At 38.7% G+C, this 141381-nt stretch overlaps 9 protein-coding genes and 1 pseudogene across 17 annotated transcripts; 7 read left to right on the plus strand and 3 right to left on the minus strand.

Moving 5' to 3' along the window:
* The first annotated feature begins 361 nt into the window (after positions 1 to 361).
* Positions 362 to 11519, plus strand: si:dkey-175m17.7 (uncharacterized). Of its 3 annotated transcripts, none has more exons than XM_059526483.1 (5): positions 362 to 660; positions 2436 to 2493; positions 3923 to 6096; positions 6784 to 7089; positions 7562 to 11519. In XM_059526483.1, exons 3-5 carry the CDS (start codon positions 3939 to 3941, stop codon positions 7825 to 7827), a joined length of 2730 nt encoding a protein of 909 aa, XP_059382466.1. In that variant the 5' UTR covers positions 362 to 660; positions 2436 to 2493; positions 3923 to 3938; the 3' UTR covers positions 7828 to 11519. The 3 variants fall into 3 exon arrangements, with proteins under 3 accessions (XP_059382466.1, XP_059382467.1, XP_059382468.1); XM_059526485.1 differs by lacking the exon at positions 362 to 660 and adding an exon at positions 720 to 2342; XM_059526484.1 differs by lacking the exon at positions 2436 to 2493.
* A 2782-nt stretch (positions 11520 to 14301) lies between these two features.
* Positions 14302 to 17659, plus strand: si:dkey-175m17.6 (N-acetyllactosaminide beta-1,3-N-acetylglucosaminyltransferase 2). Its single transcript, XM_059525613.1, has 2 exons — positions 14302 to 14688; positions 15333 to 17659. The coding sequence occupies exon 2, from the start codon at positions 15336 to 15338 to the stop codon at positions 16659 to 16661; it is 1326 nt and encodes a 441-aa protein (XP_059381596.1). The 5' UTR covers positions 14302 to 14688; positions 15333 to 15335; the 3' UTR covers positions 16662 to 17659.
* An 878-nt stretch (positions 17660 to 18537) lies between these two features.
* sart1 (spliceosome associated factor 1, recruiter of U4/U6.U5 tri-snRNP) lies at positions 18538 to 25592 on the plus strand. The gene is made up of 20 exons (XM_059526486.1): positions 18538 to 18909; positions 19110 to 19164; positions 19261 to 19316; positions 19866 to 19992; positions 20111 to 20216; positions 20319 to 20396; positions 21871 to 21970; positions 22110 to 22252; positions 22388 to 22594; positions 22682 to 22794; positions 22873 to 23018; positions 23177 to 23301; positions 23997 to 24161; positions 24251 to 24361; positions 24449 to 24536; positions 24626 to 24716; positions 24807 to 24942; positions 25017 to 25106; positions 25261 to 25382; positions 25467 to 25592. Exons 1-20 carry the CDS (start codon positions 18669 to 18671, stop codon positions 25483 to 25485), a joined length of 2319 nt encoding a protein of 772 aa, XP_059382469.1. The 5' UTR covers positions 18538 to 18668; the 3' UTR covers positions 25486 to 25592.
* Positions 25593 to 26432: 840 nt separating this feature from the next.
* Positions 26433 to 34325, minus strand: hif1al2 (hypoxia inducible factor 1 subunit alpha, like 2). Of its 4 annotated transcripts, XM_059526488.1 has the most exons (16): positions 34212 to 34325; positions 33061 to 33230; positions 32465 to 32590; positions 30582 to 30814; positions 30375 to 30505; positions 30212 to 30296; positions 30047 to 30123; positions 29784 to 29959; positions 29582 to 29688; positions 29256 to 29403; positions 29014 to 29171; positions 28860 to 28933; positions 28160 to 28407; positions 27989 to 28061; positions 27108 to 27225; positions 26433 to 27035 (listed from the first exon to the last, which is right to left on the minus strand). In XM_059526488.1, the coding sequence occupies exons 3-16, from the start codon at positions 32545 to 32547 to the stop codon at positions 26770 to 26772; spliced, it is 1977 nt and encodes a 658-aa protein (XP_059382471.1). In that variant the 5' UTR covers positions 32548 to 32590; positions 33061 to 33230; positions 34212 to 34325; the 3' UTR covers positions 26433 to 26769. The 4 variants fall into 4 exon arrangements, with proteins under 4 accessions (XP_059382471.1, XP_059382472.1, XP_059382470.1 ...); XM_059526489.1 differs by lacking the exons at positions 32465 to 32590; positions 33061 to 33230; positions 34212 to 34325 and adding an exon at positions 32268 to 32458 and having other exon boundaries at positions 27108 to 27180; XM_059526487.1 differs by lacking the exons at positions 32465 to 32590; positions 33061 to 33230; positions 34212 to 34325 and adding an exon at positions 32268 to 32458.
* Positions 34326 to 34647: 322 nt separating this feature from the next.
* On the plus strand, positions 34648 to 45746 carry dpp3 (dipeptidyl-peptidase 3). 2 transcript variants are annotated; one of them, XM_059526491.1, is made up of 18 exons: positions 34648 to 34753; positions 35201 to 35501; positions 35580 to 35669; positions 35765 to 35902; positions 35987 to 36061; positions 37859 to 37946; positions 38076 to 38209; positions 38318 to 38448; positions 38575 to 38633; positions 42939 to 43133; positions 43214 to 43326; positions 43429 to 43521; positions 43694 to 43756; positions 43858 to 43982; positions 44063 to 44183; positions 44271 to 44450; positions 44745 to 44907; positions 45029 to 45746. In XM_059526491.1, exons 2-18 carry the CDS (start codon positions 35232 to 35234, stop codon positions 45169 to 45171), a joined length of 2181 nt encoding a protein of 726 aa, XP_059382474.1. In that variant the 5' UTR covers positions 34648 to 34753; positions 35201 to 35231; the 3' UTR covers positions 45172 to 45746. The 2 variants fall into 2 exon arrangements, with proteins under 2 accessions (XP_059382474.1, XP_059382475.1); XM_059526492.1 differs by lacking the exon at positions 34648 to 34753 and adding an exon at positions 34914 to 35026.
* A 955-nt stretch (positions 45747 to 46701) lies between these two features.
* On the minus strand, positions 46702 to 56043 carry rin1a (Ras and Rab interactor 1a). 2 transcript variants are annotated; one of them, XM_059526494.1, is made up of 11 exons: positions 55658 to 56043; positions 52516 to 52704; positions 52309 to 52423; positions 51991 to 52063; positions 50400 to 50491; positions 49307 to 49860; positions 48732 to 49233; positions 48333 to 48641; positions 47535 to 47666; positions 47209 to 47375; positions 46702 to 47122 (listed from the first exon to the last, which is right to left on the minus strand). In XM_059526494.1, exons 2-11 carry the CDS (start codon positions 52702 to 52704, stop codon positions 46808 to 46810), a joined length of 2448 nt encoding a protein of 815 aa, XP_059382477.1. In that variant the 5' UTR covers positions 55658 to 56043; the 3' UTR covers positions 46702 to 46807. The 2 variants fall into 2 exon arrangements, with proteins under 2 accessions (XP_059382477.1, XP_059382476.1); XM_059526493.1 differs by lacking the exon at positions 55658 to 56043 and adding an exon at positions 55078 to 55326.
* Positions 55622 to 59963, plus strand: rbm14a (RNA binding motif protein 14a). Of its 2 annotated transcripts, XM_059526497.1 has the most exons (4): positions 55622 to 55725; positions 56508 to 56871; positions 56953 to 57808; positions 58176 to 59963. In XM_059526497.1, exons 2-4 carry the CDS (start codon positions 56523 to 56525, stop codon positions 58450 to 58452), a joined length of 1482 nt encoding a protein of 493 aa, XP_059382480.1. In that variant the 5' UTR covers positions 55622 to 55725; positions 56508 to 56522; the 3' UTR covers positions 58453 to 59963. The 2 variants fall into 2 exon arrangements, with proteins under 2 accessions (XP_059382480.1, XP_059382479.1); XM_059526496.1 differs by lacking the exon at positions 55622 to 55725 and having other exon boundaries at positions 56081 to 56871.
* Positions 59964 to 62284: 2321 nt separating this feature from the next.
* On the plus strand, positions 62285 to 77551 carry actn3a (actinin alpha 3a). The gene is made up of 21 exons (XM_059526498.1): positions 62285 to 62549; positions 68146 to 68260; positions 68619 to 68738; positions 68852 to 68938; positions 71658 to 71745; positions 72006 to 72084; positions 72837 to 72918; positions 73004 to 73089; positions 73201 to 73293; positions 73377 to 73607; positions 73724 to 73871; positions 73971 to 74121; positions 74203 to 74311; positions 75160 to 75300; positions 75493 to 75675; positions 75805 to 75939; positions 76025 to 76204; positions 76383 to 76529; positions 76638 to 76703; positions 76838 to 76996; positions 77098 to 77551. Exons 1-21 carry the CDS (start codon positions 62418 to 62420, stop codon positions 77254 to 77256), a joined length of 2691 nt encoding a protein of 896 aa, XP_059382481.1. The 5' UTR covers positions 62285 to 62417; the 3' UTR covers positions 77257 to 77551.
* Positions 77552 to 92829: 15278 nt separating this feature from the next.
* LOC132116585 (complement factor B-like) lies at positions 92830 to 106028 on the plus strand (annotated as a pseudogene).
* A 5599-nt stretch (positions 106029 to 111627) lies between these two features.
* slc29a2 (solute carrier family 29 member 2) lies at positions 111628 to 116763 on the minus strand. Its single transcript, XM_059525614.1, has 13 exons — positions 116668 to 116763; positions 115534 to 115574; positions 115277 to 115355; positions 115064 to 115197; positions 114670 to 114809; positions 114344 to 114478; positions 113072 to 113169; positions 112830 to 112902; positions 112581 to 112717; positions 112364 to 112469; positions 112201 to 112286; positions 111908 to 112107; positions 111628 to 111766 (listed from the first exon to the last, which is right to left on the minus strand). The coding sequence occupies exons 2-13, from the start codon at positions 115563 to 115565 to the stop codon at positions 111655 to 111657; spliced, it is 1332 nt and encodes a 443-aa protein (XP_059381597.1). The 5' UTR covers positions 115566 to 115574; positions 116668 to 116763; the 3' UTR covers positions 111628 to 111654.
* Positions 116764 to 141381: the final 24618 nt, after the last annotated feature.

Genomic DNA, 141381 nt, shown 5'->3' on the forward strand with positions numbered 1-141381 from the left:
AAAACTCTTTTTTTTTTTACAGTTTACCTTCTTTTTTTTTCTTTTTTTTTGTCCAGAACATAAAAAGAAGATACAGAAGAACACTAAGGTCCAAAATGTTTCAGTTTTGCGTGACCCCTTTAAAGAGTCAAGGTGAATGTTAAAGCAAATAATCTTTGTCATCTTGGAACTTCAGATTTTAAAGGTTATTTGTGGGAAAAAATTCCCTGACAAACTAAATATCGTGTGGAAAATGTTGCATGTTTTGTATCAGCTACGTTTTATGGGCAGCCTTTCGTCACATTTTGTTTGTCATTGGTCTAGAATGATGTCACCTGCATCGAAACCCCGCCCCTCATCCCTCACATAGCGCGCTGTCTCATGCACAAGAACAGTACACAGAGCGCACATTGCATTGCGCCGGCGTACACATTGTTATTGTGTTAATTGTGTACATCTGTGAGGACAAGCGCTCTAAGCAGTATGAGGAAAAATGCCTGAATGTCATATATCGATGGACATCACTGGATTTGTAAAGTCTAACCCGCTCATTAAGGCAGACCACAGTTAACTGCAACTATGTAAATGTCTCGCGCACTGGATCGGAATAGTCGCGCGGAGAAACACAAGGATCTCATTTATCACAAAACATGACGATACAGCGGACGTACAGCTTATAACGTAAGTCATTTTTTCTCCTCGGTTTATTTTTTAGGCCTTAATAATATGCAATCATGTATCTGTGTGTTTCCAGCAATAAATGGTAGCCTACTTAATGACTACTTAATATTTTGTTTCAACAAAATGTCGCCCAATGAGAAAGTGCGAGTTTTACTGCAGCTATTATTCATATTTAAAACATTAATGATAATAAAAATATTCCCTAGCTCACGTTTTAGATCTGGTGTATAAGGAAACCCATCAGAAATCTACGTAAAACGTTCTAACTGTAATGCATATGCATTTTAAATGTAATAAGCATAATTTATTTTAACATTCAAACTGAAATGGTAGTGGAACTAAGGTCAAATGGCGAAGAGACACTGGACTACAATGAAAGCGCATTTGAATTTGCGTGACAGCCTCAACGTGGCCTAACAAGTGACTGTCAATACAGTTGCAAATCTGTGAGGGACGTTCTTCCCTTTCAGTGACTGTAGGCCTGGATAATATTGTGCTTTTAATATAGATAGATAGATAGATAGATTTCTTTTGGTGAAACATCTATGTAAGCGTTTGCTCAGACGTCGCATTAAGCGCGTTTTTGCTTGTGCAGTTGTACAAACGTCTGAAACAAAGGCTCCTAATTAGTTCTGTGATTCCGCTTTCCAGTGAGAGAAACTGGAAATTCAGAGGCAATGAACGTAATGACATGTGACGATGCGCGAAATCATTCAAGTGGATTTCACCTTCTTATCCTGTTAGCCTTCCCACAATTTTTTATAATGGTTTAAAACAATGCAGTCATTTCATTAGGCAAAGAGTTGAGCAGCCACATGTGTCTGTCGCAGACTGTTGATTTGAATTTAAAACATTTAAACAAATGGTCTACGCCTGCCTATACATTAAAGATAGATGCTTATTACACATGCTTATTACGTGAATATGTGAGGTAAATAAATCTTGAAATGCTTGTGTGGGCTATCTGGCCTTAACAAATAATATAAAATGTTAATGTTTTGACAAATATTATTCTTATTAGGCATTGATTGTGGGAGCAATCATTCTAGTTGATCAATTCAAGTGACATTTAATTTGTTACAATAATTCTTGCACTGACACTTTCTTCACAGTATTTTGTAGGTTACTGCTTTACTGATAAATGACCAGCAGATGAATATTTTAAATGACTTGATGGTTAGTAACATTTCTTCTTTAAGTATTAAAGACTATGTGCTTTAATTCACCATAATATAGCTCTTAATGTTAAATATATAAAAAAAATTACTTCCTCATTATTAGATCTGTGTTGCATCCCTGTCGCAGACAATTGTATAAAGTGTGGGGACAAAATCAGCCATGACCGTTATGAGCTTTCATTCTTTCTTTTAATTTTTTCTGTCTTTTAGTGATGTATCAGAGTGCATGTTTGTTTTCATGGTCCAGTTACCATTTTGCTGCAACATTACTGTATTTACACAACAGCACACTGTTCTTTTTGGTGATATAACTGAAACCTGATCATGTTTTTAGTTGTTTTTTTGTGCTCAGCTGGTACCTGAGCTCATCAGTGCTGATGCTGTACATCTCTGACACAAGCACATGCTGATGCCCAAGCGTGTGCTGCTGTTTCAATGCTGTATGTGATTCATTGGAAAAAACACATTACACACGTGGTTTCTGTGTGAAACACTGCTGATAAGGTGTTTAGTGTGTGAGTTACAGTGATTGAAGTGATGTTGACTTGCAATATGACAAATCTGGGTCAATGTAACCACCCCCCTTCACTACCACAGGCTACAAAAGGCAAGACTGAAAATAGCAAAGAGGATGAGGATACCATCACCAGGCTCTGTGCGTGAATGTATGCATGTGGAAATAAGAGCATGGTGTGATGGCTCTGTCCCGGGGTCTGTGTGTGGGTGTGTGGGCGGATGGGGGGGTGGTGTTGTGTTGGGATATATGTCTGAAATGCTGTTGTGCATGTCCCCCTCCTCCACGAGGTCAATGGATGATCCAGCCATGTCACATCCTGTAACTGTTCTCTCTGAGCTGCTTTATATTCTCTTTTACACATACACACACATTTTTTCATCCGTCTCTTGGTTCTTTTTTGTTTTTACCATTCTGTACTTTATTCTTAAAGGAATATAAATGAAAATTCTGTCATTAATTACTCATTCTCTTTTCATTCCAAATCCAAATGACTTACTTTCTTTTGTGGATCACAAAGAGAAGCCTTTTTTCCACTATATTTTTATGTAGTGACAATGATGAGGGACTGAAGCTTCTAAAGGGTTATAAAGGATGCAGATGCATTATAAAAGTGGTCAATATAACTTGTACACATTCCAAGTCATTATCCAGTCTCCATTTATTGTAATACCACTGAAAATACCAACACAAATGCTCTCCTTTTGTGTTCCGCTGAAGAAAGAATGGCATACAGGTTTGGAGGATGAATAATAGCTAGATGTTCATTTTTTACTGATCTATTCCTTTAACCTTCTCTTGGTGTTTTCATTGACATTTCATAATGTCTAATATGAACGTTTTAAACTGTCATTATTTAGAATAATGAGCTGATCCTCTGTGCTCTGTGGAGGGGTGATTAGTGCAGCCATCAGATTATATCTTTATTATTAGAAGAATAATAGCATTCCATTTACATTTCATTAAATGTTTGTATGAATAACAGATGTTCTCGAAATATACTCTGAAGATGCGCGTCTTAATAATCCCCTGCAAAACAATGACTTTTTATAAACCGTCAAGAAGACTAGGATGACATATTACAGGACAGTCGTGATAACCAAGAATACAGCATGCAGATTATCATCAAATTATGACATCACTACAAAGCTGCATCCTAATTTAAATAGTTCTTTAATAGTTTGCTTGCATGCTTGTAAGGATTATTTTATGCTTTCGATAAATGGGAACCCCTGGAATTTGTTAAGAAGGGTACTGGGTCAGAAAGATTTTTCTGTTATTTTAGGATTTCTCCTACTGACAAGTCTGTGACATCTGTGACCCTTGTGCTGTTCATTATTGTTTCACAGTGTTTAATATCTAGTAAGGTTGTGAATGACTAACAGAAGACTTTCTTCTGTACTTAACTCATCACAATTGTTGATGTAATTCCTTGTGCTGTAACTAATATTAACTGTATGTGCAATACTGTGTCTTCTATGTCCATATTTAAAAAATTACACAATGAAGTACCATGATTTATGAACACTGATATTAATTTCTTTTTTCTTTTTGCATCCTAACCACACAGCTTCGCTCAGCCCCAGATGCCTCCGCTCCCTCTTGACGAGCGCATAGTGGTTATTCAGTGCCCCAAAAGTTTGGCCTTGCGCGTGGCCTCCCCACCAACCACTTCACAGTCTTCCTCACACCGCCCAGCCACTCACAACAAGCCCCCACCCCACTTACCACAACCCCAACCCCCACCACCCCATTTCCATCCAGGTTCCAACTACCTGTCTCTGGAATGCAAGCACAGACTATCATCCCATGTTCAGAGAGATAAAGGAGAAACAGGTGCTCCCTTTGAGGGTAGCAGCCGCAATGCTAGCCATTGTCACAGCAATGGGATAGTAACTTTAGGTCCCAGACCTCACAAGCACACGCATACCATTGACATTAGAGTGTCTTTGGACAAAGGTGTAAGAGGAGAATCTTACATAGACAAAAGCCGCAACAGTAGTCTTACCCGAAGTGGAAGCATCAAAGGGAACAGAACTAAACGGGTGTCACTGCACTTGGATCCAGGGCGAGGTGAAAGGAAATGCAAAGGAAAGTCTTCTGAATTAGGGGAGAAGCACCACCAGAACCATAATCCGAGTCAAAACCGGACTCAGCACAGTGGCCATCATCCGAACCAACTCACAGTCTCTCCTGGAGGGATCTTGGAATTTGTACCAGCGCAGAGACAGCAGTCAAAATCCAAGCCAACAAGAGAGAGAGACCTGTCATTAGAGTCTTGCTCTGCAACTGCCAGCCACCCATTGCACAGTGATAGGGACGTATCATCTGTAGGAAACAAAGAAAACTCCAAACTGGGACCCGGCCACCAACTGCCCCACACCCACAGCCTATCCCGTCACCACAGTTCAGCCCCATTACCCCATGCTGCCATCCTAAACCCACACTGCCCTGCTGTACCACCCTCGCTCCCTCCCCGAGGCCCTTCCTCCTTCCAGCACATCAGTCAACCCCGTCCCTCATGCACTAGAGAACATCGGCCCCAAATTCTTCACGCTTTGCCCCTCTCCCCTACTTCCTCCCAAGGAGGCTTCCCCAGTCCTGACCACACATGTACGATTGACTTTTCCCACCCTTGTGGCTGTTGGAGGTTAGTTCGTTGTAGAAGAGGTAGAGGTCACTCGGCTGGCTGCCACGGTCATAGTACAAGCCCATCCTCTTCGTTTTCCCACGGCCCAGGAACAAGTGCTGCCAACGGAGGTGGCGGAACCATGGGATTGAAGACTTTAGGAGGTTGTCTGTCAACTGCTTCCACCACCAACACCTCCTCTTCCAACAGCACTGTCTCGGACTGTCGCACAGGGCTGCTCAGACCTTTGGGTTGTGCATCCTGTTCTGGAGAAGCTGGAGCTTTTGAGAGCCCTGCTGCTTTCCGTAAGAAGCTGGTTGGAGGTTGTTTACCCTGTACTCCCCTTTCCTCATCTGCACCTCTTCGAGCACTCCATAGTTGTGTCAGTGGGTGCAATCCCAAAGCAAGCCAAACTGGAAGCTCCACGTGCAGTTACTGCAGTAGTGACCCCATTGTAGTGACCTTTAACCCGCACAGAGGGAATCCTCCCAACATGGGGCGTAATATGGGTGCACATACCATGGGAGGATACCAGCCTGATGATGACGATTACAGTGTACGCACAATCTGGCCGGAGGAGCTAGCAAAAAAGATGACTCGCTCTAAAACCCAACCTATCCATCACAATGCAGGTATTGGAATGGGCTCAGGGAGGACCTGCATGGGCCACAACCAGAAAAGTGGCAATGGTGGCAATCCTTTAATCCTGGACTGTCGGAACCTTATGGAGTTCACTCGTTCCCAGCTGACAGATCAGGCAGGACGGCGGAGGCTCCAGCAAGGCAAGATGGCAGTTTTGGACTTTATCGGGTCAGGGAATAGCGGAGACCAGGGTAGAGATTCCCTCAAGCGGCTTTGGAACAAAGGAGCAGATGCTTGCAAGGTGGATGGCAACGGGTTCGATGACGAAGTGCTTCCACAATCCCCATCCCTCCGCTCTCCATCTCCAGATTCCCCTCCATCATTCTCACCCCCACCATCTGCTCCTAGCACGCTTATTAAGCCCAAACCCAAACAGCGAGAGAGGGAGGGTGGACACACCTTACCCTCGGCCCAGTCACTCCACCTGGTCCTCAACTCACTCAACAGAGAACAAGATGAGGAAAATGGACGAGGTAAAGATGCTAATGTGCAAGTACACAGCAGGTTGAGTGACATTTTTATAATGTCTTGTTTTTGATTGACAATTCAGAAAGATGAACATAATCTCTCCCACATTGCCAGTCCCACTTGAATGTACTGATCTTAATTTCATTTTCTCATCTGCCATTAGGCTGTATGCCTTTCTGCACTGATAGTATTCAAATTAAAATTATAGTTCAGTTAATCTGTGAGATGTGTAATCCTCGTTAGCCTAGCTTCAAAAGATTGCCAGAGTTACATTACCGATGATGCGCTAGTAATGTAACTCAAATTCAAATTTTTCTCCTTAAACACTTTCTACCTTTTAGTTATTTTTCTTAAAACTCAGACTGCTTTATCCTCTGCTTTATTTCTTATTGAAACTCGTTGAGTTTTGTTAGAGAACTAAAGGATAAAAGCCATTCTGTGTGGGGGTGGGAGTGATGGAACTTCAAACAGGAAAGATAAGGAGGAAGGATTAAAATTATTTATAAATATTTGATTTTCTTACATAAAGCCTTGATGACATCATACTCTGACAGCATTTGAACCCATATCATTTTTAATTGACTAAAAAGTGTCCTATACCAGCATACCTCTCTTAGATGGTCACATAGAGTGAAGTATTTAAACAAAAGAAAACAAAAGTAATCTCTTTTTTTTTTCTTTTTTTTTGCCAGTGCATCTTTCCCTCCCTCTTTCCTCATCCCTCCCAGCTTCACTATCTGAGGAGAGTGTCATGACCCCAGATGTGGAGAATGCTGTGATCAGCCCCATCCTCCCTTTCCTTTTTCTTGGCAATGAGAGAGATGCACAGGATTTGGATCTACTGCTTCGTCTCAACATTGGTTTTGTGGTCAATGTCACAACCCATCTTCCCCTCTACCACCTGGACACAGGCTTGGTGCGTTACAAAAGGCTACCTGCCACTGACAACAGCAAGCAGAACCTGCAACAATATTTTGAAGAGGTTTTTGAGTTTATTGGTAAGAGAAATTGTCAACGCTTTTGTAGTTTAAACATTTACACACCCCATGTCATTTCTTAACAAGTGCAGTTCCCTGTCAAAAATGTGGCTGGGACATATAAAAGAGTTTGTCCCTTTTCTTTTTTAAACAGCTAATAGCCTTATAGGCAATAACCTTTAGTGGTAAACCACTGACATGCTAGTCAGTTGCAGGTGGAATTCTCATTCGAGAGAGCATCTGATTGGACAACAATTTGCGTAGTGCAGGATGAGTCATCATAATTTTTGGTTTGTTTTTCTAGAAATTATTTTTTTAGCTTTACAGCTACTAGACATTGACTAAAAGTCAAAATGTCTAGTTTAGATTTTTATGGGATATTTAAAATCATCTTCTTTCCATGGTATTTCTGATACTTTCCATTTAAATTGCACATCAGAACTGGAGGCATGTGACCAATTTTTGATGTGTGCCACACCTTTTTTTGTTTCAGAGGAAGCTCACCAGTGTGGACGGGGTGTTCTTGTGCACTGCCAAGCAGGTGTGTCCCGCTCAGCTACTATAGTCATTGCTTACCTGATGAAGCACACCCTCATGACCATGACTGATGCCTATAAGTATGTGCGCAGCCGGCGGCCAATAGTCTCCCCCAACCTCAACTTCATGGGCCAGCTGTTAGAGTTTGAGAGAGACCTCAACTCTGGGGTAACACCTCGCATCCTCACCCCAAAACTGAGTGGCTTGGAAACACAAGTTTAAAAGGGCGGTGCAAGAAAGAAGATTGTGAGAAAATGAGAGGAGAAAAGGAGATAAATAGAAGAGGGAATTGATGGACAGAAATGGATGGATAAAAAAACAAGGGTAAGAATAAAGCCGTTTAACGATAACAAACAGTTGAGGATTTGAAGAGAGATGACAGAAATAACTAGAAGATGAAAGCAGTCCGAAAGAAATAGATGAAATAGTATATTTTAATTGAAGTATCTCCACGCTTTCTGTTTCATATAAATAGCACTTATTTGACAGTTGGCAAATGAATGTTTGTGCTACCCACCCTGATACTCTGTTAATTATGTGCCAAGTTTTAATTCAAAGAATAAGTCAGTTCACTTAAATTATTACCATATTACTATTATCAAACTTGGTTAAATACAAACGCTGTATAAAAGTATTTGGGGGGAAACAAATGCAATCAAAGAAGACTCTGGCTGCCAGGCACAGAAAAAGATCCGATGTGTTTAGACTCTCAGAACTGTGACATGCATCACATTCAAGACCTAAGAGATGTAGCAAACTTCAAACTCCTTTTCCACTGTGCACAGAACTTTTCTAGACAGATTATTTTTGATTAGGGAGTTCATTTGAAGGCACTTTTTGGGTTACTTTGCGTTAGCTGCCAACTATTTATAAATTAGTCCACTGACATGAAGATTCATTTTGCCTTTGAAATTTTTTCGATACTGCTAATTTTGTTACTTGATTTTACATCTTGCATTCTTTATCTTAGTGTCTTTGTGTGGGAGGTGTGCAATAGTGTTGATGCGGAAGTGAAACTGATTTAAGTTATTTTCACTTGGACACTGTTTCTCTAATGGACTTTTTTTTGCATGGGACATGAAGCAGCCATTCTGATGGCAGATCTAATCCAAAAATCATATATTTATTTTTTATTTCTTGCTTATGATATTTAACAGATGGCAATTTGTATAAAGTAATGTGTAATTTAAAAAAAAGTGTTAGAAGGAAAAGTGGATAATAGACTATAAAATAGGTTTTTTTATTCAACTCACTATTTATTTTACTTTGGGCAGGCAGCAATGGCTTAAAATTACTCCAATTATTTTTTTTATTATTGTGCTTTCTGTATGTTTTTTTTTTTTTTTTTTTGAGCTGCAGGTGCTGATAAGATATTGAGGAGAAACATCTTGTGGAATTGACCTTTACATTTTTAATAAGGAATATGTACACTGTTTATTGCTGTGCGAAATTACTGTGACTGGAGCAGATCAACATGAATCTCACTCTTTAATATGAGTTAATTTTGCAATTCAAAATTGCACACAAAGGTGACAAGTAGATATTTATAGTTTATGCAAAATTAGCAGGAAAGTTCCAAGGTCATGCAGGTGTAGCTAAAACATGAAGTGTTTTCCATCATTTGCTTTTCTGTCATATTCAGTTCATTGCATAAGAAAAATGAACACCCTTTCAGCTTTAAAGCCTGCCCTATTTTTAAACAGCCTGCCTAATTTGACCATGATCAGATTTTAGTGCTCTCAGGACTGTAGGCAAACAATCTGGTTTTGTATTATGTACCATAAAGGAAACTAGATCCCCGTCCTCCATTTAAATTCTTCCTTCTTTTATTTTTTTTTTTTCTCTATGCCCTCTAAGAGACTATGTATTTTTATGGGAATACATTCTGTGAAAAAGACTTGGTTCACTCACTTCACTGTGAAACATTCTTCTTCCTGCATATTGTCAAGTTCTCAGCCTTGGTCCTTGAAGCCGCCTCTCATCAGTCTTGACAAGCGAGGAGTTTGTCTGCTGTCTCTGAGCTCTTTTCTGCCTCACTGAGCCACTGGGCCTTCACACACCACTGCTGTGTCTCCTTTAATCTGCCCTGCCCAACAGCGCGTGACATAGTATACAATTTTGCATTTCAAAAACCCCCTGCAGTAAAGACATGTAAAGGTGTTTTCTTATGGGTACAAGACCTCAGAAATGCCCCCATGTTTTAACATCTGTCTGATTGATCTAAGTCCAGACCAGTTCAGTGCCATTGCTGTGTTGTTTTAGGGTCAGCAGCTGCTTGTATTTATCATACAGTGACACATTGACTGTTTCTTTCTGTCTCTCGCTGCTGACAGTGTTTTTGTCTGACTCTGTAGCTTGATTGTGCCCTGAGGAAACGATTAGGTAAGCAACACCTATTAAACTGGTCTCAGTGAGGTGACAGAGTGCCGAGAAATCAGACAAATCTTAATCTAAAAAAAGCAGGATTGGGCAAAATTGGGAATTCAAGAATTGGCCTCCTTTCAGTTCATGAGTTTGAATTTGATTTGAATTGACCACATGCCACAGCGTATTGAACTGAAATGACATGATGAGGAATTCAAAGAAATTCAACACACACTTGCATGCCCTCATGACTAGAATCCATGAAACATCCCACACAATACTGTACACGGTACAGTTCAATACTAATTCCTTCAATTGAAATTAGAATCACAATCCTCCTTTTTGCTACATCAATTCAAATTCAGGAATTGAATTGGAATTTAAAAGGCATTCTCAGTTCTGTTATCAATGCCACGAAACCCTGCTAAACATGGATGCTTCTGATTAGCATTTAGACTAACAAAATGTATTTTTAAAACTTGAATTAAGATCCCGTTGGCATCTGACACAAAGTACAATTTTCTTCCATAATTTCTTTAAATCCATCATTTACCATTTCATTAAAACTGCCAGTTGCCACCACGTCTGCATGAGAAAATGTGTAAAGTGTGTTTTACAAGAAAATAAATGCCTGGGATGCCTTTTGGTACAATAACCGTCTTCCGAGTCAATGTAGCACCTATCAATGGAAAGAAATGGAAGCACTTGGTAGTTTTGTAATTGTTTGGATTTTTTTTTTTTTCTGTTATATATCTGTTTGCTGCACAAAAGTGTGTAGATCTGAGAAGTCAGTCTTTGTGTTTTCTGTGTGCTAGGCATGTTGAGACAGTAATGTGGGTGAAACTTTCCGACCATTTTATCAAGAATCCCAACCTCAGGCCTGTTAAATGTCCATTGGCACAGCTCAAGCTTCTCTGTAAGCTCGCATCGGTCAATGCCATGAGCCACTGTTGTATGCCTTCTTTACCCTGGATTTGCTCTTCCAGACATTGGGGAAAATGTACCTCTTTGTTCATTCAATCATACCTCTCACTGTAGAAAAAAAATATGGCGTAAGCCTACCAAAAACACCTGGTAACACTGACTGAATATCGCTGGACATCGCAGAGTATCTCATTGTATGAAAGCTGAATTTGTTTATAAAATGTGTGCAAAGCACTGAAACTGGATACTATATATGACCAGTATTTCCTGTGTTGAATAATCTTATATATACAGTATATGGTTTGCACATAGAAATGAACTAAATGTAAAGTTTTGTGTAGAATTTGTAAATTTGTGAATTGATTCTTTCTGTGACTTTATTCATGTATGTTAATGCTTGTTCTTTTTTTTTAATTATTGTTATTATTATCTAATTTTTTTGTGCCAAATACTGAAATGAAGGTTGGCATCTTAATATTGACATAAAAGAAGTGCCCTCTAGGACAGAACATGTTTGAACTGCTCAGTTATGAGTGTTCTACCTTGTTCCCCAGGCGATATGTTGTTGTCATACTCTATTACTGTAACTTTACACTTTACCTGCTGATTTTCTTACCCACTAACCTGCTAAAAATTGCTCATTGAAATGTTATATTTCCATATGATGATTTGTTTTCTATTATCATGGTGATTTTTTTTCAGTGATTCTTTGGGTAGAGATTTATAGCGATCCCTCAAGGGTTGTACTTTGATGTACTTTGAATGCATGTTCTACTCCAAACTGACCTTCCAGTCTTCTCTCCCCTTCCTACTGACTCAGCCGTTCTCCCCGTGACAATTCAGTGCCCACGCTGCTTCAGAGAGAAGACGGACACGGCAGCCTGTGTTGGTTTGACCATATACTTGTGCGTACTTTGGTTTATCACTGACAAATGATGGGGCTTCATCCTATTTCCTGTTTAAAACTTTACTGTGAGAGACTGTGATACTGTTGTGAAGCAAAAAATGATTAAAAGTGTTAGGCTGATCCTTGCCGGTAATGACTATGAGAATAAAGTACCTCTTAAAAAAAAAGGAAAGAAAAAAAAGATTGTCTTGTCATACAGTTGTTCATCAATACGATGTTCTCGCAAAGCTAAGGTGATTTGTTGAAATAATTTTTTTTTACAAATTGACAATGGTGTTTTATTTCATATGGCCTGTGACACAAAATGGATATTGGTAGCCTATCTAGAACAGTCTAGCACTCTCATAAGCCCACCCAAACCAGGACCAGTTCATTCAGAACCAGGAATGCTGGTTTGGAAATTATTGGTTGTTACAGTATAGTCAATGAGCTGTCAGATTACCATTGACAAATCAGCAGGGCAGCCCAAAAGTTACATAACGTTAGCTGCTGTTTTGCGACTGCGCTATGATTAAGCTCCCTGAGGGCTTGGATCCATAGTCAGAATGGTCTAAAACAGGACACCTATCATATCAAAGTGAACCCTAGGGGCAGCTCTCTCCAGTCTTGGTTCCCATTAGCTTTCCTTGCTGTGGCCTAATCTCCTCAGTGTCAGTGAGAAAAGCTGGAGGAAGAATGCCTCCTGTGACCGACTACTTCCAGGCCACTTCAGCATTAAATCAGAATGATAGAACAAAGCTAAAATGGTAAAGTGCCTGAGAGGGATGAGTAGAGAAACTGGGGCAAAGGCTTTTTGTGTGTGGAATCGTGTGCACGTGTGAGAGGCAAGCAATAGAATGCACAAGGCAACACTGCTGATCCATGTCCCCAAAATCCCTCCGTAATATTGGTAAAACTTGATGACTCAATAATGCTGCCTGGTCTTGAGGGCATGACTGTTATGTGATAAGTGCATTTAAATTTACCAGAAGTTTTTTATTCTAATTAGAAATGGATAACACCTTTCTTCTGTTTTTTAATTTAATTGTCTGGCATTCCAATAGAGCAGATAATTGAAATCATTGTGCCCTAGAAATGATGAAAAGCAAGAAACACCCCTGCCACCACATCATTTGGAGTGTTATTCTGAATAACAGCATGACTGTGATTACTTGTCACCATGTGACTATTTCCGAATCTCAGCCATGATGATAATTAGACCAACAACAAACGTTCGTGCATAGATAAGATCCCTAAAGTTGCAAAAAGTAAAGTCTCAAACCCAAAGAGATATTCTTTATTAAAGTTAAGACTCGTCCACGTCCTCTTTAAACGCCTCGTTTAAACACGCCCCCAAATGTTTATGTCACTGTGTGGGAAAATTTGCTTAACACCGCCCAAATGTTCACGCAAAAAAAGAAGGCATAACTTTTATTTTTGCTGTAGTATTGTTGCTGCCACCATGCCGTGGAGACGCTGTGTGTTTCCTTGTGAAAGCAAAAACTACTTTGTTTGGCCTTCCAAAAGAGGACACAACTAGAAATCATTGGTTAGGTTGTATTTATCACAATGTTCCAGAACAGGTAAACCAAATATTTGTGTGTGTGCATGCATTTTATGTAGGACTGTTTTCTGAACCTGGGCAAGTAGCCTACAATACCGTCTGTTCTGACTCACTGCCTGTATGTTTTCATATTTAAAAAATTCTCAACGCAAGTTTTATAAAAGTTTTTTCAAAATTCAAATGCAAGTTTTGAGCAGTGTAGAGTAAGTTAGCACTTGTTGTTTGTTGTTTCTTCGAAAAAAAATGCAGACAAGGTTTTATGTTTACACTGCGCAATGCAATGTGTAAAAAGATAGTATAAGTCATTATAATCAGTAATTATGTTCCAACTGGATGCTCAAATGGCTAATTTATAATGGGTTTTAATATTTTTGTCTCAGCGCTCCGGGACAAACGGCATCACAGTATGGGAAGGGGCGTAACATTTCCATCACACGCTTGAGGCATTCGGCCAATCACAATGCACTGGATAGCTGGCAAATCAGCGTACACCTCGCTTTTCAGACCGATGAGCTTTGTTAAAATTGACGTATTTCAGAAAGGCCAGGCATAGAGGAGAAACATTAATGTACAGTACGTGGATAATAATGTGTTTTTTGAACCTTAAACCGCAAAAACATTTTGTTACACCAAATACACAAAATAATGTTCTGTTTTAGCAATGTCATATGACCCCTTTAATCGAGTTTTTAATAATTATGTATTTTACATAATTACATATTCTTTGCATTGCCAAAATAGCTTAATTATTGTCATATAATGATAACTTTTTATAGCAGCATTAATTCTCTGTGTTTTGAGGCACATTTCACAAACTCTCTGGAGTCATCAAACGTTGCCCAGCAACACTTATTCTTTAGATGTAAAGGAAGCATTACTGGCAAACAAGTGAACACTTTGTGAGCTCAGCAGTGCTGTTGAAATTGACATAATATCTCAATCTCTGCTGTATACAAATATCGGAAGACTTGTGGGTATAAAACAAGGATTATGCAAAAAGGCTTTAGATGTAATATATGTAGGTGTGGCTTGTGTGCCTCCTCAAATCATCCGTGCCATGCAAATGTTCTTATTTAGTACCTGCACCTGTGAAGAGATTGAGAGGCAACCCTGCTTTATGGTTTAATTTCAACAGTGTACTGACTGAACCAGGACATAATGTTTTCACAAGAAAAGGTCAATTTAATATTGGCACATTCTTGGAAAACACCACAATCAGCATGAAAAAACACTGGGGACCTCTGGGGACTTGTGAAGAAAGAATGGGGACTGCATGGAGAGAAAATTCTAGATAAGTGTCAGGCTTTGCAAAAACCATCAGAGCAACTGAACATCTAATTTTAAGGTATTGTGAATGATTTCTTTATGGTATAACAGAAGAATTTCTAAGATATATTATTATTTGCGAGATATTTCAGTTATTTCAGAGTGTTTTTCATGTCAGTTCATCTAAAAAGCTGAAGATGTTTTTAGATATTTGCCATTTTTAAAATGTAGTTAATTTGTTCTTATTATTTATGCATTTAATGATTGAATACATTTATCAGGCACTGGTACTGTCTGAAAAAAAAATGAAATACTATGAAATCCTGAAATGTTGCAGGAAACCGTTTTCTCTGTAGAAATATTTTCCTGTTGGGGAAAACAAAAATGAGCGAATATTTTTTGCATCCCAGATTTATGTGATATGGTTGCTCGAGGGAAAATAAATGAAAAGGACACTTAAAGTACATGACGTAAATATCATGGGTGGTAAGACGCTGTGGACGTTGCCTGGTCAGGTGCACATAATGAGTCTCATGAGGCCAAACCATGGAGACGAAATTCTTCAGAGACTTCTTCCTAGAGGCAGAAGCCCTAGTATTTCCCTCTGAAAAAAAACAGCTTGGCCTCATCTGTAATTCACAGAAATTTGATGGAATGTATCAAATATCAATTTCATTGTTTCGTAATATATTGTTCCTCTCAATGTCTTTCATTCTCTTCCAGTCCATGGCACGCTCAAGATGCAATGGAAAGATCCTATGTCTGTGTCTCTTGCCTTGTGTGATGGTAAGTCACCTGTTGGTGTACATCATGGTGTCCATATTTGTAGCCGTCTCCAACTCCCCTCCCTTACCGCAGCTGCCGCGCCATTTCATTGCCACCGGAGCCTCCACAAACTCGGGAGCTCTTGCATCCCATCCAGTTCAGCCCTTCTGGAAACTCGAACTAGAGGACGGGGCACTGTGGAACCGCCTCCAGCACATTTGGGACAGAGAGCACAACCCTATATTGAGAGGCAATGGAACGAGGTCCAAAGGTCAAAGCCATGATACAATACATCTGCAAGAGACGGGTAAAACTGGTGCCTGTAAACAAGACTCAGCTTGGGCATCTCACATGCCTGACTTTAACACCCTTCCTGATCAAATGAAGGATTTTGTTCTGTCCATGCACTGCAGGCATTATGCTATTCTTGTGGACCCACCCAACCTGTGTTCTGGGCAAGAGTCTTCAACCCCGTTCCTTCTGATGGCAATCAAATCGCAAGTCGGGAACTTCGAAAACAGGCAGGCCATCCGAGAGACGTGGGGAAGGAGCGGCTGGATCCAAGGGGACAGTGGAGGAAGAAGATGGTTAGTACGCACTGTCTTCTTGCTTGCAAGGCAGGACACAGAGACAGGGCCTCATCCAGACCTGAGCGCCCTGTTGAAGTTGGAGAGCAGCACCCATAAGGACATCCTCCTTTGGGACTTCAAAGACACTTTTTACAACCTCACCCTGAAGGATGTCCTTTTCTGGGACTGGCTTTCAAAGCATTGCTCTCATGTCCACTTCATTTTCAAGGGAGATGATGATGTGTTTGTCAGGACTAAGGCTCTACTGGACTACTTCAACAATGTTGGAGTACAAAAGGTGCATGGAAATAAAATGAAAGAACGGGAAGATTTGGTTGTGGGGGATGTCATTGCCAATGCCTGGCCCAATCGGCAACCTGATACTAAATATTACATACCTGAAAGCTTCTATAAAGGACCCTATCCGGCCTATGCAGGAGGCGGAGGGGTGGTTTACGCTGGTACTTTGGCTTTACGTCTACAGGAGGTGTCTCGATGGGTCAGCTTGTTTCCTATAGACGATGTTTACTTAGGAATGTGCCTTCACAGGCTCGGGGTGTCCCCCACTCATCATTCAGGTTTTCTTACCTTCGACCTTCCAGAGGACCTGAGGCAGAAGCCATGTGCGTATCATAATGTTCTCCTAGTCCATAAACGCACCCCGCAAGAAATGTTAACCCTGTGGAAGGAACTACAGGTTCCTCCTCAGGAGTGCTAGTGTACAATCATTTACATTTAGTGTAAATGATGCCCTGGGGACCTGGACTTCAAAGTTATTTTCATATTTACCGCAAGGTATTTTCATGCCTGTTGGGCATGTTCATTTGCATACAAGGCCCTAATTTTTCTGTGATGTTGGGCTGTGCCCAGAGTTATGTGTGCAGTGGTTATTATAAGGAGATCAAATTGGAATGGCAATAGACAAGATACAATTAGCATACAACATGGTTTACTTCGTAAGACGGGGTTTTTGGTAGAATGGTTCTTGATCTATGGGAATAAGCATGTGAAAGAATATCTGGTGGACAATTATAGAGTATCATGTTGTTGTAGTTGTTATTATTTTACAGGATTTAGAAGTTTGTGGCCCAAACTTAAGGGGTTTTGTCATAAGAGAGTGAATCAAAAAACATAATTCAACATTGTATTAAAAAAAAATCTATGCTATAGGTTCAAAAACAAAAGCTTTACTATTCTATGTGAAGCATTTCAGAGAGTTTGTAGAACTTCCTGTTTTTGGACTGTTATTTTACACTTTGTATATGCATTTCTGCTCTGTTCAGTGTCAGATATGTGTAATTTTCTCTCATTAGCGTAAGATTTCCTGATGTGGGAACAGCTGGAAAGAATGATTCAAGAGTATCTGGACTCCATCTTGGTGTATAAGTGCTTCTCAGCAAAATGATGAAACCCCACAGACATTGGTAACTGGTTTAGGCCTTGTGGGCCTAATTATAACCAGGTGTTGTTGGTGGCATAATCTGAATTACAACAACAAAACATTATTATGGGAAATAATGAATGACAATAACGAACAATGGATGATTTATTTGATCATTTATCATACAATTGATTTACACAACTTATTATTTTATTATTCATTTATCTGTTTCATGAGATTTAATGGTAATTGCAGTTTTATGAACTCAGAGCTTTATTGTTTGTTTCACTTATTTTAATGTATTCATTTTCATACCTTTTAGTGTGTTTAATATAAATAATCACTTACATTAACAAAAATTTTACTGTTGTCCTCCAAATTTATATTAGAAATAATCATGCCAAATGAAGCTTGTATTTTCTTAATTATGTTATGTACAGTCAGATTTTGCAATTAAATCTGTTAATCACTATTACTTCAGCTGTTGGTGTTTATAATTTCCCCAAAGCAAACAATTATCGGGTTGTTTATATCTTAATATATAATAATTACTACGCTTACAGTGGTTATATTGTTTAAATTTCAAAATGAATTGTACAAGGCCTACTCTGCTAAACTTAAGAGCAGCCCTTAGCAACCTTGTAAAACAAATGTAAAAAAGTTAACAAGTTTTTAGTTTTCACATCTCCTTTGGAACATATGTGGTTTTCAGAGGAGGGCTGTATTTTTGGTTTGTATCTTTCTACGGAGTAACTTCTCACTTCAACTTGCTCACTAGGAGTGTGAGGCACTATTTTCTGTACAGTTATTTATTGCCATTTAAGAAAAATAATCGTGAAAAGAAAAGTCCTATACAACAAGTCTAAACTGAACTGAAAATGTTTCTCTCTTCAGGTTCGTGCATCTAATGTTTACAAATGAAAGTAATTACTTTCCAGGTAAGTTTTTAGAAATATTTTACAATGACAATATAAAAGCCAGTTATTTATTACCACATTTATTACGGCATAGTGTGAGTTTTATCAAAACTGCATAGATATTAACGACCTCCAAATTAGTAGGTGGCGCTACAACTCCATCTTTTCTCCATTTAACCCGGAAGTTGTCAGTGCAGCGTCCATCACACGCTTGTCTTGTTGCGGTAGTGCTAGTTGTGTTTGTTTAGTATGTAAGTTAGTTCCCAAATAATGACTAATTAATATACGTATATTATACGTTAGCTTTGAGATCATGGTGTGTTTGTACTGTTGATATTATGTAAATATTTACCGGTTCGCCGGGTTATCATCAACTGAAGTGCAGCAGAGAGCAGTAAAACACATTTAGTCCGCGAACAGACCCGGTATGGGTTCATCAAAGAAACACAAAGAGAAGGAGAAGGACCGGGACCGCGAGCACAAGAAACACCGTCACAAGGATCGAGACAAGGACAAGGACCGCGAGCGAGAGAAGAGAAAGAGATCCCGCTCCAGAGAGAGGAGCAGCCGGGGAGCAGAGAGAGACCGGAGCGGTAAAACAGAGAGGAGCAATGCGGAGCCGAGAGTCAAGAGAGAGAAGCGTGATCCTGCTTTCGAGGACAACTGCGGTCAGTCACCCTGTCCACAAACTTCAGTAGTTACTAGATCTTTGATGACATGCTGTTCTGCACCACTGTCATCAAAATATACTTTAGAAATATTGGGCGAAGGAGATCTTCTCCTTGTCCTACTTGAAAGAATCTCTATGGCTTTGATAGAAGTCTTTGACTTGGATGGTGCTCATGTTTGTCAACATCCTGTTTTGCAGAACCAGGTCCCAAATCTGCCAGTGGTGATGCTTCACTCAGCATTGAAGAGACCAAGTAAGTTTTGTAATGCTATTTTTAATAAAAGGGGAAAATGTAATACATTTAAATATATGTATATTTTGCTTAACGTTATTTCACTTTGTTTTGCAGTAAACTGAGGGCCAAGCTAGGTTTGAAACCCCTTGATCTCAATGAAAGCAAGAAAGGTAAGAATCTGATAATCATACATCTGAGTGCTATTTTATACACTACCATTCAAAAGTTTGAACTTTTATTCAGTACTTCTAAAGGATCATGTGGCAATGAAGACTAATGGCTGCTGAAAATTCAGTTTTAAGTCACAAGAATAAATTGTGTTTTAAAACGGTGTTCCTGTGGCTCAGTAGTAGAGCATTGCGTTAACAGCGCAAACGGTTGTGGGTTTAATTCCCAGGGAACACACATACTGATAAGGGGAAAAAAAATGTATTGCCTGAATGCACTTTAAGTCACTTTGGATAAAAAAGCGTCTGATAAATGTTAAAATATATTCAAATTGAAAGCAATTATTGGAAACCGTTATAATATTTCTGCTTTACTATATTTTTGCTCAAATAAATGCAGCCTTGTAAGCATATGAAACGGCTTTCAAAAACATTAAAATGATCATTCTGACCCCAAACGTTTGAATGTTAGTGTACACATTTAATTGCTTTGAATGCAACATCTTATTTGATGTTTTTTTCCCTTAAATCTATGATTGTTTGATATCTCAGAGACTGGGACCAAGGAGGAGCCCCTCCTGGCCGAGGCCATCAATCCTGTCCATATCAGACAACAGGCTGAGATGAGAGAGAAACTGGCTGCTCTTAAAGAGAAGCGTCTGCTCAATCAGAAACTGGGGTAGGAAGTTTTTGCCACCTGCAAAAGATAACAGAACTTCTACTATTACAGTTCCATGTTAGTCAAACTAAATCAAAGATTAAATCTTACTAATATCTGCCTTCTTTTGCATCTTCAGGAAGGTGAAGGTGCTTGGAGATGAGGAACCATGGCTGGACGACACAGCTGCCTGGGTGGAGAGGAGTCGCAAACTAGCCAAAGAAAAGGAGATGGCGGAGAAGAGGGTGAGGATAGAGAGAAGAGACGACTAAATAACTGCCCTTATGTTTTGCTTGGCCTTTAGCTGTCTTTTAAATTTGTTTTCTGTGCAATTCCTTTCTCAACAGGCCAAGCTCCTAGAGGAGATGGATGAAGAGTTTGGTGTGACTAGTCTGGTCGAGCAAGAGTTTGCACAGGAAAAAAGGGTGTGTGACCTTACTGACACTTTCTTGTTCCCCTCTTCCTCAGTCACAATTATTTTAATATTAAAAAAATTAAATAATTATATTACAATATGCAGGGTTGGAAAGATTACTTTTGGAAATGTAATCGATTACAGATTATAAATTACCCTATATAAAATGTAGTGTAAAAAGTAGTAAGTCTAATAAGTAGTGTAACTATTTCAATTACTTTATAAAAGTAATGTAACTGATTACATTTGATTACTTTAGTAAATTTCTAGCGAGTGTTTTCAACTTTTCAATATTTTGAGCCATTTAAACTGGGCAGGGTTAAACTTACAGAAGCACTCAACACTGATTACTGTCAGACTTTCAAAATCCTTCGTCACCTGAATTAAGGTTATAATTAATTTAATATTAAAGCACAACTAACCCAAAACCAGACTTTAGCACCTCTTTTTACTTTGAGATTGTTCTGTGGTTAAATACAGGTTTAAAATCATAACAAGAAATATATACCGTATATGATACTGTTTTTCATATATTGCACCAGGAAACACTGGCATCTAACAATGCCTTGGAGGAAAACAGTTCATCCTAAAAAAATAAAGCATACACACAAACTGTAATAGGAAATTAAACAGTTATTAAATAAGCATGTGTCCTCTTTTGTTTCCACTTAACTCCTGAAACATTGGTGTCAGATATTTTAGAGCAGTAATTTGGGATAAAAATTAATTCAATCTGAATGTCTGGTAAAATATTCCAATTTAACCTCCTTTGCAATCATTAACGTTTCCATAAGTAACTAATTTAATTACACACTTTTTTTCTCATTAACTATAAATGATTGCAGTTACATTTTTGTTTCGTTTTCATTACATGAAACTAATTACTCCCTGACAATATTTAAATATTATACATAATAATTATCGATAATTAAAATTAAGTTATTTTTCTTTGGTTACTCACAAATTGTAATTTCTCACAAATAACACATTTTACAGATTGCCGTAACTAGAAAGGTTTATTAATTGTAAAAAAAAAAAAAAAAAAAAAAAAAAAAAAAAAGGTATAAATGTACATGACTTTTCCATGTCTAGAAATTGCACATATAAAATGTGACTCTTTCATACACAGGTTTTCCAAGACTGCAGGAAACCTTGTTCTGAAAGAAAATGACAGTTGTTGGGGGGGGGGGGTGAAGTAAAATAAGAAATATAACAGTTTTTGCTCATTTTAATATTTATTTAGAATTATTTTAAGTTATCTGTATGTCCCCTTCAAAGTTTACTGAGATAGTCTATTTGGCCCTGGTCCCTTACTTAAGTATCACTGCTTTAATCCACAGAAAAATGAATTAAAAATCATGTAACCGTTGTTGGTAGAAACGTTTCTCCTTTTAATGTGTTTCTTAGTAATGTGTTATATTACTATCATAGTACAGCAATATCCACTTACATGTTGATTTGATTAATTGGTTTTTACTAACCAGGACGCATACAGCTCACGTGATCTCAAAGGGCTGAAGGTTCAACACAAGATGGACTCTTTCAGAGAGGGGGAAACAGTTATCTTAACTATAGAAGACAAAGGTGAGGTAACACAATGATTCTGAATATAGATAAATGCACTGTTGCTTTAGATGAACAAGCATCTACTAAATCACTGACACCACCTACACACACTCTCATGGGCACACTCAAAGTTTCTCCACGTGGGTGATTTTCACAGGCGTTCTGGAGGAGGAGGAGGACGTGCTGGTAAATGTGGGTCTGGTGGACAAAGAGAAAGCAGAGAAAAATGTGGAACTAAAGAAGAAGAAGCCAGATTATAAACCTTATGAAGAAGAGGAGAGTGTGGATGACATGGTCACTGTAAGATTGCATCCCAAATTCTCCAAATGCATTTAAGCCTCACATGGCTAAAAACACCACTGCTATTAACCAATTAAAAGCCTGCTTTGTGATGTCGTCGTCTTCCTTGCACAATATTATTTTAATTCTTTCCAGTTCAAGCCGAAGTCTGTGCTGTCAAAGTACGATGAGGAGATCGAGGGAGAGAAGAAGAAGAGTTTCAGGCTGAGTGCCGGAGGTTTTGTGGGAGGTGAGAGAGAGCGGGAGCTGCAGACCATCAGAGAGAATCTGCGCAATCAGGCCCAGTCTCTGGACATGCCTGCTCTCTCCCTCGCCAACGAATACTACACGCCACAGGAGATGGTGAGAACAATGTGTTGATGTGCACTTGGTTTCAAGTTTAATTTCATTCTTGACTAACATTCATTTTTTGGTCATGCGTGGCACTAGGTGGGCTTTAAGAAGACCAAATGCAAAGTCAAGAAAATCAGGAAGAAAGAGAAAATTCTCAAGGCTCATGACCTCTTGGTGGATGAAATTCGAAGCACAGATTTCGGCTCCAGGTAAAGCCTTCACACATTTGCGGTTAAATACTCCAGCGACACCAGTTACTTCAACCCAAAACTGGTTCTGGCACTCAGGTCTCGAGGTCGAGGTAGAAAGCAAGCAGATGAGGAGCAGAGGGCAGAGCTTGGAGATGTTTCTGTGGAAGCCAGCAGCAAGGCCAGTGATGTCCTCCAGCAGTCAGATGACATTAGAATGGCCGACATGGACATTAGTGATGACGGTAAGAGAGAACTTTTTCATATGTCTGAAGTTTCTCTTTTTTTTTTTTTTTTTTTTTTTTTTTTTTTTTTTTTTAAGGCTTTTGTTCTTCCCTTTGAAATTCAAATGAATTGCATCACTATTCTCTGCACTCACATGCTTTCTCCTCGTCTCTCTCAGAGGACTTCACTCCTCCAGCTCCTACTGTATTAGAAGAAGATGAAGCTGAGCAGGAGCTCCAGAAACAGCTTGAGAAACAGAGGAAACTCAGACAAAAACAGATGCTCAAAGACTCAGGAGAAAAGGTTTGCACTTTTCATTCCTGAAGCGTTGCTTTGGCAATGCAGAATTTTATATTTTATTTATATTTCTACATATTTAAACATATACACAAGTCAAAAGTTTGAAATATTTTTACCATTTAAAATAACTGTTTTCTATTTGAATATGTTTTAAAATGTAATTTATTCCTGTTATTTTTCAAAGCTGAATGTTTATCATCATTACACCAGTCATATTATCATTCAGAAATGCTAAAAAAAATGTAGTATTATCATAAGTATGTTGAAAACAGATTTTTTTTCAGGTTTCTTTGATTAATAGAAAGTTCAGAAGAACAGCATCTATCTGAAACCGAAATCCTTTGTAACATTATACGTGTCCTTATCTTCACTTTTGATCAATTTAATTTAATAACCCCCTCCCCACAAAAAAATACAACAACATTAGATTGACCAATGATATTTATTTCATATAAAAGCTAATCTTTGGGTTATTCTATTCATCAAAAAATCCTGAAAAATATACTCTGCTGTTTTAAATTTTGATGATAATAATAAAAAACTTTTCTTTAACAGCAAATCAGCATATTATAATGATTTCCAAAGGATTGTAATTTTAACATGCATCAATCCTATGTTCCATAATACTTTTTGAATTATTAGCAATATTGTTTATACGGCGGTTTCTTTTGTGTCTTTGCTTGTATTGTTGTTTTCAGGTGGCTCAGCACATTAATCAACTTGTGAAGACGGGAGATGATGACAATGACCCAGACAAAAGGAACAACATTGTGTTTAATGCCACCTCTGAATTCTGCCGCACTCTTGGAGACATCCCCACATACGGGCTGTCAGGCAACCGAGAGGACCAAGACGATATGATGGTACCAACCTTCCCAACCCTTTTCTCACCTAAGATCTATTGTTTCACTTGCTGGTATGAAATGTGTCTGTTTTTGTTTGGGTCGTACAGGACTTTGAGAAGGACGATGAGAAAGAAGGAGCCGGACAGTCAGACTCTGATATGGATGACAACGTGGGCTGGAGCACCGTCAACCTGGATGAGGAGAAAAACCAGGCCGATGTGAGTCTTCCGCTCACCCCACAGACAGCAATTCAATTGGACTGTGAAACTTTTACTTCAGTGTGATTTTTCCGCTTACTGTTCTAGTTCTCAGTAACCTCCACGACTATTCTGGATGAGGAGCCCATTGTGAACTCCGGTCTCGCTGCCGCTCTACTTCTGTGCAAAAACAAAGGTGAGATGTCAACCGAAGCTGATTTTGAACTGAATAGAATGAGCAATAATGTCTAATTTATTTCAGAAACATTCACTTAACTCTTTCAGGACTGCTGGACACACAGATGCTGAAGGTGGCTCGTGTTAAAACCCCAAAAGGAGCTCTGCCAAATGATAACTACGCCATCGAAGACAAGATGTAAGTAGCTGTAGCAAAACCTTCTCCAGTGGCTGTCTTTTTTATTTTTTTTATCTAAGATGTTCACATTTACTGTTCTTTCCATCGCAGGAATATTGATGACAAGTACAGCAGGAGGGAGGAGTACAGAGGCTTCACTCAGGATTTCAAAGACAAGGATAACTACAAGCCAGACATCAAAATCGAATACGTTGACGAATCTGGTCGCAAGCTCACTCCTAAAGAGGTCCGTGCACATGTGGTTGTCGCTACACTAGATAGCTTCCTCCTTCTGAAATGCAGTCATTTGTTGTCCTCCAGGCTTTCAGACAGCTGTCCCATCGTTTCCATGGGAAGGGCTCTGGCAAGATGAAAACGGAGCGGAGGATGAAAAAGCTTGAGGAAGAGGCGGTATGTTTTTTTTTTTGTTTTTTTTTTTAAGATCGCCAAGCATATTAAATCACGAAGCACCATTATCTGACACATTAAAATCATGAAGTCTTAACTCACAGGTCTAAGTATGGTCGTAAGTCATGTGACTTTTTGCATGTTTGATTTCCTGTAGCTGCTGAAGAAGATGAGCAGCAGTGACACTCCTCTGGGCACCGTTGCTCTTCTGCAGGAAAAGCAGAAGTCCCAGAAAACTCCTTATATTGTGCTAAGTGGAAGCGGGAAGAGCATGAATGCGTAAGTATTTGTTCACGATTCCCATTCCAGCTATAATTCTCAATCTTCATTCTGTTTGTTAATTGTCTTATCTTCTTTTCATAGGAATACTATTACAAAATAAATCTGAATACTGGAACCAAACAACAGGTCTTTCACACACAATCTGCTCATTTTAGCTTTCTTTTAAATGAATAAAGTCACAACTAGTTGTGTATATATATATACAAACATTGTTTTGTGTGTAAATTTATACCCTTGATTTGAATTTTTGATTCATACAATTTTCTGTAGAGCACCATGTTCTTTGGGCCCCCCTCCCCCCATTAAAAACTGTTGCATTGAAGCAGGTCTAATATTTATGTATTACAAGCATTTGGGTTTGTTTTGTAGGAGTTGTTAGTACTTATTACACATGACAAAAGGAATATGCTTAAAATATGTAACTTATTAGACATTAGGTACATTCAGGAGTTCTTTAGCTGGCATTTGCACCACTGTTTTTGGCCCTACCAGTACTGTAAGTACCAATATCACAATGGTATTAGATGCTGCATTGCCATTTAACCATTTAACAATGAGTTTTACTCAATTGATACTAGTGAGTTTTAGACAGTGGACTACACAGAGAATTTGCTGTCCAACAGAAAAACAAGCTTCAAACCTTTTCTGATTCTTTTTGACCCTGCAGGTGCTGATTCTCTCATTGTGTCCACTAGAAAAGAACTTTAATTGTCTATCTAAAAAGGCGTTCAACGGTGTCATTTCAACATGACGAAACACATTTGACCTGCACTATGTAGAATTAAAACACTTTTTATGGAAAATGATGAGTAAAGTCTTAATCTCATGTGAGTGCACACCATTCAGATGACGCTCCGTAAGAACACAACTTTAAAACTTTATTAGATTAGCATGAAACTACTATGTACTATTAGTTGGTATATTAATAATATACCATGTAATAAAATTGAAACCAGATGTAACGGGAACAATTAAGAGCGCCAAACACACTCTGACGTCATATTAAAAAGTTTTAAAAGTAAAAAAAAAATAATAGAAGACAAAAAATAGTGAATCGAGACATGTGTGACAGTGCAAACATTAAATCCTTGTTTTTTCATAAAGGTTTCTAGAATATTTTGAAATGCAACACAGCAATGGCAGAAGATGGGCCTTAACACTGTAACCTCTGAAAGAAGTGCAAAAGCCTAATATTAGATTAAAATTTTTTACAGACTTTACCACAATCACACAGGTTTTAGTTATGTACTCTTAAGGCAATGCTTGCTGGTGTTGACTACTGGCAAGTGCTGTTATTATAAAGATGCATTAAAGACCAATTGCATGTAAGTGATAAATTGTATTCCAATGCACATTGTTAGTGTTGCATTTTGTTTTTTTTTTATCAGCACCAAGGCACACTTGAGGCCACTTGGTCCAAAACAGCTATAATTTCTGTCCCTTGGAGCAAATATGATGTGGGGTCAAGAGGCGCGTTGACCTCACACTCCCAGCCGCTCAGCACAGGCAGAGTCAATGGTTCTGGGAGCGCTTTTACATCAGCACGGTATCTTCTGTTCTGAGACTGGCACCTAGGATTCTCTGGAAGCGATCTGAACTTAATTCCAAGAGTATTTGGGTCTCCGCCATGTGGCCTTGGTGTTGATCCATCTAGAAGAAAAGCGGAAAATGTAAAACCAGAAATGTAATTTGAGAAAGCATAGTCTGGAACCAATCTCTTACCAAAACTCCAGTGTGTTCTGTTGGGATGTTGCAAAACTTTAAGTGCATCCTCCCTCCAAAGATATGTCTCACTCTGAGTAGAGAAGAGTTGATAATTATGCTGTTTATAATTATAAACCTGGAAGAGGAAATGAGTCCAGTTACTTAATGACAAATTATTGTATTTCCAATGTATTTTCAGGGCTTGTTCACCTCCAAAATACTCTTTAAATATTTAATATTTAAGTCAATATTGAATTTTATCATTCATATATATATATATATAGACATTTTAGACACCGTTTTGCTAGCTCTATCATGACAACTCTCTTGAGTGTTTGGCATGGTAAAGTACATGACAATGTTAATGTGTTTGGTCTCTTCGGAATAGATCTGCTATGCTGATGCTTCTGCTGTGGCGGAAGAGCAAGTACAGAGACTTGCTACTTTCAGTACATCCACAACATTCTGCTGTGAACGTGTAAGAAATACTGCTGCTCCACCTATAACATATATGAAAACCCCAATACATAGCATACAGGAAATCATCCCGTAGAGGATCTATACAGGTGGAGCTGGGGATGGTGGATGGTTTCTAAAATGCTCTGCAACTGCTACTTTGAATGTTGAGCAGCAAGCTCATTGGTTGATAATACAAAAAGAACCAATCAGCTGCGGGATGTAATAAAGATGTCCTTATGTCAGACTGAGTTAGACCTATCAGACTGTGCCATCTAGAGTTTCACGACAGAACTTTGGATTTATTTTGTACAGTTTGGGAAATAGTTCCATAAAGTCTCTGCTGAATCAATTGACAGTACAACAGGCCAATTAAATTGGAGGAGCAGAAGTGTTACAGAACTGTAATATAAAGATATTGTGTATGCACATGTGCAGAGTACCTTTGAATTTCTGTTCACAAGATCTAGACTCTCATTCCACTGCTGTGTTGATATCAGGTCAGTATCGTTGTTTCTACAACAAAATAAACATATAGTGTTTGTTAATGGTTTGCAAAATGCATAAAGAAGCATTACTGTAAAATAGGAAATTACCTTTCTTATTAGACACACCTGTTTGTGAAAAAATAATGACTGAAACTTTGTTTGGTATGTTTAAGTCTCTTTAAAGGATGAAAGACTGTTCCCTCTGAATTTTGCAGCCGAGGGTCCAGTTTTTGATGTGGACTATTGAATGATGATCCACACATATTTAGTTCAGCGCTGCCCTCTGTCCCCTCGAAAACGGGAGTTAACAAGAAGTCTTCTCCGTGCATTGGAATGTATGGAGCCAGACTGTCCAAGTCTAACTCACACAGATCCTACAGTAAAGCACAGCACACAGGAAGGTTTTTCATAAATATGTAAGGGTCAATATGTGTTACTGACTGTTTTAAAAACTGATAATAGTAATAAATGGTTCTTGAGCACTAAATCAGCATATTAGAAAGGATCGTGACACTAAAGACTGGAGCAAAGGCTGATGAAAATTCAGATTTGCCACAGAAATAGATGACATTTTATATATAAAATTACATAGAAATATTCAAAAGAAAAAAAGTTATTTTACGTTGAAATAATTGTACAATATTACCGTTCTTACTGTATTTTTAATCAAATAAAAGAGCCTTTTTGTAACATTAAAGTATCTTACACTGCCCAATATTTGAACAGCAGCGTAAATCTGTTTGGTCTATGAGTACAGTAATAATTCAGTCCCATGGTTTATTTCTATAATACTATGGTATTGGCATCTGATACCACAAGTACTCACGCAATTGAAATTGCAGCACTCTTCTGTGTTATGTGTGATCTCTGTACAGTCATGAACTTCCTGCATGTCACTTTCTGAGAAAAAAACAAAATTCATTATTATGGTTTTAATATTTGAAACGCCATATCCTGTCATATTTTCACGTTAATTTTACCTCTTTGGTTTAAAGCTGTTGTTGGACTATTGCACTCATCTGATTTGGCGACAAGTGGAAAAGCGGCAGGATGGGATTCTTTAAGAAGGGAGTCACGTGGTTTCAGAAGTTGTTCTGTCTGCTTCAGCAAATATGTCAAATCGGGCTGCTTCACTCCACTACAATAGTACAAATTTGACAAAAATCACACTTCCTTGAAAATGAACCCTTTACCTTGGCATTGCAAGTGCTAATTTTCTAACCTAAGAATGTAATTGATGCAGACGACACTCTCTGGCACACCAGTACGACTGTTGCACACCAATGACGCGTCTGTTTCTGCCCACACATAGCCACCATGTCCGTGCAGCAGCCGATATTTACCAGTCGACACCTGACCCTTGGAAAACACTGTGCAATAAAATAAAAACAAAAATCTTGACTTCATAAGATTTGCAATATCTTTGAAAAAGCAAGGTCATATGGGTTTCGAATGACATTGAGTGTTTTTTTAAACACATAAGCCACGATAAAACACGCTACTTAGGAAATACAAAGCAGAAAACAGATGACAAGATATCCCTCTTACAGTAAACGTGTGCCTTATGGATTTTCTGGCAGTCAGATGGATGATAGTACTGGTACACAGATTGGCCCAACAGCTCTGTGTCATGAAAGCCAGTCAACTTCACAACCCTAAACCAAAAAAGAGCTTCAGATATAAAGAAGGCCCAAAGAGGGTGAAAACATTTAGCTTTTTGCACTTGTAAGATGCATATATAAGCTCATACCTTGAGTGGCAGTAGGTGAACTTCATGTCTGGGCTGTGTACGCTCATGAATGTACTTATATTCAGTGCTGCATTCAGTTCAGTGATGTCTTGCATGGGCAGAACCCTGCATTGAAGGACTAGACAACTGGATCCAGGTGTGGAAGATGACTTTTTCTTTCCAGTACACTGAATAATCTTCAGACAGCGAAAGCAAAGATGTGAAAACAATGAAGATTGTGTGCTCTTTTTGGGAATAACGGAAAGACAACAGTAGATTCTTACTTTCCAAGGAGTCAGTTTCTGGTTCATCACACTTTTAATTCGGAGGAACACCTCACATTCTTGCTGTCCTCGGTTGCCTGAAATATTCCTGATTGTAAACCAGATGGCACAAATATATGAAATTTGAGGTCAGAGTTTTGCGTCTTTTCAGCAAGATGCACTCACCGATCAGTCTCGTGAGAAGGTCTTTGACCTCCATCTGATCACATGGATGCAAGAACTCCAACAAACTCCTTCCGATCAAATCCATCTAGAAGAAAAAGCATCTGAGATTACCTAAAAGTGGCAGTAAAATTACATGCAATTCATTTCGTTTTAGTGTTATCACCTGGTTAATTCCAGTGTGTGTAGTTATGCCCTTAGTGGTGAAGATGACCTTGCCATTCAAAGACAACAAAACCACAAACCCTCCGAAGGCAGAATCTAGCAACTCCCTTTCATGAGATTTAGCCGATACTCCTACAATCACAACAGCCTTTAGAAAACTTGCTTTCTTTTGACCCCTTTTCTATTTTTAACCCCATTCTCTTTCTACCTGGTGAAGGAGGAGAGGACTTTGTCATCATGGACAGTGCACAGGTGTTCATAAGATCCCTCAAGTGCAGGTAAGCGACTGTGAGACGTATGACTGAAGCTTTGTCTCGCTGACCATCCATACTGGTGTCCAGAGGCAGAAGAGCAGTTAACTCCTTGAACAGCTGACTCTCCTTTCTCCTCCTGCTCTGTGCTGCCAAACGGGAATGTGCTTTTCTCCATTCTGTGCAAACCCTGTATTTAAAGTTAGAGAATTTGAATAACCAGAAAAGATTAAGTAGTTTTGCTGTATCAGTTCTTTGCTATTTATTTCAGCATGACAGATTTAGAATGCATAGATGCATTGTGTACAACAACATTTGCATTTAAATGTTTCATGGACTAGTCTTCCCATAAAGATGCAAATACTTTTAATGCCATTGTTTTGGTTGTATGTGCATGCTGCTGTTGGCCTGATTCTTTACTAGCGTCATTCAGAGAACGGAAGATTCTGCAGACAGAGGGCAGCACCAGTACTGATGGAAAAAGAGACGTCATGACTGCGTCACTTTGGCTTATCACTGCCAAGCGTAGATGCCTGCAGCTTCTGATACAATGTCATGCCTTCTGAGAATACATCCCCACGTGCATTGAAATGCTTTTTACATTCACTTTTTAAAATCTTTCTTTCTTTTTTTTTTGCCTGAAAATATAAACAAATAAAGGTAAAACAACTGCTGATTTTAGCATCATTAATCTATAAAATTATTTAACAAGAATAACAGAAATTTCTTAAAACTGAAGGGACTTTTTTATATAAAAAATAGTTAGGGAAGATATGGTGGCATGCAAATAATTGTCAACATTCCTCCGTATCATGCCTTTTTGCAAATACCCATTTTGTTGTTTGAGTCTGAATATTTTAGGCATTGCAAAATGGCACTAGTATGAAAAAAGCATGTTAATAGAAAAATGTAAATGTATTTGATAAAAATGCTTGTTTCCCCCTAATAACAATTTTTGACTAACAATTAAAAGCAGTCAAATTTGTTAAAAATAAAATGTAATATATGTGCATTTGCTCCCAGCTTCTCCGTTTAGTTCTGAAGAATGTACTGGCACTATTCACAAAAAAATAATTAATTGTAAATTCATCTTCAGTGGAATAAGCAATGGATGATATTTCAAACAACGTCTTATTCGTTCAGTTATTTGCTATATCTTTCCACACAGCAGAATCAAAATGTATAGAGTGTCTACATGCAATATTTGTTTTGTAGAAAAATATTTGCATTTCTCATGGACTAGGTTTAGTTTTTGGTAAAAATAACTTTTGCATAGTGCTTTTTTGCAAATGGCTGATTTGCTGTTTGGGCATTATCTGAATATTTTAGTCATTTGCAAACATACTAAAAGGCACGATAGCAAGGATTTGCATGCCACCGGAAAGTTCCCAATTTAAGCATTTTTTTTGTTTTTATTTTCTTCTGATTAAATTGAGTTCAAATGTAATTTAAATCATTTAGTATGTTTGTTTTGTCCCAGATCCTCAGAATATTTCTAATGCATTCAGTGGCACTGTTTATATATCATTGTAAATGCAGCTTCAATGGAATCAGCAATGAATGATATTTCAAACAATGGCAGACAGTATTTGTTTTGTATTTCCATGTGACTATTATTAACTAGGTTTAGTTGTTGTACTCACCTCCTTTTCTTCCGCTCAATGAATATATGCTTTCTTCTAGCTTTTCCATGGCACTCGTCACTCCGTTGATCCCTAACCGTTTCCAAATGTTTTGAAGTCATTTTAAATTGTAAGATGACTCAAAGTGATCATGTGTTCATGTCAGGCATGTTACCAGGCGATGTATGTTCAAAAAAATGACCAACTGACATACTCACAGATAACTGGATGAGAGTAATATCTGGGCATGTTCATGTTTATAACCACATTCTCTGTAGAGGCCTTTAGACCCTCCCCTCATGTTCCATGTGACAGTTAGCCATTAATCACCCATAGGTTTACATCTGTCAAAACAAGATGGTCTTTTACTTTTCTGAGAACTCAGATCTTGTAGATAATCATTTGGTTTTGAATAATAACCGCCACTCCGGATTCCAGAAAAAGTACAACCAGTTTAAAAAAGAGTGTACATTCTACATTAATTTATAGCAATGAAATAAAAATAATATTTTCTTATTTCCTGTGAACTTGAGGTAACTAAGATAAAGACATAATTGCCACTATACAAATACAGATAGTGTCAAGAGGTTGTGGCACTGGCTACAGACCAACACATTACATAATCCAGTAATTCAAACAAAGCACAAAAATTAATGCAGAGATCATAGTAAATATTTAAAAATGAAAATCACATTTTGCAAGTAGCGCCATTTAAAATCTAGTGAACAGATGAAGCAAAGAGTAAGTAGTTTTAACACCCAAATCAAATGACAAAACGAACAAATCTGTTGCCTCAATATGCTTGAAACATTACCTTAAAGTTAGCCATTCCCCACGTGGATCGCTGAAAGGCATGTTTGAGTCTGGGCTTGTAATAGTAGTCCATTGTGCAAAACCCAAACATATCTGTAAGGATACATTTCATAGGTGGTATCACTGCAGAGGAGATCTTCATTTTCACATCTGTCCCACTTCACTTTATCTCTGAAATGCAGAAACATGCATCTGTTTTTGATCAAAGCAAATTTTGGGTGGCACAGAACAATGCTGGAATCACAGGCATCTGTAAAGAAATTCAAATCAAATGTAAAAACGGGAAAAGGAATAATTTCCTTGCTCTGTTCTCCTCCTCTATTAAAGAGAATGAACACACAGGCAGCAATCAACGTGCCGTGCCAGTGACCTGTTGGATCTATGTGATTTATTGACATTTGCTTTCTGTGATTGGCTTGCGCTAAACCACATCTTTGTTGGCTGAGATAACACACGCTGGTGAGACTACTTATTAAATATATATGGATGTAAAGTCTACAAAACAATTCTTTTGTGTTTTGTTTTTTACACAACACCACCATCTAAATCAATATTTTTTCACTCTTTAATCTGCTTATATTCATTTTAAACACATGTACATTATCTATATAAACAGAAAAAGAAAAACTACATTTTATTAAAAGTTTTGCATTTGGCATTGCATCTCTCTGAGATCAGCCAACCAAGAAAGGAGAAAAGCTGAGGCCAGTGCAATGTGTAATAAAGCCAGGGACGGTTCATCTGCAGGTGCTTGACCCGTTCAGAACTCCAAAAAAGAGCTTACTATCTTCTCATCTGGCGCCACTGGGATCATCTTGATGCCCGGAGCCCCGGACTCCACATTGATTACCATTCCCACCCTTGAAAAGTGTGCCAAACTTCCAGAGCCGGAATAAACACTGCGCTGATTTGAATGTTTGGGAGTTATGCTCAGTTTTTAAGATAAAATACTATAAAAATAGTTGGGCAAAAATTTTATTCCAAAAAGTATTTCACACTTGTGTAAAAAATACTACTTGTTTATCACTAAGTTTATTTACTTGACTGACTGTAGAGAAATAGTTAATGGTTTAAACGATAAATTTACTGACTGATTGATTTGTAATGGATTTACTTTTAACTATTACAATTTTGGGCTGGACTATTTCACACCTTACAAAAAGCAGGCATGTTGACCTGTTCCCATCTGCGACTGTCGAGAAATCAAACCCAGAGCTGCACAACAAACACATGATCCTGGGTGGTCCAGATGCTGTTCAGAACATGCAAATAGACAATTTCCTGTTGACAGAAAGTTTATTTTAGAGTGCTGGGAAATGAATTCCACTTAAGTATAGGCTACTCAAGTGATAAACAATAAACGTTCATTTCAACAACATTAGCAAAAAGTCCAGTCCACTAATGCCAGAAATCATCTTTATCGATGCTTTCTTTATATTAAACTTACATTTGAATGTTAACATTTTTACACAAACACAAACAAAAAAATCCCCTCCTAAATTTGCTTTTGACAAAACTACTATTTCATTTGCGACCAGAAATCTTTTCACCTGCTGTTCCTATTGGTTCTCACGCCAGTCAATTATCTTTTCCGTCGTCTGATTGGCTGAGGGGCGGGTCATTCAATTGAATGAGTAACGGAAGTATATTCGGAAGCTTGTGCTCATTTTGACAGGACTAAACGCACAATTCAGGTAGAAGTTATATAATATGTTGTTAATAATATCTTGGTTATCGCTTAAAGAGAAACCCTACTTTCGCTATTATATATGATAATATAAGCGGATAGTGAATTATCGCTCATATGTTTGCATGGTAACGTACAGATGAACGGGATTTCATTGTCTGATTTCCTGCACTGTCAAGTGTGCTAACAGTATTAGCTCAAGTCCCAGAAGTGAAAGAGAAACTCTCTTTGTATCGGTGCTGATTCACCTTTCAGCCTTATAAGCCACACTTCTGACTGTGTATGTTTACATTTTGAAATATTAAAAGTATCTACTCCGCTAACGTTACTGGCTTGTGTTAGCTGTGTATGTAGAGTTTATATGTGAATCACCAATAATAATCAGGTTATTTTCTGCTTTTGCATAGTGAGATATTCAATAAGTGTCTGAGTTTTTGTTGTTGTGAATTTTCAGTTGATAGCGATCCAGCTGCCTAAAGTCTGAAATGGTGGATTCTCAGTATTACCTCCCAAATGACATCGGGATCTCTGCTCTGGACTGCCGGGAAGCTTTCAAGCTCTTGTCTCCCAAAGAGCAACTGTATGCACACTACCTCTCTCGGGCGTCCTGGTACGGTGGCCTGATCGTGCTGATTCAGACGTCTCCCGAGTCTGCCAACATCTACGTACTGCTGCAAAAAATGTTCCGTGCTCAAGCGCCACAGCAGCTGGAGACAGCAACGACTGCAGCTGGACTGAGCGCAGAGGAGTATCAGGTGAAGAACCTGTTACCAACACCAAAGTTAACATCACTGCTATGTTCATTGTCATAACAATGTAATGTCTGTTTCCAGGCCTTTCTCGTATATGCTGCTGGGCTTTATGCAAACATGGGGAACTACAAGTCATTCGGGGACACCAAATTCATCCCCAACCTACCAAAGGTCAAATATGTCCCACGTGTGCTCTATCAGAATTTAATATAAAAATTCCAAAGGTTTTAGTGTTTGATGATAATTCTGCTTATTTTAATGTGCAGGAGAAGTTCAAGGCTCTGGTGTGGGAGAGTCTGGCCTTTAAACAGAGCCCCGGTGACATGGAGAGACTGTGGGGCTGCTGCTGTGAGTCCCTCTACTCCCTGGAAGACAAGCAGAAACAGCTCGGCCTGGGTGAGAAGGTAAAATAAATAAAATCATGCAAACTGACTTTTGGACAGCTCAGTCTCGGGTTGGTGTTTTATCTAATAATGCCTTTCTCTTAGGGGATCTCGGCGTACTTCTCAGGGAACTGCTGCTTAGAAGACGCAGAGTTTGCCCAGAAATTTCTGGACTCCAAGGTACAGTGCACACGTGAGAGATTAATGTAGTATATGACACTAATAGAGTATTATCTCTCTGCTTCAGTTGCTCTCATTAGGGGTTGCCACAGTGGTAACTGCACAAATAATTAATCAGTTAATTTTCAGTATTAACTAGGGGTGTAAAAATATATATTGCAATACAAAAATGCAACATTATGTATCATGAATAGTCCACCCACAATGAAAGTGTAATTATTTAATGTAGCATCAAATATGGTTAACCCAGGAGGTCACACATTTGAGCTTCCATTAATTATTATTAATTGTAATGATATCAACCTTCATATTCATCCGGAAGAAGGAGGCGGGAACCGGCGGACAATCAAAAACATTTTAATAACAAAATAAACACAAAACAGCGCACCAGCCCCTCACGGACGACTGGTGCGCATAAAATAAAAACCAAAACACAACTAAAAGCCCAGGCCTGGTCCTCTCTCGTCCTTCACTGTCGTCGCTCCAGTTTTATACCCTTCCATCTCCTCCATGGGCCTCGAGACCGGTGGGACGAACAGGTGTAGTTCATCTCCAATCACTCCCCCGGCCTCGCTCCCATGTCCCTCGGCCCCGCCCCACTCGTCACATACCCCCATCGCCCCTCGCAGGCCGGGGGGTACTCCCGAGACTGCGCTCTACTCCCCCCCCCCCCCTCCCTCCGGGGGGGCCGCTCCCGGAGACCTGCGGGAACCTGGGGGTAGGACAGGCGAGGCGAGAGAAAAGGAGATGGAAGGAGGAGCGACAGAGACGAGAGAGGGGAGAGAGGAAAAAAAAAAAATAATAAATTCCGGTTCCCAGACGCACCGCTGCTCGGCCCTCCACCAGCTGGGTGATCTCCTCCGCGGTGCCTGGCGGTGGCACTGGACGGCCCTCGGCGGACGGCACGACACTCCTCCGCCGCCCGGTGGACGGCGACGGCTCCTCCGGTTTTGGGCAGCCGGCAGGAGTCCCCCGTTCCCTGCTCCTCCCCGTTCCGGCGGAGGCAGCAGGCTCCGGCCACCTGGCGAACGGCGCCGACTCCTCCGCTCCCTCACGGACGGCAGCCGTCTCTCCACATCGTGGGCGGCCGGTAGCGAGCTCGCCCGTCCCCGGCAACTCGCTCCAGTCCACCGCCTCGAGCGTCCATGGCGGCACACTCCTCGCCAGCTCGATGGCACCGCGGATTCACCACAGCGGCGAGGGATCTTCAGCAGCGCGTCCCTCCTTCTCCCGGGCTTCGGCACCACTGTAACGATATAACCTTCATATTCATCCGGAAGAAGGAGGCGGGAACCGGCGGACAATAAAAAAACATTTTAATAACAAAATAAACACAAAACAGCGCACCAGCCCCTCACGGACGACTGGTGCGCATAAAATAAAAACCAAAACACAACTAAAAGCCCAGGCCTGGTCCTCTCTCGTCCTTCACTGTCGTCGCTCCAGTTTTATATCCTTCCATCTCCTCCATGGGCCTCGAGACCGGTGGGACGAACAGGTGTAGTTCATCTCCAATCACTCCCCCGGCCTCGCTCCCATGTCCCTCGGCCCCGCCCCACTCGTCACATTAATATATATATATTAATGTGCAGCCATATGTCTTACATAATGGTGTATTTTTAGCTAAACCGATTGATGAATATTTCTGTTCTGGTGTCACCATTGTCCTGTGTATGGAGGAGAACCCCTGAACAATATTTTTGCCCATTTACCATGTGAGCCATTATTTTGTTGTTTGCTTGCTGACAGCAGCACTTTGTAGTATACTAATTTACCAGTACCTAATCATCCTTGCAGAACCTGAGTGCCTACAACACCCGTCTGTTCAAGACTGAAATCGATGGGAAACGGTGCTATGAGGTGCGTTTGGCATCTGCCGAGAAGGGTGAGTGTACAGAGCAGTTTAAATCCAGTTTGATAGAAATAACTTTTCATTTCCATCTATTATTCTTCATTTAATTTTTTCCTTCTCTTGACTATTTTCTCATTGCCTTTATTTCTCTCCCTTCTGCAGATAACTGTGCTGTTGAGGGAAAGAGTGAAGTTTGTTGTGGCAAACATGAATTTGAGGATGCTGTGTTCTCTGTTAAGAAAGGCGATTATGCCTTTCTTATGGAAAAAGTGTGTCAGAACTTGGAAAAAGCCAAGGTATGACAACATTCAACCTAAAAAACAAAGACACTGATTCACTGGTACTTTTGGGTGTGAGATGAAATCGATGACCTTTTAAAGCATGAGTAAAAAAAATTGTTTTAGGATTATGCAGCCAATGACAACCAGAAGAGGATGCTGGAGGAGTACATCCGCAGTTTCACCTGTGGCTCAGTGGAAGCCCATAAAGAAGGCTCCCGCTATTGGATCAAAGACAAAGGACCTATTGTGGAGAGGTGACTGACCTATATTTAACAGAGCAAATTCTCAACATAAGCCTAAATGTTTGGTTTTATTGTTGAGCTATGCTTGTATATTCTATGCTTATTTTCTTTTTTTGTATTGTTTTCATTTTTAAACAGTTACATTGGTTTTATTGAGAGCTACAGAGATCCATTTGGCTCAAGGGGTGAATTTGAAGGTAAGTTCAAATATTTTTATATCCATTTTTTTGCCCAGACTTATTTAAAAACACATTATGTAGTACAGTCGTGGTCAAAAGTTTTGAGAATTACATAAATATTGGAAATTGGAAAAGTTGCTCCTTAAGTTTTTATAATAGCAATTTGCATATACTCCAGAATGTTATGAAGAGTGATCAGATGAATTGCATAGTCCTTCTTTGCCATGAAAATTAACTTAATCCCAAAAAAACCTTTCCACTGCATTTCATTGCTATCATTAAAGGACCTGCTGAGATCATTTCAGTAATCGTCTTGTTAACTCAGGTGAGAATGTTGACGAGCACAAGGCTTGGAGATCATTATGTCAGGCAGATTGGGTTAGAATGGCAGACTTGACATGTTAAAAGGAGGGTGATGCTTGAAATCATTGTTCTTCCATTGTTAACCATGGTGACCTGCAAAGAAACGTGTCCAGCCATCATTGCGTTGCATAAAAATGGCTTCACAGGCAAGGATATTGTGGCTACTAAGATTGCACCTAAATCAACAATTTATAGGATCATCAAGAACTTCAAGGAAAGAGGTTCAATTCTTGTAAAGAAGGCTTCAGGGCGTCCAAGAAAGTCCAGCAAGCGCCAGGATCGTCTCCTAAAGAGGATTCAGCTGCGGGATCGGAGTGCCACCAGTGCAGAGCTTGCTCAGGAATGGCAGCAGGCAGGTGTGAGCGCATCTGCACGCACAGTGAGGCCAAGACTTTTGGAAGATGGCCTGGTGTCAAGAAGGGCAGCAAAGAAGCCACTTCTCTCCAAAAAAAACATCAGGGACAGATTGATCTTCTGCAGAAAGTATAGTGAATGGACTGCTGAGGACTGGGGCAAAGTCATATTCTCCGATTAAGCCCCTTTCCGATTGTTTGCGGCCTCTGGAAAAAGGCTTGTCCGAAGAAGAAAAGGTGAGCGCTACCATCAGTCCTGTGTCATGCCAACAGTAAAGCATCCTGACACCATTCATGTGTGGGGTTGCTTCTCATCCAAGGGAGTGGGCTCACTCACAATTCTGCCCAAAAACACAGCCATGAATAAAGAATGGTACCAAAACACCCTCCAATAGCAACTTCTTCCAACAATTCAACAATAGTTTGGTGAAGAACAATGTCAATGTCAATGTCACCTTTATTTATATAGCGCTTTAAACAAAATACATTGCGTCAAAGCAACTGAACAACATTCATTAGGAAAACAGTGTCAATAATGCAAAAATGATAGTTAAAGGCAGTTCATCATTGGATTCAGTTATGTCATCTCTGTTCAGTTAAATAGTGTCTGTGCATTTATTTGCAATCAAGTCAACGACATCGCTGTAGATGAAGTGACCCCAACTAAGCAAGCCAGAGGCGACAGCGGCAAGGAACCGAAACTCCATCGGTGACAGAATGGAGAAAAAAAACCTTGGGAGAAACCAGGCTCAGTTGGGGGGCCAGTTCTCCTCTGACCAGACGAAACCAGTAGTTCAATTCCAGGCTGCAGCAAAGTCAGATTGTGCAGAAGAATCATCTGTTTCCTGGGGTCTTGTCCTGGTGCTCCTCTGAGACAAGGTCTTTACAGGGGATCTGTATCTGGGGCTCTAGTTGTCCTGGTCTCCGCTGTCTTTCAGGGATGTAGAGGTCCTTTCTAGGTGCTGATCCAGCATCTGGTCTGGATATGTACTGGATCCGGGTGACTGCAGTGACCCTCTGATCTGGACACAGACTGGATCTGGTGGCCACGGTGACCTCGGAACAAGAGAGAAACAGACAAATATTAGCGTAGATGCCATTCTTCTAATGATGTAGCAAGTACATAGGTTGTTATGGGAAGTGTTTCCGGTTCCGGTTTACCTAATTAATGCAGCCTAAAAATCCTTTAACGGATTTGGATAATAAAAGCATATTAGTATGTTATGTGTATGCCAGGTTAAAGAGATGGGTCTTTAATCTAGATTTAAACTGCAAGAGTGTGTCTGCCTCCCGAACAATGTTAGGTAGGTTATTCCAGAGTTTGGGCGCCAAATAGGAAAAGGATCTGCCGCCTGCAGTTGATTTTGATATTCTAGGTATTATCAAATTGCCTGAGTTTTGAGAACGTAGCGGACGTAGAGGATTATAATGTAAAAGGAGCTCATTCAAATACTGAGGTGCTAAACCATTCAGGGCTTTATAAGTAATAAGCAATATTTTAAAATCTATGCGATGCTTGATAGGGAGCCAGTGCAGTGTTGACAGGACCGGGCTAATATGGTCATACTTCCTGGTTCTAGTAAGAACTCTTGCTGCTGCATTTTGGACTAGCTGTAGTTTGTTTACTAAGCGTGCAGAACAACCACCCAATAAAGCATTACAATAATCTAACCTTGAGGTCATAAATGCATGGATTAACATTTCTGCATTTGACATTGAGAGCATAGGCCGTAATTTAGATATATTTTTGAGATGGAAAAATGCAGTTTTACAAATGCTAGAAACGTGGCTTTCTAAGGAAAGATTGCGATCAAGTAGCACACCTAGGTTCCCAACTGATGACGAAGAATTGACAGAGCAACCATCAAGTCTTAGACAGTGTTCTAGGTTATTACAAGCAGAGTTTTTAGGTCCTATAATTAACACCTCTGTTTTTTCAGAATTTAGCAGTAAGAAATTACTCGTCATCCAGTTTTTTATATCGACTATGCAATCCATTAGTTTTTCAAATTGGTGTGTTTCACCGGGCTGCGAAGAAATATAGAGCTGAGTATCATCAGCATAACAGTGAAAGCTAACACCATGTTTCCTGATGATATCTCCCAAGGGTAACATATAAAGCGTGAAGAGTAGCGGCCCTAGTACTGAGCCTTGAGGTACTCCATACTGCACTTGTGATCGATAGGATACATCTTCATTCACTGCTACGAACTGATGGCGGTCATATAAGTACGATTTAAACCATGCTAATGCACTTCCACTGATGCCAACAAAGTATTCAAGTCTATGCAAAAGAATGTTGTGGTCAATTGTGTCAAACGCAGCACTAAGATCCAATAAAACTAATAGAGAGATACACCCACGATCAGATGATAAGAGCAGATCATTTGTAACTCTAAGAAGAGCAGTCTCAGTACTATGATACGGTCTAAATCCTGACTGGAAATCCTCACATATACCATTTTTCTCTAAGAAGGAATATAATTGTGTGGATACCACCTTTTCTAGTATCTTGGACAGAAAAGGGAGATTCGAGATTGGTCTATAATTAACTAGTTCTTTGGGGTCAAGTATGTGGTTAACAATGCATTTTCCAGCACGATGGAGCACCGTGCCATAAGGCAAAAGTGATAACTAAGTGGCTCGTGGACCAGAATGTTGAAATTTTGGGTCCATGGCCTGGAAACTCCCCAGATCTTAATCCCATTGAGAACTTGTGGTCAATCCTGAAGAGGCGGGTGGACAAACAAAAACCCACTAATTCTGACAAACTCCAAGAAGTGATTATGAAAGAATGGGTTGCTATCAGTCAGGATTTGGCCCAGAAGTTGATTGAGAGCATGCCCAGTCGAATTGCAGAGGTCCTGAAAAAGAAGGGCCAACACCGCAAATACTGACTCTTTGCATAAATCTCATGTAATTGTCGATAAAAGCCTTTGAAACGTATGAAGTGCTTGTAATTATATTTCAGTACATCACAGAAACAACTGAAACAAAGATCTAAAAGCAGTTTAGCAGCAAACTTTTTGAAAACTAATATTTATGTAATTCTCAAAACTTTTGGCCATGACTGTACATACATACAGGAGAATGGCTTCTATTTATTTATTGTTATTATTAATTTATGATCTTTGTTCAATGTCATGTGGAAACCCCAACATGCAAAAAAAACCTACTGGTTAAAAGTTTGGGATCAGAAAAACTTTTTTTTATTATTATTAATTATTTTATTCAATAATGACAATGTGTTTAATGTTTAAAAAATAAACATTAAAAAACTTTAAAAAAGTATCACAGTTTCCACAAAAATATTTAGCAGCACAATTACATGTTTCTGGAAAGTGAACTTTGCCATGACAGGAATAAAACGACATTTTAAAATACATTAAAATAGAAAACAATTATTATAAATTGTAATATTTCACATCATTATGTATTTTTAACAAACAAATGCAGCTTTGCCGAACATAAAAACTGAGCCCAAACTATTAAAACTGTAATGAAAAAGAGTAAATGACACACAAATTGCTTAAAACAACTATTTGTAGATTCCCAATTATGACCACAATGTCTTTCTCTCCTCCACACTCTCCATCTGCTCCATCAGGTTTTGTTGCTGTGGTGAACAAGGCCATGAGCGCTCGCTTTGCTCAGTTGGTGAGCTCGGCTGAAGTCTTACTACCAGAGCTGCCTTGGCCTCCAGCGTTTGAGAAGGACCGCTTTCTCAAGCCAGATTTCACCTCTCTGGATGTACTCACCTTCGCCGGCAGTGGCATCCCTGCAGGAATCAACATTCCAAACTGTAAGCCCTCTCATCCAACATTTTCTTTTTTTCCAAAATGCAGTCAGGTTTCATTTTTTTAACCATTTCTCTGTCTGTAGATGACGACATCAGACAGACAGAAGGTTTCAAGAATGTGTCCCTTGGCAATGTGCTGGCAGTTGCATATGCCACACAAAAAGACAAGCTCACCTTCCTTGAGGAGAGTGACAAAGTAAGACTTAAGACTGCTGTCTGTGGACTTCTAATGAATCTAACATGTTGTAACGGAGGCTCAGAGTGGTAATAACTCGTCCTCTGTGGCTTCTTCCCATAGGACCTGTACATCAAATGGAAGGGTCCTTCGTTTGAGGTGCAGGTGGGACTCCACGAGCTGCTGGGTCATGGCAGCGGGAAGCTCTTTGTTCAGGTTGTGAAGCAGTCATTGTTGTATATGTGTGACTTTTGGGCTTTATGTACTAAAAAGTAGATTTTATAAGAAGAAATCTAATTTTGTTTTCACCAAAGAGATGTATTATATTGATCAACACTGACAGTACAAATGTATCACAGTTTCTTTTTATGTGTTTGTATTGAAACAGGATGATAAGGGAAAATTCAACTTCGATCAATCTGCTGTTCGGAATCCAGAAACAGGAGAACCGGTGAGGTTTTTTATTATTTTTTTAAATTTCACTGTGCTTTATGCTGCTTATAAACTGTACATCGTGGATGACAGTCACAAAACGGTCCTTTTTGATTTCAGATCTCGAGCTGGTACAAGGGTAGCGAGACGTGGGACAGCAAGTTCTCCACCATTGCCTCGTCTTATGAGGAGTGTCGAGCCGAGTGTGTAGGTCTCTACCTGTGTCTCAACAAGCAGGTGCTCAGGTGAGGCACTGAACTTTAGCCACCTCTGCATGAATTCACTCATTAAGGTATGGATGCTGAGCAATTTGTGCGTGTGGCAGTATTTTCGGGCATGAAGGGGAGGATGCAGAGGAGGTTGTGTATGTGAACTGGCTGAACATGGTGCGTGCCGGCCTGTTGGGGCTGGAGTTCTACACGTCAGAGAGCAAGAGCTGGAGACAGGTGAGATGTGGGAATGTGCAGAAATCATTGTTTTTCGCTATTGATGCTTTTCCGATCTTAACACTATCCTATATCTCACTGTCGTAGGCACACATGCAGGCCCGGTTTGTGATTTTGCGGGTTCTGCTGGAGGCTGGAGAGGGGCTGGTTGGTCTGAAGGAGTGTACGGGGGCAGACGGACGGCCAGATGCGGTCATAACACTCGACCGCAGCAAGATACACACAGTGGGCAAGAGCGCCATCCAGAGGTTCCTCTGTAAACTGCAGGTACAGACTGTTACTGGGTTCAAATAGAACTCGCAACTGAATAATGCACCACATACACTTGTCTGTTATTAAAATAATATACTATAATATACTATATTGAATATACTATTCAATATACTAATGAAAATGAGAAAACGTTACCTTGGCAAATAGCGGAAATGAAGTGTTTATTTGTTTTATTTCAGTTTGTCTTATTTCAAGGAATTTATGTTTTCACACTGTGACTTTATCCCAGTGTTACTTTATTTCTCAGGGTCACCACTTAGTTTGTATTCTGGTTTTCTTTTTCTAAAGCTGCACAAGTCCACAGCTGACGTGGAGGGAGGAAGGGCTTTGTATGAAGGCTACTCTGCGGTGACCGCTGACGGCACCCACAATTTCCTGCGCCTCAGAGAGACGGTTCTGCTCCGTAAGGAAGCTCGCAAGATGTTTGTCCAAGCTAACACCTACATCAAAGGTTCGTGTTTAGCCTCCCTCCTACTCCATGTACCGAAAAGTGACCATTTGCATATGATCAGAGACATAGTAACACAGCAACACATATACAAAAGTTCATAAAGTGCTGTTGTTTGTTGAAGATGACGCTGTGGAGCTGGTTGAGTATGAAGGCAGCGCTGCAGGACTCATCCAATCCTTCGTCGAACGCTTCCCAGACGATGCCGAGAAGGTAGAGGCCGAGCTGCTGGAAATGAGCTGCATGGACTCTTCCTGCTGGTGCTGAGAGGATACAGTGCTGTTGGAAACACAGTCCACACTGAGCCACAGCAACTTTCAGAAATGAACAAAAGGCTGCAGAGTGCACAAGGAAGGCACTGGTAATGATTACAAAACCTTTCACACGTAGGAGGAAGGAAGAACCACACACACATCCAGTATTTTACCTTTCCCCACTCATCTTCTTTCTATTTTATCTGTTCACTTCTAAACAAAGGCAACTCTGATTAGAGTTTTAATTAGAAATTTCTGTTCCTACTTGGATTCAGACCGCAGCCCACACTTCCCACACAGGCATGTGGAAGCGCTGACAAGACTGAACTTGCTGTGCGAGGGTGGGGCTTATGTAATCACAACACGTAACACACTTTCTCAGCTTACTTTAAAACAGAAACATACTCTGTGCTACTTTCGGATCATATCTAGTCTAGAGTTCATCTGCTGATTCAGTGTCATATAGAAGAAATCTTAACATTCTTCACTGGTTTAAAGGAATTGTGGTTTCTCAAAATATGTTGTCAGTGTTCAGTGTGGATGGCAGAAACCAACAGCCCCTACCAAATAAAACCAATCATTTCTGAAGGTGTTTTATTGTTATTATTTACTTTCAAAATATTAAAATATTTGTGCCATGCCTTTAATATAAATATTTTCATTATACAAGATGAACAATTAGACTAAAAATCCAATATATCAATACTTACCATCTCATAAATTAGATATTTCCATAATTGGTTAGCTACTCATACATTGTTCATTAGAAAAGACTAAAATAATAATAATAATCTGAGAACTGAGAGTTTGAGTAATGAATCCATTCATTAATAACCAATATTAAATATTGGGGAATATTAAAGCAACACAAACTTTTGGCGGTTAATAAACAGAACTGCACGCATCATGCGGAAGAACATTCTGACCGGAGCTACTTCTCCAAGTTTATGTCTATGGCGATTTACGCAGGCATGTGTTACTCCGCAGCGGTGACGACACCGAACAGGCTACAATAGTCCAAAAATAATCACTTATGATAAATGTACCGTAATGATTTGTGATAAGACAAAAAAGCGGTTTGGTAGATGAATTTATGTTGTACTCGCACATTATATACATTTAGCAAATTTTTAAAACCGAAAAAGTTACATACGGTTGCTTTAACGTAATATAACAAGCAAATTTTCAATAATTAATATTATACAACACTAGCTAAACACAATAAATAATTACCAGCAATGGACAGTAAACAGGTTGATTTAGCATCTTACAAAATCTACAAACATAAAAATAAAGGTCCCAAAAGGGGGGCTTTTAGCAATGCCATAGAAGAATTTGTGGTTCCCCGAAAGAAAAAACAACAACTTTTTTCTCAGTGTGTGAAGAACATTTTCATAAACTAAAGAACATTTCTGATATGAAGAACATATTGTTTAATGGAAAGGTTCCATGGATGCCAAAAAACAACCTTTATTTATTAGAGGTTTAATCTAATCTTACAGTCAACATTAAATGGATTCAGTTGAAAACAGCTCTAATTATGAGGATACTGTTATTATTTCATCAGCCTGTCTTTGACAAATCAGGCATGCTGCATAAAATGCAGAATTGCTTTGACCTTCATGTGTGACATCTGGAAAAGTCCCATATTATGAAGCCGCCTCTGTCAGATCCACCGCGCTCCCCCTGTTCAGCTTCTGAGACCTTTCATCCTGACTGGACGCCTGGTAAATAAGAGGAACCCCACTCACACCCATGCTCTGCAGGTCTTGAATCTGGGTGTTAGGCGGGAGAGGCGTTAACACCCCGTCTCTCCTCCAGTACAGGCTGTAATCCTCCGGCCGGTCCACTCCAAACTTCACAGCACAGAGCTGAGCCATAGCCTCACCATTGAGCGCAGTCTTCCACATGAGAGTTTTTACCAAGCTACTGTCCCCATCTTGAAACAGCACCTTTATAAACCTCTGGAGCACAGAAACAAAACGTGTTTTTTTTGGACAATACTTGCACAGTTAGAGTAGATGTGTTTTGTTCAACCAGTGTATCTGACCTGGTGCAGTTTGTTGTCTTTCTGACTTGTGGTTTCGTTGCTCCGACGCCGGCTCCATTCTTTCAGAGACGCTCTGGCCTGGTTTGTAAGGCCGTTGGGTGGCACATCCTCCGGCTGACTCTGAATCAGACTCAGACTGGCATAGACACTTGTCAGATAGTAACCCCCTTCAAGAAAATTAAGTGTGAGAGGATAACACTATCACTCAAAGTTTACCAAATGTAAAAAATATAAAAGTTAGCTATATATATATTCATGTACTGATTAGCTGTGTAACTCAAAATTATATCTGAGTGCAGTGTACGTGGAGCTGTTTGTGTCCATACCTTCTCCTGTAAGCCAAGAGCTTTCCAAAAGCTCCATCATATACTCCACCTCCAGAGAAACCTCTGGCATATTGCACAGCACCATCACATATGAGAGAACAGGGAGGAAGTCATCTGCACCAAATTCCTGCCCTGTTTTTAAGAATATAGATAAATGTTAGATGATGACGAAGGTAATCTAAATGTAAATATTTGGGAAATTAGCATGTACAATTCAATATCCAATATGTTAAATCAGCCAATTATCAATATCTTAACAGTATATTGTGCATCCCTACTGGTTACACCTACACAAATATACTACCATTTAAAAGTTAAGGATGAGTAAGATTTGTTATTTTTTTTAATTAATACTTTTATTCAGCAAGGGTGCATTAAATTGATCAACAGTGACATTAAAGACATGTATGATGTTACAAAGATTTCTATTTCAAATAAATGAATTTTTTCTTTTTTTACGAAAAAATCTTGAAAAATGCATAACTGATTCCACAAAAATATTAAGCAGCACAACTCTTTTCAACATTGATGATAAGAAATGCTTCTTTAGCAGCAAATCAGCATGTTATAATGATTTCTGAAGAATTATGTTACTCTGGACACTAAAGTAAATTCAGCATTGACTTCATAAGGAATGAATTACATTTTAAAACGTTCATTTTAAATGATAATAATTATTATTACACAACTGTATTTTTGACATGAGCATAAAATAATATGAATTTATGAATAGTAGGGTAAGTACGAGAATAAATCCACACATATGAAATGAACCTGTGTTATTCTAGAACTCCTTACCTGATTTGTTTTTCATGGTTTTGTAAATGAGTTTGCAGATCTGCAAGAGCAGCAGCACTTTGTCGATGGGCGAGTACGCCCGCTGCATTAGAGTCAGCTTGTGCTTAATTTTCTCAATTTCCTGGGCGTCAGGAACGCCCACTTTCACCCCAAAGAGCTTCTGTGGTGAGGTGTCTTTGGCTCTTTGCAAGCTGTCCATCATTCTCTGTAAGGAACCATCTTGTTTGTGCAGGGTCCGAAGAGCCGCATCAATCTGAGGCTTCAGAGGTTTCAGCACACAGCGGAACATGGCCTTCTCCAGTGCTTGGTCTGCACACAGGAAAACAAAGATATTTCAACACTAACTTGGTGAAATGATACAGACAGCATTATTAAACAAAATCACACAGACTCAAATACCTTTTTCATTCTCAGTCAGAAGAGTTTCTATTGGAGGTTCCAGCTCTCCACATTCCAGAAGGAAAACTTTGGCCTGATTGATGAAGAGACGCAAATCCTGCAGCAGCTGTACAGCAGAGGTCAAGCAGTGGGGCTTCAGCGCCTCTCTCTGCTGCCTCAGGAAGTCCTGCACCAGAGCACCAAATGCCATGCGACGGTCACGAGACAGGTCCTCCACCATCCGCGCCACTCGCTTCTCTGGGGCGAAAAAGGATATGAAGGCTGCGCTCATTTTGCGCAGAGCAGACATGGACTTCCTGGGAGGTGGCATGACAGGGTTGCTAGTGCCTCGTACGAGGGGAGGACGTTCGGGACTCTCCTCCGTCTCGTCGAGGCTGCTGAGGGAACTGCAGCTGTCCAGCTCACTGAGAGACGGAGCATGTCGCTGTTCCAGCACAAGTCCATCGTCCTCTTCCTCCTCATCTTCTTTCTGTCCTTTCTGCTCCAGGACTTTTGGCAAGGCCTAAAAACGCAAAGAGGCAGTTATTAACAATTCAGAAATTAAACTAAAATGTCTCATGATATAGGTTCTTTACCTTCTGAAGAGCTTTAGGTATCTGATATTCATCTTCTTCAGCGGTGGGAGAAAGAGTAGAGGTGACCTTGGCTTTCTTCTGTGATGAATCACAAGGTTTCATGTAGTCTGAGGCTTCCTCCACAGTCTTTTTGATAGCTTCCTCACTGGCCTGAACTGCTTCAGGTGGGGTCATCTGCTTTGCAGCTTTCAATCTGGCTTTAGCCAGTAATGGCGGGGGAGGTGGTGGGAGGACAGGAGGTGACGTGGGGCCCGAATTTTCAGTGGAGACACGAACCTTGAAGCTGGTTTTGAAATGATGACGCCTGCGCATGGTGTTGCGACCTGGGTAGTCTTGTAGGAAAAGAGGATTGACAAAACATAAACCTTTGCCACACCCGTAATCTAGTTCACAGGGTCTCCGTGTTTGGATCGGACAAAGCTCCTGGAACGGGGTGGGGTTTGGATTGATGGGCGTTAAGCAGTCTTGTGGGCTTGGACTTGGAGGAACGAGTTTGTCAGTGGCTGGAGGTTCATTGCGAGGACCCCGAACATTTAAGTGGGAACTCCAGAACTCTGTTGAATACAGAAGAGCATCGAAATCAGGAGATCCATATATTATACATATTAGCTGACATTTACGAATTGTAAAAAAAATTGTATAACCTGAGTGTATCCGATATTGGCTGATTTCAGAATTTTTTATATCAGTCATTGGAATTATATTAGCTAATACTGGATACTACACTTCCTCTATTTTACTTTAGGTTAATCTTCAATATTGAATTGAAGCAGTAAAACACACACACACACACACACACACACACACACACACAAAAAAACACTGCAATGTTTTTGCAATCAAATTTAATTGATTTTTTACAAAATTTTAAAGTGTAAATTGTAAACATTTATTATGTGTGTGTGTGTGTGTATATTTAATTTACTGCTTTCATTTTTCAGCATCAATACTCCAGCCTTCATTGTTCTAAAATGCTGATTTTCTGCACGAGAAACATTCCTAATGAGAAGTAATGTAATAACAAGAAGCAATGATCTATCATGTGTTACAGGACCTGCATTTCATTTCAACAGACTATGAATCTTGTACCTACCCACACCCATATGAGAGATGGACTCCAACTGTTTGTGTGAAGAAGCCTTGGCAATAGCTTCAGGCAGCTCCAGAGTGAAAGGAAGAACATCCCTACAGATAAATGCAAATCATGAAATAGAAATGTCATATTTGGGGAGTGCCATGCTGTTGTTGTAGACAGTGATGCGCGGGTTGATCCAAAATGAGCGGGTGCCCGGTTACCCACAGTTACGAGTCATCCAGAATCTTTTTTAATGATATTCGGGTCGCGGTCGATCGGATCGTTTGAAATAAAGATGCCAATTAAACCTTTGTAATTTATATAGTACTAGACACAATTTTGAAATACATATGCCCGGTTACCCACAGTTACGAGTCATCCAGAATCTTTTTTAATGATATTCGGGTCGCGGTCGATCGGATCGTTTGAAATAAAGATGCCAATTAAACCTTTGTAATTTATATAGTACTAGACACAATTTTGAAATACATAAGCCTACACTTATTGGCTGAATAACTGGCGCAATTATAGAGTGGCCACCTGTCCCGCTTTACGTTGTACTGTACAGCAGTTTTACCCTTTGTCCTGCCTCATGCAAACTGAGCATCTGTCCCGCTTTTTCATTCGACCCTGCCTAATAAAAACACGGATACGTCCATAGGCGTACTGTTAACTTATGTCCAATAGTGCAGAGGAGAGCAATAATAGCGTTAATAGTCCTACGTCAATCAAACTGTTGACTGGTGCACGAACGCCTCCTCAACAATCTCAAATTTGAGAGCGCGCGCTCTGTTCGGTCAGGTTAAGCAGCCATGGCCACTGTGGCCACGAAAAAGAGAAGATGCAAATCAGTGCAATCGTTTTCCAATAAACCAAAAGACCCACAGGCTGGCGAAGTTTCGGCAGCAGAAGTGACGAGCATTTATCATACCGTACATCACATTCATATCGCTCTACCGACTGCAGTAACAAGTTAGCCCCAGTCATTGTTCCAGATTCTGAAATAGCTAAGAAAAAGCTGTAGAAACTTTGGGTGATATTTTGGGTCAGGTAATGTCTTAATCTTTTAGTCGGTGGGTTTAAAAAGAAATATAGGCAATATATTACAGAAAGCTTGAAATGTCTACTTTTAAACTAAAATATTCAAACCAAAATAAATAGGCTACTCTCTGATTATGAATTTTCTATGTAAATTCATTTCTCTCTGGCGTTCATGGCAAGTCTGCATCGTCAACTTCATCTTAGCAGCAACACAGAAAACACCAGTTTATTACTAAACAATTAAATGTCTCCATGCTAATTTAGACACATTCATAATCATTACTTTAACCGGTTCTTTGTGGCAAGCCTTATGTGTGCGGTCATAATGCTTATTATCCTGTAGGCTATAGCCTATTTACGTTATTAAATTAATATAAAGGGTCGACGCATTTACTACTTTTAATAAATGCGGGCCAGGAAGCGGGTCGGGTACAATATTTTCTTTTTCTTTTTTTGCGGTCCGAGTTGCGGGCGGGTTAGTTGAAAACATCGGTCGGGTGCAGGTTGTTTATACACTGACCCGCGCATCACTGGTTGTAGATACAAAATATTAAAGACTAATCCATACCGACTAACACAGTAGAAGGCAATGAGCCTGCACAGGTCTGGGAAACTAATAGCAGAGCTTTCCAAAGAGAAGGCTGTTGATAAAAAGTGAATAGTTTGAGTGGACAAAAAAAAAAAAAAAAGTGTCAACTGAAAACAAAAAGCAGAATAATACGAATAATACGACTTAAACTAATCTTAATGTAACATGTATTTTACATGCAATTTAAATATGTAAATTTTTCGCCATTTTTCTTAAAGACGTATTGCTTGTTTTCACGTAGGACATCAAGCTTAACATATATCTCTATACTGTAAAACTGTTACCTTTCAAACTCACCTGAGTCTTCTTCTCGGATGACGACCTGTTTGAAGAAGGACGGCATGCTGTCGTCTGCCAGCCGGACACACAACATTTTTTTCTGTGATGTACTGGACTTACGCACCAGGAAGGTCTGCAAGGTATCAAAGGTTTCCAAAAATGCTTTTAAAGTTTGCTGTAACCGTCTGTTTTTAAAACAGATGGTGGTTTGAATGTGCTACTCACCCCGGGGGGCTCACGCTGAAGGATGTGAAGAGCTGTAGCTGAATTAATGGAGAGCTGGAGCCACACAGGGTGCGTCAACAAGAGCCGGTCCAGTACACTGATGCTCCTCAGGGATCCTCTCTGTGAACACGTCCGTCTCTCCCCCACGGGCCGAGCGTCAGGATAGTCATAGACCGGGTCGCCCTGCATCTTCAGAACGACAGCAAGATTTCAACTCCTTTGGCAATGAATCTCTGTTTCTCTTATTTGTGGATGTTCGTGTTGGCACATGACAAAAAACAGGAAGCTCTGACCAGTTCAAGGGAATGTTTTTATGTCAGAGAGTCTTAACGTAACTTATTCATGCACACATCTAATATTTTGTAACTGTTTTCCTAGAATGACTATTTTCAGCACAATCATGTGCCTACTTATTCCTTCCGACCGTTGCTCTTCAACGGCCGAGGGAAACTCCTCGATGACTCTGTCTTTCTCCTGCCCATGTGAGAACCATGTGTCTCGGTATGACTAATAGCACATCTCTACTGTTTTTGTTCTGCATTCATACAGACCATTCAAAAAAACACTTGCATTGTTCTTAAAGACGACACAACAGAAGCGTCATTTATTCCAAACTTTACGGAAAGTGAAGAGGAACTGAAATTAGTACTAAATTCAAGAAGTGTGTTATAAAGGCGTTTTATCATTGACGAGAATCTGTCCTATTCCGTTAAAGATAATAATAAAGAAAAATAAAAAGTGAAAGTGAATGATTGTTTCAAAACTTCACTGATGCATCTTATATAATGAACACTCTAGTCTCTAAAGCTAGCACTAAAGTAACTTATTCACTAGTTGAGTGAGGTTGGGTAGCAGGTTGACTCTGTGTGGGCCAGTATGGAATACTTTTTTGGCAAGAGCCAAAGGCTGCTATGGGAACGGAGGCTTACATATTCCACTGAGCATCCCTACCCACGGACACACACGCCTCCACGGTTAGAATTTAGGAAAGGCCAGCTACCAAAACTTCATGCTCCTAACTAGATTCTTCTGAGAATTATGTTGGCAAAAAAAATCAAATCAAATAAATAATAATAATTTTGATGTTACTTGGAATATAAAGAACATATGTACTTAAGTATATATATATAAAAAATTATATATATATATATATATATATATATATATAAATAAATAAAGTGCTATATTAAAACTTTCCTCTCAAGGGACCATTTGGTTCCTTGAAAAAAAAAGCCCCCTGAATGTTGTCGATTCATTAGTAACTTTATTCAGATTTAATCCCGAGACATGTCTTTAATAATAGTTTATTATATTATTTTAATAAGTCTGCTTATGGGTCAATAATAAATAAAAATGAGAAATCTTTAAAAATACATTATTTTTTGGTGTAAACACAAAATACTTGCACCTTAAATACGTCAGTGTACACAACTTATTTAGTTTTTTTTTCTTTCTGACAATGTTTTATAATGGAGTATGTTTTATATATTTTTTAAGGTTACTCTATGAACAAAATGGGTCTTTCATAAAAAATTTTTAATATAGGATATTTTAAATAAATATATTTTGTCACATAACATCAAAATGGATTTCTGAATTGGCACACTACTTTCGATTAAGTTCACAAAGGTATATCAAATTTTAATATTTAAAATAAAATTGCTTCACTGTTTTATAAGAAATAATAAGAGATTGATGACTTAATTTTTTTTTTTTTTAAATCAGCACCGTGAACATTTTCTTATTTAGTTTCAAGTTTGTTTTATAGTGCAGATTTAAAAGGATGGCTGACCAAATTGCTGAAAACAACATAGAACAAAGTTAACCATTCCAATGGTGAATATGGGGTAAATGGAAAACCACAGGGTGTAAACTGCAATCTTGTCCATCTGAGCTCTGAAATAACTGCTGCCTCATTTACTGGAGTCTCGGCATGAGGAGAGCAAGTCCAGACTGGATAGAAAGAAGCCTTTAAGCATGCACTGGGAAGGAACTGCTGTTATCTAGGTTTTGTAATGCAGGTTGAGGTTTTTAAATTTTTTTTACCTGAGCAAGATATTTTCAGGAGCTGTAACAGTATTACAGCAGTACATTTATATACAGTGGATATATATCTGTTTATTTGCAACATGGCACAGTACTTTTATTTCAAAATGAGCCGCAATCATATTCGAGGCTAGAAAAAGGTATTCCCAGAATAATATAATTCACTAATAGTAATTAACTAATAATTCAGTAATAATAATAGTTATCATTATAATAATAATTAGTAGTCAATAACATAGTAGTTAATAGGATTGTCACGTCTCTTGTTATTTGTTTAATAACGTAGCATCTGTCAAAAGTCATTAAACACTTTTGTCATTTTATATATATATATATATATATATATATATATATATAAACAAATCTGCATCTTACGCCTTGTGACTGGGCGCAACTTCAGTCTCTCTTTGAAGAAGGTTAATATTTTACTGTATTGTACTGTAAATGCCACATGGCACTAAAACATAGTCAAAACCAAAAACATGCTACAAGCTATAGAGAAGAAGAGTCACTTACCTTTGTTTATCAGTCGCTGTTATTCAAAAAGAACAAATAACACCACTTCGTGACTGTTCCCAAATTGTCAGATCCATAAACATGCTCTGAAATACTTCTGGAAATGTGGAAAGTCCAGGAGATATGTAATTAGAGGGGAATGCTGCTTGTTATTTCCCTTTCCACACGCTTGAAAAGATGTCTAGAGGCGTCAGTATGAAACTGTGATTCACACTGTCTATGTTTCGTCTTCCCACACGTGTTTTACAGAGGAGAGAGTTTCTTATACGTGACAAGTTGCTTCACACCTGGTTTTGCGCATGCGTTGTTTTGACAAACAATATATTTCACAGTACGTTCATATTCCATCAAATGTCACGAAAATATATTCAAATATTATGTTTTATGACTTTCCAGTTCATACATGAATCCTCAACTCTTTTACTTATTTATGTATCTCTGAGTGTATCCCGTTAGTTATTTCGAAAAACATTATTTAAAAAAATATTGTGAACTTTGCTTATGAAGTGTAGGCCTACTTTATAACCTACTTTATAACAGTGACAGAGTGCGGATCCTTCCATCCAGTATTTGTACTCACACGGACTATACCAGAGGAACACCACCAAACAGTCGGGAAACGGATATGAAGTCTCTCCGTCGCGTTAGGTAAGAGGGTAGACAAAACGCTTTTGTCTGTTGGATACCATAGTGCTGCGAATTAGTTACTTCATTAGCATTTGCTCGTAATTTTGTTTTACCCATTCCCGGTATTATTTTAACATTGAGTTAGACCAGCGATCGTTTTTTGTATTTCCTTGTTTATGGTTGCTAACAAGCTAGCGCGTGGCTAGCAAAGTACGCATGTGCTAATTATGCGATGTTAGTGCCTTCCAGGCTTATATGACCACAAATAGTGCGTCTTATGGGGTTGACAGGTGCGAAAGTTTCGAGGAAGATGATCAAAGTCAGCTGGCTAACAGTATGCGTGTAAATCACCGACAGTTGTCATTCGCTAAACTCGGTGAGCTCCGCGCTTTCTAGAAACGACGGCGCAGCGCAGATCATCAGCGCGTTCCTGCGAATTGCGGGCTAGCAATTGGCTTCTTAAACAACTATAATAATAGCTATAATGGTCGGAGACTTTCTTTTTTCTTTTTGCTTGTGTCTATCACCCTTGTGACATAAAGAACACTTGTTTACAAAAAAAAAAAAAAATGAAAAGCAGCTACGTGGCTGTTCTGTTTCAACAGCTCACTTCGGTTCAATGAAACTAAATGTAAAAGAAGCGCGCGTAATTCGAATTGCGGTGTTTCAGTGTTCCTTATTAAGCTCAACCAATTCAACACATGTTTGATAAGCCCTCCTTGAATTTAAGACCCGTTTGGTTTTAGAACGAATTAGGTCTTGCCGCCAAAAAGTAAGAAATAAGGCTTGTTCCCTATTTTTAGGTATTCTGGGGTGCAATGGACGACAACAACGCAGTGAAGCTCTTTGTTGGGAATCTGGATTTGGAAACCACACAAGATGACCTAATAGCACTTTTTGCCCCTTATGGAGAAGTGGTGCACATAACTGTACTGAGGCAGTTTGCCTTTGTCCATCTGCAGGGAGAAGGGGCTGCTGACCGTGCCATCCGTGATCTGAATGGTCAAGAGTACCACGGCCGGAGCCTTGTAGTTGAGGAATCCAAAGGGAGGCCTCTCAATTCCACCAAAGTATTTGTGGGGAACCTGTGCGCTTCCTGTTCAGTTGAAGACCTATATGATCTCTTCTCAGCTTATGGCAAAGTGCTTGATTGTGATAAAGTAAAGAGTAAGTATTTGTGTAATGCACCTGCTTCGTATCAATGCGTATTTCTTTGCTTTTAGATAACATTGACATGTTCTCTTGCAGCAAAACCTTCCTCATTAATAGGCTACACCTTTGTGCACATGGAGCGCAAAGAGGATGCAGAACAAGCCATTGAGGGTCTTCACGGGACCTTGTTTATGGGGCGTCCACTTGCAGTGGAGCTCTCAAAGATACAGCCGACCACAAACAAGGTCCCGTGTGCCAGCTGCGGCGCACATGGCCACTTTGCAGGAGAATGCCCGATCAACAGGCCTTCAATGGAGCACCACCAGAGTCAGGCTGCTGTCTTGGCTGCAGCTGCTGCTGCTGCTGCCGGACTTCCCCTTCAGGTGCAGCAGAGTGTCCACAACTCTTTCTACAACACTGCGAGCAGTGACCCAACGTTTGCAGCTCTGAAAGACTTGACCACTTCCAGGGTTGATGGCAAACCTGTCAGCGCCGCAGTCTATGGTGCCCTGGCGAGTCAAGTCTACAGTTCTGTTGCAGACCAGGTGATGAACACGTTGACGAACCAAGCTGCGGATGGCTACCCCACGGAAGGAGAAGCACCGCCGGGCGCTAACCCTACCGCTGTTAACCCTGCCTATGGAGCGAATTCCTCTGTGTACAGTGCCAGTCCAGCTTATGGGACCATGGGAGGCACAGAACCTGACCCCCAAGCCATCTTTGAAGCCGCTAGGGCACGATTCTTTGAGCAGGGACAACAAGTGCTGGCCGAACAGCAGGCAGTGACCAAATCTGACCGAGACCGAAGTCCAATACGGCGTGCGGCCCCATTACTGCCTGATCCAGTTCCCCAGCAATTCTCCCAGGTGCGTCCCAAACGACGGGCCCTGCTCCCAACACCTCCTGGTGGTCCAGAACTACCTGCAGTTAAAAATGGCGACCCAATTGCAAGGTAACCGCATCCTAAATATTTGGCAGCATGAATGATCTTTATAAAGATGGATGTAATTTTTTTTATCATAATTAAATATTATGTACCAAAAGGTGTGTGTCTATATATATATATATATATATATATATATATATATTATATATATATATATATAATGACACATACACACACATGTATGTTTAGGTGTGTGTGTGTGTGTGACCCTGGACCAAAATACCAGTCATAAGGGTCAGATTTTTTAAAATTTCAATTGATGTATGGTTTTGTTAGGACAATATTATATATAAAAAATGATTTAAATATATGGAAAACAATATTTATTGTTTTGTCATCAAAGCACATCTTAACTCTCCTTTCTCCATACAAGGTGCTATGCCGAGTACTACCAACAGTACCATCAATACCAACAGTACCAACAATACCAGCAATATCAGCAATATCAGCAGTACCAGTACAGCTATCCACCGCCGCCACCCCCTCAGATGCCCATGATGCCTCCAGGCCCAATGGATGCACAACAGATGGCCGCACCTGGCACAGCTGCTTCACCAAGAGTGTATGAGCCAACTTCAACACACAAGGAGTCCCTCCTACGCCGTCCTGATTACCTTCAGCAACACACATCTGAGTCCCCATATCGATAGCCCTTACCACCTTACAAGTGTGTGCACGCGTGTTTGGTTGTGAAAATGTGTGCGTGTGTCAAAATTGGTCCTACATGACAAAAGAAACTAGAGGAAAGGGATTAATTGAATTATTACTGTTACATCAAACCCAGATATTGTAATTTCGCAGTTATCTTTCCCCCTCAAAATGTTAAATCTCTCATATGTGCAGAATGTAGACGTTTACATGGCCATGAAAGTTTTGATTCTGAGCTACTTTCAATAAAAAAAAAAAAAATTTCTCGGAAGTGCTCAGAATTACATCGGCCGTCACTTTTATAGATAAAATACTGTTTGACTTTGTCGGGTCCGACATTCTCTGAAGTCAAATAACAGTGCCTTGTGAAAATTAACTTTTTTGTGTATAGACTTTTGTAAAACCAAGTACTTCAGGTCAGGTGCAGTTTTATTAAATTCATGGTTCAAAAAAGGAGCAAGCCTCAGTCAAATATCCTAATCCAAAATTTTGTCAGCATATTGTATTTGGCTTGTACTGATGTTAAATTTCACAGTGACTAGGCAGACAGCATAGTTTAGCTAGAATGTGCAGAGGACCTGTGTGAAGTTTGTGTGTGTGTGAGCGAGAGTGAGAACACAATGTTAACTGATCCATTAGCTTACAAATTAACATCACATACACATAGGGCCTTTTTCATAAATTCATATTTGAGTGAGGAAGGGCAGGCATTTGGGCATATTAAGGTGAATCCGTACCAAACAAATCCACAAACCTGTACTTAAATGATCTAACCCTTGCCTCACTAGTGCAGATGGTTATACCTGCCCAGTTTGACAATATTAAAACTGATATTAAAATCATCTTTTGGAAAAGATAATCAAATTAAAATATTATATCCATTGCAAAAGGGAAGAGTTTGTCAGTCGAGAAGCATATTTGTTCTAAATGTTTTCCATTCGGATGCCTCTTGACTCTGAATAAGTTCGAGGTGTCATTGCTAAATAGCAAACAGAACTGGTTTTATACTCTGCCAGTAGCGATTATGCATGTTTTTGCAGGATTTAAAGTGCAAATGACTGCCATCTCTGGCTTTGCATCCCTCTCTTACATGGACCGAATACTTGGAAGTATTGACTTATAAGTATGGGTGGAAACCGCTCAAATGACCTTAAAAGAGAATGAGGATTTTACGTTCTTTTTGTTTCTTTTGAAAGTAGCCCCAGGCAATTACCATTATGTTTGTCTGACCATTTATTTTGTTCACATTTACATTTATCGTAGTCTCTATCGTTAGGGTCATGTGAATTGATTTCAGGGGCTTTGGGGTGGAAACACTTAAAATGGGGAGTGAGAAACCTGTTCAGGCCTGACATCTAGCTAGTTAAAGCAATTGGTTCTAAGAGTTGGGTGGGGGGTGAAGTGCTTCATACAATTGTATTTTTTTTTTCTTAAGGAGAAATATGTTGTCCCAGTTCATGAGTATTTTAGGCAATTCAATTAAACATTCATGTTTTGACATTATAAACCAAAAGTGTGTGAATAATTTATCCAGGTTAAAGTCCATGTATCTATTGCTAGATGTTTCAGTCTTTTATGAAGGGAATCTACCCAAAATTTCATAGCATCTGCAATGGATTTTTGAAGGGATGTAGATGTTATGACAGTTAGGGAGCTTCCCTTCAAATAGCCTTCAATGCATTATGATTGAAATTGGAAGGTATGATCAAAATAATTGTTTGTTTAATCATGTTATGTATGTCCTCTTTTCCTAGAATGCCCCTCAGGCAGTCTTCAGTCTTTCATTCCAAAGAAATATGGTGGGGTACACACACAAATCTCACTTAGCACATGTAACCCATAATTTCACCACTCTACATCCGACTTCATCTCTTTACGTAAACCTCACAGGCAAACATCCTCTGTAGTGTTAATGTTCTTAATTTGATGTGTGATAGAATGCAGATGGAAAGGTGGTGGTGGTGTAGCTTTTTGCAGCACACCAGAGCTCCACACAAATTATTCTACACATTAAATTATTTGATCTATTTTGTATTATTATAAATAGTACATGTTTCTTGTTGTTATTACTGCTGTTCCAGCCACATTTTCCCTTTTGCTAACTACAGCTATAATGGCTCCCGGGTCTCAGGACGCCAAGTTGAGCTTGACGGGGAAGAGAATTAGCGCCCCACAATGCCTCGGACGTGCTCCCCACTAAGGTAAAGCCATTTGACCCCAACCACGCCTGCACCTCGATTATACACTTCCCCATGATCATAGCACAGCTGTTTAGAGAAGCTCAGATCAGGCTAACATCAGTTTATACTAACAATACAGTCAACACAATGGGGAGGGCACTTGTTTTCTGCAGTGTGGTTGGATTGGTGCCTATTGAGGGGGATTTTTTATTTTTAAAATCTCTTCGCAAAATGCTCATGGTTTGGTATTTGGACAGAAGAAACCTACTTACTGCATTGTTCATATTTATAATACTGACTCTTGGCACCAGATTCTTATGATATAAGGTTTTAGTGCCTTTGAGGTATGTTTTCTCGCAGTATGCTTTCAAGATGAGCTGGAAATAAATTCCAAGTTTCCAAAGGTTTTTTTTTTTTTTTTTTTTTCTCCAAACAATTTGAGGGAAGAATGGCTGACATTTGCCTTGGCTTGTTCTCTGGCATTTAGTCTTTTTGAAGCACTTCCAGTTGGCGAGACGAGGCGCTTCAACTGTGCTTTGAGTACTTAAGAAGGTTGCAGAGATGACCGATAGTAGAGCAATAGTCTTGTAGGTGAGTAACCAATGCGTCCAGCTCACATCCACCTCAACTTTGAGACAATTTCAGCCTCACAAGATCATTGATCCCACTGCAACACTGATTTCAGTTTGCACTCTTTAAGAAAAGGGTCCATCTGTTTTCTTGCCAAATTTAGACTTTTGACTATTGTAAGGATTATGTTTTCCTCCATTCTCTCAGGGATAGAATTGAGCATGATTCAGTATGTTCATAAGTAAATGTAACTATTCTTTTTCACTTTAACCTAGGGACAGTCTGCTTTGAATGTCATTAAAAACATTTAGTGAGTGTTTATTAAAGGCATGCCTATTCAGTCACTTCAGACATTAGTTTAAACACGTTCCTGTCTATAATAAAAATTTTTCGAAATCAGTTAATTCATTCCTCTAATCTTCAAGGCTTTAACCTCAAATCTCATTAAAATTTAAAACTGCGCACTCTTTACAATTCTGCGTATTGATTTTGTCTTTCTCACAATAGAAAAGCTTCACCTCTAATTTAGAGGTGCTTTTTGAAGAGTTAGACAGGGGAGCATAAGTGTGCATAAACTATGATTGTAGGTCATCGAGAACTGAAATACTCAATGATTCAGGGATGTTCGAGTATCATTGATCTTTTTTTCTAGGTCTGAATGGGCAACATTCATTGTGGTTTATGTGATTTGTCAAAGTCAGAGGGATCTAAAGTTTTTTTATTTGCAAACTGGCTTTAGTGCCATGATATTTGTATTCTCTTGTGAAGTTCAATAAACGATGCTTAAATCATTTTATGTGGTCTTGGTTCTTTTTTCTTTTCTTTTTTTTTTCCATGTTAAATTGATTGGTAAGGGAAACCTTTACATGTCATAGACAAAAGTTGCTTAACTCTTTCTGGTCCTATGATTTTAATTATGCTGAATGAACTCAATACTCCGACTTAGCGCTGGTAATTCCTGTACCTTTCTTAAATCCCGCCCATATCCTTTTATGAAATGAAGTGACCAAATACTGCAGCGGTCATTCACTCATATTGCGTCCCGTTACTTGAGTTTGAGCGTCATCTGTCATCTCATCGCTCGGTGGGTGTCTTTTCTCTCCAAACCCGCACGGGACTCTTGACTACGGCACGGGGCGTGTATGTTGAATTAAGAGGTAAATAATAAGGTTGTGTAGGTTGAGGGGATACTAAGCACCCCACGGAAGACGGTAAACATGACAGCGATTGAAATGCAAGTGCAGTATAGTTCTTACATGACGACTACGACTGAGGAATACATGACCCAACAGGATGACTGGGATCGCGACCTGTTACTGGACCCGGCCTGGGAGAAGCAGCAGCGGAAGGTAAAAACTCACGAGTTCTTTCTGTGTTCACTACTTGCTTTTCTTTATAAAGACTTACGTAAAGAGAATTTAAATATTCGTCTACAGCCAGAAAAAATATATAATTGTTCGCTTTTACTGGATGAGGAGGCCTACCCTATGGATTGAAATATAGGATGTCAAATCTGCAAGAATTTGTAACTTTCATTCGGTGGCTACAAGCGCCTAGTCTCCACGTCATAAACCGCTTAGCCACACGGACCAATCAGCTGCGACCTCGTTGACTCGGCAGCAAAAATGGTTGAATGGTTTTGTATTCATCATTAATTTCAACATTACCCATTTGGTTGGAATATATTTTTATTAAAATTATTAATGGGTTATAGTGTTAGTGTTACTGCAGGCAATTCTATGAAAATATTTAATGACTACATGACAGTAGCCATAACTACACCAAAGTGACGGTAACAGCCTAGCAGAAGAGGCAACAGTGTTCAGAATGGACGGATGTAGTTAAGTACTGAGAGCCTCAAATGGACCCCAAAAATATTGGACCCATCCTCATTAATCCAAGCAGTTTGTTCATCATCATCTGTTGATTCTAGTTAAATGACTGATGATGGTACATGTGGGAGGGGAGGTGTTTAAGTAGCAAAGATTTAACATGACGACCTTGCAGATTCATTTACACCTTGTTGAGGGTACAGACATTTTTCTTTCTAGCAGAGTGCACTCAGTGTTAGATTGAAACACACGTTTTAGCTTTGTGAATTTAAGTTTTGTTGGTCAGTAAGGATCAAGGCTTAGAAACTGACACTTTTTGGCTACAAAATATGACCTGATGATGCATAACCTTCATTGCTCAGGATGTCAAACTAAATTGTAGCCTACATGATATGTTTTATTTAGTTTTCTCTTTATGCAGATCTGTGCAACCCTGTTGTAGTTTGATAAGGTTTAACCTTGATTTGTGAAAGTTGACTAGCTACTTTCATTAGATTCTTTTTATGTTCTATATTAGTTCGTCAGACATATTTAAAAAACTTGCATTAATGCCTTTAGTGAATTAAACACACACACACAAAAGGGTTTTGTATGGTACCATATTTGTGGAATTTGACAGCAGTTTTTCTAGTCAAAATAGCCATTTCAAAAGATGAGCTACTCCGCAGACCTTTGTTTTGGTACTTTGTATTTCAATTACTGGCAAAAATGAAATTTCAGAAGGAATATGTATAATCTTTAATCCTCACTGTAGGGTCAATTATGTAAAATCTTGGCAGCCTAGGTGGCTATTTTGTGTTTTTGCACCCGAATGTGAAGCATTCTGTTCATGCAGAACTGTCATGCTGCACAATTCTCATTAAAAATACCTCACTAAGTGCTGATATCACAGCCTTCCTTGCATTTAACCATTACTGTGCTTCATGCTATTCCTTTAAGCCTACCTGCTTTGGAGAATAACTCTGGAGTACTTAGCATTCTCATTCTTTGGTATTTTGGTCACGTACCATTTATTAGTTCAAACCTGAGACTAGATTCTTATACAGTATTGTATTACTTAACTATTTTTTTAGTGTCTGTTAATTAATGTTTCAGATCCTGCAAGGTAAGCCAAGTGGACCATTGAGTTTTGAGAAGCAAGATATTCTGGGACACACTGAAAATTGTTGTTTAATTCTGGATTTATTATACATTTTTATGTTGTGTCACACCCCCACACCTCTCATGGATCCCTTTCTGCTTTCCATGCTTGTACAGTCATCAGTTTAAGGCATGTTGAATGTAGTCCAGGCCTCATCTAGTTACCTCCATCAGCTACACGTCCAGTGTGAGGGTTTAATGGATAATATATCTGTAGTTTTTCATAAAGTATTGGAAATAATAAACTGATTTTTATTATTATTATTATATAAGATGCCTGCTTAGTGTGCTGAATAGTATGTCACCTAATTACACCTTTTCCATTTTCCTTTCATTTGTATAAAGTGGGTAAAAAGTATGCATATTTCATATGATGAAATGAGTATATTTCATCCGTCTTTTTATGAGGTCCACAAAGGTATTTTTTTCATTCTAATTAGAAAGCCTTACACTGAGCGCAGAACCTGAGGGTTTCAGATAGGTGTGCACATTCTTCAGGCACACGGTAGGGGTTGTGGAAGGGGGAAATGGGGGGTGAAGAAAGTCATGAGTATGATCGAATGGCAGTTGCTATTCCAGAAGAGGTGTCCTTCTAGGGAAGCTTCTATAAACTACCTAATGAAAGCATGGAGGCTGGGAGGTAGTTTACTGTAGGAGACCAGGTCAGCCAGGTAAACGTAATTCAGGCTGGATTTGACTTCCATGGCCATGTAAATGAGAGCAATAAAAGAGGGTGGGACATATAATGGGACAATAATAATTGGTTGCAGGTCACGAGTTTCTGTAGTCAATCCAGTTTACACTCTTTAAACGTTCCAAAAGGGAACTGGTTTTGCAGTAGTTTTTTTTTTTTTGGTGTAAAAAGAACCTTTTGTATAATGGAAAAAGTTCCATGGATGTTAAAGGTTCTTCATGGAACCATAAATGCCAATTAAGAATGTGTAGGTGCCTTTATTGAGTCCATATTATTGAGATTTGTTCTGAAAAAAATTTAAATGTTGGAGAAAAGTGCTAAGGTGAATTTAAATAGTTTATATTTCTTTGTGTATACACATTTATTAAGTGGTGCACTGGCTAAATGACTGCATGTAAGTCAGATGCCTAGGTTACAGCTTCACCTTGGTTGCAGCTTTAAATACCAGGCCTTCAAATATTAAATATCATGTTACCAGAATCCTATGTTCAGCCCTTTCACCTGAATGTGCTGCAACCCGTTCTACAACTACCTCACATTTACATTTATTCCCTCTGTAGTTTCTATAAGTAATCATGTAGTAACCTTCTGGCCAATACATAAGGAAACATCTATGTATCTTGTTAGTGTCAATTGCAGTGAAGATATTACTTTACAGGCAGGCAGTGTTCCCATAAGTGTTATCATTGTTAACTAAAATTAAGACCATATAAAAAAAATTAACTTATTTCATCTAATTGCCAAGTAACTAAAATGAAGTTTAAGCAATTTAAAAATATATGATCTAATTCAAAATATTAACAAAAATTATAGTATATCAATTAATGATACTAACACAGGTTCTCATTTATGCTTGTTAACATAATGTGCCAGATGGTAATGCCATATATAATTATTGATTCTCATCTCACCTGAAGCACTTTCTATATTTATTTTTTGGGGGATTGGGATAGTTTGACAGTAGACTTAAGTGATAATACTTACAGTACTAGCACATAGATGTCTGGTTCACAGAATGACATTGGACTGGGACAGTAGATTTTGATGCTTGTTGTAGTAATAAGTTTGCAAAATTATGTGATATCCATCTATAGAACTGAAACACATCCGTAGCCATCTAAAACAGATTGAGTATAGATGCAGTAGATTTACAGTAAAATTCATTGAAGTTTGGAAGGAAGTTAAAAAATTTTAAGGCGGTGTCAAGATGCAGTCATGTTGATAAGGAAACCCTTAGTAGCTTCAGTCATTTCTTCCTGCTACTGTAAAAGAGGATGCGTGATCCAATGGAATGTGCTTGTGGCTCTGCTGTCATCTGTAGAGCATAAATAATCTTGCAGCAGTTTTGATCAGCTAACAAGAGTGAGACTTTAAAGCAGAATTTTCCCTTGTAAGTGAAATTCCTTAAAACATTTGCAATAGTCTCTATTCTTTATGTTCTTTTTTTTCTGTGCACATTCATTTTAATGTGTTTTAAAAAGAAAACGTTTTCTCACAATGGTGTAAAATTGGTGTAGAAACCGGTTTTCCTCAGAAAATTTCACAAATACAAAGAAACGGGAAATAACATTGAATTTGACACTACATTTTAAATTAGATGTACTGAAATAGTATTTTCTTAAATTTTTACAACTTTGGGGAAAAAAAGATGCAAACAGGTTTTATTAAAATATTAAATATTGTTATAATATATACTAAAATAGATCTAAATCTGCTTCATGCGCTGTGTCCCTTTAATTTATTAAAATATACAATAACATGTTGAATATATGATCTGTGTGTTAGCATGTGTCGCTGTGTGAATTGTAAAGTCTTTACTTTTTTAACAATGCCCTGTCATGAGAGCAGGAGGACTGCATTCAGCTGACTCATTAATGCAAAGCTTTAGCACAGATGTATGTATGACAGGAATAGTTGAAGTGATGATGTAACTGGAGTGCTAATGGTTAAAATAAATCCTTGGTGATGGAGAGCATATCTGCTGTAGTCATCATTGTAAAGTATGTGACATCAGAATCAAGATGTCACAGTTTCTACTTTATATTTTTGCAGGCTATTTTGAATAGTTGTTCAATAGTATTTTTTAATTAATTAAGTTGTGTGAAGACTTATTTATAGATGCTTCCCCTCCACTTTTAAATTAATATGTAGATTTTAAGCTATTTGAAATATACATTAATTAAAGCTGACTAGTATTTACTGCATTGGGTTATATGTGAAGAATATGATCTGGCAAACTAAATATGTATGAAAATTTTAATTGACTTAAAGAGTGTATACATCAATGCTAAAGCAATTAGCATGTGAAAAAGAAATGAAAGCATCACCAACATGCCAAGTTATTTCTGTACAAACAACCTGTTGCTTGGCTAAATGTTTTTACCTCTATTCATAATGTAGGATGTTCAAGAAAAATGTTTCCTGGTGCACATACTTGGGTGGCCACTAAAACAATTCTCTCATTTCTTGAATCCACGTTATGCCATTCAGTCTCCAAATTAAAATAACACTCAGTGAAGTTTATTGCTTTTGATTATAACTGTATGTTTTATGAGGATGTTATATAAGATAAATGGCCCAACAGTGTCGTGGAACATCACACATTTTTTCGCGCAGTAGTGTTTTGAGCGTCTGTTCCAGGAATGCTGTGCTTTCAGCTGTCTGCTGGTGTCTCATGGCTCCCCGATATAGCCTCTCCTCCTCCTCATCTCCCCCCCCCCCCCACCGAGGCTAATTTTGGTGATCTTTGGCAGAGGGGGGTGATTTGAAGGGTGACCACCTGCTGCAAAAGGGTCTCCGTTTCCAGACTTACATCAAATTACGTTGGGCCTTGGCATTCTTCAGTCACCTCACTCGCTCTCTGTCCCCTTCTCTGTTACGCTGGGGCTCCCAGTGGGGCATGTACAGTCCATGCTGCTTATAGATCCAACTATGTGTAGATCAGGGACAGAAATTAACCTTTGCTCAAGACAAAAATGCCACTCAAAAAAATTAATATATATATATATATATATATATATATATATATATATATATATATATATATATAATTTGGTGTCAAATGCCCTCAATATTTAACTTATTTATTGTTTTATTTCATTAATTATTTGACATATAATTTTTTTTTTTTCATGTGAAAGGATGATATCCTCTGTGTGTCTTGTATGACCACACTGTGTCGCACCTTTGAACAAAATGAAACATGATACAAATTGGTGTAACTGGATGATGTGTAAATGGATGACTGCTTAAGACTTAATTATTCTTTTTTCCCTTCAGACCTTCACTGCCTGGTGCAACTCTCACCTGCGTAAGGCAGGGACACAGATCGAGAACATTGAGGAAGACTTCAGGAATGGACTCAAACTCATGCTGCTGCTGGAGGTTATCTCAGGTAAGCGTCTCACTGGATCTGTCGATGTGCTCAGCGACCCATATCAGTGTCGTGTTCATGTGTTGCATTGACTAATATCAGTTTCACACCTGTGGAACCGTATGGACAGTAAAGAAATATACTTTTAAAGGAGTATTTGACTGTGGTTGCTTTATTAGTTATGGGTTCGTATTCTGCATTTCCCATATTTCTGGCCTTTGAATCATGTATAAAGCTTTCAGGTTCCCAAATGTAGTTTATGTAAAGATAATGTGGCCATTATTACACTTCCTCCATTAACAGTCTGACAAGAAGCAAAATAATATTTCTATACATGTGCTTATGGTATGATTTTGTGTCTCTGTGTGTGTTATATCAGGTGAGAGACTCCCTAAACCAGACAAAGGCAAAATGCGTTTCCACAAAATCGCCAATGTAAACAAGGCCCTGGATTTTATCAGCAGCAAGGGAGTGAAACTGATCTCCATCGGTGCTGAAGGTGAGGCTTAAACCTCTTCTGTTTCAATTTCTCTAATATAAACTCCATAAGCCCCTTTATTCTAGTCCCTTTGCCTTTCCATAAGTGTTTTTTCTGGCTGTTCTGACATGCAGAGATTGTGGATGGTAATGTGAAAATGACCCTCGGCATGATCTGGACCATCATCCTGCGCTTTGCAATCCAGGACATCTCAGTGGAGGGTGAGAGGCTCTGAACATCTCACACATTAGCACCTATTAAAGGTCCACTCATTTTTTGTTTGTCAAAGAAAGAAGCTATTTATATTATTGTATTTAATTATTAGTATTTAGCTTAGTGTTAGTACATTTATACCTGCTCCCAACCAATCAGAAATGGTGGGTAAAACCTGTGAACATTTTGTTATTTTTAGGCATATGTCTATATACAAATATTGCCGTAAAAATATAGAATAAAATTGATTAGTTAAATTATTGTGATAGCAAAATTAAGCTGTGCAATACATCAAGGCTTTTTTCAGTTGTTGTTTTGTTTAATTTTCTTTCAAAGAGATAATAGACATTGTTGTCAATATAATTATTTAATTTATTTTAATGTAGTACACTGACAGGAATTAAATAAGGTTCATGCATTTAATCTGTCCTTTTAACTATGCCTATTTGCCTATATTACATTCACATTGTATTTGTTAAAAAAACTAATAAGTAAATAAATAAATAAGAAAAATTGTCCTGAGATTCGGGATTCTCATGGTGTTCAGACAAACAAATGAATGTCATAGATTACATGCTTTTGGCAAAACTAATCAAGAAACGATAAAGTGCCTTAATGTGAAATGTGTGTGTGTGTTTTTTAAACAAGCTTTGAAATTTGATTTCAAACGTAATATCACTAATAACTTCTTTGATAAAATGATTGAAAACATTTAAAAACAGCTCGTATTTCTTTTTATTATACATTACTATTGTTCTGAGCACCAGTAGTAAGGCTATTTGTTTGCAAGCTTAATAATTTAATTAAATAAGTTTTGTATACACTTGGCCAATTATTCTCTTTATGTTGTAATTCATGTGTGGGGATTATGCTAATTATTAATGTGAATGCAAGTGTGTACTATTTACAAGGGTCATTCCACGAAATTGTACCTTTTGCCTCGCTGAGAAATAATCAAACTTGGATTTAATATAAAAATGTTACGATACTATGTATTCTTTCATCAATATTACATAAAAAAAATCAATTAAATATTATTTTAAATAATTTAAACAGCATTTATATTTTAAGGTTTTTGGCCTGTCCCTCACTATGATTTTTCTTTTTCAGCAGGATTTTTAATTTGCAAAATAATATAAAACTCAAATTTGCATATTGTTTTAAATATAGTCTCATTGTTAAGCAATGTTTTTGGCACAAGTATGCATTTTTTCTTTAAACAGTTAATTTTTATTGGTGTCACATCATATCAGCCCTGTTACCCTCATCAAAAAGTCCTGTACATTCAAGTGACGTCACTTCTAGGAGGATATGTCATCTCTCAACCAGGATTTCTACACTTAAAACACAACAATGTTTCTCTCTCACTTCTATAATGTTTTATTTTTGTTGAATTATGAGACTGGTCTGGGGGGGGGGGGGGTATATGCCTTCATATATTCCTTTTTTGAACCTGATTATTACCTAGAAATGATCAAATTAGTTATTGTCATCCCTGTTACTTTTCAGGGTAACAGTTTTTGACATTTGGGAATGACATAGATTAGGTGTCGCCCTGTTTTTAATGATTGTCTGTATAAAATGCAAACATGTTTAAAGGTCACCCTGGTTGTAATCTTAAGCTAATGCCTATATTATTCAGTGTTATATGAGCATGGGTTACATTTTAGTTAGTAGTATTGGTATTGTTACTATTAGTGTTGTTGTTAATGACCAGGATAGGATGATCAGTCTCAATAAAACGCTTTTTTTTCATAACTCATTGTCAATAATGTTCAAGAAAGTTCTGATCATCTTCCTTGCCTAAAAATTGAACGAGATCAGTATATTTGATGTTCTGTGAGAAGACACAGACAAGCATATGGATGCATTATCTAATTACAATACCCTTAAAACAGATCTCCTAGAAATGTAATGTGCTAAATCAACAATGAACTGACTTAAACTGAAAAATTGAATGTTTACTATTGTCATACAACTATGCTAAGTAGATGCAAAATAATATAATGCAATTTAAAATGGTAAAACTGTTCAGTATTATGTAAACAAATATGTGCAGTGTGGTGAAGAATGTGTGTCCGGCCTTCCATGTTACTCTGGTCAGTCCTGTGACTATGACGTCAATCCTGTTACTGTCATTAATTTCATAAACTATATCTGATACAGCCTTACAGGTTTTTTCATTGTAACTTATACTATATTTAATTTTGAACAAAGCTCTTTATTTAATGTCTCTCTTAAATTTACATGTGGGAACCCTCCAAAATTAGGACGTTCTTTATCATTTAAATGACAAATATTAAAAAAGAAAAATCCAAGTTTTGAGAAAAGAGAAAAGACTGCTCATATATGTGAAAACTATCACATAGTTTTTATTAAACTATAGCATCTAGAAACGCTTGAGTCGGTAACAGGATTGACAAAATACCAAAACATGAGGTAGAAAAATAATAAATTACATAGCCTGAGATGGCACAATACAATTTATTTTTTCTTTTCTTTTTTTCCAAGTGGAAAAGGCACTGTTTTTGTGGAATGACCCACAAATGGTTGGAGTTCATTAACATGCACACATTTAAATAACAACTCTGAGCATCTGTGAATTGTATTTATGAACGTTTCATGAATGAGGTCAATTGAGCATAACTTTAAATTAAAGGGTAAGGTCAGGTCAACATCTTATGTTGTGTAGTCAGTGAAAGTGCTCTTCTGACCTGTTCCTCACAGAGACCTCTGCTAAGGAGGGCTTGCTGCTGTGGTGTCAGAGGAAGACTGCCCCCTACAGGAATGTCAATGTGCAAAACTTCCACATCAGGTGATTTCTGCTTCACTCCTGTTGAGAGAGCAGCATGTTGGCTTAATTTCACAATCTTTTACTCTGTTTAACTCTTTACAGCTCCTGTCATGTGTATATTATCTCTCTTTAAAAGCCATCCTTCACATTATCCATCATTCTTCACATGCTTCTAAACTCCCATAGAGCCTCTGCAAAACTCATTGTTCTGTTAATCATTTCCAACTTTCTTTTCTTGTTCTTTCTCCGTGTTCTTCCTTTGCTTGTGGTCTGTGTCTTAGTTGGAAGGATGGCCTTGCTCTCTGTGCTCTCATCCACAGACACAGACCTGACCTCATCGACTACTCCAAACTGCGCAAGGTGCCATCGCCCTGTTTGTCATAATGCATCTCTGCCTTCTTTTTGTTCATCTGTTATGTTTCAGTAAAAACTTTTCCCCTACACAATAACAGTCATCACAGTCCTGTTGGTAACTAACTTTATGTCTTTATCTTTGAATGCACTGTTTATTGTTCTAAAAAGAGCTGAATATTTTACATAAAAAAATTGAACACCCTTTTTTCATTTCTTAAGTGAAAATAGGTTTGTTCTATTTAACTCTATGAAATTATTGCCACCCTACTAACAAAAAAGCAAGTGTTTATTTTTTATCTTACCATGGTAATAGTATGTTACTTTTTGAATATGTATTATGGCTTTACAATGATTTTAATATCATGGTATTTAATTGAAGTATTTTAGAGTACAATTTAATGTATCATGGAACATAAATATATATGAAAATCACTGTATAAAACATTGTAAATATTAAAGGGCTATGATATTATTACCGGCACAGAACATTTTTTGTAAAGATTTTAACGGAATTTATCTAAAATGTTCTCAGGCATAAATTCAGTTTTTGCTTGTTTAATTGTTACTAATGTTCTGCAGTGCATAACATAGCATGTGTCACAATCTAACATGGTGAAGTGTATTGGTATGCACAATATATTTCCATGATGGTTAACTGTCTTTTCCAGGAACTTTCGATTGTAGACTGAGGAAAAAACTCTTCTCTTTATTCACTTTTTTTTCATTGAGTTTCTTCCTGGCTATGTCTGCCCTTGCAGGATGATCCTACTGGCAACCTTAACACTGCTTTTGAGGTAGCAGAGAAATACCTTGACATCCCCAAAATGCTCGATGCAGATGGTATGTACTCTTGGAGAGATATCTTGTTTCACATTGTACAAATAAAATGGTTTCAGGAATTGCTTAATGTTTATCTCCATATTAGACATTGTGAACACTCCGAAACCTGATGAGAAGGCTATCATGACCTATGTGTCATGTTTCTACCATGCTTTCGCTGGAGCAGAGCAGGTAAGGGAGTTCTTCTGGAGATGAACATCTGTAAAGGAAGCAGAGTTGCTCCTTTTAGAATGTAATTGCCCACCTTGTTTCCCCTTTGTAATCAGTCACACTGTCCTCCAGGCTGAGACAGCAGCTAACAGGATCTGCAAAGTGCTGGCTGTGAACCAGGAAAATGAGAAGCTGATGGAAGAATATGAGAAACTGGCCAGCGAGGTAAGACAACTCAAATTCTCTTTTAGATGGACAATGTTTTGTTAATTTGCTGAGTCTTGGTTTCCCAATGGTTTTGAACTTAGCTTCTGGAGTGGATCTGTAGGACCATCCCCTGGTTGGAGAACCGCATGGCCGAGCAGACCATGCATGCCATGCAGCAGAAGCTAGAGGATTTCAGGGATTATCGACGTGTGCATAAGCCACCAAAAGTTCAGGAAAAGTGTCAGCTGGAGATCAACTTCAACACCCTACAGACCAAGCTGAGGCTCAGCAACAGGCCTGCCTTCATGCCCTCTGAGGGCAAAATGGTTTCAGTATGTGCTGCTCCTTTTCTCTTAACATTTGTATTCAGGGTAAATTACCTTGCTTACAAGTACCCCACAGACAGAGGTAACATTAAGTAAGTTCTACCTGGGCTCCTCCCCTGCAGGACATTGCCAATGCCTGGAAGGGTCTGGAGCAGGTAGAGAAGGGTTACGAGGAATGGCTGCTCACAGAAATCCGTCGTCTGGAGAGACTGGACCACCTGGCCGAGAAGTTTAAGCAGAAGTCTACCTTGCACGAATCGTGGACCACAGGTTTTAATCAATATATCTCTGATCTTACAGTCAGCCATTCTCACTCTACTCTGAGAAAAAACATATTCCTTCTCATTGTGTTCCGATTGCTCAACACAGGAAAGGTCGAGCTGCTGTCTCAGAAAGACTACGAGTCAGCCTCTCTGATGGAGATCCGTGCTCTGATGAGGAAACACGAGGCCTTTGAGAGCGACCTGGCTGCCCACCAGGACAGAGTGGAGCAGATTGCTGCCATTGCACAGGAGCTCAAGTAACTTGAAACATGAAGATGACTTTCTTATAGAGTTTAAAGAAGTAATTGTAATGATTATAAAGATGTGTTGCTCTTTAGTGAACTGGACTATTATGATGCTGCAACCATCAATTCCCGATGCCAGGGCATCTGTGACCAGTGGGACAACCTGGGCACCCTGACGCAGAAAAGGAGAGAATCACTGGAGGTACATGTACATAATAACAACTTGGTTGTTACGATATAGCTGTCCTCCTCAAATGTCTAAATCTCTCTTTAATTGAGAATGCGGTCACACTAATGTAGATTCCACATCCAGGAACATTAAGGCCCAATCCCAATTCTACCCCTTAGCTCTTCCCCTTTTGAAGGGGTAGGGGTGTCTCAATTCTCTTTTAGTTGGAGGGGTAGGGGAAGGGGAAGGGCCAGATAGCCCTTCAAATTAAGATTTTTTGGGACCACACTTCAAATGAAGGGGTATGAATTATTTCGGCAACATGGGTGCTACAGCGAAAAAAAAGACACATAAATGAAAGCTTTTTTGGCATAAATAAAGATTTTAACGAAAAGTAATCATTTGTTTTATGTTATGAGTATTCGCATCTGTGCGTTTATCTTTTTAGAGGGAGTTTACTTAAAAACACCGATTGTATCCTCTCGTCGCTGCAAAATATTATGTAGCGATTCAGTATTTGAACTGTATTTAATAAAAGTCATGGGGCAGCGTTGACAAGTTTATTTTCTCATGGATGTGTGAGCTGTGCGATTTCCGATATCTGTGTGTGTGTCAGTAAGCAACTCATTAATACAGAACGATAATTAAAGGCTCTAATGCACACCAGCACACCAGTATATGTGTGTATTGTAAGAGCTAGATGACGAATGATGGCGTGTGACGGCATAGTAGTGGTGTCCCAATCCTTAGGGGAATATTTTCTCCCCTACTCCTTGACACTCTGTTTCAAGGGACAAGGGGAAGGGGTAGGCGGAGGGATAGGGGAAGGGGTATAAAATAGAGATGTGGGTTCGCTGTAACCTTTTCTTTCTTTGCCATAGCGTGTGGAGAAGCTTTGGGAGACAATTGACCAGTTGTACCTGGAGTTCGCCAAGCGGGCAGCACCCTTCAACAACTGGATGGATGGAGCTATGGAAGATCTGCAAGACATGTTCATTGTTCACAGTATTGAGGAGATTCAGGTAAAAGACAAACACTGAATGCTTGATGGAGAGCTTATCTATTTCAGTGACATCGCCAACTGGCTTTAGTATCTTATCAGTCTGTTATTAGAGAAGGAAGTTGGTGTTGTTGTTCTTTAATAGACTCCTTTTTTGTCTTAACTGTATATGTCTTAACATCATTTTGTTCTTTCCTGCTATTGTCTACCTCAGAGTTTGATCACAGCCCATGATCAATTCAAGGCCACCCTGCCAGAAGCTGATAAGGAACGCTTGGCCATCATGGGCATTCATAACGAGATCCTGAAGATAGCTCAGACATACGGGATCAAGGTAGTGGGCGAGAATCCCTACACTGTCCTTTCTCCTCAGGATATTAGCAACAAATGGGAAGCTGTAAGTACTTTACAATCTTTATTATACCACTTCAGTTTAATCAGCGAAATGGCTCAAAGTATTGTGTTCTTTGAGCTAGGAGAAGTCCCTCTTCTTCACTGAGGAATGTTGCTTCCCTCCAAACAACAGGTGAAGCAGCTGGTCCCAATGCGTGACCAGACATTGCAGGAGGAAGTAGCCAGGCAGCAGTCCAATGAGAGGCTGAGACGCCAGTTTGCTGCTCAGGCCAATATCATCGGACCCTGGATTCAGACCAAGATGGAGGTATTTCACCGTACAGCTCACTCAAAGTAGCTACATGTCACATACTATGAAAAAACTCAAACTAAATCTTCCTCTTGTTCAACAGGAGATCAGCCATGTGTCAATTGATATTGCCGGTTCTCTAGAGGAACAGATGAGCAATCTGAAAACATATGAGCAGAACATCATTAATTACAAATCCAATATTGACAAACTGGAAGGAGACCACCAGCTCAGCCAGGAGAGTCTTATCTTTGACAATAAGCACACCAACTACACTATGGAGGTATTGAAAATCAGCTATTTTCTGTTCATTCTGAAATGTATTTTCTCTATGAAATCCATATGTCATTAAGGTAAGGTGTCTTGCACAATTAGACTTCTAAGTTTCTTTAATCTCACGTTACATATAAGGCAAGATTCCTATTTTTTTATTATTTCAATTATCTTATTATGTATTTTAGCATGTGCGTGTGGGATGGGAGCAGCTCCTGACCACTATCGCCCGCACGATCAATGAGGTTGAGAACCAGATCCTGACCCGTGATGCCAAGGGCATCAGCCAAGAGCAGCTCAATGAGTTCAGAGCCTCCTTCAACCACTTTGACCGGGTTAGCAATACATGGAGTCTTTGGTTTAATTTCCTTATTTTTAAATAAGCAAAGTTATGCAACTTTATGCAAACTGTACAATAAACATTCATTTTTTTGTATTTGCAGAAGAGGAATGGCATGATGGATCCTGATGACTTCCGTGCTTGCCTAATTTCTATGGGTTATGATCTGGTGAGTGCATTAAGTCCTGTTTAGAGTATGACTCTTACTGCTTTTCTACTTTTTTTGTTGCTTTACAGTAATCCAGAAACACAGGGATGCAAAATCAGCTTTCTTTTACATGACCTTTTCCATTATTTTTTTAGGGTGAAGTTGAATTTGCACGCATTATGACTCTGGTGGACCCCAACAACACAGGAGTTGTCACTTTCCAGGCATTTATTGACTTCATGACCAGGGAGACAGCCGAGACAGACACTGCTGAGCAGGTCATGGCCTCCTTCAAGATCCTGGCTTCTGACAAGGTAATTACCATCTAAGAACTTCAAAAAGAGCCTATAGGAGAATCTGCTAAACATGGCTCCTGTTGTCTAAGCACTCATTTTTTTTCTACTGTGTTCTGCAGATGTACATTACAGTTGAAGAGCTGAGGAGGGAGCTGCCCCCAGAACAAGCCGAATACTGTATCAGCCGCATGACCAAGTACATTGGCAGTGATGCTCCCCCAGGCGCCCTTGATTATATCTCCTTTTCCAGTGCCCTGTATGGAGAGAGCGACTTGTAGAGCCCTACCTGACATGTACACCATCCACAACATCCCCTTACACCCTTCTCCTAAATTCATAAAACTCTTAAATATCTAACTCCAGGAACAATGTAAGATGTAATGGACGTCTTTGCTGTAGTAAATTTGTCCTGTACGTCACCAGTTGATATCTCGTGACACCCATCACTTGCTGTCTGACCTTGTTAGTGGTCCATCTCTTATGTTGTGGAAAGTTGTCTCACAAGCCAACAGTGGTTGAAGAGTACAAAAACCTGATAGAATATCATTCTTTACATTGGCACTGTTAATAAGAGAAATCTGCTCTCCCTTCATACAAATGGCTTACATTTGAAAAATAAATGACCCTAAAAAATATACTATCTTGTGTATTTTTTTGTTTAATCTAAGCATATGTATATATGAACTTAATGAAAACATCACTTATTAAGTGCTTATATATATATAAAATACACCCTAAGCACTTAATAAGCATATATATATATATATATATATATATATATATATATATATATATATATATATGAATAAAAAATACCAATAAATATAATTAAAACAATAAAAAATAGAAAACCACAGCAAATATAAATATATAAATATACAAATATAAAAAAACATAGAGAACACCAAACTAGTAAATGACACACAGGTGGAAGCAGGGGCGCAGATAGGATTTTTTAACTGAGGGGGGACCAAGCTGTCCAGCAGTCAAATTTTTTCTGTCCAGAAAAATCACCAGCACAGTCATAGACGACAGTATAATTGCATCTAAAAGAAAAATTGAATATCATAGAAAAGGTCTTTATTTTTTGTAACTTAATTCAAAAAAGCAAACTTTCTTATATTCTAGATTCATTGTACACAAACTGAAATATTTCAATATTTTTTTGTTTTAATTCTGATGGTTACGACTTACAGCTTAAGAAAATAAAAAAATCAGTATCTCAAAAATTTGAATATTCTATTTTGAGCTTGATTCACTTGATTAATTTTGAGTATAAATACAGGGTACCTCTTTGGCTAGTTTAGAACATGCAACCACAATTATGGGAAAGACTACCGACTTGACAGTTGTCCAGAAGATGATCATCAACATCCTATACAAGGAGAGTAAGCCACAGAAGGTCATTGCTGAAAGGGCTGGCTGTTCACAGAGTGCTGTATCAAAATATATTCATAGAAAGTTGACTGAAAGGAAAAAGTGTGGTAGGAAAAGGTGCACAAGCAACAGGGATGACCACAGCTTTGGGAAAATTATCAGGAAAAGCCGATTCAAGAACTTGGGAGAGTTTCACAAGGAGTCGACTGAAGCTGGAGTAAGCATATCAAGAGTCACCATACTTAGACGTTATCAGGAAAAGAGCTACAGCTGTCACAATCCTAGAACCAAGCCACTCCTGAACCAGAGAATAATGTCAGAAGCATTTCACCTGGGGTAAGGAGAAAAAGAACTGGACTGTTGCTCAGTGGTCCACAGTCCTCTTTTCAGATAAAAGTAAATTCAGCATTTCATTTGGAAATCAAGGTCTGGAGTCTGGAGGAAGACTGGAGAGGCACAGAATTCAAAGTCCAGTGTGAAGTTTCTGAAGTCAGAGATGATTTGGGTGCCGTGACGTCTGCTGGTGTTGCTCCATTGTGTTTTATCAAGTCCAAAGTCAATGCAGCCATCTACCAGGAGGTTTTGGGAGCACTTCCATCTTCCATCTGCTGACAAGCTTTATGGAGATGCTGAATTCCTCTTCCAGCAGGACGTTAGCACCTGCCCACAGTGACACAACCACTTCCAAGTGGTTTGCTGACCATGATACTATTGTGCTTGATTGGCCAGCCAGCTCACCTAACCTCAGAGAGGATCTATGGGGTATTGTGAAGAGGAAGATAAGTAACATCTGACAAACAATACAGAGGAGCTGAAGACCACTATCAAACCACACAGGCTGATTGCCTTCATGCCACGCCACACTGAAGCCCAGGTTGTATTTGAGTATCAAGTGCTCAATTTTAATTTTTCTTTCAAAGTTTCCTACTTTTAATTTTTCTTAGCTGGAAGTCACCATCAGAATTAAAACAAAAAACTCTTGAAATATTTCAGTTTGTGTGCAATGAATCTAGAATATAAGAAAATTAGCTTTTTTTTTTAATTAAGTTACAAAAATAAAGAACTTTTCCATGACATTCAAATTTTTTGAGATGCACCTGTATAAGATCACTATGGTAACCGCTACAGGCACAATTGAGGCAGCTACCAGCTCCTCGTAGGACCCCGGGGTCAGGAGTCATAGCACACACACATGCACACGCGCACACACACACACACACACACACACACAGAGAGAACATAAACGTCAGTGGCAGCACCATCGTCGTGTGTTTGACAACAGAACAGCATGTAGTGAGAAGGTGGGTACAAAGTAATGGTTAGATTATTATTGTGCTTCAGCCTGCATTTGCCCTGTCCCCATTCTTTAGCACCAAAACAAACACACCCATACACCAACAGGACCTGCTACCGTGGCCGAGAGAGCTAAACGTGCTGCAAATTACAAAAATCCCTGCAAATTATGAAAACATCTTCATCAGTTTGACAACACGTGCTGCAAATACTCACAATACAAACAAATAAAGACATTTTATATTTAAGGGAACCTTAAAGTGACAAACATGGCTGGGACATTATTTATCAATGTTTGCTCTGAAAATATCTTTATTTTAACAATCCTGGTCATAGATTCCTTAGCTTTATTTTTTTTTAAATGGATATTATTAGCCTAAATAAGCTGACTAAATACACAATTACTGTAACTGTGAAAGGTTATGTAAGCTGGCTAACTTACTTTTACAACTTACCTTACAAAAACTAAACATAGCCTATGGTTTTACTATTGAAATGAATTAATTAATAAAAACATTTATTATATTAAAAAAAAGCAAACAAAAAAATTGTTACTGTAATCATTAACAAATTAACCATGGATTTACTACTCTAACCATATTTTAACCATGGTATTTGTACAACTATGGTTATACAAATGGTAATCAATACTCAAAAATAAAAAACCTTGTTTAAATTTTCCTTTTGTTGGGGTAATCTTGTATTTGCAGAGCGTTTCTGTATTTGTTTGTGTTGTGAGTATTTGCAGCACATGTGCTGTCAAACTGAGGAAGATGTTTTCTTAATTTGCTGGTGCTTTTTCTATTTGAACGTGTTTTGTGAAGTTGCAGCGCGTTGAGCTCTCTTTTTTTTTTTTTTTTTTTTTTTTTATTGAAAATATGTACAAAAATATTACAGAAAAAAACAGGCATCAAAAACAGAAACCCCAAAGATGATTAAAAAAAAAAAACAAATAAAAAAATAAAATAAAAGGAGACATTCACAGGACGCCAAATACAGATTCATAATATCTTACAATAGACATAGCTTTTGAATTTTTTACAATTTTAAGAGACTTCATTAACAGAGTGAGTTCGTTAGAGAAAACCTTGTATAAAGGAGGAGATTTTGACAATCTACATTTATGAATGAAAAATTTGCCATTCAGGATGATAAAATTAACAAAATTATGAATATTTTATCATCATTCTTAAAGTAGCAAATAATATCTTTCACATTCAATGTTATCATTAGATTAGTTTTAACTGAAAAAGTAAAAAAAAAATCTTTCCAAAATGACTTTACACTCTGGCAATCAACAAACAGATGATTTAAAGATTCCTCACAGTTGTTACAAAAGGAACATTCTTTCCCAATATCCATAAAATTAGAAGGCCACATATTAGTTGTATATATTTTGTGTAAGATCTTCAGGTGAATTTCTCTTACTTTGTTAGAAATACAAAATTTGTAAGGGAGCAGCCATGCTTTTCTCCAATTAACATCTCTTAAAATGGAATTCCAGTAAAATTTCCCTCTTGGAGTAACTCTCTTTTGTTCATTAAATACTTGTCTTATATCTTTGTTAGTACATTTTTTATCAAAAATATATTTACCATTTATAAGGAGATCGTAATCTTTATTTTCAACTTTATAATAAGTCAGGTGGCTGCATATTAAATTAATAAGCCCAGAGGGAATAGCTTTGGTTACTACAGAAAATTCTTTAAATTTTATAGGAAAGTTGAATTTGGACAAAAAAGAATCATAAGAGTGAATTTTTAAAGATGAATAAAATAAATCACTTAAATATATTAACCCATGATCCAACCATTTCTCAAAAAATAAACTCTTGCCTTTAACTGTAATCAATTCGTTGTTCCATATTTTCATTCTGTGAGGAGAAAAATTATGCACAAAGCACAATTTCCAGGCCAAGAGTGCTTGCTCATGGAATTTAGACAGTTTTATAGGTAATTTAGATGGTACAAAATTGCAAGTTAACAGAAATTTAAGACCGCCGACCTTCTTAAAAACATTATGTGGAATAAAAGACCAAATTGAATCAGTATCAATAACGCACCTTTTGATCCAATTAATCTTAAAAGTATTGTTCATATCTACATAATCCAGCATTTCAAAACCTCCTTCAGATTTCTTTCCAACTAATACGTTTGTTTTAAGATAGTGGTGCTTATTTTTCCAGCAAAAATTAACTAATAACCTATTAATTTCTTTACCAGTAGAATCTTGAACAAATTGGTGATCAATTGTGTCAAACGCCTTATAAAAGTCAAGAAATAAAATGAGTGCATCTGAATTAACAAATTGGTTATAATCTAACAGGTCCAATATAAGCCTAATATTTGAACTAATGTGGCGTTTCGCCATAAAACCAGTTTGAGATTCTCCAATAATCTTATTTAAACCACTCTTTAATCTAGTAGCATAAACTAAGGCTAAAATGTTATAATCAATGTTTAATAATGTTATTGGTCTCCAGTTGTCAATGATCAACGGGTCTTTGTCTGGTTTTGGAATTAAACTGATAATACCTTGTTTCATTGTTGTGCTCATTTCTTTCTGTTCTAAACATTCTTTATACATGCTAAATAAAGGGTTTTCCATCAGATCCCAAAATGCACAATACAATTCAACAGTTAACCCATCTGTTCCAGGGGATTTTCCTTTCTTCATTGAAAAAAGAGCTTTAGAGATTTCAGCTTTGGAAATATCATTTTCACAATATTCACTATAATCATTAGAAACTATAGGAACAAAAGGTTTAACTGTTTGTAAAAAAGTGCTTATTTTTTCATTGTCAGAATGGGAAGTATAAAGTTTTTCATAAAAGGAATACACAAAATATGCTATATCTGAAGGATTATTAGAGATTCTTCCATTTATATTCAAAGATGAAATAGAGTTTCTTGTATAATTTCCTTTTTCAAGAGAAAAGAAATAACTAGTATTCCTTTCCCCCTCCTCAAACCATTTGGCTCTTGATCTCACATAAGCACCTTTAGCTAGTTCTATATATAGATTATCTATTTCTAAATTAAGAAGATATAATTTAGATTTGTCATCTTCAGATAGAATATTTTGTTTGATTAAAGTATTAAGTTGCTTGGTTATCTCTGTAATCTTCCTAAGTTTATTTTTCTTTAATTCTTTACCTCTTCTCATAGCAATTACCCTGACTTTAAATTTAAATAACTCCCACCTTTGAATAAAATTTAAATTATTATTTACAAAAATATTTGCTATCAATTTAACTTGTTCCACAAAATAATTGTCAGAAAGTAGACTGTTGTTAAATTTCCAGTATCCACGAATCATACTACTCTTACACCCATCAAAAAAGATTGATATCAATTTATGATCTGATAGAGGGGCACAAGTAATTTTTGTTTCTGAAACATAGTTGATTAAGTCATAAGAAATCAACCAGTAATCTATTCTTGATTTTAAAGAAAAAGTGCTATTATTCCAAGTATAGTCACAACAATTGGGATTCAAATATCTCCACACATCAGAAACTTGTAATGTGTCAGTTATAAAATCAAATAAATCTGAAATTCGTGAACTATGTTTGGGTGGAAAGCGGTCAACTGAATCGTCTGGAGCATCGTTGAAATCACCACCAATAATTACATATCCATCCTTATACTTCTTCTTTAAACCTGTTATTGTTTCACAAATCTTCTTAAACATTTCTAAATTGTGTACTCGAATATTAAATCCATAGACATTGCAAATTATTAAAGTGGAATTGTCCAGTTTAACAGTCAGTATAATCCATCTTCCATTGTCTGAACGAATAGACTCCAAAACATTGCCCTTGAATTTGTTAAAGAAAATTGCGACACCTGCTGAGTGATTGGATCCATGACAAAAAAATTGCATAATCTCCCCATTGGGTTTTCCAAAAATTCGAATCAGAGTCACAAGAATGAGTCTCTTGAAAAAAAAGTATTTGAGCTTCTGTATGTCTCCCAAAAAGAAATATAGCTTTTCTTTTAACAGCATCACGAATGCCTCGAACATTTAAAGAAATTAAATTGAATTTACCAAACTTGTAATCAGCCGTTACAACAAACTAACTAATTAACCAGTATAGAACAAATACCTTTGGAGAAAGTGAAAACTGAGAAAGCATGAAACATTTCGTCAATCACAACACTTGTGTTGACCCCGATATGTATCCAAAACTGCTGACGGGCACCATCCGCTCAGGTAATGTCAGGAACACTGATGCGCAGGCCTTCAATGTAGGCAAATCCTCCTCGAAAGCCGGCCTTCTTGCCCTCATCTCTCGCACGTTTCACCAGTGGCCATGCTTTTTTTCTTGCGGCTCGTTCCTCCGAGGACAGATCTTCTTTGATGTATAGCCCGTTTTCCTTCAGATAGTGGTTGTCTTTGGCTTCTCTCCACACTGTATCTCGATAAAGACGCATGGCGAACTGTATAATTATCACTCTGGGGTGACCATCACCTCTTCTCTGTCCCAGTCTATGAACTGAATCCACGACATCTGGAAGTTTGTGCGCAATCTTTGGAGATACTTTGGAAAGGATATTGATAACAATATCTCGTGTGTTACTCTCCTTGTCTGGATTACTTTCCTTTACCCCGTAAATCCTGAGATCCCATCTTCTTTTGTAGTTCTGCATCCCCATACACGCCTCCTTCAGTTGCTTATTTTCTTGCTGCAACGCAGCAACATTTTTTTCGAGTTTCAGAATCTTCTCTTTATGGGATCTGCTCTCACGTAACAGTTCACTTACGGTTGTAGAAAGAGAGGTAATAGAAGAAGCTGTATTTTCCAAGACCCTCTCCATGGACTCTCTGAAATGTACCATCACATTTCGATGTGAGTTCAGCAACAGCATTAATGAGTGAATCAATTTTCTCATCAATGTTCATCTTTAATTTCCCCCTTTTCCCCGGTGGACTTTTACTTGGAGTGCATGGAAAAGAAGTCGCAAATTCTTCTTCTGTGTCCATCTCGTCGACACTTTTGCATTTGTCAGTCGCCATGTCTGTATTAATCTGAGCCTTATCCCTGTTTCTTTTCTTACCCATATGAGCCTGACAAACCACACAGTAGAAGAAGAACAACTAAACTAATAATCAATTAAATTTATCGGGGTTTTCAGAAGTAGTTTCATGTTAATCTCTTAATTGCCTGACAACACGCTCAAAACGTGTCTGGACAGAAGAACGCCATCTTGGCCCCCCGCGCGTTGAGCTCTCTCGGCCACCGTGCCTCGCCCCTATTTTGAAATCTTCACCTGACCCCACACGTACGTGCGCAACCATGGCAACGACGATCGCGGAAACAAGCGAAGATGACACACAAGCATATTCAAACAAAAAGTTGTGTGAAACAACGCAAAATCAACGTTACTCACCTATGAAAAAGAAACAAATAAACCTCAGCGTCCGATTCGAGCCCTTCCCAATCCTTGAGTTTCTCTCCACTGCTGGAAAGCTGCCCCGATGTTTACGTGGGTCCTGCCTCTTGCCTGATTGTAAACCCTCTTGTTTTATCTGCCATCTCTCTCAATCTGTAGTCGATCTGCTAATATGCTAACTTTGAATAAAAGCGTCTGCTAAATGACTAAATGTAAATGTAATGTAATATGTGTCCTGTGCACTCAAATTGAGCGTTCTCTCTTGTCGCTATCAGGGCGAGACACGCCCCCTTACCGCTGATTGGCTACAAGTGTGTTTTGGGACTCGGTCAGACACTGCGGTCAAAAGTGTGTTTTCAAAAATCGTTTAGTACACATTTAAGGAGCGGCGGGTCGGGTCGCTTCTACTTAGACTACTGTACATAGCGGAAACTCAGATTAATCCTCTGTTTACCAATAGAGCCTTTCATTGAGACACTGAGGGGGACGGATCTGGTTACTATGAATCTGGGGGGGTCATATCCCCCCCGTCCCTAGTGCCATCTGCGCGACTGGGTGGAAGTAATTTGATCATAATGAGAACAAACAAATGGTAATGGTAAATGTAGTCCATACATAATGGTAACAGACTTAGGAGGATTGCCCTTTGGAGGAGCTCATGAGCACTCCCACTGGAGATCATGACAGACAGTCTCCGTTGAAACTCAACCGCTGAAGACGAGATGTGAGACTTCTACCAATCCAGTCCATCACATTGAAGACAATAAATGAACAAAGGTGCAAAGATGTTATCTATAAGATGAAAAAAAAAGAAAATTACAGTGCTTTGACACACATAATGCATGAGCTAGATATCTTGTGAAGACTCAGCTTTCCCGTCAAATAAGCCAGAAGGTTTTATATACAATAATTGATGGAAAAACTGACAGTGTGACGGCAAACATGCATGTCACACATAAACCTATCACCCAAATCTATTCATGGGTTTCAGTCATGTGACTTTTTTGAGCTCTGGAATGAGAGTGGGAACTGGGCTGAGCTCTGAGATGGGATTTGACTCAAAGCTTGGAGCCATCTCTTGACTGTCCTTAGAAGCTGGAGTCATCTCTAAAGAGTAGTGAGGGGCTGGACTATGTACTGTGGTAAGGGGCTGGAGATGTCACTAGACTGTGATAAGGGGCTGAAGCCTTTATGGGGCTATACTCTGGAATGAATGCTTGGTCTGGGGAAGTTCTTGTAAGGACTCAAGGACTGAAGGTAGATTTAAAGTTAGAGTGGGCTGAACTAGGCTGTTTCTTCTTCCTCTGTCTCCTCCTTTGAGCAGATGTGAAATAAAGCATAGGCTTTGGTAGTCTTCAGACTTGGCTCAGACTGTGGAGCAAATTCTGGAACTGATTTTTTTTAAAGACGCGTCTTTTCAAAAATGCCATTCCATCCGTGTGGTCATTACCTGGCACCAGTTGATAGTAATCACTGCCTCTCGTGAGGTGGCTTTCGTGGATGAGTTGTGCTCCCATTGTGGGAAAATGACCATCACAGAGTTCTGACAAAGGTCACAGTGCAGTCTCATGTCCGTGCAATGTCCACTATGGTGGTCCAGGAATCTGGCCGACATGAGGGAGACTGACGAGACTCGGTTTTTAAATGCCCCCTTGTCCAAGACCAGCCTCTTCGGTGATGCAGAGGAGAACTTCAACTAGCAATTATTTGCTGCACAGAAGCAGACTAAGGCCATCAAAACATCCTGCCCTAGCGTGCAGCTGCTGCCTCCACCTGGCCACTGGAGTCAGAAGCATCTGAGGTCGCTTCGTGCAATTCACATTCCTGGTCTGCACAACCGGGCAGCCGATGAGCTGTCACAAACTGTGCTCCCGGGATAATGGAGACTTCATCCCCAGACGGTCCAGCTGATTTGGAGTCATTTTGGAGCAACTCCGGTAGACCTGTTTGCCTCTCCAGAAACCTCTCACTAATAGTTGTTTTACTCCCTGACCAAGGGAACATTCAGCACGGATGCACTGGCACACAGCTGGCCGCAGGGCCTTCGCAAGTATGCGTTTCACCCAGTGAGCCTTCTTACACAGACACTGTGCAAGATCAGGGAGGATGAGGAGCAGGTCCTGCTCGTGGCACCTTACTGGCCCACTCAGACTTGGTTCCCAGAACTGATGTGAACTCTTTGTGACAGCCGCTCCTTGGCAGATTCCTCTGAAGAAAGATCTACTGACTTGAGATGGGGTACCCTGTGGCACCCTCATCCAGACCTCTGGAAACTTTGTCTGGTCCCTGGATGGGACGCGGAGGTTCTAGGTGACCTACCCCAAGAGGTAGTTGATACCATCACTTTGGCGAGAGCACTGTCTACGAGACACACTTGCCTTGAAGTGGAACCTGTTCTTCGAATGGTGTTCCTCTCACTGAGAAGACCTCTGAAAACGTCTGATCATGCTCTCCTTTCTGCAGCAGGGGTTAGAGCAAAGGCTGTCTCCCTCCACCCTAAACTCCTTTACATGCAAGCATCGCCGACGGCCCCAGTTTATTATTGTTTCAGTTTCACAGCACGTTAAACATCACTTTCTTTCTTGATCTGGACAAACTGTGCATCAATTGAAAGTTTAAAGACTCTAGCTTCGATATTTGACCAATATTTTGATAAAACCTTGTTGCAGTGACAGTTATTTAGTAATTCATGTCAGGAGTGCAAAATAATAAATCCGTATTATGCCACATTTTGAATAGAAATTCACAACTCCTTCATATTCAGTCACGTCAGCAGCGGTTTATTTGTGTTCAGACTCACTGAACAGTGTCAATAAGGATTTATAGACCAAAGATGCATATCCGCGGAGATATATTGATATATTTACTGATGTTTACTTCATATTTCTTCAGACAGAATCATCATTCCTATTCATTTTCCACTGATTTACGCGATCTGATGATAAACAGCCTCTCCCAGCACTGTCTCTGTCTGTTTGCTTCCGTGTACTCGAGCTGTGACCCAGTCAGACTCTAATTGGAAGTTCGGCTTGTCAATCTAACAGTCCCAAAACAGGACAGCGTCAGATCGTGTCACATGGTTCGAGAACACTTCCTGGTTCATATCTGCTCACAACAACACTGAAACACCTCTGTACACACGAAATATCCAAATAATAAACCCGCGATTACGATAGAAAAGCTTGGTATGAGATTTTCTTGAGATCTGGGGCATTTTATAAAAATTATAAAAAATGTACATCGGAAATGCTAACTTGTGCAGCGATGAAAATGTCTACAAATAGCATATTTTTACAATAGTAAACGACCAAATTCCACCCGTGATCTCAAAAGGATGTTATTACAAACACTCGATCGGGGTTCAAAGTGAGTTTTGAGTAAAAGTGTACTAATAATTTAATAAATTGTCTGATGTAGCTTGATGCTAACGTTAGCTCTAATGCTACTAATAGCAGGTGCATTTTTTCTTCATAATGCATTTCTGTCACAACAATTCACGCAAGGTCGTAAGAAAATGTTTTGTTGTATTTTTATAGTAAGCTTATTGATAAATAAGGGCTAAATGCATACGGAGACTGAAGTGAGATCGCTGCTTTGTTGCTTTGTAAACATTGAAATTCCACAAAAAAGGCTGATAAAGGTGGAATAAAAACAAAAGAATAATGATAAAAGAATAATGCAGATAATGTGTCATACCTGGCGGAGGTGTGAAAGACTCATTTGGTGAGAACAATAGAACCATGAGACAGGGAATTTTCAAAGCCAAACACACACAAAGAGCACACAAGAGTGTTTACATGTGAGATCTTACAGAGACGACAAGTGCCATAAATCAATCTGATTAGCCTTCTTCTCTAAAAACACACATGACATGGCCTTAGAAAATATTTCATAAAATTAACAGTTTTACAGATTCGATTATGAAATTTCTAATGAAGGTTTGGAAGACTTGTGGCTTTAGCTACACTGTATTTCTAAACTCATATCTCACATCAACAATTTTTTTAGTACATTTAAAAAATATGTTTTTAATATTTTTATTTTTGTTTTTGTGTTTGAGCTTATATATCTCTATTATCATAACAGTCTGAGTGATTCTGATTCCTGAACAGTAAACTTTGAAGTGTCAGCTTTGTGAACAAATGTTGATTATGTATCTAGTCAGAAAGAATCATGAGCAGAAACCTTTTTATTTTGGGTATGTCATTTCTGTCTCCATGCCAAAAAAGGGGGGTGACTGGTAAGGGGTGAAAGCGATAGTTCACACAAAAATGAAAATTTGATGTTTATCTGCTTACCCCCAGGGAATCCAAGATGTAGGGGATTTTGTTTCTTCAGTAAAACACAAATTATGATTATTTTTACTTCAGCCATTGCAGTCTCTCAGTTTACAATGCTTGTCAATGGTCACAGAATATATGAGAGGAAAAAAAAACATAAACAGAAATTTCCAAATTAAACCCTGACTTTTTTTTTTTAATTGCGATATTGCGATATTATCGCAACTGCAATTAATCGTTCAGCCCTAACAAAATAGGAACTCTGAAGTGTGCAGCAAATGCTCAAGTCAAGTGACTGCTAACCAGCCATTTAAATATAAAGTAGCAAGCTCATTGGCTGTGTATGCAACATGAAACAACCAGCTTGTGCCAAGTCTTTTAATGCTGTGGAGTTATGTTACCTGTCAGCCTGCGCCATCTAGAGTTTCATGACTGAACTATTCATTTAACCCGCTAAACTAAATTTTTACACAGAATTTTACACAGAAAATACTACTGAAGTTTGAATAAAGATTGTCTACTAGCATATGTAACCATCCATGTTTCACACAAAGCGCAATGATAAACAGGAGTATTGTAGGAAGTGCAGTGTCAGAACTCCAAAACCATAATACATTTTCCTTGACATGTCCAACCTTTGTGTTCTTAGTTTATGTTAAACTACAAACCTATTATCTTACCAATTAGGACTAAATAATTTTACATAATCACTTCTCTGTCTGTCTGTTAGACTTTAACAAATTAACAAATATATTTTCTAATTCCAAAGTGTAGTCTATTGCCAATATAACTATATTAACTTTTACAAAATGATTTTAATTTTAAATGTAAATATTAATTATCATTTTGCAACAGTTTTTCATTCAGCAGGCCTATGTGACAACGGTACTGACAGAGGTGGGTAGAGTACCCAAAAACTGGTAAAAAGTAGAAATATTCACTGAAGTAAAAGTAATAGTCTGAATATTTACTTGAGTAAGAGTAAAAAAAGTATTGGATAAAAAAAAGACTACTTAAGTAGTTAGTTACTAGTTACTTTGGATTATATACTGTGTATCTATAGTGTATTTTTATGTATATAGATAAAATGTATGTAATGTGTGTTTGTGTGTGTGTGTGTGTGTGTGTGTGTATACAGGTGCATCTCAATAAATTAGAATGTTGTGAAAAAGTTCATTTATTTCAGTAATTCAACTCAAATTGTGAAACCCGTGTATCAAAGAAATTCAGTGCACACAGACTGAAATAGTTTAAGTCTTTGGTTCTTTTAATTGTGATGATTTTGGCTCACTTTAAACAAAAAACCCACCAATTAACTATCAACAAATTAGAATATGGTGACATGCCAACCAGCTAATCAACTCAAAACACCTGCAAAGGTTTCCCGAGCCTTCATAAAGGTCTCTCAGTTTGGTTCACTAGGCTACACAATCATGGGGAAGACTGCTGATCTGACAGTTGTCCAGAAGACAATCATTGACACCATTCACAAGGAGGGTAACCCACAAACATTAATTGACAAAGAGGCTGGCTTTTCACAGAGTGCTGTATCCAAGCATGTTAACAGAAAGTTGAGGGGAAGGAAAAATGTGGAAGAAAAAGATGCACAACCAATTGAGAGAACAGCAGCCTTTTGAGGATTGTCAACCAAAATCGATTCAAGAATTTGAGTGAACTTCACAAGGAATGGACTGAGGCTGGGGTCAAGGCATCAAGAGCCACCACACACAGATGTGTCAAGGAATTTGTCTATAGTTGTCGTATTTCACTTGTTAAACCACTCCAGAATCACAGACAACATCAGAGCGTCTTACCTGGGCTAAGGAGAAGAACAACTGGACTGTTGCCCAGTGGTCCAAAGTCCTCTTTTGAGATGAGAGCAAGTTTTGTATTTCATTTGGAAACCAAGGTCCTAGAGTCTGGAGGAAGGGTGGAGAAGCTCATCATAGCCCAAGTTGCTTGAAGTCCAGTGTTAGTTTTCCACAGTCTTTGATGTTTTGGGGTGCAATGTCATCTGCTGGTGTTGGTCCATTGTGTTTTTTGAAAACCAAAGTCACTGCACCCATTTACCAAGAACTTTTGGAGCACTTTGTGCTTCCTTCTGCTGACCAGCTTTTTGAAGATGCTGATTTCATTTTCCAGCACTCAACTCAGCAGACCTGAACCTCATAGAGAAAATGAGAAACAAGAGACCAAAAAAAGCAGATGAGCTGAAGGCCACTGTCAAAGAAACCTGGACTTCCATACCACCTCAGCAGTACCACAAACCGATCACCTCCATGCCACGCCGAATTGAGACAGTAATTAAAGCAAAAGGAGCCCCTACCATGTATTGAGTACATGTACAGTAAAGGAACATACTTTCCAGAAGGCCAACAATTAACAAAATGTTTATCTTTATGTTTTAATTGGTCTTATGAAGTATTCTAATTTGTTGAGATTGGGTGTTGGGTTTTTGTTAAATGTGAGCCAAAATCATCACAATTAAAAGAACCAAAGACTTAAACTACTGTACTTCAGTCTGTGTGCATTGGATTTATTTAATAAACAAGTTTCACAATTTGAGTTGAATTACTGAAATGAACTTTTCCACAACATTCTAATTTATTGAGAAACACCTGTACCTTCAGTGCACTGATAATATGCTATTAATGTATCAATAAATATTCATTCATAAGCTGTTTATGTGTTAATGTGTCAGGTAAGCAATTTTAAAAGGAGAGTGAATGTTTTGATATAGTAATAAAATGTTTCTCATATGACCTTTTGTCATTTGAGTTTGAGTTGCTCTATGGGCCCAAAAAAGAAATTATTAACCCTAAAAATATTCTGTTTCAATATTCCCCTACATTTACATTTATTAATTTAGCACACACCTTTATCCAAAGTGACTTACAATTGAGAAATACAATACAAAGCGATTTATCATAAAAAGGCAAATAAACAGTGAGTGCTCAGGTATTGTTCAGATTAGTACAAACTACACAGGGGGATTAAGGAAAGAAAAAGCAAAGCTTCTAACAATTCTGCTGTTCTTTACATCTATATTTTGATGGGGGAAAATGCAAACAGAATTCATGGCAATTTTCATTTAGGGTTTAACATACAGTAATTCGTTTTTTTGTTTTTTTTTTGTAATTATTATATAATGGTGTACAGATGATGGTAATTATTTTGGGGTGAGTGTTAGGAATTTGGTTTTCTTTAGAGTTAAAAATTTACCATTTAAACAAGGTTAAACATTGACCACTGAATGTAAATAAAATTCTACTACTGACCTTGTTATAAAAATATCCCGTCCATTTACTTCTATTTGTTTTCTTTTTTTTCTTTTTTTTGATCTCTGCTCAACTTGGGAGAAACAGAATGGAGTGTAAGCAATGGTTGAAATGGTTAATGTTATGTCCTCTTATTGCAGGCAGGTCTTTTTGATAATTAAAATAAATGCATTCTGAAACATACATTTCGGCTTGTATCTTTTTTTTTTTTTCTTTTTTCGGATGTTTTCACTACAGGTGCTCCATTCTCGATGACAGAAAGAGACAGTTCATGTCCCAAAGAGAATCTAATCAGTTCAGTCACGTCGTTGTCAGCATGGACTCTGGACCTCAAAGACCAAAATCAGAAAAAACCCAGAGTGCAAAAGTAAGAAACAAGGCATTCTTTTTTTTAATGCCATTATATAATGAATAAATGCTGGACTTATAGTGTAGAAGAACATAATAAAAATATAAATGTTTATTCATGCATTTATTCTAGAAATCACATGTCCCAATCCTCATGTTTTTGAGAATGGAGTGGTGATTCCATATAAAGACAAGTACTATGTATATGACACAACCACCTACTCATGTAATTCTAATTATACGTTCCGTGGCTCGAGGGTTCGTGTTTGCAAGCCTAATGGGAAGTGGAGTGGAAGCACACCAATTTGTAGACATGACTGTAAGTAAACACTATTACTTTGTAAATATGTAAACACTAGGGCTGTGTATTGCCAAGAATCTGGCGATACGTATCCTGATACATGGGTTGCAATACGATATATTGCGATACATTGCGATACTGTAAGCAAGGCAATATATTGGGATATTTCTTATTTTAGGAATAGTATATATTGTAAGGAAAGCCACCATGCAAACATTAGCAATAAATAAATTAATTAATTAAAATTGTTTAACCAGAACACAGTGGGATCTGCATTTGTAATAATCAGTCCCGCAGTGAACGTTACCACAAATGACAACACACTTCAGCTTTGTACACCAAAACATGAACTGGGACACATCTTTCGTCCTCCATTACTAGCAGCAAACTACAATAACGCTAACATTAGTGGCGTGCTCTAATACTAGTATTTCCGGTCCCTCAGGATTTGTACATAGATGAAGACTGCCATCTAGCAGCCAGGAAATTAAAGTAAAAACGAAACAACTGCCATGAATCTTGTATGTGTTTTATGTTTATATTATGTTTTTGAGAATCGATACAGTATCGGCAAACAAAATATCCTGATACTCACGTGTAACGATATTTTATTACACCCCTAGTAAACACACAGCAGTTTTCTCGAACTTGTCTGATTTAAACTGAAATGTAGTTCTATCAAGACAACACTGCAGATTTTAGCATGGTAATGGATATGACAATGTTAATGTATTTGGTCTTGGCAGAATAGATCTGCTGAGATGCTGCTGCTGCTGTTGGTTATTGCTGTAGTTGTAGACTATTGCTGCTGCAAGCAAGTACAGAAATTTGCTACTGTCAGTGCATATGGCGATATGGTGCTCTGAGCATTTAAGACATATTGTGTAACGGTAAATCAGGGTGAGTAAGCAAGTACTAGTATAAGCAAAGGAATTTATTGAGTCAGATACACAAGGAATAATGGCGAGAACAACAGGTGAGTGAATCGATGTCTGACGGTGATCCGGGAAGTAGCGATGTCTGATGGTGATCCAGGAAGTGGCGGTGAGGAGATGCAGCAGGAGAGCATGACACAGGAACTGAGATGAGCGGTCCGTGGGGGTGAGTAGTAGAAGTGCGAATTGGTTGGATGACCCAGCGAAGATAAGAACACAGAGAAACAGGAACGAGAAACCAGGCAAACTGGGGTGGGCAGGTTAATTTGTGATTAAAACACAGGTTTAATTTTGGACACATGGAAGGCGGGATGAATCCTTACGGTACGCTGAAGGTTGTTTGAGGTGGACTGTCACTGGACTAATGATCTTGGTGACAGGGAACGGGCCAATAAATTTGGAAGCTAACTTATTAGAAATGGAACGGAGCGGAATGTTGTTGGTAGAAAGCCACACTTTTTGACCCACAACGTATACGGGAGGCTTAGACTGGTGGTGATCGGCCTTGGTGCGTGCCCTCACCTGGAGCACAGTCTCGCGGGCTCTGGTCCACGTGCGGTGGCACCTCTGGACAAATGCGCGGGCGGAGGGGACCGCGACTTCAGATTCCAGAATAGGAAAAATTGGTGGCTGGTAACCTACGGGAGAGGCCCGTGGATGACACTGATAGCGAGTTATGAGCATACTCAACCATAGAGAGTTGACTCCAGGAAGAAGGATTCTTGGAGACTAAACATCGCAACATTCTCTCCAAATCTTGGTTGGCCCGCTCAGACTGACCGTTGCTCTGCGGATGATAACCCGAAGACAGACTAACCATCACTCCCAATAATTTACAAAACTCCCTCCAAAATGTGGACACAAATTGGGATCCCCTGTCAGAAACCACGTCTACTGGGAGGCCATGTAACCGAAAGACATGATCAATTACAGTAACCGCTGTCTCCTAGTCTGAGGGTAATTTGGGCAAGGGAATGAAATGTGCCGCCTTCGAGAATCGGTCCACTCCGATCATAACGACCGTCATGCCATTAGAGGGCGGGAGGGCGGTAACAAAATCTAGAGCGATGTGGGTCCAGGGTCTCGAAGGGACAGAGAGCGGTTGAAGAAACCCATCCAGAGGTCGGTTAGACGTCTTACCACTGGCGCAAACCGAGCAGGCCAAAACAAAATCGTGAATGTCGCGAGCCATAAGTGGTCACCAGAATCATTGCTTTACTAAGCACTTAGTACGGCTTATTCCTGGATGACAAGACACATTGGAGCAGTGACCCCACTGAATAACGTCGGACCGTAGCTCCTCTGGAAAGAACAATCAATTCGGTGGGCACCCGGGCGGAGGTGTTAGCACTTCTAAGGCCGTCTTGACCTTCGATTCAAACTCCCATATGAGTGATGAGATGACTATTCTCTCAGGTAAAGTACACTCGGGAGTCACCGGGCATTCGGATGGATCAAAAATACATGACAAAGAATCGGGTTTGACGTTTTTGGAACCTGGGCGGTACGATAGAGTAAAATCAAAATGACCGAAAAAAGGTGCCCACCGAGCCTGCCTTGAGTTGAGTCTTTTGGCAGTTCTAATATATTCTAAATTCTTATGATCGGTCCTGACAATAAAAGGTACCCCCGACCCCTCCAACCAATGACGCCACTCCTCCAATGCTAATTTGATGGCCAACAATTCTGTTACCAATGTCATAATTACGTTCAGCAGGAGATAAACGATGGGAAAAGAACGCACAAGGATGCATATTGTCGTCTGAGGCAGCACATTGGGAAAGAACTGCACCTACTCCCACCTCTGATGCATCAACCTCCACCACGAACTGACGTGTGGGATCAGGGGCGACTAAGATGGGAGCCGAAACGAAGCGGCTCTTGAGGTTGGAAAATACAGTCTCGGCTGTATTAGACCAGCTGAACATGGTTTTGGGGGAGGTCAAGGCGGTCAGAGGTGAGACTAGTTGGCTGAAATTGCGAATATAACGCAGATAAAAATTGGTGAACCCCAGAAACCGCTGTAGGGCCTTACGGGAAACTGGACTTGGCCAATCAAACAGCATCTTCAGAGCGTTCTGTAATGGTAAATCAGGGTGAGGAAGCAAGTGCAAGTATAAGCAAAGGAATTTATTAACAGAGTCACATACACGAGGAATAATGGTGAGAACAACAGGTGAGTGAGGCGATGTCTGATGGTGATCTGGGAAGTAGCGATGTCTGATGGTGATCCAGGAAGTGGCGGTGAAGAGATGCAGCAGGAGAGCGTGAACAGGAACTGAGATGAGCGGTCCGTGGGGGTGAGTGGTAGAATCCGTGGTGGTGAAGAGTGGATGAGGTTCCAGAGGTTGGATGATCCAGTGAAAAGATAAGAACACAGAGAAACAGGAAAGAGAAACCAGGCAAACGCACGGGAAACTGCAAACAATGCTCTGACAAATGGATGCTCAAATGGATGCTAACCAACCATTAAAATGTAAAGCAGCAAGCTCATTGGCTGTGTATACAACATGAACCAATCAGCTTGTGCCAAGTCATTTAATGTTGTGAATATCATCAGTTACGCTACGAACCCATCAGCCAGTGCCATATATAGTTTCATGAAAGAACTAGGCATTTTTCAAATGTAAGTCCATGGACCCTCACTTCCATTTAGTTTAGCAGTAAGTTTGATAGTAGCTTGTTCTTTTGCCTTAGCATAAGTATAGATAACTGTATCATCTGCGTACATCTGAACCTGGGCCTATGGACCTATGGCCAAAATTAGTAGAACGCCTGGCAGATCAGAAAACATTGACCTTTTTAGCTTAATTACCTATTTCATAATGTTCATGAAACATGCGGTTGCTCTGAGCACAACAAATATCAGATGAAGTGAGTCGTACTGTTTTTATCCACTTTTAACTTTAAAGGGGTCATCAGATGCCCATTTCCCACATGTTTTTATGATTCTTTATGGTCTTAATGAAAAATATATAACATACATTGGTTAAAATTTCTCGATGATAGTGTAAAACAACACCCTTTTTACCTTATCAAAAACAGTTTTGTTCACAGCAAACTTTTTTGGTGTTTGTCCCTTTAAATGCTAATGAGCTCTGCTCTCCCTGCCCCTCTCTTCCGTGGGGTGAGTGGTTCTTTTCGGTTATAAACTTTAGCCACATTCTTCATGGAACTTGCTAACTAGCATATTATTAGGAAGGCAGTTTACAAAGGTTCATTTGAAAACCTTATACTTATACTAGCTGAGGCTGGATCATGAATGATTCGCACAAACATAAATGCATTTAGGTAGATCTGGGAGCTTACTGCCTTTAAAAACAAAAGTAATCCACTAAGTCTTCAGCGGCGCAGATGTGGGGAGTAAATGATGGCTGCTAAGTTCATTATTACATCCTCAATTGCTTAGAAGACATTCTTGTCTACACCTTCGCCGGCATTGAAACAATGGCGGACTATTGACGGCTCACACTGTCAATCAACAATTGTGGGAGTGATCTGGGTCTGTGTGATGTCACACAGCCAAGAATCTGTGAATGGCTTGGTCTGAAGAAGGGTTTTTTATTTATGGGGATTTAAAAAAATCACTGGTAGATTTTCATCATTATAGGGTGATTGTGTAAACACACTTGCTAAGACACATTTCAGTTCAAACAGCATGTAAAAGTGAATTTTACATCTGATGACCCCTTTAATATTTGGTATCCTATATGAACTTTAGGGATCTTATCTATTCACAAACAGCTTGTAACACTCCAAAGAGAAAGGAAAATATGAAATCTCATCATATAAAGAGTAAAAAATAAAAATAATAAATTAGCGTTTTGATACTTATATTGAAGTAAATTTCGCCGAAATTCCAATTCAGTATCTTTATCTCCTCTGTTACAAGTTTTCTTGCTAATTTAATATTTTTGTCTGTTTATTACTGTCTCACAGCTGATCACTGTCCTGATCCTGGTGTTCCTCCTGGTAGCAGTCGAACAGGGAACATGTTTAACATAGATGACAAAGTCACGTACAGCTGTGAGAGTCCATTGACCCTGATTGGTTCCAAAGTGTGAGTGTGTCAGGATGGTGGCCAGTGGTCAGGAACAGAGCCACAGTGTTATGGTGAGTCTAATAGCTACATTGATATTTCAAAATCCTGTGTTTAGTATGGACTTAAAAATATGTTTTCTAAAAAAAGGTTGCCATAAGATTTAACTAAATAAAAGTGGCTTTTCAGAATAATGTTGTTGTTGTGTAAATACAGCTGATTTCACATACGACACCCCAGAGGAAGCATCGGAAGCTTTCAGCAGTTCTCTAAAGTCAAATCTATTGATTTCTCAACAGTATAAAAAAGAAGGTACCTTTATGTGACTTAAAGCATTAATCACACACACACACACACACACACACACACACACACACACACACACACACACACCTTACCGTATTCAATCTGTCTTTAGAGCAGCAGGGGAAGAAAATAACTTTGGATCAAGGTGGAAAACTTGATATTTACATTGCTGTGGATGCATCTGGCAGCATAGAGGAGAAGGATTTTGACAAGGCAAAAACCACCATTAAAATGCTTATAGAAAAGGTATGTCATTTGTAAAATCCTCAGAGGTTGCTGCATTAAAGTTGTAAGACCATTTATTTAAGCATTGGTTTTAGGCTTCTAATGTATAATGCAGCCTTTCCTAAAATCTAAAAGCAATTATTTAATTTGGTTTTCATTTTGATGTTAAAGGTTCTGTAAATACCAATATTTGAAAATGAAGCATTACCATTGTGATAGACTGAGATAGTCTCAAGAGTGAACTTGACTTTTAACCTCCTCATCATTGTCAGAAACCTCCAATATGGCATTAGTGTGTTTCAGGAGGTTCTCTCACAATCCACTGCATACTTGATGCCTCTCATTGAAAATTCTGTTTCACATCATGGAAACATTGTCTGCAATGAAATACAGCATTTTGATCAGATACATACACATATCAAATACATACTAACATATATGAAATGTTAATGCTCTTTCCCAAATGATCAGTTATTACCCAGTCTCCCCAAACTATGAGATCCTGATTTTTGCTACGGATGTTATACCGATAATCCGAATGAGGAGCTTCAAAAGTAATGAAGATGCAGGAAACCTAATGAATATTTTTAAAGAGCTGGGGCCTCATTTATAAAGCGTGCGTACGCACAAAACGGGGCTGGAAACGTACGTACGCCAGTTCCCACGCAAAGGTTGTGATCTATAAAAAACAAACTTGACGGGAGAATGTGCGCACCTTTAAGCAAACTTTGAGCCGTGCGTACGCACATTCTGGAGACAAAGGGAATTGGCGACACCGATGGTGAGGTCGTGAACTGAAGTTAGATTGTAGAAAATAAATGTGAGAAGAACGATTATAAGAATGAATGACATTTAATTTTCACTCCATTTCATACGTTATATCCACATTATCATGAAGATTAAATCCAACAGTGTTATTTGTGCCGATTGTTTTAGGCTATATACATCTAGTAAAATCTAAACGTAATTCAAAATGTATTAAAAGTAAAATAAAATAATAATCAGCGCTGCCTTACAGTCACATTGTCCACAACGGGAGCACAGGAGGACATGGCGCGATACATGTGATAGCCTACAGAATAGCATGAAATACCCTTTTATTAGAGAACTGCAGAACACAGTGTAAAAAGGAAATATTTTCCTTAATGTACATAGCCTATATCATAAAATGTCAAAGTCTGCAAATACAGTCATGAAGCACAATCGCTACTCATCATCGGTCCTAACTATTACGGTGTTCATTACAAAACCGTCAAGAAGCATGTGTTCACTATAACATTTTCGTCTTAAATTTTCGCCCACAAATTAATTAAGTGATTTTGTCAAGGTGTTAACGATCAGTCTATTTGCTAGAAACATATAAATTCTCCGGTGACCCGGGTATGTAATGCTTCATGATGGCACTCCTGGCACTGTTGGAGGATTACGCTAATGGCAGAATAAGGAGAGAACGAGTTTTCAGGGACCATGATGATTTCCTGGCCCATGATGATGACTGGCTAATAAGCCGATTTAGATTCCCTAGAGCTGTGCTCTTGGATCTATGTGCTGAATTGGGTCCATTATTAGAGAGGGCAACACGCCGGAACCATGCCATCCCAGTCCAAATACAAGTCCTCACCACTCTGGGGTTCTTGGCAACCGGCTGTTTCCAGCGGGAATTGGCAGACAGGTAAATTAATAATATAAAAAAACTATAAGTAATCCTCAAATTTGTCTCTAAGACCTTTTTGTATATGAAATAATTCTATTGGAATCTATCATCTCACCCTATAGGTCTGGTATATCACAGCCGTCCCTGAGTGCCATAATATCTGTCGTTTTAAATGGTATACTTAATATGGTTAGTCGATACATCAGGTTCCCCTACACTGTGCGAGAACAGGCCGAAATTAAAACGCAATTTGCAGCAATGTCTGGTTTCCCAAATGTAATCGGCGCAATTGACTGCACTCATGTTGCTATAAGGGCACCATCTGAAAATGAATTTGCTTATGTTAATAGAAAGCATGTGCATTCTATTAATGTGCAAATCATATGTGACTCCAACATGACCCTCACAAACATTGTGGCACGCTGGCCTGGTTCAACACATGATTCCTTTATCTTGACACATAGCAGTGTAGGGAACAGACTAAATGCAGGCGCAGTACGTGATGGCTGGCTTCTTGGTGAGTTTAACAATATTAAAAAGTAGAAACTGTAACAATTTTGTTTTTAATATAATTATAACCTGCAGGCGACAGTGGCTACCCCCTGAGACGCTGGCTCCTCACCCCATTTTTAAACCCGCAGAGCGCAGAGGAAACTCATTATAACGAGGTCCACTCTCGTGCCCGCGCAGTTGTGGAGCGTGCCATCGGCATCCTGAAATGCAGATGGCGTGCTCTGGATGCCTCGGGTGGCAGACTTTTATACCATCCAGCAAAAGTGTGCAAGATTGTCAGGGCGTGTGGTGTTTTGCACAATATAGCCTAGCACTGAGAAACGGTATTCCTCTCCCTCCTGATCTCCCTCTACCCCAGCATTACGACCCCGAGCCACAGCCCCCTGGCCGACAAGAGGGATATCAACGAGGTGCAAGAATCCGTGAGGATGTCATGCGGCGTTTGTAAAGAAAGACAAAACTCAAGGTTCATGTTTTAACTGCATCTTTTAATGATTGTGCAATTTCTTGCATCACTTCTCTCATCTGCCGTAGCTCAACTGCAACCCTGTTGACAGCGTTTATTGTCTCTCGCTGTAACTGCAGGACTGCGTCAGTGAGTACCCGACCACTTTTGGACGTGCCAGACGCAGAAGGGGCACTGCTTTGAGCCGGACGCTGTGCATCTGCATCTGAGAACCCCTCACCCTGAACCTCCTGTTCATTTACAGCTTCAGACTCCGGAAGGACTGGAGGACAAACAATTGGCAACATTTATCCATTTATCACCCCACACACTCAAATGTACAGCGTTAATGATTAAAAATCGGTTTAACCTTGCTCCTCTGTGGTTTCAGTCACGTCAGTGTCTCCCTCCTTTTCCGACACAATACCACACACGCTGACCTCCCCAATTATAGCCGCGATTTTGCTGTCCACTGATGTGAGATCAGCTGTACATGGGCCCCCACCAGTTGCAGCCACGCTCTGGCGGTGGGAGGACAGTTTTCTCTTTGCCTCCACCTTGAATGAATGAGAATCTTTATTTCACATATTTTGCATACTGTAAGCACATGTAAATAAAACTTTTTGAAAATCAATATTGCTATTTATATAGGTATATAGCCTAATAAAACACAAATGTAATATGTTGGTAAAAAAAAAATTTGTATACCTTCAGGTCGGACCATTTTTTCTTTAATTCTGCAACTGTCCGTTCTGTCCCACTGACACAATTGACGGCAGAAGCAATACTTTGCCACTCGCACTGCTTCTTTTTATTAGTGACCCCACTGCTGTGGCCACCAAATAACACAGTTTTCCGAGCCTCCACCTCCCCTACAAGTGTTTCAATCTCAGTATCTGAGAAATTACGTTTTTTTCCTCTTTTCTCACCTGTCGCCATTATTAAAATTAGGCTAACAGAAATGCACGTTTTCACTTTCTTGGATTAATTAATTGGCGGGTCGCATGCCAGTTTTCCAGGTATATATGGGATTCCACTCTCATTTACATGCTGATCAGCAATCATGAGGTGATTTGCATTGACTATTTATGGTTAAAAATGGGCGTGTACAGGGCGGGATATGAGGCTGGTTCACGTACGCACATCTGCGGGTGATCTGTGATTTATAAAGGGAACATTGCTTACAGGTGTGCGTACGCACGGTTTTATAAATCGGAATATTTTTTGGCGTACGCCATTTTTGGCTTTTGGGCGCACGTAAACTTTTAGTAAAGATCCTACGCATAGTTTTATAAATGAGACCCCTGGACAGATTTACTTATGAGAGTAAGTATTCTGAATTAAAGAATAAAAAAAGTTGATCACAAAAAAAGTCCCATTTGGAGTCTTATTGAATACATGGATATAATTAAATTTGTACATTATTACATTACATTATTATTACAGAATAATGTGCAAAAATAGTACATCTAAGTCTAACTTGAAGAAAATAAATTTATTAATTGCTGTCCAGTGTACTAGTAAAAATAAATCCCAATTCATATTATAATTTTGATTTTAATTTAGATTTAGTCAGGTGTTTCAATCAGAACATTTTCTCTGCTAACTGTAATATTCTGATGTGAATAAAACAGGTAGAGGTGAAAAAACTGGTACTAATATTGCCAAAGCCTATTCAAACATTTTAGAGAGCATGTCTGTAGAGAAAATCTACAATGCAACAGTCTTCAGTGAGATCCAACACATCGTCATATTGTTCACTGATGGTATTGACTTTTCAGTATTTATGTACAATGGTTTTTTTTTTAATACAAATACTTTAAAATAATTTTGCACTTAATCAGTTTAAGTTCTTTGAAAAAAAAAATTAATATATCTAAAAAAAAAAAATACCCATGCACAGCATTACAAATTAAAATGGAGATATTCACAGTAATTTATCTCATCTTACTTTATAGGTCAGGCAAACATTGGGGGGACTCCCAAACCTAAAGTGGAGATGATCAAACATCTTGTCACTGAAAATGATCCAAACTGAGAGAAGAATCTTGGCAAGCATGAAATTTGTTAATCATAATAATATTTTAAATGAAATTGCTTGGACTATAAGATTTTTTTTTTAAAGTGTGTTTCATTAACACACAGCAGTATCTTAAGGGGCAGCAAGAAATACACATATTTGTCAAGAAGTCTTTATCACTGATTTCATATTGATATGGATCTGTCCTCTTTTTCCAGATCTTTATGTATTTGGAGTGGGAGATGTGTATCATGAATACATAAATGGCTTAGTGTCACAGAGGGACCAAGAAAATATTTCTTTAAGCTTTATGACTTGACAGAGGTTCAGCAGATGTTTGAAGATATGATTGGTACTGTATCTATACTTCACCCAAAAGTGAAGTATACAAGAGTTTCTGTTATTATTTTATCACCTTCATGTTGTTCAGGTTTTCTGTAGAACACAAAATGACTGTCGAACTCTGAAAAACAGCAAAAACACTATTGTTTGGATGAATCAGTTCCGCAGTTCCTGGCCTCTAATAATAATACTTTAAAATGTACTCAGTGTTAATTGTTGTTGTTGTTGTTATTAACCCATTGTACCTGCTTCCTTACACAGATGAGAGCACCAGTGTGGGATTGTGTGGGATTGTGTGGGAAGACTTGAAAAATAAACGCTGTGCATTTCCCTGGTTGGCACAGATTAATATTGCTGTGAGCAGAACCTTTTTATCATTTTATTATATAGAGTCAGTTACCTTAGTTAAAGGAACGTTTTTTTCCCAAAAGAAGAAGAGACGTGCATGTTATGGCTAAAGAGTTGAATCACGGGAGCTATATGAACATCAGTCTTCTCTGCTCTTCATGTAGCGTGCAAAAGGTTCCAATTGCATGGGTTCATTAGTCACCTCAAGTTACATCTTGACAGCGGCTCACTGCTTCAAAGACGGAGACTCGGCTGATAAGATAACAGTTCAACTGGAAAAAGAAAAGAGTATATCCTGATATGTCCATATTTTCAAACCAAAAATAAAACTAAATGTTACAGGGTAAATTTTATTCATGATGTTTCTATTTCATTTGCAGTTTATAAAGTAAAAAATATGTAATTCATCCTTGCTATAACCTCACTGCAAAACAGGATATGGGAATACAGGAATATTATGAATTTGATGTAGCTCTTATACAGCTGGACAAACCTGTTGATATCAGTTCTACTCTACGGGAGGAGGAAAGATCTTCATCATGTGATGTTACTTTAGTAAGAATATGAAAAAAATCAGAACTAATTAAATAACATCATGTGCATTTCTCTACAGACCGATCTGCATCCCATGCACCAAAGAAACCAATGGAGCTCTGAAACTTTCAGAAAGTGAAGGGACGTGCAGAAAACATGGTAAGGTCCCTGTCAGCCATCCTGCATGCATATAAGAACCATATTAGAACGTATGGAACATAAATTATAATAAACATGTGACATTGCTTTTAGTCAATGAAACTTATCAATCAAAAAATTTCATTTTTTCTCCATTGCATTCGTTACAGAGGAAATACTAATGGGCAATGAGCTTGTGGAAGCTGCTTTCACGTCCGATATGAAAAGTGACCATAGTCCAAAAAATATAAAAAACATCATATTCAAGCTTGGAAAATATGTAATGGTTTTTCTTATTTCTAATCTTATGTGTAGCTTGAAAAGCTTCATTTATGTTGATTTATTTACACAGAGGCTGTCTATCTGTTTTAGGTGTAAGACCTCCTTCTTTACAACTATTTACTAGCTCTTGAATTATCTTTCTGCCATTCATTAGAAAACATTATTTTAATCTCTTATGGAGATTTAGTAATCAGCGAGCTAAGAACACTTCTTGATGTACTCTTTCTCTAGCGAGATGCTTGTGTTGAAGATGCAAAAAAAGCAAAAGGAGTCAAGGTGGAAAATGCAAGGGAAGCAGTTACAGATAATTTTCTGTGCAGTGGTGGTATTGAACCAAAAACAGATGATGTTGCCTGCAAAGGTATGTTTGATTTTTGGAGTCAAGACAGCAGCTTGTATTTACTTCCAATCAACCTTTTAGATCATAACATTTGTTAATAACATTTTAATCACTAGAGATCTGAAATAATGCATACAATTCTCATAAAGTTTCTTGTGTCTGCATTGCATTTTATAACAGGAGAGTCAGGTGGGGCCTCTTATGTGAATAAAAAAGGTCGAGTGATTCAGGTGAGATTTCTGTTTTCTTTTGAAAACTGTATTGATGATGTGGCTGTAATGTCTCTGTAATGTGTTACATATAACAGGGTGAAACTAAAGACTGATTTGAGAGAACTTTTTTGATATCTGTAAAATCTTTGATAGGTTGGTATCATAAGCTGGGGAGTGAAGGACATCTGCAAGGGATCAAAGAAATTCACCTCGGATGCAATCTCCAGAGATTACCATTCAAATCTTTTCAGTGAGAAGATACGCTCATTCCTCAAAGAACACCTAGAAAATGACCGTATAGGAAACCCTCTTACATTCTTGTGAATGCTTTAGCAGCCTGAAACTGTGAGTGCAGGCTGAGAAAACTGATCAGTATTCAATTTTAAGTCAAATAGCTGGTCTTTGTTAAAAAGAAATAAATAATCCATCTTATTATCAACTGTCTTTCATGTTTTACTGATTTAATGTTATGTCTTTGTATGTACTAAATATCCTACCACTGGCAGACCGGGAGTTTCATTATTGTTGCAGTTTCACAACTTATTTCCATCAGTTTTTCCAACTTAAAGGTTGTTTTTATAGTATAATGACCACTTATATGTCAAAAGATTAAAGGAATTTTGGTTTATCAATACATGACCCCTAAATGACTGTTTATGAGGATACTTGCAAAGACTGCATTTTCATACGTATGAATTGAAGGAGTGGATGCCGAGTTGCCATATCCTTCATACTGGTATTAATTATATTATTACATGATTTCTTGTTTGACTATTAATCAAGTTATGGCAAGAGTGAAATGTGTAACCTTATGTGCGCTTATGAGATATTAAAGAATCCTGGTCTACCCTGTATTTCTTTTCCTCAAGATTAATGTCCACATATTATGTGTGTGTATCCAACCGTAATGATAAGACACTCGCCAGTGCTAGAAAGCCTTGAATTTTAGATAAGTTCTCTGTGTATGTGTGTTAGTATCTGTCTGTACAGGGAGAAGCTCAGACAGTCCCAGGACAAACGATCAACTGCCAGTGTCCAGCGTATCAGATATACGTCTTTGGAGAGTTTATCTAAGTTTTGGAACCAATCAGAATTTTGTTGACTTATGTATAGACGCAATTAGTATCCTCTGTCAGGGTATAACTGTGATTGATTTTGAGTTGTACGGGGGGCGGCCTACGAACTCCGTCAAGAGTATTGAAGCTGACTTCTGCTGATGAAATTGCAAACTATTTTCTTCAAGTAAAATTATTATTATTAATTGAACTCATCTCTGACTCCTGGTCTTCATTGCGACATATCTGGTCCTTGGGTTTTAACTGTAAATTCCCCTTACAGAATATTTAACTGTTCAAGGCCAATAGAGCAACAAAAATAAGCACGTGCTATATAAGCAGTAGAGTTATGCGTTCGCTTGCCACTCAGAAACAGTGTTAACTGTTGTATGCATTTAAATCGTGTATATCAGTATATCGCTCACCCCAACCTAACAGTTTGTCACTAAGCCTGCTGTTTTAGGATGGATATGGATTCGTTTTTTACGCCCTACATGCTATGGCATTGATCAGACAAGAACCATTGTCAAGCTAGGATGTGACACTTGTTAGGCTGGATGTTCCAACATACATAATCCATTCTGGGCAGTTTTTACTGAGCAAACGTGAGGTTGTTGAAAACATAATCTATGACCATCTTAAAACAGTGTGTGAAATTGCTCACATAGTCCTGATGAAAGTCATTTTCTAACTAAAGTAAGTTTATAACCAGTAAGCAAGGTGATTGTTACATAATTACAGAAATCTTCAAAAAAAAAAATGTCAATACTATAACCAACCAACTAAACATATTATGATTGATGATAAATTTATTTTAAGATAGATCAGAAATATGCACATTATTGTTGTTGCACATGCATCTCTTTTTCTTCTCAAAATTGAATCACAATTCTTTAGTTGTTTGCGATTGTTAGAAATTATTTTAATAGATTTGCAGAATCATATAATTTTACTAGTCAGATGGACATGAACATTTACCTGAAGTTTAGCTACAGTAGCCTAGAAGTTTATAAAATGTTCACTTTTTAATTTTACTGTGAGATGAACAAATGAGCATTTACTTGAACTTGAGATTCACATACTAAAGCTTAACGTTTTAATTTAACTTTGAGATGGACAATTAAGAACGGAATCACTGAGTATCTGAAATTGTGCGGGTTTTCTAATAAAGTGCAGATGAAATGTGCAAGCACCAGTTGAATGAGAAGAATAGCAATGTACAGTCAGACACGTATTTGTAGATGCTACTTCCAAAACTTTGCAGTGTGTAATTGGCTGTCAGTTCTCTTGGCAGTATGAAAAACGAAAATTTTATTTAAAGGGTTATTATAGCCTCGAAAGTGCGAAAGAATGCTCACTTTACAATCACCAAAAACCTGTCACAAATCTCAGTTCACGATCTCACAACATTCCAGAAAAATCAATAAAATTGTCTATACTGCATAATGAATCTCTTACTTACATTGTGTCATTGTTTGATAGTATATGCTTACATTAGCCTATGTGAGATTATTCTGCATCATGCATCAGGTTCCCAAATGTAGCTCATGTAAAAATAATGTGGCCATTATTACTCTACACTTCCCTCATTAACAGTCTTGCATGAAGCAATATAAATATTTCTATACAATATATGAAATATATTATATCATATCTTTATGATATGTTTTTTTTTTTGTGTCTGATGAGAGATTCAGACAAAGTCAAAATGTGTTTCCACAAGATCACCAATTTAAACAAGGCACTTGATTTTATCAGCTGCAAGGGAGTGAAACTGGTCTCCATCAGTGCTGAAGGTGAGGCTTAATTTAGTCAGCTGTGAAAACTTGAAATTTGAAAACTAGTGGTGTAGATGAAGCATCACAGAAAAGCAAGTTTTTTTCTGACCAGTGCTTTATTTAAATAAGAGAGACATATAAAATGTATAGTACAGAGTGGTGGGTCCCTAGGACCAGGAATAAAAAAAAGCACAGAAATGGTGTGTAAAACATCCAAACATTTTCTTTTAGGCACAGGCCTATATAACACCAAATACCATAAAAATGTAGAATTATTAATTAGTTAAATGTGAAAATATTATGGTAGCAAAATTAAGCTTTGCGATGCATTTAGTACAGGGCTTGCTGCTGTGGTGTCAGAGGAAGACTGCCCCCTACAGGAATGTCAATGTGCAAAACTTCCACATCAGCTGATTTCTGCTTCACTTCTGTTGAGAGAGCAGCATGTTGGCTTAATTTTTACAATCTTTTACTCTGTTTAACAGTTTACAGCTCTTGTCTGTGCATTAGCACACACATACATTATCTCTATTTAAAACCCATCCTTGGTATTACCCATCATGCTTAAACTCTCATATACTGTAGAACCTCTGCACAGCACTCATCGTTTTGTTAATCTTTTCCTTTTATATATCATAGTATTTGTTGAAGTATTTTCGAGTGCCATGTGAATACCATAGTTAGGGGCGCCTTAAGATAACAAGAGGCCTCTGGGCTACAGTGTTACAGTTGCCCCCCCCCTTCCCTAGATAACTTTTTTTAAGCTTCCTGACAATGATATATGTCAAATAAAAAAAATTTTCACCTTGTTGATACGCCGGTTAACATTCACAAAACTGTTCTGCATAAAATGTGAATGTGACGAGTGGGACGGGGCCACGAGCCGTGTGAACGGAGCGAGGCCGGTGGAGTGATTGGGAAATGAGCGGCACTCATCGGTCTTTGGATGATATTATGCACTGTAGATGATGATAACTTCAAACTCTTTGCAATTCGTCCCTGAGAAACTCCTTTCTGATAATTCTCCACTATTTTTTGCCACAGCATTAGGGGAATTCTAATTGCCCATTCTCTGTCCATCTTGACCTCTGAGAGACACTTCTACTCTGAGAGGCTCTTTTTATACCCAATCATGTTGCCAATTGACCTAATAAGTTGCAAATTGGTCCTCCAGTTGTTCCTTATATGTACATTTAACTTTTCCAGCCTCTTATTGCTACCTGTCCCAACTTTTTTGGAATGTTTAGCTCTCATGAAATCCAAAATGAGACAATATTTGGCATGAAATTTCAAAATGTCTCACTTTCATCATTTGATATGTTATATATATTCTATTTTGAATAAAGTATAAGTTTATAAGATTTGTAAATTATTCCATTCCTTTTTTACTCACAATTTGTACAGTGTCCCAGCTTTTTTGGAATCGGGTTTGTATATTGGTGGAATACATGGAGCTTACCAACAACACAAACTGTGTGGGGGAAACTTAAACTGAACCATTCACTATAAAATACAACCAGGGCTTTGACGAAAATAAGTGAATGAGTTTGTTTTCATAATGCTGTTGTCACTGGTGCAAATTCCCTTGTTTTCAAATCATTATTTAAAAAAAAAGAAATCATTTCCTTGCAGTCAGTGGTGCATTAATGTCCCCTATAAGTACACGAATATGATATATAATGATATAAATAATGATGAAATTATTTATATAATGAATAATGATATAAATCATGGTAAATGTCAAAGTGCTACAGTATTACCATCTGGCAGTTATGTTATGTCTTTCCTTGCAGGATGACCCCATTGGCAACATCAGCACTGCTTTTTAAGAAGCAGAGAAACCTTGACATCCCTAAAATGTTTGATGCAGAGGGTACGACCTCATGGAGAATCCTATGTCATATTATGTTTCAGATTACAAAAATGAAATGGTTGAATGGCTCCTGTTGTCTAAGCATTCTTTTTTGTTTTTACTATGTTCTGCAGTCCTACATTACAGTGGAGGAGCTGAGAAGTACATTGGCAGAGATGCTCCCCCAGGCACACCTTGATTATAATCTCCTTCTCCAGTGCCCTGTATGGAGTGACTTGTAGTCACCGACTTGTATGTCACCGTTCATTGTAGACATCTGCTCCCTCTTTATACAAATGGCTTATATTTTGGATGAAGAAAATTAAAGAACCCTAAAAAATATACAGTATAATTGTTTAATCAAAGCATACATACCCGAACAATGAAAACATCAAGTGCTTAGAGTGTATTTTATCAGTCTAGTGTGCCAAAGCTAGTCAATAATTTACCATTACTCATTTAATCTATAAGAAATGTTTCTTTGGACATAAAAACTAGGGCAATTCATGCTACACACACAAAGTTCCACAAGGCATCAGCAAATCTAACCTGTTCCTGACTGGGGTTTCTGCAATTACCCTACTGGTTGATGGTGAAGCGATTGCACATGAAACTTTTGCTATATTTAACAATTTTATTAAAAATTAAGTAAAACAACAACAACAACAACAAATGATGCAATACACCAATAAAACACAATACACCAATAAAAATAAATAAAAACAGACCAAATATAAAAAGATACATTTGATCTTAAAAAGTATGTACAAAACTGATGGCAAATAACAAAATAAAAAACATATTAAACAAGTTCAAAGGTAAAAGACTTCCCTTAAAAAACATCCCAAAATGTAAATGGAAATGCAAGCTATAAAATACACACACGTTAATAAAAAAAGGTTAAGAGAAAAGTTTACATCTACAGTATCTATTTTTTTTCTTCCCTTTTTCTTTATGGGATCTTCAGAAACCATGACTATAAAGTGCTACAAAGCTAAAAGTATAACTATTTTATACATTCTACTTATCTGTACAGTCTGCACCCATGTTCACATGGACAACGATGCATGTGTGATTGAATGTTCGAATGTAAGTGCCACAAGTCTGCATGCACCAAATGTACAGTTTATATATATATATATATATATATATATATATATATACATATACATACATATACACATAATATATATATACATAAATACACACACAAACGCGTTTGTGGTCAATGGAGTATACTTTGAAAAGCTTGCACACTCAAATGTGCACAAAATAAAGCGAGGAAAACAAGGTAAAAGTATGCCTGTGCCTTAAAACAACAGTCAGTTGAAACTCGTTCATGTTGGTGGGATAAGACAACAGAAGTGTCAGCCTATGGATCTTCCCTAAAGAAATCTTTTAAGGCCAAAAGAGAAAGAGGCACCCAGAGAGAGTCCCAAAGCCAGGAAGAAGGTCATCAGAGCTCCTGCTGTCTCTGCATCTTTAGGCCTCACCAGCCTAAATAAAGAACAGAGTTTGTGGGTGTTCTGAGATATGTTATGGGGGACAATAAGTTTGATATGTTATGGGGGACAACCTCAGTTGATTTTAGTAAATATCCTTGATAATATATTTTGTGTTGTCTTTAAAAGTACTTACTGTGGAGCATAGCTCATGGAGAGGCAGGCAAAATATCCACTCGTCATGGCAAACAAAGACATGATGATGATATAAGCCATGTCATGATTGAAAAAGACTGGGAGATAGAAGCGAGGTTGAATGTTGCAGAGCATGAGGGCAGGGATGAAAACTACCCGTAATACCACAAAAAAAGGAAATAAATGACTCTTCATTGAAGGCTGGGAGTTTGGGAAAAAACAAAGATGGATGTTAGATAAACAATTTCCATAGTTAGCCATTATATTGTTAATACAGGCTCTAATGAAACTCACCCACTGAAGACGAGAAGTGAGACTTCTGCCAATCCAGTCCATCACATTGAAGACAATGAATGAACACAAAGGTACGAAGATGTTATCTATAAGATAAAAGTTATTAAAATCACAGTGCTTTGATAAGCATAATGCATGAGCTAGACATCTTGTGCAGACTCACCTTTCCCATCAAATAAGCCAGAAGGTTTTGTATTTATAGTAATTGCTGGAAAAACTGACAGTGTGACGCCAAACACACATGTCACACATAAAGCCATCACCCAAATCTACAATAAATAAATAAAATAAATGGATCTATACACTTACTAATTCCTTTAAAATATGTTCAGTGAATTTTTCTTAATGGGGGAATTTTAAACAGAAAATGTTCGCTATACCTTTTTGAAGACTTGTGGCACAGTTGACTTCTCCTCATTGAGATCCTGTTCGACCTCATTCAGCTTTTTACATGCTTCAGTTTCACCAATGTCGTCAAAACCATCGTCAAAATTATTCAACTTCACTTTAACAATCTCTATAGCAACAAAAAGATAAAAATTCATGACTTAGAAGAACCAACAGTGAGTGGCTTTGCTGGAATTTGTGTAATTTGTCCTGACAATGGAAAAATGTATGATGTGACATACCAGAACTATTTACTGATGGTTCTTTCAACGTAGTTTTAGTGGACACATTTTCCAAATGAAGTTGGGCATATCTCTGTTTTATAAAAAATGAATTTTATTTTGAACATAATCAGAAATAATTATTTTACTGTACTAATAATGTGCTATTTTCATATTATAGCAATGGAAAAAAACAGCTTAACATAATTTAGTCAAAATAGTTAAACAAGAAAAAAAAAATCAGGATGCCCGGTGGCACTTACCAGATGCGGAAGTACGAGGTAACAGCATAAAGTAAGTAGGGTGGCGACACAGGGGGTTATGAAATATCCCAGGGCAGAACTCTCCGAGTCAGTTTCAACTAAAGATTGCATAAAAACACAGCTGTCACAATAAATGGTTTCTCTCTGATTACTAATAAAAAGTACTAACATTTTAGGTAAAAAAAAAAAAAAGGTGTGGATTGGTGTTTCACAATTAATTGAAAGGGTTAGTTCACCCAAGAATGAAAATTCGCCCATCTTCTACTCACCCTCGAAGCATCCTAGGTGTATATGGCTTGCTTCTTTCAGAATAATCCAATTGGAGTTGTCATTGCTCTCTCGAGCCTTTCAATGGGGTAAGCGGGTGTTTGTTGTCAACAACAGTTCAGAAGACGTGAAATAAAGGGCGCACATCTGTAATAAAACAACCCTCACAAAGCTCCAGGGGATGAATAAACGGCCCCCTGTAGCGAATCTATAAGTTTTTTAGAGATAAATATGAAGGTTTCAAACGTAATAAACTTTTTTTTTCTATTATCTCCTGACTGTGGGATGCAGAAGCCATCCAGGCGGAAGATGGAAGACATATGTGTTGTGTGTGCCTCTGGGAAATGTAGGAGCAAAGGAAACAAAGTTTCCTTACTTTAGCAAAGGAAAACCAGCCTCTTGGCTTATTTCAAAATCCTCTGACGTTTTTCTTTACAAATCCTTGTTGTGTGTTTCTAATTCCTGACCAGTGTTTTGTTTTGTTCTCTCTTCACGCTTGTCAATAACCACGCAGCGCTTACGAACCACAACATCCGCCTGCACGTCTTCTGGTTCCCAACAGTCAGCAAAAGTGAGAAAATAAATGTTTATTACGTTTGAAATTTGGATATTTATCTTACAAAAACGCATGAATTCCCTACAGGGCTTTTATTTATCCCCTGGAGCAGTGTGAGGGACGGTTTATTACAGATGCGCGCACTTTATTTCACATCTTCTGAACTGTTGTTGACAAGAAACACCCACTTACCCCATTGAAAGGCTTGGAAGAGCAAGGACAATATTTAATATAACTCCGACTGGATTATTCTGAAAGAAGAAAGTTACAAACACCTAGTATGCTTTGAGGGTGAGTAGAAGATGGACGAATTTTCATTCTCGGGTGAACTAACCCTTTAAACTGCAAAAGCCTGAGTCTTTTTCATGTATAGTGCGAATGCAAAAGTAATTAGAATGGGATTTCTTTTATTTTTTATCAAGTTTGAGTGGAATATTGCAAGTACTTACAGATATTCGATAACAGCATGGCAATACCAGAGAAGATTCCTGCCACTGCCTGTCCACTCATGAACAGGGAGCTGAATCTCGGGGGCAGCTTACTGACCAGACCGAATAGACTACCTTGCAGCACAGCCCCAAACACTGGGAAAATGAACAAAGAAAGACGGGGGTGTTAGATTTGTCAGAGGATTCGCTCACTCAAACATATTTAAGAGAAAGTAGAAAGTGTTTTTATTATAATACCTCTTTTTAATATAATGTGAAAAGTGTAATGTGAACATTCTGTAGGTGTAATTCACATGTTATGAACTTCAATATTATAAGAAACATACTGTTAATAAACCAAATTGTCGCCATTGTAATGGAAAAGAAGTGGTCCTGGTCCATCTTAACTTTCACTAAAATGGCCGTAAGAATGAAGAGTAGTAATATGAAGACCATGCTGCCAGCAATACGAATCTTTTCTGCAATGCTATGTAAGCAAAAGATACAAAATAAAAAAGAATCATAATGTTATAATATTAGAGGTGGTTAAACTGTTCACTCAAAAGTGACATATTTGCTGAAAATGTACTTATCCTAAATAAATGTTGGTATTTTTTATTAGCAATCTGTGAGAAGATTATTGCATTTTATCATCCGTTTGAACTCATTCCTTGTTACATACCTATACAATACCATATAACTCGCAGAAGTAAACAAATGTTACATGAAACAGATACTCACTGCTGGTATAGAAAAGAGTTGAGAAGTGTAAATAGCAGCAAGGGAAGCTGGGCTAACAGCACACTCATGTTACCAAACATGTAAGTGTCAGTCTGAGTAGAACTTGTACCATTTTTCAAACGGTCAGTGAAATACTGCAAACAGAAGGGGATGGAGTATGAGCACAAGAGATTTAAAGATAACCTTTAATCAGCAAAGGTTTTTATGTCTTACATTCATTGCAGTGATGAAGAAGTTCCATGGAAGCAGAGTTCCCATTCCCAACAAGAAAAAGATAACAGCCACAAGGCCACTGTCAAGGTTAGAGAGAGACAATTATGTTATATCATGTCATAAATTAAAAATCACAAGCACACAAATTTGGAAGTTATTATCTTAATATTTCTATTTTACATTGATTAACATGATCATGATCTCAACCAATTTACTGTTATCTCCAGTAAATCAGTTGGCATCAGAATTGCACTCACCTTCTGTCTGATGCTCCCTTACAAATCTTCATTGTAATGTCCTGAAAAAAAAATTAGAAAAATTATATATTTGTTGTTATATAATAAACCATGTTTTGTGACATGAATTCAGCCATATAACATTAAGTTACGTATCGCAGGACTTATGGGTGATGTAAAAACATAAAACAAAAACGGTGAATCCTAGCTGTCATTTATGTTAAGTAGTTCTCAATGTTTTTGATTCGGAGGTCCTTCCACTGTCCAACGTACTGGCTAAGATATTTCATTTATTAAGAAAAACCGTAGCGTTGATAAATTACATTTAATTAATTATCCATTATTTGTTTAGTGATTCTTGAAGATCTAAGTTTTTTATTCGGCATATCCTTCAATAAAAATATAGATTTCAGTTTAACGTTACTAGATTACATCTCGATCTTTTTTGTGTATTTACTTGTAAATAAGTCACACACACACACACACACACACACACACACACACACACACACTACACCTGTAACGGATGAGAAATAAACGCGGCAAATGTATTTTCCGCATGATGTAATATCTCACGCTTTGTACGTAGGAATATGTCTCATCTCTTCAGCAAATTTTCATGTACGTTATTTAACTTTTTCAGTATTTAAATTTAATGTTTAATAATAACGGATAATATTACGAACAAAAAAAAACAAACTTAAAGTAACAATAGCGTATATGTATCTTCTTACATTTCAGAAACATACTGAAAACAGTAACTTGTCCTAAACAAGTGATTCAGCCACTATTCCAAATCTGAAATCAAGTAACTGTAACGTTACGTCCAAACATATCATACCCAAACATAGCCAATTTTCTTTTTTAGCGTTTCCCTTTCATCTGTTGACTAATGAATTTCTACGAATTTCGAAACAAAATAGACCTATTTATATAATAGATACCTAATAGAGATTACATTCCAGTTATTACCGATGGTACACGTACATATTGATTCAGTGATCGCACTAAAGAAATGTAATAACATTTTAAAGACAATATTTTATGATTTACCCTTGTAACGTTAGACATTGTAACTTGTATATATTATTATTATTCTCGTTGCGTTCATTTAAATAATAATATAATAATCGGTATATTGAAATATATACTCACAGAGTCGTAGTCCTAGTTACACACGTCTTCAGCAACAACATGCAGCACGCGCAGACAGTCGTGCACAGCGCGGGCAATTTTGAAAAAGCTTCGCGGGTTCTCGGGCGCAGCGCATTCGCCGAGGCGAGAAGGAAGGGTCTGTTTGCAGACTGCAAGACAGGGGCGTAACTTGACGCAAGAGGCGTAACTTGAAGTTGTCCAAATCACACAGAACCACGCGAGATGTCAAAACGAGATTTTGTCGGGCTGCCTATAGACCGCTAAAAGAGTAAGGTTACATACTAGCCTGAATGCGTATGTATGTATGAAGCATCATCCGCTATGTTGATCATGTGACCTACGAAGTTAAAGTTGATAATGAAGAAAATTGCCCATGTTGTGGTCTTGTTGAAGAGACGGCTGCCTTTTTATTTTGTGATTGTAGTTTAGCCAGTGTTCGAATTGAGGGGGGGCTGGGGGGGTCCGGGACCCCCCATAAGCATCAAGGGACCCCCCATAAGGCCCAAAAAAATGACCTTGGGGGGTCCCCTGGTTTTTCATTAAAACTAAAATAGAAACAATATTTGACATAGCCCTATCTATCTATTTTTTACCAAAGTATTGCGCTGCCGCTCCATCGACTGTAAAAAGTGCCGCTCCCATAAAAAGCTACTTCAAATTAGATGTGCATCTGAAAATACGCTCAAGTGCGCCACACGCTGTTTTCTGAAGGAATTTACAGACTGCGGGCGCGACGTCGCTGTGTGATTGGCTGACAGAGTGATCCTTCGTCATTATTTTACCTCACGATAACGGTAAGATAATATTTCTTTGTTTTATGATTGTTTGGTACACCCAATTTATTGCTACTGAATAAGTGTTTATCTTAGAATCAGAGAGTCACTTATAATCTTGGTCTGTCAATAGTTGTTTTTTTTTTATCTTATGATGATAGCTCACTATCGGCTTGTTAGTTGTAATTAGCCATCTAACGTAATTCTGAGAAAAATAGAATCTTGTTTGGAGCTAGCATTGCACCCATTCTGAATTAAACAAATCATTTTAAATCTAGTAACCTTAACTGCTCAAAAACAGTGTTAATTTAATTAAGGACATTATTACTGATGAAAATGTTCATCAGGTGAAGGCTTTTTTTGTGTCAACGATGATAAAGCAGGGTTGCTAACTCTCACGAATTGTGCGTGAGACACACATGCATTGATTATTACGCCGAAGACAAACATGCAGATCAACCGTTTTTGTTATGAATTGTATCCTATTTTCCATTATTATGTATAGCCTAATACAATTAGTTTAGTATTTAAGGTTAAGTGGAGAAAAGGATTTTAAATTCAATGCAAAGAGGCAAATTAAAGTCATTTTGTGGCCAGAAAAATAATAATTTCCATTTGCAATGCCATTGTTTACCCACTCTAATAAATATACATACTCTAGTTGCTCAAAAGAGTATTGCAGGTCATAACTGCTTACTTATTTTTAGGTTTTGCATTTAAATAAATATTTAGACATGATCAAACACTAGATTATACATTTTAAAAAGATACTCGTATAAGCACACACAAGTGAATATTAATTAATGCAAGAAAATACTGAGTTTAACCCAAGAAAAGTAAGTACAGTAGGCCTATTCATGTGAATTGATAGTGAATCAAGAGATCAAAATTGATTAATGGTCATCAGCATCGTAATCGTATCAAATTATTTCTATTTTTTCCCTCTTGTAGAAACACTATTGTGACAAAACATATATTTAAACATATACTCTCATTCACCACTAAAGAAGTTTACCCAACTATGACAACTTCTGCTTGAAAATATGAAAGGGTTATGTAACTACATTCAAGATAAATTAGTTTTTTTAATGAAATAAAATGCCTACATGTGCACTGTTCAAAGTATATCACCATTAATAACCTTAATAAGTAGCATGAATAACATGGAGTGCTTTCTTAAATATATTCACAGTAACGACAACAAATATAATATTACAACTTACATCTTACATTATTTTCTCAGATATGGACAAGGGAAAGAAGAGAAGAGCCATCTTGTTATTTCATAGATTTTTATTTAATTTTACATAGTAAATGCTCAGCTGCAAAAACATGTTATGAAACACACAAAGTAAATTAAATTCACAAGTAAAGTAAAGTAAATTATATTATTATATGAAATAAATAAATACAAATATGTATATTATTAGTTGTTTTTTTTTTGGGGGGGGGGGGGGGCCCAAGAGCTTTGACTCAATTCGAACACTGAGTTTAGCCAATACTGTTAATTTAGGTTTTTATTTTTTAACTCCACTAATGTGATCAAGTTTTATCCTTCAGTCATTTTAATTATTTTTTTTATTAAGAAAATCCAAAATCGTTATCTCTTGAATATTTTTTTAATTACTTTATGTGCAAAATCCCCATTAAATATTTTTTGTTGTTGTTGTTGTTTTTTTGTGTAGTATCTCATATTATGATAAACAAGTGACATCAGGGGCGGACTGGGACCAAAAAGTGGCCCTGGACTTTCTGGCCCACAGCAGCCCACCACATCAAAACGCAAACGCCCCTGTTTTGATGTAATTTATTTATTTGATATTTAAGTATACTGTTTGGGGATTTTAACCAATAGGGCAACTGATCATCCATTGAAAAAAAAAAAAAAAGATAACCTGCGTGCTGCAGCTGTTCATTTAGCGACTCCTAGTGAGCGATACATGTTCATCACGAGACAAACATTCTCCTAGAACTCACACTTTGCATTCAATTAACCAGTGTTGGGGAGTAACTAGTTACATGTAACTTAATTACGTAATTTAATTACAAAATAAATGTAACTGTAATCAGTTACAGTTACTAAGAAAAAATGAGTAATTAAATTACAGTTACTTCTGAAAATTTTAAAGATTACAGTGGGGATTACATTTGAATATTTACACACATCCACATACAGATGTAATTGATTTCTTTCCCAAATTGAACTGACTATTCTGAGACGTACGGCCCTATAATTTCCGCGATGCAGAAACATAGTCTGGTTAGTAGAATCCAGTCATAAAAACGGGATTGCTATTGCCTAACACGGACGGAATATGCCACATTGGACAAATATATCAAAAGTACACTTGCATCAAAGCATATGCAAAGTTTTAATATTTGCTATAAATTCAGAGACAAAGGTTACTGTTGCTAAACCATGCCACAAATTTACATATTTATTTATTTAAAAATAAATACAAATGGTAATCCATTTGCAATAATAATAATTAAAAAAAACATGGTTACTGTACTTTTACGTAATAAAAGCAGTTAATTTTTGTGAGGGAAAAACATGACTCATGTTCAGTATTAGGATTTTATATTGTAGTGATGCACTCAATTTGACATGTAGGCAATTTAGAAAGTATAGTTTTGTTAAATCTTGAGTGTTAAAGTCATGAGGTAGATGGATAACAGGGCAAAATAAAGAGACTGAAAAGAAAAAAGAAATGAAGTGAAGGTGAAGTTCAGGAGAGAACTTTTAATTATTTTGCATGTCCCCAAACTAAAGATTTAAATCTTTTTTATATCAGGTCCATAAAAAAAATAGTGTTGTCCATGAGTTTGTTTGTATGAGTTTGAGATTTCCCGGTCTGAAATTTTATCCCAGTCCGCCCCATGTGGAAATTTTTGAAGCAGACATGCAGACATGTGTTCAAATTTGATCATCTTAATTCAAGTGATGAAGGATTGTAAAAGTCTGACAGTATTTAGCACTGCTGTAAGGTTAAACCTGAATGGTGTAAATGTTTGAAGATGATTAACAGTTGCAAATAAACATTTATTGGAGATTTTGAAAAGTAATCAAAAAGTAATCAAAAGTAATTAGTTACATTACTTTAATAAAGTAATTGAAAAAGTTACACTACTATTACATTAAATAGGGTAACTTGTAATCTGTAACCTATTACATTTCCAAAGTAACCTTCCCAACACTGCAATTAACAGATGCATGAATATGCGGTAATATAAGTTCATGATCCGATTCGTGAACAGATTATTCTCTTGAGTAAATCTTTTAAAATAATCATTTATTTTGTTTAACGAAAACATTGTGGAAACCAGTGGTTCACAAACTGGATAGATCTGAGGTGCAGGGCTCGCAAAATCGCTAGCCCGACGTCCAGGGGCTATTGTGTTTTGCAGTCGGGCTCCAAAATGTATCACTGCTCTTCCCGACGGGCTATCGTGAATGGTGATTTAAAATTCGCGTTGTTCACTCGCTTGGAGGGGTGAAATGTATCGTAGTTGATCGTTTTCACTTGTTTCTAAATCTTGCTGATTCAACTTTTTTAAACAATTTGCGCGCGTTCGAAGCTTGCGCGCACTCGTTAAAAGCACGCGCTGTGAGCAGCATTTCAGACAATGCGCGTACAAAGAATTAATTCATCTTTTGGGTATCCTAACTTCTGAATGAATAAATACACACACAATTATTTCAAAATAATTGTCTCTGCAAGTATTCTCGTAAACACAGTCGGTTATGTTTTAAGTGAACGTATACAGTGGCCTGCTGCTCAGAGAAATTCGCTGTACCAGATGAATCTGTCTCTCTCTAAATTAGACGAAAACGCGCTTGTTGGCTGCGCGATCGACTCACTCATCCATTTGCGTAGAAAAGAGATGTAATATTATGATTTCCGTCAATTAAAAAAAAAATAAATAAAAAATATATATGTGGCAGACTGGATAAGTTCCCTCCCCTGTAATTAGAACGACAGCCTATCAGAACATTGTACTGCTGATATAAAGGCTGCAATTAGGCTACCTGGGATGCGTCATTTGCTAGCTCTGCCCTTGGTGTGTGTGGGTTCTGCTTAAAGCTGGAATTCCATCTGCTTTGCGGTGGTGTGTAAGGCTGCCATTATTCCCGGCTGGGTTTGAGTTCATTCATCTTCAAATAAACTGTTGAGAATTGTGCTGTGAGCAACTGTTTAACTTGTGTCTCCTGATGACCAAAATCTGGACTATCTTTGGGAGCATTCTGTCCTGTTGGGGCAATCACTTCCTTCATAAAACAGGATTACGACGACGTTGCTGTTTTGCTGTGTTTGTTTATTTGTCCTTCCCATTCTTGGCTGTAGCTGCTCCAGCTTACTCCACATTGTATGTGTTGGGCTGGGTGCTTCGGCCTGCCCTCCCATCCTAGAATTACCAGCTTTGTATAAGCGTGTTTGTATGGTTTCTTTGGTTTTGGAGTTTGTTTGTTCCCTTTATACTGTTTGTTTTGTTTATTGTATTGTTTTCTTTATTGATTTGTTTCTTGCTTCATTTGATTTGGCTTATTTTGTAATTTACTTTTATAAACCCTCAGTTTGTGTATCTTTTTATGAAGTGACAATTGATTTTCAGCTGAATCTTGTTCATTTGTAATTTAAGAATGCCATATGTCTCCAATCACGCTCTGGTATAACTTTGCTTGCATTATTGCATAATTGTTTTCTCTTGTGTTTTAGGCTTCTGAGCAGGGAGGCTAGTTCTAGTACCCTGGTGGTGGTGTTTGGAGCACAAAGTGTGGATTGCCGTGTGTGTGATCACTTATCTCACTGTGTGCGTGGGTCAAGAATAATCACTCTACGGCTGGCCTACCCTGCTACAGTTAAGCCTTAGTCATTTTACTTATGTATGTGGTGTACTGAGTTGTAGTTTAACCCATAGTTATATCTTATTCTGGTCGTTTTAAAGTGTCTTATCTGATTATTGTGAATTTAATAAACATTTTGTATTATGATGCCCATGTCTCTGCCCTCCATGGTAACGAACCTGTGTGTCCGTGTTTAGTTCCCCTTACTTGAAAGGGGTGGCGTAGTCAGCATTAAATTAATTCTTGTTTATTATTCATTGTGCCATTTACTCCTCTGTGGCCACGCTACATATATATATTTGTGTACCGGGTGGGCCGGCCCACATTGGCTAGCGGCCCACCGGGAAAAGTCCCGGTGCTCCAGATGGCCAGTCCGCCCCTGAGTGACATTTTTATTTACCGATTTACGGCATTATGATTGTTCATTGTTAGTTACAACCGTCTTACCCTGTACTTTTTGTCGAGACATAGCTATACATGAATATACACTAGTTGAACAAATGCAGTCAATGTGAATACATCAATTTTCAGTCAAGAAATTAATATATGGATGTATAAAATATTTATATTTTATTTACTGACAACAAGAAATATGACTAAATGATTAAAATAATGTATAAAAGTTAGCATCACAATAAATGCATACATGTAGAAGTCAATAACACATGAAAAAAGCTACATTAAAACTCTCTATGAGCACCTGGAAAACATGTACACAGAGTCTACACATACATGCATTGATTTATTACTTTTGTAGTGGGCTAAACCAGTGAACTTGTTGAAAACCCCCAGTATGTCCTTGAGCAAGGCTCTCTTCTCCAGCTTGATCAGGGGATTGTAGGCCCCTGTAATAAGAGCACTGTCAATCACTTCAGATAAAAGCTCCATGACATTTTTTTACCAAAATCAAATTCTCTTTTGGTCTTTCTCTAGATGCTCCCGCTGTATCTGGGGTCAATGAGGATGAAGAGACCACATCTGGTCCAGATGAGACAGTAAGAGTTGGACTGATGGAGCGTCTCATCTGTGACACTGGATAATTTACAGGATTCTGCTGTGGACTTCTCCATCCTCACTGCTCACACCAGTCTGCAGACATTTCATATCCTATAAAAATACACACACACACACACAATACAAAAAGTCATTACTTTATTCTTTTGTTTTAGGTTTTCCCTTTTCTTTCACCTGTCCTTGCAGGTCCTGCTCCACCACAAAATATCTACAGCATATGCACAGAAATGAAGAATAAGAAAAGAGCTGTAATAGTTGTTTAAAATTACATTCATTAAAATAAACTACAACTTAAGATTTAAAATGTTTTATTTATTTTTGTACTGAACTTACACAAATCCTTTGATGGCAGCATTCCTTCATCAGAGTCTCTGCAGCAGATAAACACACGTGTGTCTCATCTATCCCTGTAACATCCAGACAAGAGTCTGTCTCCTCTCTGATTTATCTGCTCAATATTACATTTACATGTTGAGTTAGAAACTGATATAACTCACTTTTTTGTTTGTTTACATGACTTACACTCATCTAAAGTAGTGTTGAAAACAGTGAATTCTACACAATATCACACACACATCAGTCAGATGCCTGTTTCATGTCTATTAGATGAGCTCATCTGAAATACTTATCAAACATTATCCTGTCGGATGATAAATAGACATTTAGTAATCGTCTTCAAGATGTATATATGGTTTATGTAAATCCACTTTTGAGACGTGTACTTAATGGAGCACACCTGTTAGTTATGCATTATAAAACGTGTTTACAGCACAATCACAAATATGCTATATTTAGGTCACAGACAGAGATAAAACCAGGATTAGGCCATAGTTAAAGGGATAGTTCACCGAAAAATCTAAATTATGTCATTAATAACTCACCCTCATGTCGTTCCAAACCCGTGAGACCTCGGTTTATCTTTGGAACACAGTTTAAGATATTTTAGATTTAGTCCGAGAGCTCTCAGTCCCTCCATTGAAACTGTGTGCACGGTATACTGTCCATGTCCAGAAAGGTAAGAAAAACATCTTCAAAGTAGTCCATGTGACATCAGAGGGTCAGTTAGAATTTTTTGAAGCATCGAAAATACATTTTGGTAAAAAAATAGCAAAAACTTTGTTCAGCATTGTCTTCTCTTCTGTGTCTGTTGTGAGAGAATTCAAAACAAAGCAGTTTGTTTGTGATATCCAGTTCACGAATGAATCATTCGATGTAACCGGATCTTTTTGAACAAGTTCACCAAATCGAACTGAATTGATTTAAACGCTTCTCCAATACGCATTAATCCACAAATGACTTAAGCTGTTAACTTTTTTAATGTGGCTGACACTCCCTCTGAGTTAAAACAAACCAATATCCCGGAGTAATTCATTTACCCAAACAGTACACTGACTGAACTGCTGTGAAGAGAGAACTGAAGATGAACACCGAGCCGAGCCAGATAACGAACAAAAGACTGACTCGTTCTCGAGTCAAGAACTGTTTCGGTCAGATGCGTCTGATTCGTGAACCGAGGAGCTGATGATACTGCGCATGCGTGATTCAGCGTGAAGCAGACCGACACACAGAGCGTCTGAACCGAACTGATTCTTTTAATGATTGATTCTGAACTGATTCTGTGCTAATGTTATGAGCGTGGGTAAACCGAAGGCTTAAATCAAGGGCAATCATCGCCAATGACACCATTACGTCGAGCGCAAAAGAACCGGTGAACCGTTTTCTTCAACTGGTTTATTGAATTGACTGTCCGAAAGAACTACTGGTGACCCGAAAACCGATGCAACCGGTTCTTGACTCGCAGTGTTTTGAACTCGCTCACAACAGACACGGTAGAGAAGACAATGCTGAATAAAGTCGTAGTTTTTGCTATTTGTGGACCAAAATGTATTTTCGATGCTTCAAAAAATTCTAACTGACCCTCTGATGTCACATGGATGATTTTATTACCTTTCTGGACATGGACAGTATGCCGTACACACAGTTTTAATGGAGGGACAGAAAGCTCTCGGACTAAATCTAAAATATCTTTAACTATGTTCCGAAGATGAACGGAGGTCTTACGGGTTTGGAACGACATGAGGGTGAGTCATTAATGACATAATTTTCATTTTTGGGTAAACTATCCCTTTAAGCTATTCATTAGTTATTAAAAAGACATACACAATAAGTGATTAGAAACATTATAGTCAAATGTGTGGGTTACATATATAATATGGAGTTAAGCAATGGACTGATATTCCTTTATAAGTTCATTTTGGTGCATTTAGATATGTAAAAGATAGTTTCTGTGCCATTCTATGACATAAGGATGTTCTGTGGAGACCAAAGGTTAAAAGGTACCCTTAAAGGAATTTCAGTCTGGTTATTTTCTTCTAGGTGGGGGGAAGTCAATCCAAAGATCTTGTTGTGATCATGATTACTATCATGGGTTTACATGTGATGGTCATGCTGTGCATCTATTTGAACATCGATCTTGATTACTTGCCCCAAATTTGACAATCTCTTTTCTGAATTGGAATTGCCAATAATTGTTCTTTTGTTCTAATGTTGAAAGCTGTTCAAGCTGCTAGTTAGTGGATTGCTTCTGACTTGTGACGCTAGGAATTGATTTACAACATTGTGTTGTCTTGAACCTTTCTGTAGAATTCAGCTCCTTATGTTTCAACCATGCTCCCGATCTATTCTTTAATTTGTCTGGTTCGGGTCTGATACCCTACACAATGCATGCATTTGGAACCCTCAAGCACCGAACGCATGTGCTCCTCACCTAGGCGCATAACACACATGTTATGCATGTGCTCAATGTTAGAAATCTAGGACATGGAGGAACGCAGTTCTCGAAATGCTTGCCCGACTTGAACGATATTGTACAAACATGCTCCTAAGGACAACAATAGTTGCTGACATATTCAGCAGGTGCCCATCATTTGGTTTTTTTTTTTTTTTTTTTTTTTTACACATTTTTACACATGTGCTTAAGACACCACTCATGTTGGCAGCATTCCCCTATGTGTCCTTCTGGGGGCAACGCGTGAAGTTCCCTAGAAGGAGAACTGTAGATTTCCAAGTTGTAATTTTTAAAATCAGCAATAAACAGTATACCTTATTATCTTTTAATGACATTTATTCAATACTGTATCAGAACGTTCAAATACAATTTGTATTAACTTTTCAGAAGTGAAACAACAAAAATAATAAAACTTAACATTATGCTTTAATGCAGGATGACTGATGAGCTGATGAGTGGCAGTTAATGGTCATCAGAAGGCTAATGCAAAAGAGAGCTCTCTGTGTTAGATCTGTTTATGGGAGAGCCTGCTGAATCCATGACACATATGTTATTCTAAACCTGTGTGACATTTTTCTACCATTTTACAAAAATAAATTGTGTTATTATTGTTATTGTCCATAATAAGTGTCAATTATGGAAGCATATGGGTAGCAATATTCAATTTGGAAGGTAATATGCAAAATGACAATGCAATATTTAAAATGGCAATGCATTTCTGTATTTACATTTACATTTTCCAATACATTTGTGCAACGTTTGGTGCAAAATGAAAATGAAAATGAAAATTAAATTACATCATTTTCATTTGCCATTTCATACACTAGTTTTAATATGTAAATGAATACTAATTTTTATGCTTTATAAGTTGCAAAATTATCAATCAAATGCTATTTTTCTTAATTGCATTAACACTCACAGTCAAGACACTTACGATTGCATTTTCATTCAATGTTCCGCAAGGAATGTAGCAAAATTCAGTGTGCACATTGAAAATGCATTCCGAGCCGATCACGTCTCCGCCCCCTCGCGCCACGTCAATCACTGCGTGAACAAGGTGGGGCTTGCAGAAGGTCAAGAGACTCAAGAGGATTCAAGTGAGAGAACATGGACAAGACAGTTGTAGATGTGTACGTTTTGATCATTTCATTTCCCATTTAGAATTCAATAACGAGAAATGGAAAATGGCTTGTTAATTAGTTTTTCGAAAATGAATTTTTGGCTCGATATCTCATTTTATCATTTGGGGTTTACCAATCGGTTTATGGCTTCAATATTTCATTCGCCTTTCATCTGATTGGTCGAATCGCTCCGCCTTCAGCTCGGTCTTTTCATTCTTTCGGCAGAATAAGAGTCAGTACGAGTGCGGCACAGTAATGTCTGAAACCACCGCTCACTGTTAATTAGCATAATATTTGAATCAGATGTAGCTGGGCACATAATTTGTCCTGCTGCGACCTGCAAGTGACCCCTTTAAATTATTTCTAGGTTATAGTATTGTATGAATATTGTCCCACTGATAAATACAGTGCAAATAGTTCTGTCTCCTTGGATAACAGTGAAGTGGAAATAAATATAGTTAAATTTATGAAATAAAATTAAATTGATTTTTTGGGAAGGTAAGTCTGGCCAGTTATACAACAACGCAAGTCAGACGAGTCTGAAGATCTGAGCTGAATTTGGTGAAACATTAAAGTTCTAGACTGTGTCAATTACTCTCATGATAAATAATAAATAATAATGTTACCCGTATTTTTCGAACTATAAGTCACACCTAAGTATAAGTTGAATTAGTCCACAAATACGTCATGACGAGGAAAGACGTATAAAAGTCCCACTGAACTATAAGTCACATTTATTCAGAACCAAGAGAAAACATTACCGTCTCCAGCAGCGAGAGGGCGCTCTATGTTTTCAGTGTAGACTACAGGAGCGCTGAGCAGCATAGAGCGCCCTCTCGCGGCTGGAGACGGTAATGTTTTCTCTTTGGTAATTTATCTTGGTTCATATCAAATTAATTTTTTATAAATAAGTCGCACTTGACTGTAAGTCGCAGGACCAGCCAAACTATGAAAAGAAGTGCGACTTATAGGCCGGAAAATACGGTAAATATATGTTGTCTTCTCAAGCCCAACAAAGAAGACTAAAAAGAGAAGCATCATTCAATTTAGTATGTAATAAAACTAATATTACTAATTTATTTCAGAAATGTAACTATATTAATTTTCACAATTATTTATTAATGTCACACACACATACCTAGTACCTTATGACTTAAAAGACGATAGTGGTAAATGTTACATACATATTATCATGGAACTGTTCAGTCTATTATTGATTTTTATTTCCACTTCACTTTTATCCAAAGAGACAGAACTATTTGCACTGTATTTATAAGTGGGACAATATGCATACAATACTACAACCTAGAAATAATTTGCAGGTCACGGCAGCACGAATTTTGTGCCCAGCTACATCTGATTCAAATATTATGCTAATTAACAATGAGCGTTGGTTTCAGACATCACAGTGCTTCACTCGCACTGACTCTTATTTTGCCGAAAGAATGAAAAGACTGAGCTGAAGGCGGAGCGATTCGACCAATCAGATGAAAGCAGCGTTTCAGCTCCGCCCACAAGTGCGAATTAAATATTGAAATATTGAAACCGAAATGATCAAAACGTACATGTACAACTGTCTTGTCTATGTTCTCTCACTTGAATCCTCTTGAGTCTTGAGTCTCTTGACCTTCTTCAAGCCCCACCTTGTTCACGCAGTGATTGACGTGGTGCGAGGGGGCGGAGACGTGATCGGCTCGGAATGCATTTTCAATGTGCACATTGAATTTTGCTAGTTGCTACATTCATTGTGGGACATTGAATGAAAATGCAATCGTAAATGTCTTGACTGTGAGTGTTAATGCAATTAAGAAAAATAGCATTTGAATGATAATTTTGCCAAAGTTTTTGCTTGAACATGTTATACATATCTAATCATTTCTGTAATGCATTTTAATTTTAATTTTGCGACTTATAAAGCGTTAAAATTAGTATTCATTTTACATATTAAAACTGGTGTATAAAATGGCAAATGAAAATTATGTAATTTAATTTAAATATTCATTTTGCACCAAATGTTGCACAAATGTATTGGAAAATGTAAATGTAAATACAGAAATGCATTGCCATTTTTCATATTGCATTGTCCTTTTGCATATTACATTCAAAATTGAATATTGCTACCCATATGCTTCCATAGTCAATTGTGATTAAAATAGAGCTTGATTGGTTTTACATTGCCTTTCGTTACAGTGGAGAAAAACTTTAGTCTTTCAAAAACTTTTCGTTTCATGCAGAGACAAAATAATTAAGGTTAGGAATAAAATGAATAATATAAAATGATAACAGAATACAAAATTTTGGGTTATATACCCCCTTTAATTTGTCTATCTGACTGCCTTGAAACATTAAACTTTTTTCTGGGTCAAAAATCTTTGGTATAGTGAACAACTTTTTCCTTTGATTACAAGTCGAGGAGAGTGAAAAGCCTGCTCACATGGTTATCCAATGAGATGTGTGCCATTCATAGTAAGCAAATCGAGCTGTGCAGATCAGAATGTCTTGGTTATGTATGCAACCCTCATTCCCTGAATGAGGGAACGGAGAGACGTCACGTCGGTATTGACTGATGAAATTGGTATCTCACTTAAAGAGACAAGTCTACTTCAAGTATAAGTAAATAAGCAAAAGCACATTTGCATGTAATGATTGCATCCAGCTGCTGCTAATCGCAGAATGAGTATGAGTAGATATCTAAGATGGCTGCCGGGAGGCTTGCCCCGGTACCTGCTCTGCTATTATGTTTTGCACTTTTGTCTGTGTTATATGTGAGGAAAACATCATGCATCACATCATATAGTCGTGAGGAGTTGTTACATATCAGGAGGATTACACCTGACAATTTGGAATTATTTGCCAACATTCCAGAGGATATACTGGATGTAAACAACACTGGATCGCCACCATGGGGAAATACATCTAGCACAAAAAGACGGAGAACTGGAGTGGTCTCCAGGTTCAGGAGACGGCCCTACCGGCCCCCACTACCGGCACTGATCTTATCAAACGTGCGATCCCTTAAAAATAAAATGGATGAACTTCTGCTTTTAACACAAACGGACAGGGTGACTGCTTACAGTGACTGCTCGGCCTTCTGCTTTACCGAGACATGGCTGGATCAATCGGTTCCTGACGAGGCGGTAACCCCCCCTGGCTTCACTATCTTCAGAGCCGACAGGTCAGTCAAACTATCCCTCAAATCTAAAGGAGGGGGTATTTCTCTCATGGTAAATCAGCGTTGGTGTAACAATTCAACAATCCTTCATCGTCACTGTTCTCCCGATCTTGAATTCATCAGTTTGAAATGCAGACCATATTACCTCCCGAGAGAATTTGCCTGAATTATACTAATTGGTGTTTACGTTCCACCACAAGCTAACGCTAACACAGCCATTAGCGATCTCTCCCAACACATCTCGTCTGTTGAAAACTCCAACCCTGATACGTCTGTCATCGTGTTAGGTGATTTTAACCACACAAACCTGTCATCTGAACTCCCAAACTACAAGCAACAAGTCACTTGCCACAGCAGAGATAGCAAAATACTGGATCACTGCTATATCTCTGTTTCAGATGCTTACCGGGCATTCCCGAGGGCTCCACTGGGGAGGTCTGACCATGCTGTGTTGCTCCTCATTCCAAAGTACAGACAAAAGCTTAAATCAGTTAAGAAAACATCCAAATCTGTCAGGTCCTGATCCATAGATGCCATTGAAACGCTTCAAGGGTGTTTCGAATGCACAAATTGGGACATATTCAGTGCAGCCTGTGACTCCCTCGACGAACTCACTGATACTGTGACGTCATATGTAAAGTTCTGCGAGGAAATATGCATCCCCACCAAGACAGTGACATTCTATGGCAATAAAAAACCATGGTTCTCCAAAGACTTACATCTCCTACGCAAAGAAAAGAACTGTGCATACAAAAGTGGAGACAAGAGTCAATACAGAATTGCCAAATATAAACTACGAGCTGCTATAAGGAGAGCAAAGCAGAGTTATGGAACGAAACTGGAAAAACAATTTTCATGAAGCAGCTCAAGATCAATATGGAAAAATCTCAAGGACATGACAGACTACAAAAAATGCCCCAACTCCCCACTTAACAGTGATCCAAATCTCCCAGACATATTAAATAACTTTTATGCAAGATTTGAAAAACCTACCTCACCAGTCATTCCCCCCGACCCCATATCAACACCACCCTTCTGCATCCAGGAGGATGAGGTGAGAATTACATTTAAGAGGCTTAAGATCAGGAAAGCAGCAGGACCGGATGGGATCAGTCCTGTTTTGCTTAGCCATTGTGCAGCTCAATTGGCGCCTGTTTTTTCCACCATTTTTAACATCTCATTAAGCCAATGTACAGTCCCACAATGCTTTAAATGCTCCATCATTATTCCTGTGCCAAAGTCCTCAAAGATCACATGCCTCAATGACTTCAGACCAGTTGCCCTAACATCTGTGGTAATGAAAGCATTTGAACGGATTATTCTGGCATACCTGAAATCCTGCACTTCCTTGAAGATGGACTCATATCAATTCGCCTACCAAGCCAACCGGTCCGTTGAGGATGCAATCAGCATAGCACTCCACCATACCTTTCAACATCTGGAATCACCAAACACCTATACACGCATCCTGTTCATAGACTTTAGTTCCGCTTTTAACACTATTAACCCATTTAAACTCTTTACCACACTCTTGGACATGAACATTGACCCAGCCATATGCCACTGGATAAGGAGCTTCCTGTGGAATAGATCACAGAGGGTGAAAGTTAATAACATTACCTCAGACCCTCTCACCCTCAGTACAGGAGCTCCTCAGGGCTGTGTTCTCTCCCCTTGGCTCTTTTCCCTTTATACATCATACTTTAGATCCATGGACACTTCAGTGAAAATAATAAAGTATGCGGATGACACAACCATTGTAGGCCTCATCTCAGACAATGATGAAACACAGTACCGCATGATGGTGGACCAAGCTGTAAATTGGTGTTCGAACAATGACCTCCAGCTCAACACAGCCAAAACCCAGGAACTCATTGTTGACTTTAGACATAGGCCATTTCCTAAAACACCAATACAAATAAATGGCAATTCAATCAGCATCACTGACTCCTTTAAATTCCTAGGAACACATATTAGCAATAACCTGAAGTGGACAACTAACACTAATCAAATCATTGCAAAGGCTCAACAAAGACTTTACTTCCTCAGACAGCTTAAAAAATACCGGATCAGACATCAGCTCCTTGTTCTGTTCTATTCCGCTATCATCGAATCCATCATTACATCATCAATAACAGTATGGTATGGTAGCACAGACAGCCAAACAAAGAAAAAACTACAGCAGACTGTCAACAAAGCATCCAAGATCATAGGGAAACCACTGCCTTCAGTCGATTCCCTTTATACATTTCAGACTGTAAAGCGGGCAAAGAAAATCATCTCTGACCCCTCACATCCAGCGAACCACCTTTTTCAGCTCCTTCCCCCAGGGAGGCGCTACAGGTCACTCTCTACCAAGACCAAACGCTTCACAAACAGCTTTTTCCCCATAGCCATCAGGACTCTGAACTCCTCTCTTTAGTTTAGTTTTTCCTCTCATACACTACGCATGGTCATGTACCCACTGTATCTTGTATTGTTACATGTTGTGAAGTGTATTGTCTATTTGTTGTTTGTAATGTATGATGATGTAGAGCTTAAACATACTGTACCGAAAACAAATTCCACCGGCATTGTCGTGTGGCTAAATAAACAATCTATCTATCTATCTAAGTAGGCAGCAGGTGCAATGCATACTAAGGTTTTTGCTGAGGAGCCAAGCCAGTGACCTGGCCGCTCAGCAGAGGTACAGCAGCTGTGGTGATGGGACGTGACTTTTCCATTCCCTCCTTCAGGGAACGGGGGTTACATACTTAGCCAAGACGTTCCCTTTCAGTCAGCAACTCTCAATTTCACGTTGGTATTGACCGACAAAATTGGGATCCCTACCCATGGATGCTGCCCCTTCCAGTGTCCTGTGCAAGCCTCCTGCAACTCTTTTGGTATAGGCCAGGGCTCGTAACAAGAAGACCAGTCACTGTTGTCATAGCACTACCCAATCAGTGACATTGGATAATACTGGGAAAATGTAACTGTTACACTTAAAACAGGAACATTGCAGAAACCCCATTCTTTCCGAAGGAGGTTTCGGAAGCACTTATGCATATGAATAAATGTTTAAGTACATATGGAAGAATTAGTGCACAAGTGGTTCTAACCCTCTTGAGTAATGGCAGTGAAGTCTGCAAGGGAAACACAGGCTTTGAGCTATACCGTTGAGTTTAGACATATGGGATCTACTTAGGTCACTACATATGGAACCCAGTCCTCTACCGGTTCTCACGGATTAATCGAGTGATGGTCTGGCACCGGATGCTTTGCCACGTCTGGCTACCGAGGGGATGGAGGAGTTTGACATGGTCTACAGTACAGACCCTCTGGAGCAGTTTTAACAAGTCAACGCTAGCCAGGGCCTTGTTTGAGGTGAGAACACATGAGAACACTGGCTTCACATGAGGGCTATAGAATCTAGCGTACATGTGGGGGGTTGCCCAGCCCGCAGCTCCACAAATATCTGTCAGCAAGGTGCCACAAGCCAGCACCCCGGAGAATGCAACATTCCTAGTAGAGTGGGGTCACAACTGGCTGGGCACACCCTGTGCCTGATAAGCCAGGGTGAATGCATCCACTATCCAGTGGGCCATCTTCTGTTTAGAGACGACATTGTCCTTCTGTTAGGTCATTTAGAACCTCTGCATCCCACATTCATGAAGTTTCCATAGGTCTTGGCGTGGGTGCCACAGGGTGCCCTGTTAATTTCGTCCTGTTTTTGCCCTGTTAATTTCAAGAACGTTAATTTCCTGGTCACGGAAAATAATGATAACACTTTCTATGAAGCCAATATTTATATTACATAATAAGGGTATTCTTAAGGCATTACAATGAATGCATAATGCATTATAAAAAAACTTATATGTTTTACAAAATTCATGAATAATCCTAACAACAATTATAATAAATCATAATACTTACGTGTTTGTGGTTATATGTTTAAGGGTATGATTATTTATATCACACAATGAACACCATATTAAATCTACTTCATTTACAATATAATGGACTTTGTTTATTTAATATCTGCACAGTATCTTACTACAGCATTATTTGAGTTTTTCTTGTGGGGCTTATGTTAATTAATTGATGTGAGCTTAATACTCCAACTGAAAAAAATTCAATGATTTAAATGGTTATATTTTATTCAGATGGTCCCCTTAATCAGTCGACTATAAGCAACTTTGCAACTACATGCCAACTAACTCTCATTAGAGTATTAGTATGCTCAAGGCTGGTAGAATCTAGTACGGTAGAATAAGTTGACATACTTGCAAAGACACTTATAGTCAGTTCATTTGTTGGTTGACCATCAAAATAAAGTTTTAGCATATATTTACAGTAGCAGACATACTAATAGTCTAATGACCCCTAGTTGATATAGTTGCAGAGTTACTTATCAACAGATGTCTAAAGGGAACCATCAAAAATAATCAAAACTGATATCACAATAAAAATAGTTCAAAGCAAATGTGTCATATTACACATTAATCTGATCTTATGGTTGTTTGAGAAAAAAAATTGTTGTTATTATTATCATTATTACTACTTAAAAGTGGTCTTTGACCGCTTAAAGTAAAGTAGCATAGGACAACTGGCAAGATATGAGAGTTATAACACATTATAACTATGAGAAATATAATCCATTGTGAAAATGGATGCAATGTGTTCACTGTTATATATGATCATACTCTTAAAAGCTATAACTACAAATAAGTAAATATTAAATATTAAAACTGTACAAGATACAAAAATACAAGATATCATAGGTTTCTTATAATGCATTATGCATTCATTATAATGCCTTAAGAATACCCTTATAATGTATTATAAATACAGGCTTCATAGGAAATGTTACCAACATAATTATTTTTACAGTAAAATATTACTCAGTGCTTGTAGCAAAAATCTGCATGATTTGAGACTCCAGTTATAAGCAAACAATAAACAACCTCAAGTGTGATACAAGTAAGACTTTATTAACTACTAAACACTTGAACTAGTCTAACATACATTCTTTCTTAGCTGTCCATCATGTTCGTTGATGACACTTGCTCCAGGGATGGGAGTGGCAGTGGGGTGGGTTCAGCGATGTTGCCGCTGGTGCCACTTCTCATGGGCGTAGAGTCTGATCCTTGAGCCGCACACTCTTCAACAGATGGAGCAAGGGAAACCAGATACCAGGGGGGTACCAGCTGCCCTCTGGTGTCTCTTGATGTGTCTCTCGGATCATCTGTCTGGGTTGGATTGATGTATTTGAGAGACTGCAGTGGTGCAGGTGCCCATTAGTTGACTTTAGAGGACATGGCAGGGCAGGCCCTAGCCAACAGAGATGTTGTTCGGCCACTGCTGCTTCCAAGCAGATTGAGTCAGTATTGCTGAAGATGCCTGTGTGGGGGATTCAAGCTTCCCAGGACAAATTGAGGATCTTATGTAGGCACCAGATATGGAAGGCCTCTAGGTTAGTAACATGCTCGTGGTATGGGGTCCATGACTCTGCCCCATAAAGCAGAGTGGAGAGACATACCATGTTGTAAACAGCGACCTTGGTACTGCCCTTGAGGTTATGGTTTTCAAAAACCCTGCTGCATAGGCGTCCAAAAGATGATGAGGGTCTATTTATTCGGGTGTGTATTTCTATGTCAAGGGAGGAGCATGAGGACAAGGTGGAGCAAAGGTAGGTGAAGTGGTCCACTGTTTAAAGTGGAAATCCATTTATGTGAAAACCGGGGGAAATGGGGCGGGGGTGGAGAGATAGGACATGACCGCGGTTTTTTGAGTGTTAACCTGTAGGCCAAAAGATTGGTACAGATTGGATATTGTATTTAGGGTGTGCTGCATAGAGTCCGGGTTGTGGGCCAAAACTGCACAGTCATCAGCATACTGAAGCTCACAGATTTGGAGGGTCTTCATCTTTGTGCGGGCCTGGAGTTGACGGATGTTAAAGAGGCTACTGTCAATTTGGTATTCCACATGGACACTGTCTTCATGCCCCATGACACGATGGAAGAGGCAGGTGATGGCAGAGAGGAGGATGTTAAAGAACACCGGAGCCAAGACACAACCTTGCTTCACCCAAATGTTTACCTCGAAAGTTCTCCCATGAGTACTCTGGCTTGCATCCCATTATGCAGCTGCTGTAGAATGCTGAGAAACTTGAGTGGTATCCCAAGTTTGGGGAGATTTTTCCAGAGCAGCTCGCAATTGATGGTGTCAAAAGCTTTGCTGTGGTCGATGAAGGCTATGTAAAGGTCTTTGTGCTGTTCTTGGCTCTTCTCCAGCAGCTGCCTTAAGACAAAAACCATGTCTGTCGTGGATCTGGACACTGAGTTTCTGGAAGCACAGCTTACGAGATGTGCTTGACCAATCTGATGAGCATGATCTTAGCCAGGACTTTCCCTGCAACGGAGAGGAGAGATATCCCATGGCTGTTACCGCAGACTACTCTGTCTCTTTTCTGCTTGTAAATGACTATGATGTTAGCATCCTTCCAGTCCTGTGTGAGGGACCCATGTTCTCAGATGCTTTGGACCAGGAGATGCAGATGGGTCGTGAGGATGTATCCTCCATGTTTGAATACCTCTGCAGGGATTCCGTTGGGTCCAGCACATTTGTTGTTTGTGGTGGGGCTGGCTTGCCGGAGTTCAGAGTAAAGTGGTGGGGCGTCCAGGTGCATGGTTGGTGGCAGGTCTGGCAGTTTATACAGGATATACGGGTCAGCAGGGTTGTTGTGGTTGAAGAGACTCTCAAAATGATTTGCTCATCTTGCAAGAATCTTATGGCAGTCCTTGAAAGCATGTGTCCTTGTGATGTTTCCTTAATTGGCCAAGCACCTCTAATGCTGCGTTATAAATTGCCTGGTGTAAAGCTGGTTCTTCTGGTTGAGAAGCTTGCACATAGGTAAAGATTAGGGAGTCAAGTCAACTCACCTTTATTTATATAGCGTGTGGCGGGGTGAAGAAGGACACGACTCAAGGATGCAGGTAAGTTCCCCCAGAAGGGTGGTTGGGCCGCCCGGTTGTAGTGCTGCTGCTGCGCCTGTTGTGCCTTGACGAGGTGGTCCCAGACGATGGGCATGACTTGGTCGATCCGCTCCCACATCTCACGCACATGTTCCACGGTGGTGCGGTGTATCGCCGACTGTTGTTCCCAGGCCTCTCGGGCAACGTCAAGCAGACCGCGGGGTTGTCGGCCGAAGAGCAGCTCGAATGGCGTAAAGCCTCTGGAGGCCTGAGGGATCTTTCAGATACCGAAGAGCACGTAGGGCAGCATCTGGTCCCATTCCCGCTTATCTTCGGCCGCCACTCGGCGCAACATCTGTTTGAGGGTCTGATTGAACCACTCGACGAGCTTGTCGGTCTGGGGGTGATACACCGTGGTGCGAAGCTGTTGGACCTTCAGGAGCTTGCAGACGTCTGCCATCATCCGCGACATGAACAGGGTGCCCTGGTCAGTCAGAATCTGGGAGGGGATGCCGACCCGACTGAAGAGGAGGAACAGCTCCTGGGCAATGGCCTTCATGGTGGCTTTACAGAGGGGGATGTCCTCAGGGTAGTGGGTGGCATAATCCACGATGACGAGGATGTGTTCATTCCCCCGGGTGTACTTCGGCAGCGGCCCCACCAAATCCATCCCAATCCGCTCGAAGGGCATCTCAATGATGGGCAGTGGTATCAGCGGGCTGGGGGGAGGGGTCCGAGGCGACGTCCGTTGGCACATTGGGCAGGCCTGGCAGAACCGTCGGACTTCGGCCTCTAGGCCCGGCCTGTGGAATCGGTCGGGAAGGTGCTGGATCGTGTTCTGAGCCCCCAGGTGGCCTGCCATTGGGTGTGCATGGGCTATTTCTATAACTGCCCCTGTCTTGAAACAACCACCCAATAAAGCATTACAATAATCTGACCTTGAGGTCATAAATGCATGGATTAACATTTCTGCATTTGACATTGAGAGCATAGGCCGTAATTTAGATATATTTTTGAGATGGAAAAATGCAGTTTTACAAATACTAGAAACGTGGCTTTCTAAGGAAAGATTGCTATCAAATAGCCCACCTAGGTTCCTAACTGATGACGAAGAATTGACAGAGCAGCCATCAAGACTTAGACAGTGTTCTAGGTTATTACATGCAGAGTTTTTAGGTCCTAGGGAGTGTGGGTGTGCAGACCATGCTCCCACCAACTTCACTCCTACCAGATGAACCCCACTGGCATGAGAGAACCCATGATGACCTTCGGCAGGCAGGAAGTTGCAGGGGGCTGCCTGTAGTCCAGTCAGTTGGACTCCGCCTATGCCTACCCCCAAGTGCAGTTTTGTCTTCAGGGTTTGCTCCTCTAGCCACGTTACCCTCCCGAGTTGACCCACGTGGCTGAGGGGTTGCCTTCTTCCACCTTCCCAAACCACAATATTCTGCCTGTGCCATCATTAGGGTCTTCACTATTCACCCATAGCTGGGACAGTGGTTGGCGGGCATTAAGGCATTTCCATTCATGGATGGGCCTGCATACCACGTCTGTGGGGCCCACTGCTGCTCCAAGATCCTGTACAACTTAGCCTGGAACCGCAAGGGACCAGTTACCATGTGTGCCATGAGGAGGTTTGTACGAGATCTTGGAAGTGGGAAGACTATGTACCAGCTGAGTAGGCTTGCGTGAAATGCACACACAACATACACATACACACACATGCATACAGTGGGCATAAGAAAAACAGTTAAAGTTTAAGCAGTAAAGAGTAAAGAAATAAAAACATGAAGCCATGGTACAATTTGATAGTCAGCAGATCTACAACCTTAAGGAAACATCAGTTTCTTAGTTCAAACACACCTTTGTAAAAGGTGGAAATGATACTTAATGTATCAATTAATAAGACTAAGTTTGATACTTGCACGTCTCATCTGTTTGAAAGAGAGTCCCGATGCACTTTGGGGCTCCAGTAGGTTGATATACAGTTGATATACAAACTAGTAAAGATTCTTAGAACAATAATATGTTGCATAGGTAGCAACATATAAAATACACTCTCGTTTAGATCATCAGAAGACTATTTGATAGAGACCAAACATGACATAAGTGAGGTGGTTAACTATTGATCTATCATAAGCATGCATAAAAAACAGTCAAATTCAACAACCAATATACAAGAACAGCACTAATATACACAATGATCTGAAGAATATGTGTTTATTCAAAGAGAGGTTTTCTTATGAACTTAATAGAGAAGATGCCCATTTTAGGGCATTATGTGTCTTTCCTAAGGAGAAATGAAGTGAGTGCTGCACTGCCTGCATTCCTTCGGGCAATAAAACTAGTGCTACCAGATAGTGTGTCTTTGGTTATCTTGGAACCAAAGGCCTGTTTGCCTTTTTGAGGTGTTAGTTGCGTTTCGGGGAAAGGGTCCTTAGACGCTTTGGCTAGGTGAGGGGGCGTTAGATATTATTTGTTATACATTACAAATAGTTGTGTGTCTGATTGCTCCAAATGCTACATAGCTTCTCCACACACAGCATAAGCATTGCTGGACAGACCAGATGAGTTCCTACAGGCCAGGAGTGGAGGCATGGTTTGCCCTGCCAGGTGAAAGCAGTATTAGGACACAACTGCTTCACTAACAACTGCTCCCCTGGAGGGACCCTTGTATACCCCCTAGCTGCACCACTATCAAGAGTGGTGAGGAGGAGTTAGCAGGTTGGCTTCTGGCAGAAAAGGTGTCGTCCATGACCTTGTAAGCACCTCATGCACCTCCGAGAAGAATGGTACCATGGTGGGGCACTGATAACAAGTGCAGGGCACCAGAGAAACCAATCGTCCAAAGTTGAGGGCTCGGGACACGGAGGAGGTCTCCACTCGAGCCCTACTGTCTTGGTGGACAGGGAAAGCTAAGCTCAATTGGTTGCAGAGTCCAAGAGGAGCGACGGTCCCCTGAAGGTTGGCTCCCTGGAGAGTTTGCCATTACTGTTACCCTTAGACCACCCGTGTTACTGCCTGAAGTAGACCTCGCCAGACTGTCACCAAGATGATAACTAGAATGAGGCAGAGGCAACAGAGCTCCACCCCTTTTGATGTAATGGTGCCTGATCCGCAGATCAGATGGTATTCTTCCTGCAATGAGAACATAACTCCTCCACAAACGCCACCTCTGCATGCTTACTGCCTACTTGGCTTGTTTAGTTACACTCAAAGTTTACTATGGGAGAAACCATAACGGCTAACTTGGATCATGTAATTGTAATAATTTAGGAGCTTTGCAGGTAGGTCCTTCGAAGCATCTTGGAGACATTGCCACAATTCTTCTGGAATTGGTCCGTCTCAGTTTGTTCTGTTTCTTCATGTTATTCCAGACGGACTGATGATGTTGGAGCACTGGCTGTTGTCAGATGCCTTGTGCAAACAAATATCTCATCCAACATATGGTGTAAGTTCCCTTTCAGTCGGTCACTCTCAACGCCATGTTGGTGACCAAGGAAAATGGGATATCGTTTCGATAGACCAATCTACTTTGAGTGTAAATTAAAAACGAGCCAATGCACAGTGGCATGCAATTATTGCATCCAGCTGCTGCTAATCACAGCTACAGTATAAGAAGGCAGCAGGAGCAATGCATACCAGTTTTTCGCTTCGAAGCCGAGCGACAGAATCGCTTACCTTAACGGTGTCTACGGTGAACTGAGAGTTCAGCATGCTCTGGGAAGCTTCCTGTGTTGGTGAGATGGCGTTTCAGTAGCAGTTGTTCCAGTGGCGAGTGGATTGCACACTTCAGGCTGCACTATCCCCTGTTGTGTTACAAACGGCCATCTCCCATGTGCGCCTCAGCACTAAAAGAGCATTTCCTAAGAGCAAATTTCTTCTAAAAAAGCTCCACGGGTGCGCTTTATAAAGACGACGGATCATCCTTATAAGGATGCCGTTTCACCTGTGCATTTCTGGATGTGCTCATTACCTGGCACCGGCTTCGGGTCAACTGGGAAAAGAGCAAACTCTCACTGATGCAGAGGATCTCTTTTTTTGGTATGG

The sequence above is a fragment of the Carassius carassius genome, chromosome 36 (genome assembly GCF_963082965.1).
Source record: "Carassius carassius chromosome 36, fCarCar2.1, whole genome shotgun sequence".
Lineage (NCBI taxonomy): Eukaryota > Metazoa > Chordata > Actinopteri > Cypriniformes > Cyprinidae > Carassius > Carassius carassius.

Excerpts from the sequence above, each read along its gene's own strand:
- slc29a2 (XM_059525614.1), bottom strand. The coding sequence starts at position 115,565 with ATGAAGATTTGTAAGGGAGCATCAGACAGAAG. Across the intron at positions 115,356-115,533 it reads AAGGGAGCATCAGACAGAAG|TGGCCTTGTGGCTGTTATCT; the intron begins GTGAGTGCAATT and ends TAACCTTGACAG. Across the intron at positions 114,810-115,063 it reads AACTCTTTTCTATACCAGCA|CATTGCAGAAAAGATTCGTA; the intron begins GTGAGTATCTGT and ends TTGCTTACATAG.
- hif1al2 (XM_059526487.1), bottom strand. The coding sequence starts at position 32,368 with ATGACTTCAAAACATTTGGAAACGGTTAGGGATCAACGGAGTGACGAG. Across the intron at positions 30,124-30,211 it reads CCTTCTCACGAGACTGATCG|GCAACCGAGGACAGCAAGAA; the intron begins GTGAGTGCATCT and ends GGAATATTTCAG. Across the intron at positions 28,934-29,013 it reads AACAGCTTTAAACCAAAGAG|AAAGTGACATGCAGGAAGTT; the intron begins GTAAAATTAACG and ends TTTTTTTCTCAG.
- si:dkey-175m17.6 (XM_059525613.1), top strand. The coding sequence starts at position 15,336 with ATGGCACGCTCAAGATGCAATGGAAAGATCCTATGTCTGTGTCTCTTG.
- si:dkey-175m17.7 (XM_059526483.1), top strand. The coding sequence starts at position 3,939 with ATGCCTCCGCTCCCTCTTGACGAGCGCATAGTGGTTATTCAGTGCCCC. Across the intron at positions 6,097-6,783 it reads AGATGAGGAAAATGGACGAG|TGCATCTTTCCCTCCCTCTT; the intron begins GTAAAGATGCTA and ends TTTTTTTGCCAG. Across the intron at positions 7,090-7,561 it reads AGAGGTTTTTGAGTTTATTG|AGGAAGCTCACCAGTGTGGA; the intron begins GTAAGAGAAATT and ends TTTTTGTTTCAG.
- actn3a (XM_059526498.1), top strand. The coding sequence starts at position 62,418 with ATGACAGCGATTGAAATGCAAGTGCAGTATAGTTCTTACATGACGACT. Across the intron at positions 71,746-72,005 it reads GTGCAAAACTTCCACATCAG|TTGGAAGGATGGCCTTGCTC; the intron begins GTGATTTCTGCT and ends TCTGTGTCTTAG. Across the intron at positions 75,301-75,492 it reads ACAGTATTGAGGAGATTCAG|AGTTTGATCACAGCCCATGA; the intron begins GTAAAAGACAAA and ends TGTCTACCTCAG.
- rin1a (XM_059526494.1), bottom strand. The coding sequence starts at position 52,704 with ATGCAGGGCGACCCGGTCTATGACTATCCTGACGCTCGGCCCGTGGGG. Across the intron at positions 50,492-51,990 it reads GCCTTCTACTGTGTTAGTCG|GGATGTTCTTCCTTTCACTC; the intron begins GTATGGATTAGT and ends ATTTATCTGTAG. Across the intron at positions 49,861-50,399 it reads CATCTCTCATATGGGTGTGG|AGTTCTGGAGTTCCCACTTA; the intron begins GTAGGTACAAGA and ends TGTATTCAACAG.
- sart1 (XM_059526486.1), top strand. The coding sequence starts at position 18,669 with ATGGGTTCATCAAAGAAACACAAAGAGAAGGAGAAGGACCGGGACCGC. Across the intron at positions 19,165-19,260 it reads CTCAGCATTGAAGAGACCAA|TAAACTGAGGGCCAAGCTAG; the intron begins GTAAGTTTTGTA and ends TTTGTTTTGCAG. Across the intron at positions 21,971-22,109 it reads CTTAACTATAGAAGACAAAG|GCGTTCTGGAGGAGGAGGAG; the intron begins GTGAGGTAACAC and ends TGATTTTCACAG.
- rbm14a (XM_059526497.1), top strand. The coding sequence starts at position 56,523 with ATGGACGACAACAACGCAGTGAAGCTCTTTGTTGGGAATCTGGATTTG. Across the intron at positions 56,872-56,952 it reads TGATTGTGATAAAGTAAAGA|CAAAACCTTCCTCATTAATA; the intron begins GTAAGTATTTGT and ends GTTCTCTTGCAG. Across the intron at positions 57,809-58,175 it reads AATGGCGACCCAATTGCAAG|GTGCTATGCCGAGTACTACC; the intron begins GTAACCGCATCC and ends TCTCCATACAAG.
- dpp3 (XM_059526491.1), top strand. The coding sequence starts at position 35,232 with ATGGTGGATTCTCAGTATTACCTCCCAAATGACATCGGGATCTCTGCT. Across the intron at positions 35,670-35,764 it reads TCATCCCCAACCTACCAAAG|GAGAAGTTCAAGGCTCTGGT; the intron begins GTCAAATATGTC and ends TTTAATGTGCAG. Across the intron at positions 43,134-43,213 it reads AGGAATCAACATTCCAAACT|ATGACGACATCAGACAGACA; the intron begins GTAAGCCCTCTC and ends CTCTGTCTGTAG.